This window comes from Schistocerca cancellata, chromosome 4, assembly GCF_023864275.1.
Source record: "Schistocerca cancellata isolate TAMUIC-IGC-003103 chromosome 4, iqSchCanc2.1, whole genome shotgun sequence".
NCBI lineage: Eukaryota > Metazoa > Arthropoda > Insecta > Orthoptera > Acrididae > Schistocerca > Schistocerca cancellata.
Window position 1 is genome coordinate 518277337 of NC_064629.1, and position 144179 is coordinate 518421515.

A 144179-nucleotide genomic window follows, 5' to 3' on the forward strand; every position below is an offset into this window, starting at 1 on the left:
TACGGGGAAAGCAGAAAAGCATCATGCGCTAAGTCTCAATGTGGACGAAAGTGTGTGTTGATTGATCATGACAGATGATCATTGAACCGGATTGTGACGAAAATTAAGGTGAAGACAGCTGCAAAAGTCACTGCAGAACTGAACGTCGCACTCGCAAACTGCGTCAGCACCAGAACAACATGTAGGGAGCTCCATAAGTCGGAAATTGCAGGATGAGCTGGAATTCCAAAACCACTCTTCAGTGATGCAAATGCCCATGACAGGAAAATGTGGTGCCAAAGTTATAAAACTTGAACTATGGGGTAATGGAAGAAACTCATGTGGTAGAATAAGTCTTATTGTAGACTGTTTCCAACTTCTGGCTAAGTTCACATCCCAAGAGTGAAATGGGCTGGGGTTCAGTGGTGATTTGGGCACCCATTTCCTGGTGCTTCACGGGCCCCAAGTTACGCTGCACAGTCCCATTTACCCCCAAGGAACAATGTTTGTTCACCAATGGTAATACTGTGTTCCAAGATGAGAGGGCCCCTGATCACACAGCTCACTTTGTCCAGGAGTGGTTTCTTGAGCACGAGGATGAACTGCCACATCTCCCCTGGCCACTATAATTACCAGATCTCAATATTATTGAGACTTTGTGGTCTACTTTGGAGAGAAGGGTGCATGATAGCTATCCACCTCAAAAATCGTTACATGAACTTGCCATTATTTTGGGGGAAGAATGATACGAGATTCGGGTGAAAACCACAAAGAACCAGTATTTACCCATTCCGACATGACTGGAAGCTGTTTTGAATGGCAACAGGTTTCCTATGCCCTATTAAGCATGACAATGTGTTGTATTTTTGGCGTTTCCATATTTTTCTCCTAACCCTGTGTAGTAGAACTAGCAGCGGCAGCAGCAGTATAGCAGTACTAGTAGTAACAAAACTGTGACCCTGCCTCCCCAGGACAATCCTCACAGATCTGTACGTGTCCAGCCCAATAGGGAATGACACAGAAGGTTGATTAATCACTTAAGTATATATTTAACTATTTTTATTACCTGTGACACGAAGAGTCCTTGGATTTGGTAGTCCTATGGATGGAAATTTTATGGTATTCATCAGACATAATTTAAGTAATTCATAGGAATGTTTTAAGAGTTAGACAGGGAAAAAAGAATCCAAATGGATATATGTCTTAATGTTAGTCATTCAAAAACAAAACTAGAATTGACACTCCCAAAGAAACACACATCATTACAGATGGGACTGTCAATGTACAACATATGCAACAGAAAAGATGTCAGTACAATTTCAAGAATTCTTTTTCATAGCATATTCTGAGACACTTATTTAGCTTCTGTTGTTAATGAAAACTGCACCCAGGACAGATGTCTGGTCCAATAATATTCTGGTTAAACACATTGTGTAACCAGAGAAAAAAAATATTGTCATGAAGGAAAACATTGGAGTGTGCAATTCATATCAGTGATTTGATTAAAGCTGCAAAGAGGTAATATGCAATCTTTGATCTTTTGACAACAGTACAAAGAAAGTTTTAGTCTGGAAATATAGGCAAACTAAAACAAATAACTAACAGAATTTGGTGATTTGTGAGAGAAAGACTTTCCTGTCAATCGTACAAACTCTCAAGATTTTAAGGTTCGGCACACTTGTCTTATGTTAGGGAGAAGCAGATTTCAAATCCCCATGTATTTTGGTACCGTTGTCCAATGTGTGTGTGCTCCAGTTCTAGTGAGCATGTCATCATTTTTAATATTTCAGACAATTACTTGAAGCATCTATAAAATTAAACAGGAATGTATGGCATGTTTCTGGTAAACTAGACACCAGTTTATAGATGCAAGAAACAAAGGGAACTGCCAGTCAGTGTACGTTCCAGTACTATAGTACTATAACAAAAGAGGCACTCTTAGCTTCACAATGTGATTCGAACACTGGCAGTGAATAACTGACAAGAAATAATGTTATCAGTTTCGTAATGAAGCCCCTAGATAATTATATTTATATTTAAATTGCATTTACTTTGGAATTGGTTGACACAATGGCAAATTAGGATGGAGTGTTAGTCACAAGAAAGGGAGAAAGGAGGCAAATGATGAATACTTGGATTTGTTATAATGAGCAGTAAGGTTCAGATTCCAATCCAACAACCCTAATTGGATTTCCCATGGTTGCAACCAATTATTTTCCAAGTGAATGATATGGAGGTACCCCACAAAGTTGCACCCATTTCTTGTCACATTATATTAAGCTCAGTATATACACCTGCTACTGCTAACAAAATATTATGAACCTACAGTGCTACTATGTTGAAACTACTGATGACATATTTCAAAAAATCAATTTAACAGTGTTCCAGATACTCCTATCAGTATTTTGGTACCTCCACCTAACTGTGCAGTTTATTATATTTCTTGTTCTTATGCATAGAAGCGTTTACAATTACTAATATATACGCCTGCTATTGTCTATGCAGTATAAAAATATAAACCTCTAGTAAGCTTGACTGCCAGCTGTATGGTAATTTTCATAAAGACAAAATAATTGTTGTTGTGGTCTTCAGTCTAAAGACTGGTTGATGCAGCTCTCCATGCTACACTATCCTGTGCAAGCCTCATCTCCAAGTAACTACTGCAACCTACATCCTCCTGGATCTGCTTACTGTATTATTCCTCTACGATTTTTAGCCCCCACACTTTCCTCCAGTACTAAATTGGTGATCCCTTGAGGCCTCAGAATGTGTCCAACCATTTGTACAACAATGTAAAAGTAATGTACTGCTAGAAAATTGTTTGATAACTATACTTGTTGTTATTTTTAAGTCTGTGAACTAAATCCCTAAAATTATATATTGACATGTCTCCAGTACAAGAGATCACATGATCTGAATATCGCATGTTATGAGATCAAATAAATCAAATCAGATCAACTGATCCCTCCTTCTAGTAAGGTTGTACCACAAATTTCTCTTCTTCCCAGTTCTGTTCAGTACCTCCTTATCAGTTATGTGATCTACTGATCTAAACTTCAGCATTCTTCTGTAGCACCACATTTCAAATGCTTCTATTCTCTTTTTGTCTACACCGTTTATCATCCATGTTCTGCTTCCATAATGGCTACACTCCATACAAATACTTTCGGAAAGGAATTCCTGACACTTAAATCTATACTCTATTTTAACAAATTTCCCTTTTTCAGAAATGCTTTTCTGGCCATTACCAGTCTACCAGCTATTTTGCTCCCCAAATAGCAAAACTCCTTTACTACTTTAAGTGTCTCTTTTCCTAATCTAATTCCCTCAGCATCATCTGATTTAATTAGACTACACCCCATTATCCTCACTGTAGCGGCACCACCATTTAGGACAGGGAAAGTTAGTTTTGTGCAATATTTGGAGCACGAGTTACAGCCTCGTGTGGGCCGGATTGCAATAAGTTATGCATACCAGTACGGCGGGGTGTATCACACTGCTGGGCTACCCGCAGCAACAGATGGGGTGCAGCATCCCAGTCCACATCGGGTCATTGGTTCGACCCTCTGAAGCCGACGTGGGGTCCACAGCCAGCCAGCAGTGGGCCAATTTTCGTCTCACTACCGCAGGCAGTCGTCTCAGCTCCCGATACATGCCAGAGACTTCCAAGGCAACGGCCGCAGATTCGGATGCTGGATCGCAGGCAGTCGTTGCCGCCATGTTCTCACCTATGCCAGCAAAGAAGAAGCAGTAGTGAGGCTGGCCTACAGCTCCCGGCGGAGCAGTGCAGAGTCAACGGGGATGGTGGCCACTGAGTCGGCTGCTGGCACAGCCATCCTGACATCATCGGAACTCAGCGGGCCGGCCAAGGCTGGCACGACACAGCATTGTGTTGCACAGGCCGCTGCGCTGCTTCCTCAGCATTGTGGGGCCCTACGACGCAGACTGAGATGAACAGAGCACTGTAGTGGAAACAAATAAACCATATGGAAAGTTCTCGCCGAGTTTTTATACGGCACCTCCTGGCACCCATTTTGCTTTTGTTGATGTTTGTCTTACATCCTCCTCATTAACTACCACTGTTTACTTTCTGTGCGAGTTAATGAACCAATACTGAGAAACCTCTCAAAAATACAAATTTAAATGGTCCAAATTATTTCAGTTTATAGTACTAAGATTTGCGTAACCAATTTTTGCAATAATAAAGTATAACAATCTAGAAAATTAATTTATGATTCAGCACATTATAAAATTAATTTTATTGTCACCTTACTACAGCACATAAACAATGTTAAGGATGGCTCTTAACATTTCTGGCATCACACTGTCATGTAAATCCATGTTAACGATGGTAAGGGACACAATTTTACATTGTTCACTTGCTTCAATAATTATTCACATTTACCTGATTAGCAACAACTTCTGAGGTGCATTTGCATTCAGCAACATTGGCACGATCTTTCCCCTAAGTTATAGTTATCCACATCATTCTCAGATTTGTACAAATTATCCTAAAAAGTATTTTCCTGGCACAAACACCACACGTTACTATTACTGGCAGCCGTGGTTTTGGCACTTATTACTATTTATATGCCCATATCCACTATTTACATCCACACATCCTCACGAAGTTGCTATTAGTGATATTCTGAAATTACAGATAGAGCTGCCATTTCTCTGTTTTCAGGGAACTATAAAATAATATCAATAAAGCATACCACTTACCAAGTTTACATGCAATAATTCTGTTTCTGATCAACTGTCCCTTACCACTGTTTACAGTCAAGGTCTTCATTATCATTTTAGTGGCTAGTAGACACTCCTGTCTCAAATTTTACAATTGATGTCATGTGGTATTCATTGTATGTCTTGATTTGCTGAACTGGTTTGAAAGCATTTCAAAAAGGGAGAATCAACAAATGCAATCCTCAATGATAAGCATTATTTGTGATCCCACAAATAATCCAAAATTGTGTGTCAAGCTATATAACCTTATAGGCAGTTGTAATTCGCTGTAAACTGATTTCATTAACACTGGAAAATCTACATGCAAGTAATTTGAAAATAGTAAAAAAAATTATTCCATCAAGCAAGAAATGAGATAAAGAAGCAAAGTTAGAGTTAACATTTTGTCAATGTAATTAGATACAAAATGCCAACTACTGTAGACAAGACTGAATGGGGGATTCAGTTATTTCCTTGATGGAGAAAACATCCAGTCATTTATCTATAGCAATTTAGGAAAACCATGGAAAGTGGAATGTGTGGTTATGTGTGATTTCAGCAGATGTGATCACCACACAAAACCAGTACACACTGTGTGAGGAGAATATACTTCCATAGTACCCCATGAAGAAGGGGATACTGTTCACAGCATGCGCAGTGAAGTTACTCTTCCTCAAGCAAGTAGAAATACCTTGCAAAATGTGGATAATTACAGTAGTTATCCTGATCAAAACTTAAACATGAAGGTAATAGACTAACTTCAGGATAATCCACAGGCACCCAAAAAAATGGAAAAGAGCAAAGTAAAGTGAAACAGAAATCACTTCGAGTCTTTCTAAATTAGAAAACCAAGATGTATTTCTAATGGCATATATATATTAGTAACTGATTCAATTCATTTGAAAAAGGCCAACAGCTACCCAATAATGGTTTATACCAAGAAATCTTCCACCATTTACAAGTAACCTCTGTGAAACTTTCAGGCAGGCTTTTACATAATGCTTGGAAAGTTTAAACTTAGGCAGGGTGCCCACCGCTATGATGTGACGTGAGGGGTATGTGTGTGTGTGTGGGGGGGGGGGGGGGGGGCAGATTGCAAGGCAGAGGCACGATGAAGGTGTTCTGGCATAAGTCAACTTAATTAATGATAACTAGAGTTGTGCTCTACCAGACCTACAGTTCAGACATTTTGGTACTATACGTAAGTGACATGGTAAATGGCAGGGTTATCAGTAGTATTGGTAGCACTCATACATAAATCAGTGTGTGAGAGAGAAACTGGCAGCTGACAACTTCTCTTCATTTTTTGTTTGTTTTGCACAAAATTAGAACCACACAACACTCAGTATTGGTCCATTGTGTATTCTGTATCTTTATAAAATATAAAATGCATTTTATAAGTAATAAAAACTAGTAGATCATTTAACTTCTGCTCTTTTATGTAAACAAAACAATTATTTTTAAGCAAGTACATTTTACATGCACAAACAGAAAAAAATCTGTATTTTGTTGCTGTTGTTTTTTGGACTTAATAGAACATTCCTCATTGTGCTCAAAGGCAAGAGTTTCCTGTTATTACTTTTAAGTGCAGGTGTTGTTTATGAATAACAGAAACATGTTTCATGTAGGCTTGATAAAGTATGGCAGCAATGTAACTCTTCAGGCTTTCCCGGCGAGATCTTGACATGTGGAACAATCGGGTCTACTGCCGGATGTTTGTGTCGCTCTGGCACAACATTTCGGCCACGTAACTCGTTGCCTTCTTCACGTGCTACCTGAGACTGCCGTGTTGGAGGATCTTGTCCAGTATTTATGCCCAGAGGGCGCTGGGTGCTCTCTTTGCCGTCCGTGCCCACCTGGCGCTGCTTGTAATGTGTTGTCTCTTCCCTGGTGTTCCCTCGGATGTCTGCGCCCGACTTGAGCGCCATCTGTGGCAGTTCTCTGATGCCTGTCCTGTGTCGGGCATTCCGTTTGCGGTCCGCGCCCGCCAGGTGCTGCTCCTGAGGTTTTTACCCTTCCCTGGTGCTCCCACGGACGTCCGCGCCCGGCTCGTCCACCATCTGTGATCGTGGCAGTTGTCTGGGGCCGGACCTGCATGTGACGTTCCGTTCGTGGTCCGCGCCCGCTTGGCACTGCTCCCGAAGTGTTGGCACTTCCCTGGTGCTCCGACGGACGTCCGCGCCTGCCTAGTCCACCGTCTGCAGTTGTGGCAGCTGTCTGAGGCCCGTCTCGCGTCGAGGGCTCTGTTCGCGGTCCGCGCCCGCCTGACACTGCTTGTAAGGTGTTGTTTCTTCCCCGGTGCTCTCTCGGACGTCTGCGCCCGACTTGGTCTCCATCTGTGGCAGCTCTCTGAGGCCTGTCCTTTGTTGGGCGCTCCATTCGCAGTCCGCGCCCGCCTGGCGCTGATCCTGCAGTGTTGGCATTTCCCTGGTGCTCCGACGGTCGTCCGTGCTCGGCTCCTCCATCATCTGCGGTCGTGGTGGCTGTCAGAGGCCCATCCTGCGTCGGGAGTTGCGTTCGCGGTCCGCACCCACCTGGCGCTACTCCTACAGTGTTACTACTTCTTGAGGAGTTTGTTGGTTCATTTCGTTGAGCCCTGATAAGCTCCAGAGCCAGACTCCACGCCGAGCTGAGCTGGTAACCCCTGTCTCTGTTTATTAGGTTGTCTGTGACCTTGATCTCGATGGCCTCCTTTATGACACTGTCTCAAAATCTTGGCGTCTGTGTCACAATTTTGGTGTTGTTATAGTCCATTGAGTGGCCGAGCTCCAGACAGTGCTCCGCTATGGCAGATTTTGTTGTCTGTCCGAGTCTGGTGTGTCTCTGGTGTTCTTTGCACCTGACGTCCACCGCCCTGGTTGTCTGGCCAATGTATGACTTTCCACACTGGCACGGGATGTTGTAAATGCCTGGTTTACGTAGCCCCAGGTCGTCCTTCACACTCCCTAGCATGGTCCCTCTTGTGTACCCTGTGGTTATGTAGCCGAAATATTGTGCCAGAGCGACACAAACATCCAGCAGTAGACCCGATTGTTCCACATACTGAAGCAATGTTTGATACTTTTTTTTTATTTTGTGTGTTTCGGGGAAATTGAATGTTCTATCACTGTATGATAAAGCTGTAATTTATTTTTATTTTTGCTCAACATACCTCTGTTTTAAAAATAAAGCAACGATTTTCAAATAAAACCTGAATTAAAAATTGACAACTTCAGTTTCACTATAAATACTGTTTATTCTTACATAAAGGACAGGTGGATTACTATGTTCAACAAAAATGTTCTGTAGGTTATGTGGCCCTTTTATATAGCCTCACTTTGTTTCTTGATGGTCCATCACTTCCAGTTTCTAGAGGAATCTACTAAGACACTGACTGCATGTGCAAACAAAGTGATCAAAATGAGGTAACACCTGATAGGTATATGAAACGCGCCTAACACAATCTTAACTTATCAAAGCTACTAGGAAAACTACCATAGTCTACACTTACTTGTCATAGTCTACAGTAGCTTATGATAGTTCTACAACTCTAATGATAACCAACGAACGTCTAAAGGATATACTGTATATCTTTGCTAACACTTATGTGAACTAACATGGTGCTTTTCAGGTGTTTAAAGAGTTTAATATGTATCCCTCTTTCCTACACTACCATTGCGCCATTGTGCCATGCCACAAGCCGTAAATCTTGCCACATCTCTCTGTGGGCATCCCATCCTACAAAATGTGTATAAAGACCTCTAAATGTCCAGATAATGGTACATTTCCATGCCACTCCAAATGGCTATGTTTTCACTATGCACCCATACTAGAGATCTTACAACTCATTGTTCTGAACAGTATCACCATGATAATAGAACTGACACAAGAGTCAGAGGAACTGGGTGTGAAAGAGCTTTGTCTCCAAGGGTCCTATGCTCTAAACAGTATGTTAGCTTGTTTCCTGTTTGAAGTTAGTATTGTTGTCAGTCACTCAGGGGCCACAGCAACAACAGCTGAGGTAAAGTAACAAAGAAATATCAGTTCCTCTCCACCTTTTTGATCGCAACTGAGGTCAACTAGTAAGCAGAAAAATTGGTGATTCACTCTTTACACAATACATAAGAACAAAAGAACAATACGCAGACCTAATTTGTAATGCTCCCCAATTTGCCTGAGGTATCTACTGCAAGTAGCAGACATTAACATGATATCAGATTTATAGCACTGCCATAGGACTGATGACAGGGTCCAAGTCATACAAGAACAAGAGTTGGAAAAATGAGAAGGCAACCACATACAATCACAGAGCAGATGTGAGCAACAATACAGATATATTAGTAACAAGTAGGAGCGCCTTAGCAACTAGCAAGTGCTCAATGGTCTTACTTTAAGTGATCAAAATGATAATCATCTAGAACTTCAGAAACAGGCAGAAAACAGATGCACAGAGGATCATTACATTTGAACAGGGAGAACTGATCAAGGCTTACTTGTAAGCAATTTGTGGAACATTTCCATTTCACGTCATATAGCAGAGAAAAGACAGTAAAACATATGGCCTCACTGAATTAATTCAAAAATTGTGATGGACTGTAATACTCACCAAATGCAACAGTGCCAGTGTCCCATGGGCCCAAGAAATAAGCAACATAAGGTTAATAACATGCATAGCCAGAAGGCTCAATCAAATCTCTACAACAGCTACAGATACAGATACAGAAATATCTATAAAATAATAAATATAATTAAAAAATAAGAACATATCTGTTGTATTTCATAAAATAAAGATGAAGTGGGATGAGTAAGCACCAAATTGGAGAGTAACATACGGTGAGTACCATGCAGCTCCTGGTATCACAAGTGCAATCCTCCATGGGTTAGGAAGTGAGTGTCATTTGGGAAGTCACTAACAGATGCCTACAAGGATTCCATATTTCTAGATTTTACATGGTGCCCCACAGCAGACTTAACGAAGGTATCCGAGTCACTCAAAAACTTAAGTAATAGAACCTAGGCAGCAAGTGTTTATCAGAGCCAAGGTTATCATCAGGAGTGCCCCAGAGAAGTGTGACAAGACCGCTATTGTTTTCTACATACATAAATTCTCTGACAGACAGCGTGGGCAGCAATCTACAGTCATTTACTGACGAGAAGGAGTTTAAGTTGAGTGACTGTAGGACGATACAAGATGACTTAGACAAAAGTTTTTTGTTGGTTTGATAAATGGCAGGAAAATAAATGGAGGAAAATGTAAGTTAACACATATAAGAAGGAAAAACAAACCCATAATATTCAGATACAGCATTAATAGTGCCCTGCTTGACACAGTCACATCATTTAAATATCTGGGTGTAGTGCTGCAAAGGGATATGATATGGAACAAGCATGCGAAGATTGTGGTAGGAAAGGCGAATGGTCAACTTCAGTTTACTGGGAGAATTTTGGGAAAGTAAAAATCAAAAAAACAGAAAGAAGACAAGAACTGGATAAACAGTGAGTAAACACTTTGGCACTCATTTTAAGAAAGAACAAAGCTACGCAAAGCACATACACAAGAGTAAGAAAACACAAATAATGCAAAACCTTTGTTCATGCAGGCTGCTTATTCAGGATGCTGATTTGTACAATGTGAGCATACCAAAATGCAATGCTCCAGTCTAGTACATGCTTTGCAACCAGCACATCACCTATACGTGGAACAGGATAACTGGAGCATTGTGTCAGAGGCATGCTGCCGAGAGGTATCTAGGACACTCAGCAGCAAGCCAGTGGAATCATTCTATATGATGTTCGGAATATACCCAGTAGACTTCAGTATGTTGTCTGAAGATGGGTAAATTGGACATTTTTGACGAACTTCCAGTTACGGACCTACTTCTCTAAAAATATATGCCTCACTTCAAATGTGTAAGAATGAAATATCATTTCATCTGAATTAATGGTGAGTCTGATTAAAATGTAATGTTAAAAACTCAATGTCTCATCAATACAAAAATACATAGCGTTTAATATATGTACAGTATGTACTGTTGTGCCCATTTCTGCAGTGTTCTTTGGTTTTTGGATATGTAAATGACTAACAAAAAACATCCATTATATTTCAAACTATTTTGCCCTGTTCATGACTAAAAAAATTTCTTGCAGAAAAGTGGAGTAATACAAATGAAGTGATTCACATAAATCTAGACATAAAAAAATCAAATCATTTTAATGGCAAATGGAATATAAATGTGTGGTAGCCATAACCCAGTACAAGGAAGGGAAAATATTTGAAAATATTATCTCTCTCATAGAAAATTTGATACGTAATAATATCAAGAGAGACCCATAGAAAAATTTACAAACTGGCTAATAAAGTTCAACGATTAGTCAAAAAATAATCTATCTGATAAATTGTGAAAAATGGAAGGTACTGTCATAAATGAAACTGACAATATTCCAGTGTCAATATTCCCAACAATTATGTCAGTGTACTATGTATATCACCACTACCAGACTTTTGCAAATGCAGAAATAAAATGAAACACTGCTAAGCCCTAGAATCAAATATTTTCCTTCAGCAGAGGACCACAAGTATGTTAGTTATGCAAATTATTTAGTGGAGTGGTACTCAACATGTGGAAAAGTTCAGAAATGGGAAAGTTCATAAATGCAAAACAGTATAGTGATTAGGTAACATTTTTAATACTATGTGTCTTACAGAGATCACTTTTAACATTCACAATACTATTAATAACAATTCAGAGATATAGAAAGGAATAAGAAAGTCTATACAGAGAAATGTATAATTCATAAATCACACTACAGTTTCATATGCTTATTTACAATTTAAATTAACTTAATAAAGTTTTAAAACACCAACAGATAAATAACAGACCTCAAATTCCATGTATTTCATAAAATTATTTATCACAGACTGTTTAAACAAAGTGCTGCATAATTTTCTCTCAGTATAGTGACAGAGGTTCTCTAATTACTATTGTGTGTAAACAAAGACAAAATAGCTTTGGTGAAACATTGAACTGGATGACATGAGCTAATAAAAAATTTTGTACACATCCTAAAGTAGTTCCAGCTTTATATGAATATTTCTTGATTCATACATTCACTATTAGCTGGCATATGTTTCCACAGAAATCAAGCCATATTTAAAAATCTTTTAAATACTTGGTGACAATTTTCTGTGCCACATCATTATGTACTGACAGCATTCTCAAATAAATCAAGTAGTTTCTTGATCGCCTTTCTGGTTATACCATAAGGAATTCAACATATGATAATATTTCAAAATGACACAGTGTGTTGTTTAGAGTAACATGCTTATACAAGGCAGAGAACAATTCCATATTTCAGTCTAACAAATGACAACCATACAAACAATTTTATTGCTATTTTGAGTAAAAGAGAAAGAAAGGAATACTGCCTTTTGACACGTATTTAAAGATTTTTGGAACATTGTTCCAGGAGAAACAGTGATCTCTTAATATTATAAATTATTCCAATACACACAGTCATGTCCGCCGCTCGTGGTCTCGCGGTAGCGTTCTCGCTTCCCGAGCACGGGGTCCCGGGTTCGATTCCCGGCGGAGTCAGGGATTTTCACCTGCCTCGAGATGACTGGGTGTTTGTGTTGTCCTCATCATTTCATCATCATCCAGGAAAGTGGCGAAATTGGACTGAGCAAAGGTTGGGAAATTGTACGGGCGCTAATAACCACGCAGTTGAGCGCCCCATAAACCAAACATCATCATCATCATCTCACACACAGTCATGACTGCATTTAAACTGTTTAGTTTTATTTTCAGATGACTGGTTTCAATATTCTAAGATTCCCCTTCAGATCTTACATTCCTTGATGACTGTAGGAACCTTTGGCTTGCTTGCTTGGTTGGTTGATTAAAGGGACCAAACTTCTAGGTCATCAGTCCCTTTTTTCTCGAACACACAGGTCTGTATGACTGTAGAGCAGAGATAGCCTACCATGCAAAACCCAACCCCAAGGTCTACAGAAGATCAACAAAGACAAGATAAGGGACAAAAAGAAGAAAAGAGGACAGAGGAAGAAAGGCAGGCAAGGTGCCCCATCTAGGGAGCAGCCGGAAATCCCTGAAACTGGTGGGCAATGAGGGGACACACGGTCCACACCCCCTGGCACTTACCAGAGATATTCCACTCAGAAATTGCCTACGAAAGACTAGGAACATGGATAGAGCAAGAGAAGCACACAGAGACAAAAGATGAACAAGTCTAACAGACCACACAAGAGGGGAGAAGAAGAGTAAAAGAGCATGAAGGTCAAAGATCAGGCTGGACCACCAAACCCAGACAGCCACAGCCCAGTCTGGGCACAGCAGGCAACAGAGTGTTCGGCCAACCACTCAATGGGCCTATAAGGTTAAGTAGCTCTCCCTTAAAAAGACCTGTAAAAGTCTCCTTTACGAATAAAACGTAAAACTAAGTCAGCCAATGAGGCATTGTCTCCTAACACCTGGGGTAGCTAGTTAGGGTAGCCACAGGCTGGCTAGGTTGGGATAGTCCAGCAAAATGTGGACCTCTGTCAAACTGGAACCACAACAACAGTGGGACAGGTCCTCGCAATGGAGGAGATGACCACAAATCAGCCAAATATGACTGATGTGGAGCCAGCAAAGGATGGTAGATTCCTCACAGGAGGGCTCCATGGAGGATGTCGACATATTCATAGTCTCCTTTATCACTCGTGGTTAGTTTGAGGAAGTCAGAGTGAGCCATTCCGTATTCCAGATTCCTGGAACTTCATGGCACAATACTGATCAGAGGTCTGTTTCCAGTATACTGATCTCAAGAGTCAGTTTAATGGTGACCAGTTTGCCAGACTATCAACGGCTTCATTCCCTGGAATCTTGACAAGGCCTGGGGCCCAGACAAAGGTCACTGAGTGTACACATTGTCTGAGTGCATGCAAGGAATCCTGGATAGCAATGACCAAGGGATGGCAATGGTAAGACTGGTTGAGAGCTTGCAAACTGCTCAAGGAGTCACTGCATATGAGAAAGGACCCTTCAGTGCATGAACAGATATGCTCAAGAGCACGAGAGTTGCAGTGAAAACACTACAGCCAGAACCTTTGGAATGGAGCAGGTCCATTGGAGCATGCGTGGCAGTGTTCTCCATTCCTGCACAGATGTACCTGCTCCACGACACCAGTTCCTACAGTCATCAAGATATCTCCCCCCCCCCCCCCGCCCAACGCCCAAAAAACACACACACACAGTGAAAGTGGTGTGCTGACTCACCCACCAGATTATTATCGGTGACCACATAAAGTACTATTTTTCAGCCATTAGTTTCAACAATGTCTGGCAGAAACCAGGTTTTTATAACTCGGCACTTACCCGGGTGGTTGTGGGGGAGAAGACCAGACAGCGAGATCATCCATCACATCAGATTAAGGAAGGACCAGGAAGGAAGTTGGCCGTGCCCTTTCAAAGGAACCATCTCAGCATTTGCCTGCAGTGATTTAGGGAAATCACAGAAAACTTAAATCAGGATGGCTGGATGTAGGATTGAACTGTCGTCCTCTAGAATGCGAGTCCAGTGAGCTAACCACTGCGCCTCCTCACTTGGTCTACTTAATCTTCTTCAAATGAATGATGCCAGAACCCACTTTGCATATAGCAAGACAGTAGTTTAAACTATTCTTCTCCCAAATGTGGCTCCATTGTTTTAACCAGTGCACCATCTTGTGTGGTCCATAGAAAAAGAGTATCCAAAATACTTATTCTGGACAGTTATGGTATTTCGGAGAGAAAGATAATCATTTCAGAGGGTAATTTTTGGGAAAATTTCAATCTTTAAAGTTCATAGAAGTATGCATCCAATTTTCAGTGTGCGTAAATATGGCTGCTGGAATGCAATTAGTGGAGTGCCAATGTCTATGCATAAGTCTGAAACTGAAGACCAATACTCTTTGCTCTAGCATCTGAATTATATTGGACTGCAGTTTCAGGCTGGTTGCGTGGTAATATACATATTTAAAAAAAAAATTGCATGCACATACATAAATACTGAATATCTTGGTTCAGCATGTGACAGTGCAGACTTTCTCAGTGTTTTTCACAAATGTATTTTTATTGGGCTATTAGCCAAGTAATACTGGAATTCAGTCTTCATCTGATGACGCAAACAAGAAACTTGTTGAAATGCTTGTCCAAGAGAATGTTGTTACCTGGCTGACAAAACAAGAAATTTTCATCAGCTACGATACGGTATTTTAAAATGGAATTACTCTTGTTATTTCTGAAGATAATCAATAAGATGTACCTAACTTCAGAGTATCAGATTCAGAATATCATTTATGTTTTCAGAGACCTTTACCAGACTAGCACAATTAGTAGCACACATATTTCTTCTCGAAAAGCAATTGAATAAAATGTCAATAAAGCACAAGTCATTTTGCAGCCAATAGAACATTCCTTCCATTAGCAAAAAAACAACTGCTACATGAATAGGTGTTCCTCTCCCACAAGTAGGTGTGCTTGACAACTGTTTAACTGAGCATAATATTTTACCAAATTGTCTTACAAGGACCAAGTATGGACACTTTCTATAAACTGAGTTGGCACTTTCATCTGAAGAGTTTTCCTTAGATTCAAAACTGAGGATGTCATACAGCATTAAAATTAAATACAGGGTGTTCAAATCTTCAGTACTCAAACTAACAAGGATGATACAGGAGGCAAAAAATCGTAAAGCAACCATTTGTCAGAAACCTATATTGCATGAGCACTGGGAATGCATAGGCAATACGTGAGTGGATCAAATAAAAGTTGTTACACCAAATGTTAGTTTATGATATATAGAATGTTGCAACACTGAATTACTAAAAATTGGGTAGCAGTAGTGCCTCCATGACAGTTGCAGGGTCAACATGGAGCACTACACATGGGGCAAACTGCAAGACATGTACAGAGTGTTTTTTGATGCTCACCTGACAATGATATTCGAGGAGGTACAGCTAGATATCAGGAAGATGAAGTGGTTTCAGCATGATTGGGGCCCAACGCACTTTGCAGAACTAGTCCGAGCAGTAATAACCACTAATTTTGCCAATCATTGATCGAGCAGGGAGGATCTGTACACTGGCCTGCAAGGTCTTCGCCCCATTAGAGTTCTTTCTCCGGGGCTACATGAAAGCCAAAGTGTATTCTACCCCTGTTAACTCATAAATAGAACTGGTTGCAAGAATTCTTATGACAGCCACACAAACACAAAACGCACCGTGATTTTTCCTGCAAACATGGGACTCACTGCTACATCGATACTGACCCTGCACTGAAGTTATTGGTGCTCATTTCGAACCTTTATTGTAATGTAACAGTGATCAGAACAATAAATCAATCACACACAATAACTTCCTCCACACTCAGTACTCCAACAACATCTGTTTGTGACACATGGTTGCTTTACAAAATATATTCATCTTTGTCTCCATCATCATCCCTGTTAATTTGGACACTGAATTTTTGAACACCCTGTATAGAATATTCCACTCATTACAAATCTAAATTCAACAACCCCTGTTTGATAAACCAGTCACACCATTCATGTTCACTTGCCATAAAGTTTTCCAAGATCATTACATTTTCATCTGTTGGGTTGGGTGAGGTGCGAGACCTACAGAAACCTGACACAAGAAAAATCTATTACTCGCATTATGAACAGTGCTATCCTCATGAGGGTCCCTGAATAGCTAAACATAATCTTGTGAAGAGACCAGGGAAGTTAACTGAAGTTGGTGTCAGATTTATGAAAATTTAATTTGGACTTATAAGTTATTGCTGTGTTTTCACCAATTTATGTGCTCTTGATCATTCCTGTAAAATGCTTCATTATACATAACATTAATTCAGCCTACACTAACTTAGTGGAAAGTGTACACATTTTATGCCATTTCTAATTTGGTATTTTCCACATTCCTTCTTTCTGAATATTTACCAATCTTCCCCCAACACTGACAGCTTTCAGTGCATTGGCTGCATGTAATTACTGCCCCTCCCCTACTTAACTTATGCAGTGCTAATGTTCTTCTGTGACAAGTTTGTAAAAATCAACTGACACAAAAATATGTGAATTATGCAAACAAAATGCACAAAATATGATCTTTCATTTACGGCATGTACTGTAGATGTACAGAACTTCACATACTCACAAAATCATAAAACATTTGGTTCATACACTCCAATATCACAACAAAGATGTCTCATGAATAATACCCTCCTGGAAATGGAAAAAAGAACACATTGACACCGGTGTGTCAGACCCACCATACTTGCTCCGGACACTGCGAGAGGGCTGTACAAGCAATGATCACACGCACGGCACAGCGGACACACCAGGAACCGCGGTGTTGGCCGTCGAATGGCGCTAGCTGCGCAGCATTTGTGCACCGCCGCCGTCAGTGTCAGCCAGTTTGCCGTGGCATACGGAGCTCCATCGCAGTCTTTAACACTGGTAGCATGCCGCGACAGCGTGGACGTGAACCGTATGTGCAGTTGACGGACTTTGAGCGAGGGCGTATAGTGGGCATGCGGGAGGCTGGGTAGACGTACTGCCGAATTGCTCAACACGTGGGGCGTGAGGTCTCCACAGTACATCGATGTTGTCGCCAGTGGTCGGCGGAAGGTGCACGTGCCCGTCGACCTGGGACCGGACCGCAGCGACGCACGGATGCACGCCAAGACCGTAGGATCCTACGCAGTGCCGTAGGGGACCGCACCGCCACTTCCCAGCAAATTAGGGACACTGTTGCTCCTGGGGTATCGGCGAGGACCATTCGCAACCGTCTCCATGAAGCTGGGCTACGGTCCCGCACACCGTTAGGCCGTCTTCCGCTCACGCCCCAACATCGTGCAGCCCGCCTCCAGTGGTGTCGCGACAGGCATGAATGGAGGGACGAATGGAGACGTGTCGTCTTCAGCGATGAGAGTCACTTCTGCCTTGGTGCCAATGATGGTCGTATGCGTGTTTGGCGCCGTGCAGGTGAGCGCCACAATCAGGACTGCATACGACCGAGGCACACAGGGCCAACACCCGGCATCATGGTGTGGGGAGCGATCTCCTACACTGGCCGTACACCACTGGTGATCGTCGAGGGGACACTGAATAGTGCACGGTACATCCAAACCGTCATCGAACCCATCGTTCTACGATTCCTAGACCGGCAAGGGAACTTGCTGTTCCAACAGGACAATGCACGTCCGCATGTATCCCGTGCCACCCAACGTGCTCTAGTAGGTGTAAGTCAACTACCCTGGCCAGCAAGATCTCCGGATCTGTCCCCCATTGAGCATGTTTGGGACTGGATGAAGCGTCGTCTCACGCGGTCTGCACGTCCAGCACGAACGCTGGTCCAACTGAGGCGCCAGGTGGAAATGGCATGGCAAGCCGTTCCACAGGACTACATCCAGCATCTCTACGATCGTCTCCATGGGAGAATAGCAGCCTGCATTGCTGCAAAAGGTGGATATACACTGTACTAGTGCCGACATTGTGCATGCTCTGTTGCCTGTGTCTATGTGCCTGTGGTTCTGTCAGTGTGATCATGTGATGTATCTGACCCCAGGAATGTGTCAATAAAGTTTCCCCTTCCTGGGACAATGAATTCACGGTGTTCTTATTTCAATTTCCAGGAGTGTATAAAGTGAAGTAACATCAAGCTACACACTTTACTTTCCTAACAGTAGCGAACTCTATCAGTAGGTATAGTTGTTCTGGCCACATACTACAGAAGAACAAATCTAAGATCACATGATTCATCAGATTCATTAATGGGTGATGTTAATTGTAGGTTTAGACAATTGGATTCATTTCGTAACTACAATAGAACCACAATTATGATTTTATAACGAAATCACTGACAAGGAGACCACCTGGCAATTATATTTATCACATGTAATATTCAGAACTCAAAATTGGCAGTTTGATGTAACCCCAAAAAATTCTCACGAAAATCAACTTTGAAGATTTCTGAAGAACAGTAATTAACTGAAGCTGTGGCAAAAATTGATGACAGGTCACATGGCTAACATTGTAGTGTCACCGAGTGGTAATTGGGCAATCAACGGATTGCTAGTTTGAATCTTGCTATAGCTCCCCCTCACCCCCAATTCGAATGCCTACATCATTTAAATATGAAATTCATCAAATATGTGAAAACTAACACACATCTAATCACCATTTTTTTTATGAGAAACACAAGTCTTCTAGTTTCTAATTGCATATCACATGTACTGAAAATATAAATTCTTGATCATTGATATTTTATAAAAGGTTATTTAAATTAAAAAATATCAAAATTTATTAATGATCTTACATGTAATATTGATAATCAAGAATTTATATTTGCAATGAACACTGGAATTTTGCATGTGATATGTTATTAGGAACAATAAGATATGCATTTTTCTTAAAAAATAATGATAGGATATGTGTTGGTTAGGATATATTTGATCAGTTTTATATATTAATGTGGAGGTATTCAAACTGGGAGAAAAGAGACCGCAGCAAGAGTCAAACAAGTGATCCATTGATTATACGATTACCATTCTCCAATGGCACCAGCTGAGCCATGCTGCCAATCAAGGAATTCGTCATAATTTTAGGGAATTAAAGTCCCTTGGAAAACTTGAAAGTCAGTTTTCTCAAAAATTTTAGAGAGTTGAATTGACTTACTTTGGAAGACTGACATTAAAAAATTACAAAAATCCAACTGCTGGGTGGCATCCCTGAGGGATGAATTTCTACATGGAGGAATTCTTCACTTAATCACACAAGATTCAGTGGACACAGGGAGCAGGTTAGACATCATCATAATGTTTGTAATTAATAACCATACTGACTATGTATGTGCATGTTTTTTTTTCCTTGTGATTGTGTCTTTGTGAACACACCACAATAATAATATATTGCAACTACAGGTCATTATTCACTGGGATATCTATTCATTCTCTGGGACAATACAAGCCAAAGCTAAGTCGTCAGGAAACAAGTCTGTATACAGTTCACAAAATGCTGATTATGAACGTTACAAGTGAAAGAAACTAAGGAATTAAAAGAAAACAAACAGAAATTGTGAGAATATAAAAAACAAACACATTACAGAGAAACATTTTCAACTACAGCGAGGTACTCCTGTATGCAACAGAAGCAGTGTGCCACAGGGACATCTTTTAGTTTAGATCTGAAGTCTTGGGGTTTATCACTCTGTTTTTCTAGTTCTACTGGAGGGCTATTGGACATGAAACTTTCTGAATAGTGCACATATTTCTGAGCAATGCTTAAGAGAGTGTCATTCACATGCAAATAAAAAAAATGGTTCAAATGGCTCTGAGCACTATGGGACTCAACTGCTGAGGTCGTAAGTCCCCTACAACTTAGAACTACTTAAACCTAACTAACCTAAGGACATCACACACATCCATGCCCGAGGCAGGATTCGAACCTGCGACCATGGCAGTCGCGTGGTTCCAGACTGTAGCGCCTAGAACCACTCTGCCACTCTGACCGGCCATGCAAATCATTTTTCCATCAAGTGTTCACTGAATGAATATTGCACTTTCTTTTGAATGAGTCAGTTCTGTCAACAACAAACCCCATGAGGGAATATACACTAACAAAGGAAGCAGCTACTTGGGTAGCAGAGTACTTGTGGAGTACACACGAGTGTTTTTTAAGGCTAGGCAATAGTTTAAGATCCTCTGATTAACGTTCGCCAGTCATTAAATAGAGAGCAAACCGAGAACACGTACAAAGTAAAGACATTTCAACTGACAAAACTTTAACAGCAAATTGGCAAAGTAGTCATAAAAAAGTTCCTGAATTTATTGCTCTCCAGAAAAGTTGTCACACTCAAATTATTCTCTAAACCAATAGTGGCTGAAACCCAATGTACAAAACTCCAAAATATTTAGTGAGGCGTGGAATATTTATCAAAAAGACAGATCAGAACCCAATAGGAAGGGAAGTGTTCATTGCAGTCAATGAAAACATTGTGTCCATCAAGGTGGAAATTGAGTCTAACTGTGAAGTTATCTGGACGCAAGTAACAGACTTAGGTGAACACAAGTCAGTTGTGTCCTGTGCAACAGACGTTAGTTGTTGGATGTTTTTACTGCCACCTGATTCCACTACGACAAAGAACGTTTACACTCAGTAACATGGAAGTACCCAGCTGGGATGTCTATGGACTCATTACAGCCGTCATGGACAGACAGTCGTGCAAAGTAGTCTTGAAAATGTTTTCTGAAATCTTTATTGAGTAACTCATTTGACAGTTTGCATACAATGGAAATGTTTTAGTCCTTGTGGCTACAAACGGACCTGACCTTATCAAAAGTGCTAGTATAGAGACAGGAAGTAGTGGTCATGATGTCATCATAGGAGAGTATTTTTGCTAGAAAGAGCAGAGAAGTAGTTTGTGGAAGCAAGGTGGGATGTTTTTTATTTCCCCTCTTGTTTAGCCATCTGCCTCCTTAAAATTCATTTTTTCACTTTTAACTAATTACCATTAACTTACATGAGTATAATCTGCATCTTCATAAAAGAGAAAGTTTGGCCCTCAGTTTTAAAGAATATAACACCAGGCATATGTAATTGATTTTCTAATTTATTTTGACTATTACTAGTTAGTATCTTTTGTTATAGGGATATCAGTAATTGTTTCATAACTTAAATTCTATTGTTGACTTATAAACAAATATAAATTCTGTTTAGTTGTAAATGTTTGGAGGAACAACTAATAGTATTCTTAAAGAATCTGTTTGACTTTATTTGAAAACATGTTAGTAAAGCTAGCTCTTAATTCCAAAGTAATTTTCAGTTTCATCAAAAGTATTGTTTGCATAACTATATTTGTTAATTTCACGATTTAAACAAATAATATGGCTTAACCTTTGTAGTAGAAGAAACTGTTAAAAAGACTCAATTTTCTGATGTATGCAGTTAATTGAAGGAGTTAAGTTTTAATCGTAATTTCTGTAAATTAAACATTGAACAATCTGTAGTTTCAGTGCCTATTATTGTGATGATATATAAGGGCCCGATTTTTGGTCCTGAAGCAGTCAGTCCATGGCCGAGTTTCAGATAAAGAACCCGCATTGGTTAGAACAACAACAATGCACCCACTTAACTGTGAAATAAGTGTAATAGGTGATGTGCTAAAACAATGTAAGTATCTGTTCAATATGTACCATATTATGCGGCAATAACTGTGTGGTTGGGTTTTAACTGCTCGTAGATGTCCAACAGTAAACACTTGATGTTTGCTTGCAACCTATTAATGAGACTTATCAAATGTTAAACAATACTGCACTGGCCACATAACTGTGTATTATTGTGGGGTTGTGAACAATGAAAGTAAAGAACTGTGAAACGCAAATGTGCACCTGTAGGTTACATCATTTAAAGTAGTTAGTGTTGAACTTCCACTCCCCATTATTCAGCCAGTATCGCAATGCAGTATGTCAAGACCAAGGACCATCAATCAAGAAATAAAGCAGGCGAACGTCACAAGTTGCTAGCATCCCACTTAGACAGTGAATGGACATCACTCAGTTCCAATACTGCAGACATAGAGGAATTATGGACAAAGTTTAAACCGACTGTAAATCACGCTCTGGAGGAGTACATGCCGAGTAACTTGATTACGAGTGGGAAAGACCCACTGTGATTTAATAACAAAACTTCACAAAATACTGAAGAAGCAAAAACTGTTGCACTCCCAGTTCAAAACAGAATGCGTGAATGGTGTCAGGAAAAAGTTAGCAGAAATCTGAGCTTGTAAGAAGGTCAACGAGCAAAGCATACAACTACTTCCACGTCATACGTTAGCAAAAGATTTTGTCAAAAAACCAAGATAATTTTAGTCCTGCATAACATTGCAAAGCAGGTCGAATGCTTTTATCCAGAAATTTGTTGACCACTCTGGTGTAACCATAGAAGACAGCAAAAGGAAAGCTTAAGTTTTTAAATTTAGTGTTTAAGAAAACATTCACACTTGAGAATTATACAACCATACCATCATCTGACAGTTGCATACACTTCCATGTGGAAGACATAATAATAGGCATCTCTGGCATAGAGTGTCACCCGAAAGAGTTGAAAACAAATACGTTGCCGGGTCCAGATGGAAGGCTAATTCAGTTTTGCTGAGAGTGCTCCACAGTGCCGGCTCCTTACTTAGCTCGCATTTATCACTAATCTATCACCCACCACAAAGCCCTAAGTGACTAAAAAAGTGTAGGTGATTCCTGTATACAATAAGGGTAAGCAAACTCACCCACAAAATTATAGACCAATATCCTTAACATCACTTTCATGCATAATTCTTGAACATATTCTCAGTTTGAATATAATAAATCTCCCTGAAAAGGAAAAGCTTTTGTCCGCAAATCAGCAGAGATTTAGAAGGCACTGCACATGCAAAACTCCGCTTGCCCTTTTCTCACACGAGATCCTGTGATCCACGGTTGAAGGGCAACAGGCATATTCCATACTCCTAGACTTACAGAAGACATTTGACATGGCACCCTTTAGCAGGTTGTTAAAGAACATCAGTGCATACGGATTAGGTTCATAGATAAGCGAGTGGTTTGAATACTTCTGATGCAATAAACAACTTTGTCAGAACTTAAGAACTGCTACAGCTGCAACTGCATGCCATGAAATGTAAACACACAGCTAATATTTTGATGAGCGACTGAGAACTACTAAATTTAATATTCGAATACAGTGCACAAACAAATCAGTATGCTGTCCTCAATGGCGAGTGTTCATCAGAGACAAGGGTACCGCCCAGAATGCCCCAGGGAATTGTGATATAACAACACTTATTCTCTACAAAAATAAATAATCTTATTGACAGTGTAAGCAGCAATCTGAAGCTGTTTGCTGTTGACTCTGTGGTGTATGGGAAGGTATCATTGTTGAATAGCTGTAGGATGATACAAAATGACTTTGACAAAATTTCTAATTGGTGTGATGAATGGAAGCTTGCTTTAAATGTAGAAAAATGTAAGTTAATGCAGATAAGTAGGGAAAACAATCATGTAACATTTGAATACAGCACTGACAGTGTGCTGTAGGGATGGCAGTCATCACTGAAATAACCAGTTCTGTTGCACTAGCTTTTCTACAAGTTCAGTTTAACCTGACTGTTAAAACTGCTCAAAATAAGTAGTTCCTGAAATAAATAAATTTTCAGTTTTTACTGCTATTATTTCAGTAAGAAATACAGACTTCAAATAAAAATTGAAACATTCTGATGAAGGGGAAGGAGCAGCAGATTTCAACTGATATGAGCCTGAGACTGAAAGAAATCTGTCTCATTGGCTCCTGCAAAGATTGCAAAGGGAAAATAAGTGGTTCAGCAATGGTGACAGCAAAAGGTCACAAGTGGATGAGTTTTCTGCATCTTCATTTTTGGAATATATCGATTTTTCACCCTGAAGTAATCACAAAAGTAAGGGTTCAGTTAGTATCCCAAGTTAATAGCATGTGAGTAAAACTATGTATATCAAACAAATTTACCTTCTTTCTCAAGGAATTTTGTGAATGTTTCCTCTTTATATGATGTCACAACTTTGTTGGGACTACCACTCTTTTTAATCAATGCTGTTCCAATTCTTACGGCGTGTACTTGTTCCTACTTTCTAATGGCACTGTCATTATTGAAATAGCACTGTTCACTTTCCCATTTTTTTTTTAGAAGAACACAATATTTACTTGTTTTTGAAAAAAGTTTTATTTAAAATCTGAAAACTTTAGCACTGAAGCTATGGCAAATCGATATGCTGGTTTTTTATCTGGTAATTAGTACAAAAAAGAAAAAAAACTGTTATAACACAGGCCACACAAATACCAAAAAATATTCTACAGTGTTGCTTGACAGTGTCACATCAGTTAAATATCTAGGCATAATGTTGCAGATTGGTATGAAACAGAATGAGCACATAAGGGCAGCAGCAGGGAAAGCAAATACTTAGCTTCAGTTTATTGGAAGAATTTAAGAAAAGTGTAGACCATCTGTAAAGAAGACAGTGTTTACAACACTAGCGTGACCCATTCTCGAGTATCGCTCACATGTTTGGGATCCCCACCAGATAGGATTTAAAGAGAACACGGAAACAATTCACAGGCAATTGACAGATTTTCTACTAGCAGGTTCAATCAACATGTGAGTATTACTAAGATGCTTCTTGAACTCAAATATGAATACCTGGAGGGAAGACAATGTTCTGTTCACAAAGTACCAGTGAGAAAATTAAGAGAACTGGCATTTGAAGCTGACTGCAAAATGAATCTACTGCCACCAACATACATTTCACGTAAGGAGCACAAATGCAATATAAGAGAAATAAGGGCTCTTACAGAGGCATATAAACAATCACTTTTCCCATTGCTCTATTTGCGAAAGGAACAGGAAAGGAAATGACTAGTTGTGGTACACGGTACCCTCTGCCATTTGTCATACGTCGGCTTGCAGAGTATGTATGCTGGTATAGATATATGTACAGGGATGCCAGTATTCAAATTCCAAGACATGTGAACAATGGCCTACATGCAGTTCATGAGCTGACACTGCAAATCTGTCTCACTTCCCTTTTCTGGACTACAAATATTCTTGTTGAGTCCACATATATGCCCCCAAATAATGATATCATATGGGACAGTATGAAAGCCAGCAAAGTTAAGAAGCCTTTGTATTACAGCATCAGTGACAACTGAGCTTATGCTTATAGTGAAGGCAGCAGTATTCAATTTCTGCACAAGATCTTTAACATGATACTTTTAAGAAAGCTTTTCATCTGCCCTCAGTCCTGGGAATTTAACATTGTTGACTTCACTGACTGTTTGACCATCTTAAGGCAACAATACTTACAAGAGTTCTGTCAGAAGCTGTATGCAATGTGTTTTGTTGCAATTAAGCATTAATCTGTTCTCTGAAAGCCATGTGCTGATACAAATTACCCTATTAGCAAGATCATTTACATTATATTCCACATCGTGCACAATAGCAGTGAAGGATGGAGATGACTGGAGAAAAAGGAAAAACCACATATAACAGGATTTGTACAAACTGCTGGGCATTATGGCTGTGTGTAGGAAGAGGAGACTAAAGGGGTCTGGGCATGTCGTGTGTCGAGAAGGCCGTATGATCACAGGCAACAGATCGAGGGGAAGACCATGGCTGAGAGGGATTAACAGTCAAAGAGGATGCAAATATGACGAAGACTAGCTGGAGAAGAATACTGGACCGAGGAAGATGGAGGAGGCTGATTGGTGGGGCCAAAGACAGACTGTTTGTGTGGCCAAAAAAGTAAGTAAATAAGTAAGTGAAATATGTTTAGTGGTAGGTGATTGATGTATATCAAGTAAAAGCAATGGGTGCAGAACAGAACTCTCTGTCAGCACACACTTTACATGACCGAAGTAAGACAAGGCTCTTATATGTTTGTTGACACTGTCCCCAGAGGACAATCTTCTGCTCCCTACTTTCCTTATATGAAGTGAACATTGTTGAGCTTTTCCCCAAATTCTATAATGTACCCATTTATGCTAAAGGGCTATGTGGTCTGCACTATTAAATGCTATTGTTAAATCAACAAACTACAGTCCTCAGCCTACTGTTCAGCTCCACTAGTACCCAACACAAAAAAGAATAAATTTCATTTTCTGTAGATACTCCTTTCTGGGACCAAACTAAGTGTGACAATGAATTATGTGCACCATGAAGTTCCACTGCTCTCTTATTGTTACATTCTCAATAATTTAAAAAAAAACACCAATAACAAAGAAACTGGTCTGTAATTGTCTTCTTCATCTCTTTCACCTCTTTTAAAACCGGTTTAAGGTACAAGTATTTCACTCTGTCAGAAAACTGACCACATCTGAAATACATTTTGCACAGGTGACAGAACACAAGCAGTATATGGTGCACTGATCTTCATCTTACTACTTGATATTTCATCATACCCACAGGAGTCTTTACTCTTACTGGTTTAATAACTGATTCAGTTTCATATTTGCTTGTTTCATGTAGCTGCATGTGGTATAATTGTTTCGGGACACCAGCTTTTAAGAGTTATAAAACTTTACTTGTGCCAACAGAAGTTTGATTTATCTTGCCAAGTAATGACAAGAAGTGATTACTAAATATTCTACACAACCTGGATGGATTAGTAACAGTTTGATTCATTCATGAGAAAACTAATGAGCTGGAAATAGATACTTTCCCAGCAAAAATCTATTAAAAACATCTCAATTTGTAAGTTATGTAAATGACAATTCCTTTTTAAATTATATATTTGCTTATTTATTGTTATTTAAACACCACCAAAAGGAACTTATTTTCAGGCCTCCCTTCAGAAATGAGGCAAACAGAAATGTTGAACAAAGATGGTGCCAACAAGCTTGCAGTACACAAGTAAATGTTTTGTCTAAGATTCGACATCATCAAATGCCTGTGCATGTGTACCATGGTTTCATAGCTAGTTTCTATATACTACAGAAGTCAGAAACGAGAGTCACAACGAAGAATTTTTACCTGAAACCTGAGAGTTTCATAAAAGCTGTGATTTTTATTGTTCCCCTGCCTGTACCTATCTGATGCGGCCACAGTGATAATAAATTCAAGCAATCCCCAATAGTGTATTCTCAACTCTGAAAGAACAATATGTACCAATCAACCTGCAGCCTGCATTCTACATGCAATGACAATATGAGAACATGATTTCAACTTCAATTTGAATTCCTTTTTGGATTTAGGACAAATGTGAAAACTACACTTGCTGTGCAGTCACATGTATTTCAACATGTTCATCATTTCTGTACACGAGTTGCATTCTGATAAACATTTTCATTTAAAAGTGTTAATGTATGCACAGACTAAACATATGCGTCTTTCATTCTGTTCCACCTTCAAGGTGAACCTTAGAGGAAGGACAAATGCATGCATAGAGGAAATGTCAGAAAATAACAACTTAGCAAGGATCCTAAAGGGAATGCCATGGACATTATGGTTAAGAGTGGTCGAAATGTTTACATATTTTCAATCCAGGTAATGAGAAATTCAAATATCCAATAACCAAAGGTAGTAACCCAAATTTTTTGCAAAAGCTGGGGCATAATTACATATAAGTGGGATATTTCATTATATTAACAACTATACAGCGGCATTTAATTTATTACTGAGATATTCAACTTCCAGATCACCTCAGAATATATAATATGTCTACTGTCAAATTCAAGAAACTGATCACAGTGTACACAAAGTAAGAAACAGAAAATATTTTTCAATCAGACTCTGCACTAAACTCATCAGCCACATAATAGCCTATGAATAAGTCTAAATGTTTTAAAATACGGGAATTGCTAGTTAATGAATAATATTTTTAATTAATTGACAAAAAGAGTTCAACATATCGAGATTGAGCCATAAGCAGCTATATCAAATGTTCCTTGCTTCTAAGCTAGGGAAAAGTTGGAATGATTATCATGAAGCTAGGAGTGCAGCAAAGAAGACAGTTGTGGCAGCAAAATTGGCCCATCTGAGCGAAATTTATGATAAACTTGAAACACCAACTAGAGAGCTTGAAATCTACAGACTTTCAATACAGCATGATAGACAAACAGCAGACAGAAAAATCCTGTGGAATTAACAATGAAGATGCAAACTTGTCACTACTAGGAAGAAAGTAGCAGAGTGATGGCAGCAATACTTTGCAAAAATCTGCAATGAGGAGTTTCCACAGGCTTCAGCTCTAGTGTCAACACCTGTACAGCTACCCACTGTACCAAGCACCAAGGATGAGGTAGCTGATACTCTGCATAAAATGAAAAATGGAAATGCAGTGGGACCTTCAACTGAATGGCTGACAGTTTTCTTAAACAAAATTGTTGAATAGAGAAAGATCCCAGCTGACAGGACTTGTAGTAAAACAGTTCCAATTTGGAAGCAGAAGGGTAACCCAGGTGAATGTAGCAACTACTGCATGTTACATTTTCTAACACAAACAATGGAGATCTTCAGCATCATCGATAAAAGGATCTGACAAATGATCTGTCTCACCACTCTCATCACCAATCAATGTGGATCTGTGATGGGATGTAAGACGACAGATGCTATTTGTGCTGCTCGCTTATTGAAAAACACTGAAAAGTCAAGGAGGCAGCTACACACTGTTAAAGTATACCAATATGTAATCTGTTTAATTGCACTTTATGGTGCTGAATGCTGAAGTGAAACAGTGACCTGCTGTCATGGAAATAAAGATTCTCAAATGGACATCTGGAGTAACACTGCAGAATCATGTCACAAATGATGAGGTTTGTAAGTTATATGAAGGAGCACCAACAGTAGATAAGATGACAGAAAGTCATCTACAATGGTATGGCCATGTTCTTAGAGCAATAACAGTGACAAAGACTGATTTTAGTTTGAAAGGCAAATGATAAATGGCCAGTAATACGACACAGGAAATGATAGCTTGACATCCTGCACGAAGATTTCAAGATCTCATGCTTGCACCCTGACCAGACACAAGATCAGATAAAATGGTGAAAGACAGCCAAAACAGTGGACCCTGATAGCATGAACGACAAATGCTAAAGAAGAAGAAGAATATTTCACATGAGGGTGGTGCATGCCTAAACAGGTGTATAATGTTGAGTACTGCCAATTTTCTAACTGTAGGTCCACCCAAGCAACACTTATGATTCCTTAACTGAAGTCCCTGTCTGCTCTGGCAGCAGATCTTTCTGTATCTGATATTCCACTCTTATTGCCACACCAGTCAGGTGGTAGGGTCCACATTTTATGCTATCTTGGGTCTGGTCAGGGTGCACACTTGAGATCTTCATGCAAGGTGTCTAGCTATCACTTCCTGTGTCATCCTATCAGCCATTTACCATTTACTCTTCAAACTAAAACCAGTCTTTGTCTCTATTGTTGCATCTGCTCTAAGAACATGCCCATGCCATTGACCATGTTAATAAATGTAAAGCTTCTCTTAAAATAATTAGCAGCAATGAAAGCAAAATTTGAAAAGTCTTATTTTCAAATATGCATCACAAAATCCATTTTTACACCAACTGCAATTTAGTTTCTATGAAAGCTTTGTGTCTTTTTATGTTATTGTCGATCATTAGTATCAAATTCAATACCACTGTAAATTTACAATAAGAATTGCATATGTGGTTCATGTTACAGTAAGTAAAGCAGTCACCAAACCGAAGACTGTTTTGAACACCACTGTGCTTTAATAGGCACAGTCTTGTTGGAGGTGGTATGCTGTTGCCTTCATCCAACCTCTGAACTGACTTACCCAGACAATTATAGGGGAACCTACAGGTTAATGTGAATTCTGAATCACAGTGCAACTCGGCATTTTTCACATCTACAAACATTGACAGAGGTGACAGCAGCAATAAGTGACACATAAAAATCCTAGGAGTGACTGGAGATTGAACCAGAGACCTTTGGATTTGTAATCTGGTACTGAGTCACCAAGGTACAACAGTAATAAAGAAATTATTGGTTTCTGAAAACACAGAAGTTTCCTTACAAAAGGACAAAACTGGACAGTAGCATTGCTGAAACACCCACTGTACATGCTTATGCACATGAAATGAAGGTAAATGTGCTTAGGGACTGTTACAATCTAGTTAAAAAATTTAAGTAGTACTCTACCTTCATAAACTATGAGATACTATTAGAAAAGGTAAATGTACATCGGAAACAAAAGGATACAGTTGTTCAGAAAGTTTGTATATTCGTGTCATGAACTTGCTCAGCTCTTCACATTTAGCCATGAGCTGGTACATCAACTAAAACATGAAAAATATTACAGAAAGCAAATAAATAAAACAGAGGAACTCAGGCAAACAATAGTATAGAAATTTTAGAATACCAGTTCAAAGTAATGTTGGAGACACAGAGCACATGTGCTTTAACACTTGGTTCAAATAATTTAAATAGCATATTATTTGCTCACAGCATACTTGATTAACATCACTTCTTTATGAATGAACATCCATTTCTATGCTGTCATTCTATTTTTTTCCCTTTCATCTTTCACAGTTGTCGAGTGAACTGAACTATAGCATTGAGAACTACACAACTGACAACTAAACTATATAACTATGGCAAAATATTATAGATAACTTTTTTTTAACTTACCTTAATATTTGAATCAACAGCATCACATGTTTTGCAAACGGCATCCCTGTATGTTTCCAGACACTCAACTGTAATAGCTGATACCTATAACAAAAGGGACAGATATTCATTCCATAATTACTCTGGACTTCCATGTTTAAGACAAATAAAGAAGCACAAATGTGTTCAATAGGTATACCAACACTGTGCAAAATCCCTGCTAGGTTTTCTGTTAGGGTATCGACAGATGTAGCTAACCTCCTCACTTCCTGCTCCAAGTCATTTAGAACATTGGGATCAACAGAAGGAAGCTGTGGCATTAATGCTTGTCTATAAAGACAAGGAGTTGAAATCCGCGATCCAGGAAACGGAGGCGTATCTGTAACGTTTACAGTTACCACAAATATCAGCGATGGAAGTACCAGTAGGTCTACTGACAACACACATCAGCACTTTCAGTGTTAGAAAAGAACGCTAAAATGTAATACATACCACCTTTCTTTGTAATAGGACTTGAGAGCTTTATTTTGGTTTCCAGGTCTTCTGCAACGAATAACACCATATCACCTTCCGTAGTAACAGTGCCCTCCAAATGCAAATCCTGCAATGTCTTATGAATAGACTGTACATTCTTTTTCTGCAACGCGGAACTTTCAGCACACCTCTGTAGCTCCAGCTTGTCAGGTCGTTTATTATCGCTGTCCTGCGGCTCAAACCTTGCACCCTCCGAGTCACTCTTCTTCTTGCAAGCCATTTCGTCTGAGCACGGAGACCCACCAAACGAGCGATTTTCAAAAATTGAAGCATCTGGAGGTGACGTTAGTGAATCGAATGATATTTCTGAATACGAAGCTGTCATCTCGTGCAGCTGAGAAAACGAAAGAAGTGAAATTTCATTCATTTACATATTCATACAGGCAATAATTCGTCCGTATATAGCCACAAAAATCTTACCCGATCATCATACATATCAATTGTAGAAACTTCTTCGTTTCTTGGTGATATGTGTTCCAATTTGTTGGATAATTCTGTAGCAAATTCCGGATTAAAAGTTCCGAAATCATTTTCGCATGGAGAAACTTCATCTTTCCGTTTTTCTGGAAATGTTGCCATGGCTGTCCTATCACTTTTACTTAGCGCGTCATGTAACAAGTAAAGCACAGCTGACACAAATAAACAGCCTAAGCGTCTGCAAAACACGCCGCTCAACAAATGACTGTTCCCTGCGGTTGCATCTTTGACCAGAGATGTTCTGTTCCAAAATAGACAAGCGCGCACTGACGTGTGGCTGTGCGAATACTAGTATCACTATACAGTTTCAGTCTACAGCTGGCCCGTCAACTGGCAGTCTAAGAAAGTTGGCGAGCCGCTATGTTCTCGCAAAGAATATTTCAGTTCAGGGCACTAACTCGGAATGGAGGAAATTCTTCTGTGGATTGTATTCGCAGTTTGTCTTTAAAAAAAATAAGTAAAAGAAAAAAATTAAAAAATGCTAGAGACAGAGAGAAAACTCTAAATAACAGTGACTCCTTAAGCGACGATAGCATTCACATTTTAATCTCCTTTGCGAGTTACAGGACGAACTTGATGACTGGGGAAATTATTCGCAAATGGACATGAAGACGTACAAATAGCCATTGTCGTTCGTAAATCCTCATGTACGATTTCTTTTGACTGGTACTCAGTCGTGTTTCCTCCCATGACTCGGTATTTCCCAATCGGCCAGAAAGTGCAGAACTTACGTATACCAAAAGCTTGACTTATACTGGGTCTCTCTCCTACGGGTCGTCAGGCGTATTTTCTCTGGTGTTTTGGCAGATATTTGCAATTTCTTTATTACAACTTGTATCTGGCGTCAGCCCAAACAAATCCTGTTCATCACGTCTGTCATACGATTCCCAGCGTCGACGGAATGCGTCATTTTGTTTTCCGTTTCAAACAAAATTATTTTTAAATCGGAATTTTACGCGCCCTTTCCACAGAACGCTTCGAGATTTGTGTAGTGCGATATTAGTTTTACTGATATTTATTAACAGGAACAGTAATACATGATAAATAATCAGCGTTCCAGCAGCGATTGTGCAGCGTGTTTCTGCACGGCGGTACCAGTCAGTGCAGGCCAGGGTGCTGCTATTGCTGCAGAGTACTCGTCATTCCTCGTGTTTTACTGTCCATGTCAATACATATCGGTAAAAAGAATATCGGCTGCGATCACAGTGGCACCGATATCAGTGGATTCCGCCGACAATCGACGTCAGCTGATGACGGCTGATCTTTTCAAACCAGTACGCCACTACATGCACGATAACATTGTAACTGATCTCATCATCAAGGGTGGAGACTTCGAACAACAATCAGTGAAATTCAAATCAGTTTATATGTGTCTGAAAGAACTGACACCATTTCTATTCTGCAGCCACTATGAATCAAGACACAAAGGAATTAAAGGCATTAGCTGCTAGTTGGCACTGATGTATATCAATGAAGCAAGTTCAAAATTTGTGGCCGAGCGGTTCTAGGCGCTTCAGTCCAGAACTGCGCTGCTGCTATGGTCGCAGGTTCGAATCCTGCCTCGGGTATGGATGTGTGTGATGTCCTTAAGTTAGTTAGGTTTAAGTAGTTCTAAGTCTAGGGGCCTGATGACCTCAGATGTTAAGTCCCATAGTGCTTAGAACCATTTGAATCATTTTGAAAATTTGTGCTGAACAGGGATTTGAACCCGGGTCTTCTGCTCATTAGGCAAATGCGCTAACAGCTATGCCATCTGAACAGAGCGGTCACCACAGCTGCACAGACTAACCTAGCACACCTCCTGTCAGACCCAAATTATCAATTTATACCACACACTACTGATGTAATGCCCTTGCTCATTATTCTCATTACTCATGGCATCTCAGCAATTCCCATAAGAGTTCGAGCCTGGTGTGCACCTGCTCTGAAGGGATCATTGGCCATCATCGTCTTAATTATATACATGTGGTGTCTGTTCTTTTGGACATGTCTTAAACAACATACACAATTTTGATACTGCAGCCGCTATGAATCAAGACACAATTAAATTAAAGGAAATACGGAAGCGTCCGATCCTGCCCGACTGCTTTGACCCATGATGTCACAAATATGGTGGAAACAAAAACAAACACACACACTTTCCACAAGAAGCCTAATGACACTAACGGGACAAGTGCGGGAAATGGGGTGTTTTGGGTGGGGGGGGGGGGGGGGCAAACTAAATATAAACAAATTTAGACGCCTTGCATAGCTACAACGTGTAAGTGAAGACAGCCATGCATGAATACCCACCCACCTCCCCAGGGGTCGTAACCCCTGCAACCCATAGAAGATAAAGATGCTTCAGTAGCTGATTAGTGTTTTTTGTCTTTTTCAAAAAAAAAAAAAAAATCTCACGGGATAGAACGAACAGATCAGAAAAGTAAATAAAATAAGATAAAACAGAACTGGAGACAGCCACACTCAAACCAAACTCCGCGCCGTCATGACGTCACACACGACAACACCCTTACGTCACGGGTCAAAGCCAACACGTGGGATCGGATGCTTCTGTCGACCCAAATTAAAGATACTAGCTGCTAGTGGGCATAATTTATGAAAAGTTATCATTGGCTTGTATATCAATTGGTCAAGTTGAAAATTTATGCAAGACCCAGACTTGAATGTGGGGCTTCTGCTCACTAGGAAGATGCACTGACACCACATTTGGAGAACTGGATTCTGCCTCTCAGCCATTCTGCTGCTTACAGTATGCTGCATCAGCCACACAGCCAGCAACACACAAGGAACACATGCCAAGTGATCAGAGGAACTTCCATTTGTCAGAATCATCTACTGTGGCAATGACGTGTTCCCAAACACATGTTCATGGGGCATTTTTCCTTCATTTCCAGTCAGGAATCCATCCCTTCAGTTTGTTGGTCTTATTAACGTTCACCCTGTATAATTAAAGCAATGATGACCAATGATCCCTTTGGTATGAATCTACATTAAGCTCAAATGCTTATGGGAATCGGCGAGTTGCCGCAAATTTGTGACTTGCCCCACTGACATAAATCAACACCAACTGTCAGTTAATGTTTGTAATTCCTTTGTGCCTCAAATCAGTTTGCTTGCTTTGGTCAAATCAACTGACGTTATTACTAATGAAGTATGGACTGTGAGAAGCTAATAAATTTATTCCGAGGAAGATAGAGTTTGTGGCATCCTGTGGATGAAAAATTTCATAATCGGGATATAGTTTGGAATCTATAGACTGAAATTGCAGGTTTATTGGAAACCACAAGTAAGCAAAATTTTTATTGGAAATTTTAGGCTTAAAATTATAACCTCAAAAAATAATCTGTTCAATTCAGAATGATGGCATATCTTATGCTTATATTTACTGTAACGGGTCTTTTTTGGGTTGTGGTAGGTGCGTAGTAGCTGCCTACAAACTTTTACTACTGCTTCCTGACATTTCTATGGCAGTTGGATGGTGACTGTTATATGAAGTGGTTAGTAAATGTGGTGTTTTATGTTTGCACTTTTCATTGCTTTAGGTGTTCAGTGTACCTTATTCTAAGCTTTATGTTTGTCTTTCACATGAACCTGAAAGGTAGTCATTGAAGGTTAATTGACATATTTCTGCACAACTTCAAATAAATACAGCAAAACAATGTTTGTAATTTTGATTTTCATGATCATAATCAATCATCTCAAGTATGTAACAGATTGTTTCGCCCTCAATCTCATATATTCAAAAAACCTATCTGGTTATTCCGATAACTGTTATTTTCCAGACAGATATAGCTCACTCAGATGCATTCGATGTCTGTTTAATACTTTTTAATACCAAAAGCCAGACTGCAGCACTCGTCTCCAAGCACAGAGACGACATAGTACCCATCCCAACCTGGGTTAAAATAACCTAATTAATACTGTACATAGAATAGATCCTGACCTAACCTAATCTCCTTGACCCTGCCACAAACTGATGAAGGGGACTGGACATACTGTGACCAAGCTGTTGGTCAACATTATCGGATGGTTCTGGCAACTGTTATCAGTGCCACTGTGGATGCAGTGTAATTTGGGACAGCTCTGTCAAATGGGCATGTAAAATTTCACATTAATAGTAATTTTGTTTGTAACAGTAAACAAATCGAGACTTTTCATCGTTGCTGGGCATTGCATGAAACACGTGATAAGCAGCATTTGTTTGGGCTGACTCCAGCTACACACTGAAAAAATAAAATTGCAGATATCTGCCAAAATACCAGGAAAATCTATCGGTAGCTTTGGTTTCACTACGCATGACCTGTACCTCAATAGATATTGGAAGGACAGACTGGCTAAGCTTATGGGTAACAGTGTAGTGAGCAGTGGTGGGATCACTCATGGGAAAATTCCTGTAGTAGTTGGTGTTAGAGCTGCACCTTTTTAAGACTGAGGTCAGCTTATAGGTATACCTGCTTAAAGAAGTCCTTCTAACTAAGGAATCACCTTCAGAGGTGGTCAGGTATCCAAGTAGAGAAGGAATTAGCATATTTCATCAAAATGTAAGAGGTATTAGAGATAAAGTTAGTGACCTGCTTATAGATTTTGACTCTGACATTATTGGTATATTGGAGCACCACTTAAATAATTTGACAGTTCAGAGGCTTCCTTTACCAGGATACATATTAGCTGGCTGTTTTTCAATGACTTCTTTGTGGAGTGAGGGAGTGGCCACGTATGCAAAGAACAGTATTCCATTTGAGTCCACAGATGTATCACAGAATTGTGAAACTAATCTTCCAATTGTTGTTGCTTATAGGTCCCCTAACTCTGACTTCAGAGCCTTTCTGCTCAAGCTACAGAGGTTTCTTGGTTCACTTGATAGGAAGTACCAGAAATTAGTTATATGTGGTGACTTCACGTGCAAGAAAAAGGATGTCGAAAGATCTCCTAAATGTGTATGATCTGATGCAGATTGTGTTTTTTCCAATCAGGGAGCAGGGAACAATAGCACAGCCACAGACAATATTTTTATTCATTCTCCATTACTAGCTGGGCATTCTGTTAGTAAAAAGGTGAGTGGCCTTTCAGACCATGATGCACAAATTTTAACACTGAAAGGTCTTTGTACTCAAACAGATGTTATACATAATTACAAACTATGTAGAAAAGCTAATCCAATGCCAACTGAGTATTTTTTAAACCTCGTTAAGGAACAAGACGGGGAGGATATTTATAGTGCCAATAACATAAATGACAAATATAATGCTTTCCTTGACACATTTCTCATGCTCTTTGAGAGTTGTTTTCCATTACAACATTCTAAATGGGGTACGAGCAGTAAAAGGTAGCCTGGGTAGCTGACTAGTGGGATAAGGATATAACATAGAACAAAGTGAGAATTATATCAAAATGTTAGAAGTAGTTCACAATCAAGCTACAGTAGCCCATTACAAACAATATTATAAGGGGCTAAAAAATGTTATGAGGAAGGCAAAGAGTATGTGGTACACAAATACAATAGCTAATTAACATGATACAATTAAAACTGTGTGGTCAGTCATGAGGGAAGTGTCTTGTTAGCAGAACAAGGTCAACAATATAAAGTCAGTTCATAGTAAAAATATTTCTGTTACTGGTAAGTCAGATATGGCTGAAAATGGCTCTGAGCACTATGGGACTTAACTTTGGAGGCCATCAGTCCCCTATAACTTAGAACTACTTAAACCTAACTAATCTAAGGACATCACACATATCCATGCCCGAGGTAGGATTCGAACCTGCGACCGTAGCAGTCGCGCGGTTCCAGACTGTAGCGCCTAGAACCGCTCAGCCACACCAGCCGGCAAGTCAGATATATATATACAGTATTTAACAATCACTTTCTGAGCATTGCTGGTGAATGAAATGAAACTTAGTTTCTACAGGGAATCTCATAAATCTCTTGGAAAATGCCTTTCTAAAACTGAGTCAATAATTAAACCACTGAAGGATATGATATGGATATGATGGAGTGCCTAGTAGAATATTAAAGTACTGTGCTGCACATGTTGGCCCTGTACTTAGCCATATTTGTAATTTTCCCTTTAAGAACAGTCAGTTTCCTGAACAATTAAAGTATTCATTAGTAAAGCCACTTCATAAAAAGGGAGAATGCAGACTATTTTAGACCTATTTCTAGGCCATCAGTGTTTGCTGAAGTTATTGAAAAGGCTGTGTATGTAATGATAATTGATCATTTTATTTCACATACTTTGCTATCAAATGCACAGTTCGGCTTTAGAAGTGGTTTAACAACTGAAAATGCTATATACCCTTTTCTGTGTGAGGTACTGGATGGATTAAAGAAAGGGTTTCTAATGCTAGGCATCTTTTTTGATTTAACTAAGGTGTTTGTTTGTGTTGATCACAAAATATTGCTCCAGAAGATGGACCATTATGGAATATGGGAAATAGCTCACAGTTGGTTCATCTCTTACTTTAACAAGACACAGCAAAAGGTCATTATCCATAGTGTTGTGAATGGCTATGATGTGGAGTCTGAGTGGGGCACAGACAAATGGGCGGTGCCCCAGGGATCAGTGCTGGGGGTCACTCTGTTACTTATTTATATAAATGATCTGCCCTCTAGTATTACAGGTGATCCCAAAATATTTCTGTTTGCTGATGACACTAGCTTGGTAGTAAAGAATGTTGAGTGCAACATTCACACTGTTTCAAACAGTGCAGTTCATGACATAAGTTCAGGGCTTGTAGAAAATAAACTAATGCTAAATCATAGTAAGGCTCAGTTTTTACAGTTTCTAACAGACAATTCAGCAAAACCCTACATTTTAATTTCACAGAATAGGCATATGATCAGCGAAACTGAACAGTTCAAATTTCTAGGTGTTCAAATAGATAGTAAACTCTTGTGGAAAGCCCACATTCAGGATCTTGTTCAAAGACTTAAGGCTGCCATTTTTACTATTCAAACAGTATCTGAAGCAAGCGACAGTTCGACATGAAAAGTAGCCTACCTTGTTCATTTTCATTCACTTGTGACACATGGTATTGAATTTTGGGATGACTCTTCCCATTCTCAAAGGATATTTTTAGCTCAGAAATTGGAGGTTCAGGCATTAAGTGAAGTAAGTTCGCAGACCTCTGTTCATTAGTCTGGGTATTCTGACATCGGTCTCTCAATATACAGGGTGATTATAATTAAAGTTAAACTTTCAAACCGCTGTAGAAATAACACCACTGGTCAGAACGACATCAAATTGCAATGGAATATTATTGGAGAAGAGGGAAAACGTATGGAAGAAGAAAAATAAAGAGTTACAAAATGTAACGATAGATGGTGATTTACACATCATAATTTAATAGTGGTCGACTACAAATGACAAATCAATCATACAACAATGTCTATGGTGTACGTTTGACATTACACAAACTGTACTACTCAGTGTGCATGGGTATATGGATGCGATACTGTTAGTTATGTAAGCCCATCCACCACAGCAAGATCATATCACATTGGATGGGGAAAATTGGTTTTTAATTGTCCTGAGGCCAAAAACCGCATAAAAAGCATCAATCAAAATCAAATTGGATTATTAATTTCAGTGTGGCTGGTGCAAAAAACGTTCAATATGCTGTCCACCACTTTCTGAAACAAGTTGAAATCGAGAAACAACATGTTCCACAACTGATCGAAATGTTTCCCGGGTCACGTTCAGAATGTATTGTGCAATGCATGCCTTCAATGCAGCTAAGTTTGCAATCGGAACACTGAACACAACATCTTTCAGATAGCCCCACAGCCAGAGATCACATGGATTACAATCAGGTGATTGGGTCGGCCAGGCTGTAGGGAAATGGCGGCTGATAATTCTAGCACTTCTGAAATGAAGCTTAACTGGATTTGCAACGTGCAGAGGTGTGCCATCTAGCATAAAAATGATCCCATCCACACATACACACTGTTGGAGAGCTGGAATGACGTGGTTGCACAAAAGACACTGTTAGTGCTTACCAGTGACAGTACAGGTAACAGGACCAGAAGCACCTGTCTCTTCAAAAAAATATGGCCCTATGATAAATGATGCTGTAAACCAGAACCACACAATGACCTTTTCAGGATGAGGTGGTACTCGCTGATCTGCGTGTGGATTTTTCATTGCCCATATCTGACAATTCTGTGTATTGACGTATCCTGTCAGATGGAAGTGGGCTTCGTCTGCCCACAAAATCTTCCACGGCCAGTCACTGTCCACTTCCATGTGAGCAAGAAATTCTAAAGCAAAGGTCTCTCTTCTTGACAGGTCAGCAGGAAGCAACTTGTGCACACAAGTAATTTTGATGGAAAGCAAAGAAGGGTAGGATTTTACGCACCGTGCTCACAGGTATATCCAATGTTCGGGCAATTCTCCGTGCACTAGATGTTTGCACACCACCACTCGTCTCCTCCTGCATTGCTGTGGCCACTGCTTCCACTGACATCAATTCTTTTCCTCCCTTTACAGGGTTGCACACCAAAAGAACCCGTCTTTTCAAATTTCTGAATCATTTTCTCCAAACCCATGGCAGTCATTGGACCGACGCCTTTTTTCAAACTCTTCAGTGCCTGTAACTTCTGCAGAGTGACATGTGCATAGTCATCAGTCTTGTAATACAGCTTTACAAGCAGAGCGTGACCCTGTATTGAGACAGTCATGGCAAACATTGCAGATGCGAAAGGAGGAAAAGCTGTGTACCCAGAGTGTTTATACCAACTTCAATGGATTGTGCACATGACTAAACTGAACAAACAGCCAACTCATACTCATTTTGTGAACCAGAAATGCGGCAATTTCCAGTCCATGTGCAACGGTTTGTCTAAGCAGATGTGATTTTCACACACAGATTTGAGTAATTTTTGTCAAACCTCCAACTTTCAAGTTTGTGAACATATCATACCTGTGCTAATTTCTGGTCCACACACTACAATTTGTTCGCTCATTTGTGTGCATTGCATCTACATCCATACTCTGCAAACCACTGTGAAATGTATGGCAGAGGGTACTTCCCATTGTACCAGATATTAGGGCTTCTCCCCGTTCTTTTCACATATGGAGCGCAAGAGGAAGAACTGTTTAAACGCCTTTGTGTGCACTGTACTTAATCTAATCTTGTCCTCACATTCCCTATGGGAGCAATACATAGGGGGTTGTAGTATATTCCTAGATTAAGTTTTTAACACTGGTTCTGAAATTTTGTAAATAGGCTACCTCTCAATAAGTTATGTCTATCTTCAAGTGGCAGCCGGTTCAGTTCCTTCAGAATCTGCATGACACCCTTCCATGGATCAAACAAACCTGTGACTATTTGTGCTGCCCTTCTCTGTACACAACCAATATCCACCGCTAGTCCTACTCGGATAGGTGCCACACACTTGAGCAATACTCTAGGATGGGATGCATGAGAGATCTGTAAGCAATCTCTTTTGTAGACCAACTGCATTTCCCTAGTATCCTACTGATGAACCATAGTCCACTACCTGCTATACCCATGACTGCATCTATGTGATTGTTCCAGTTCATATCCCTACAAAGTGTTACATACAAGTATTTGTATGAGTTGACCGATTCCAGTTGTGAAACATTGATACTTTATTCATAGGATAGCATGTTTTTTCATTCTGTGAAGTCCACAATTTTACATATCTGAACATTTAAAGCAAGTTCCCAGTCTTTGCGCCTTTGAAATCTTATTGAGTTCCAACTAAATATTTATGTAGCTTCTTCAGACTGCACTTCATTACAAATAACTGCATCATCTGCAATACGTCTGAGGTTACTATAAATATTGTCTGCAAGGTCATTAATATAAAACATGACAACAAGAGACACAACTCATTTCCCTGGGACACACCCGAAGTTACTTCTACACTTGTTGACAATTGGTAAGCAACAGAGACATTGTTGGATAGGAATAGTCACAGGCAATGATGGACAACATGAAACACTGTGCATATTTAGAGATATAACGACATGGGAAATCAGGATAACACACAAATAACATGCATGTTTTATACAGGAGTATGCAGGCTATTATATATGTTCAATATATTCACTTTGAAATGTGTCAGACACCACAGCGATCCTATGTGGGCGGGCTTTCTCACCCATAAACAGGAAGTCAGGATCCACCACACCTCTAAACAGACAGATATGATCCAGGATAATCTCCCTGCAGTACTGCTGTGCTGTAGCAGGACCTTGCACAGTGATATCCAGTGTTAGTCAGCCCCTGTATATATCAACTGCTCACATTCTAGTGCCTCGACTATACTGATGTTGCTGAGCCCAACCAACATGCTCCCTACACCAACTACCTCTTTCTTGATGATGGCACGGTTGATGTGGGGTGCATTTAACATGCTTTCAAGCGTACAAAGCACTGTGATTTTATTGGTGCAAAATGGTTCTGCCAGGGACATGTGTGCCAGTACTGGTTGCCAGGTATGCAGCGATCTGCATAGGAGTGAGACATCTGCTACTAGGAGTGAGATGTCTGTTACTTTTCACCACTATGTCAATCTTCTTGCAACGGCGTGATCTATAGCATTTCCACCTTCAGCAACCTTATTTAATCGTGATGTGATACTTTTGCACATATCCATTATTGTGGCCACAGTAGTGACAGTTTGACTAGCTTTGAGCCATTCGAAGGCTCTTCCACAATCGTAAGCACTCAAAAGATATCTTGTAGACATGTTGCCACGTCACACAGAATGTGAAACTAATCGGCTCCACAACAACCTTTGTCAAATCCATACTGCATGAACTATCGAACACTTACAGAGTGTTTGTGTACCAGCTTTGCTGCAGTTAATACATCCTGCCCTCCACAGTTCCTTTTACACTGATAGAAAAAACCCAAAACCAAAAAATAATCAATGTAAAATAATGAAATTTTGGGAGTACATTTGTCTAGGTAACATATGTAAGTGATTAACATTGTGAAATTACTGTTTAATGTAAGGGCAAGGAAGATCATTACCAATGTGTACTGCTGGTACATTAATAACCAGTGCAACTCCCAGAATGTTGAACGTAAGCATGAAGTGCCAGATGTCAAATTGTGGGCTGTATTTCCATGCCTGTTGCACTTGCTCAGCCAATATATGGATGGTTAATGCATTCTGTGAATGATGCTGGAGCATGTTGGGTTACAACAACGGTATGTGGGTGAGTGTTATCCTGTTGAAAAACACCCTCTGGAATGTTGTTCATGAATGGTAGCACAACAGGTCAAGGCACCAGATTGGCGTACAAATGTGCAGTCAGGCTGCATGGAATAGCCACAAGTGTGTCTCCTGCTGTCATATGAAATCATATCCCAGACCATAACTCCAGGTGTAGGTCCAGTACGACTAGCACACAGACAGGTTCGTTGCAGTCCTCCAACTGGCCTCCTCCTTACCAACACTCAGCAATCACTGGCATTGAGACAGAGCCAGCTTTCATCAGAAAACACAACAGACCTCCATCCTCCCCTCCAACGAGCTCTCGCCTGACACCACTGAAGTAATAAATAGTGGCAGTTTTGGGTCAGTGTAATGCATGCTACAGGACAACAGGCTCAGAGCTGTCCTTTAAGTAACCGATTTGTAACAATTTGTTAAGTCATTGTAGTGCCAACTGCTACTAAAATTGCTGTTGCAGATGCAGTACATTGTGCCAGAACCATACACCAAACACCATAGCCTTCCCTCTCGGTGTGACTACTGCTACCAGCAATCATATACAGTGGCTACATTCCTGCCAACTCTTTGTGGAGTATCACAGAAAGAACTTCCAGCTTCTCATAGCCCTATTACACGAGCTCATTCAAACTCAAAGAGGTTTTGATAATGGCATTTTTATCACCTTAAAGACATTCTTGACTAACATCAACTCACCACATCCAGTCTCAAAGGTAACTAATGCTCACAGTTGTTACAGCGTGTATTTAAAGCAAACCTGATTTGCATCATCATAGTGGCACTCTTATGTGACTACCACAAAATTTAAATAGACCTCTTTCAGATGTAGGAAAACGATCTACCAGCTTTTGTATGTGTCGCATAACTCTTTCGCAGTGTTGCAATTTTTTTCTGTCAGTGTGTATATTAATCACAGTGTATGTCTGCGATCTCCTTCCAAACCCATGGGCTGATTTCAACCAAATTTGGTACAGGAACAGCGGGCCTCACAAGCATTAGCACTGTTGGGCTTATAACCTCCTAGCTCCAATAAGAGCAGAGATACAGACAAAAATGTGTTTTTTTCAGCCCCTGGTGTATAGCCTGCCTTGTATGACAGGCATGTTACTTTTGAGTAGTAACAGCCTGCATTGCATGGTAGTCTGTATGACGGGCAAATACTTCAGTTTCAAGGCCCTGCTGTGTAGCCTGCCCTGCATGACATGCATGTTGAGGGAGTGGTATTGGGCTGCTTTACTGACCTGTATTGCAGGGGCTAAGCATGCCAAGGGCATGGCAGATGACAAATTGAGATGGATAGAAGCAGGGCTGAACAGAGTGAGGGGGAGATACATGAGGCAGATGGAAGGTGCGGAGGGGTAGTGGGCATGTGAAAAAGCGAGAGGGGGAGAAAGATATTGCCTAAGAGAGGGGGTGGAGGAAATGGACAAAGAGACAACAGTTTTCTTGAAAGATGAAGCCCCACTGCACCGCACATTGCTCATGAAGTTTGCCTGCTTCTCCAAAACACATTTGGAAACGAATTATCAGCCAATCATTTCCAAATGCTTGGCCGGCATGATCACCTGATCTCACGCCCTGTGATTTCAGGTTGTGGGGCTCCATGAAGGACAGGGTTTATCAGGGGAACATTCACACATGTGCTGATCGGAAGCACAGCATATCAAGAGAGGTAGCCAGCATACCTATGGACATGCTTAATTATGCTGTGCAGAATGTAGTCCTGGCTTTCAGACTCTTCTGGACACTGATGAGTGCCACATTGAGCCCCTTTTTCGGCAGTAATGGTACTGGTATGTAATGGTATGATGTATCATAGCAGCACATTAAAAGTGTTTCAGTTGAATTATTTTGCATTACTTCTATTCCCCATGTCCTTGACATTAATGCTACCAACTGTGGTACTCATACGGTAATTAGTTTCCACGTTATAATGTGTTAAATAGGGAAAGTTTAATTGTAACCATCCAGTATAGTAGAAAACTTTTCTGGTGATTTATGGAGGAGCAACCCTCAAATTTTCTTAGAAAGGCATTAATTTATCCGGTCATATTCTTTGTAATGCCCATTACAGTTACTTTGTGTCAGCCCATTTATATAATATAAACGAAAATTTAGATGCTGACTATTAAGGGGGGCAAGTTTTCCACACACAAACCTCTTCAATTAAAGTAGATATGCAGACAAAGTACATAGGAATGATTCTGTTGCTCTTTTTGTTCTTGTTTCAATTGCTTTACAGTGCACAACAGATACTGAAACAACCATTGTGAAGAAAGAAATGGAGTTTGTATCTATAAAAGTTCTTAGAATATTGTTATGGTTATAGGGTAATTATTTTTGTAACTTGCTTGCATAATTCTGTAATTTTATGTTTCAAACACATTCCAAAACAATTGATAGGCGAATAAATTGTGTAACTACTACACATAGAATCTGTATTGATATAATGGAATTTGAACATGTATATGTAGAAATTCGTCCTGAGTGTAAAAGTCTGAAATGGACACTTATTTTTCTCACAGTGAATTATAACCTTTTGCACAAATTACAACATATTTCACTATAATGTCTTTCTCTGAAAACTACTTACAACAAATAGTTTGGAACCCCACTCATGATGGAAATATATTAGATCTAATGGCAAAAAATAGACCTGACCCCTTTGGGAAGAGTGAAGGAAGATTAGGCTTCAATGTCCCATCCAACCTCTTTGAGGACGTTCATGTCAAAACTGGTATCAGTCATCTTGAGGCAGTTATAGCAACACTGATTACAAAAGTACAAAGGGAAACTACAAGAAATCAAAGGATTTATATTTTCAGCCAACTAGACAGAGGCAGTAGTGTCATATCTCAGTAAGGAACTCAGAACATTTAGCTCAAGGAGAATGTAAAAGAACTGTGGCTCAGATTTAAAAGAACAGTTGACCATGCACTTTATAGAAATGTGCCTATAAGAGTGTTCATAAATGGGTGTGTGTGGGGGGGGGGGGGGGGGGGAGGTACCCTCCATGGTTTACAGACACTGTAAAGAAACTCCTAAAGAAACAGGGGCTATTACACAATAGGTATAAAACAAAGCACAGCACTATAGATAAAGAGATGCTAAATGAAACTTGTTTAGCTGTCAAGAGAGCAATGCTGAACTCAGTTTCCATACATTTCTTTACAAATGAAAATCCTGGGCTATTGACCCAGTATAATCCTTGCACCACTGCAAAGATGACATAGATATTAGTGTAAATGGTGTTGAGAAACAGCTGAAATTGCTAAAATTGAACGGACTTCCAGGTCCTGATGGCATCCCTATCAGATTCTACACTGAATTTGCAGCTGAGTTACCTCCTCCTTTAACCATAATCTACTGTGGACCCCTAGAAAAACCATGCCCAGTAGTTGGAAGAAAGCACAAGTCACACCTGTCTACAAGAAGGGTAACAGAAGAGACCGACAAAACTACCAACCCATATCCGCAATGTTCATTTGTTGTAGAATCTTAGAACATATTCTGAGCTCACACATAATGAGGTATGTTGAACAGAATGATCTCCTCCATGCCAATCAGCATTAATTTCGAAAACATCGGTCAAGTGAAATGCAACTTCCACTTTTCTCATATGGCATCCAGAAAGCCATGGATCGAGGCAACCAGGCATATGCAGTATTTTCACTTTCCAAAAAGCATTTGACTCAGTACCACTCCCAAGCTTCTTATCAAAAATATAATCATTTTGGAGTAACAAGTGAAATTTGTGACTGGACTGAGGATTTCTCGGTACAGAGAATGCAGCATGTTATTTTGGATGGAGAGTCATTCACACATACAGAAGTAATTTCAGGTGTGCTACAGGGAAGTCATGTTCTATACTAGTGACCTTGTCGACAATATTAATAGTAACCTCAGAAATATAGCAGATGATGCAATTATTTATAATGAAGTACCCTGAAAGAAGCTGCAGAAATACTCAGTTGGAACTTGATAAGATTTCAAAATGGTGCAAAGATTGGAAACTTGCTTTAAATTTTAGATGAGTAATACTGTCCACTTCACAGAATGAAGAAACATATTTTCCTATGACTACAGTATCAGTGCATCACAACTGAAATTGGTCAACTCACACAAACACTTGGATGTAACATCTTGTAGGAATATAAAGTAGAATGATCACATAGGAGCAGTCATCGGGAACAGTAGATAGCAGACTGTGTTTCATTGGTAGAATATTAGTGAAATGCAATCAGTCTAAAAAGGAGACTGCTTACAAATCACTAGTGCAACCATTCCTACAATATTCTCAAGTGTGTGGGACCAAACATAGCAAACAGGAGAAATGGTACATATACAGAGAAGGGCAACATGAATAGTCACAGATTTGTTTGACCCACTGGAGAGTGGCAATGAGATGTCGAAAAAAAATTAAGTAACTGACTCTTGAAGCCCAACATAAACTATCCCTATGAAGTCTACTTACAAGATCTCAAGAACCAGCTGTCAATGATGACTCAAGGAATATACACTCTGCTTCCATAACTAAGTGGTCAGCACAACAGACTGCCATGCAGGGGACCAAGTTTCGATTGACTCAGCCTTGTGATACCAATTGAGGAGTTACTTGAGTAGTGGCAGCAACAGGTCTGTTAATCCAACAATAGTGGGAGAGTGATGTGCCACCACATCTTGATGATGCCATTGGCTGAGAATGATACAGCAGTCAGTTGTGCCCGATTGGTACGTCTGTGATAAGAACAGAGGTGCTAGGAATATACTACAACCCCCCACCCTAAATATCGCTTGCATACGGATTGTGAGGACAATATTAGATTAATTTCAACATACACAGCGGCATTTAGTCATTCTTTCTATGCTCTGTACATTACTGGAATGGGGAGAAACCCCTAATAACTGGTACAATTGGACACACCCTCTGCCATGAACTTGACAGTTATTTGCAGACTATGGATGTTGATGTAGATCACATGTCACTAGCAGATAATTTCTACACTAGACACTTTGATTGAAAAAGCAAGCCAAACTGCTTTCTTTGTATACCTTTGGGTTAAGCACAGTCAATCATGCATATTGAAAAACCAATTTAATGATTCTACAAATGTAGGCTAATGGAGCTCTGAATTTTTCTTGTCCTGCTACAAATTCTATGTTTCCGGACCTTACTGCAATTAGCAGTGTCATTTACCTAAATGGCCTACTCGCATCTTTGCTCCCATTCAGTACTTTATCTACAACTGCAGACTTCATCTTCGATACTTTCATTTACCTTTTGCATCTGTATTATGGAATCATCATCATAATGTACAACAGTCAATAGTGCCTGCTTCAGTTTTTATATCTGCTGAGTAATACATCAGTATTGTGAAAAGTAAAGTTGCTACTTACCATATAGCGGAGATGATGAGTTGCAGATAGGCACGAGAAAAAGACTTTCACCAATAACCACTATGTGATCAAAAGTATCCAGACACCCCCAAAAACATACGATTTTCATATTCCATGCATTGTGCTGCCACCTACTGCCAGGTACTCCACATCAGCAACCTCAGTAGTCATTAGACATCGTGAGAGAGCAGAATGGGACACTCCGCAGAACTCACGGACTTTGAACATGGTCAGGTGATTGGGTGTCACTTGTGTCATACGTTTGTACATGAGATTTCCACACTCCTAAACATCCCTTTGTCCACTGTTTCTGATGTGATAGTGAAGTTGAAACATGAAGGGACATGTACAGTGCAAAAGCGTACAGACTGACCTCATCTGTTGACTGACAGAGACCGCCGACAGTTGAAGAGGATCATAATGTGTAATAGGCAGACATCTATAGAGACCATCGCACAGGAATTCCAAACTGCATGAGGATCCACTTCAAGTACTATGACAGTTAGTTGAGAGGTGAGAACACTTGAATTTCATGGTTGAGCAGCTGCTCATAAGCCACACATCCCGCCAGTAAATGCCAAACGATGCCTCGCTAGGTGTAAGAAGCGTAAACATTGGACAATTGAACGGTGGAAAAACATTGTGTGGAGTGACGAATCACGGTACACAATGTGACGATCCGATGGCAGGCTGTGGGTATAGCGAATGCCCAGTGAACATTATCTGCCAGATTGTGTAGTCTCAACAGTAAAACTTGGAGGCAGTGGTGTTATGGTGTGGTCGTGTTTCTCATGGAGGGGGCTTGCCCCCTTGTTTTGTGTGGCACTTTCACAGCGCAGGCCTACATTGATGTTTTAAGCACCTTATTGCTGCCCACTGTTGAAGAGCAATTTGGGGGTGGTGATTGCATCTTTCAACACACTTGAGCACCTGTTCATAATACATGGCCTGTGGCGGAGTGGTTACACAACAATAACATCCCTGTAATGGACTGGCCTGCACAGAGTCCTGATCTGAATCCTATAGCACACCTTTGGGATGTTTTGGAATGCTGACTTCATGCCAGGTCTCACGAACCAACATCGGTACCCCACCTCAGTGCAGCACGCCATGAAGAATGGGCTACCATTCCCCAAAAAACCTTTCAGCACCTGATTGAACGTATGCCTGCGAGAGTGGAAGCTGTCATCACGGCTAAGGATGGATCAACACCATATTGCATTCCAGTATTAATGATGGAGGGTGCCACGAACTTTTAAGTCATTTACAGCCAGGTCTCCGAATACTTCTGATCACATAGTGTAGCTTCCGGCCAGTAAGGCCTTCATCAAAATTAGACGAAAAACACACACACACACATACACACTCATGCAAATGCAACTCACACACACATGACTGCAGTCTCAGGCAACTGAGGCCACATTGCGAGCATCAGAACTAGTGCGTATGTGTGTGTGTTTATCGTCTAATTTTGATGAAGGCCTTACTGGCCAAAAGCTATATTTATTACAGTCTTTTGTTTTGTCTATCTGCGAATCAGCATCTCCGTTATATAGTGGGTAGCAACTTTTCTTTTCACAATATTGTTACATTCCATCCTGGATTTTCCATTGTTTGAATAATACATCAGCTGTTCCCCTATCTCTCACATTTTAGTATATGAAGATACTGGGGAATTGCAAGCAGATTATAAAGGAAATTACTTACAAACCTCTTGCATGACTTATCATAGAATATTGCTCAAGTATATGGGAGCCATATCAGTTATGACTAACAGGGGATACTGAAGGACCTGAAATGGCAGACAGTTGAAGATAGACACCAACTATCCCCTAAAGCCCTACTTACAGTTTTGGGAACAATTGTTAAGTGAGAAATATACTACAACCTTCTAGGTACCACAAAGACAATATTAGACGAATTACAGTGTGCATAAAGGCATTTATTTAAGCAGTAACTCTTCCTGTATTTCATTCGTGAATAGAACCATAATACGTCATACATTGGCATGTACCCTGAGTCAAGCATTTCACAGGTGATTATTGATGATTATTTGTTTCAAGGGACTAAATTACTTGGTCATCAAGCCCTCCATTCTGTGAGGAAAACACATAAAAAGGTAAAAAGTGAAAAAAGTGGGGACTTGGCTGCTCCAACTATATAAGCAAGTCAAAGAGTTTAAAAAGGGTGTGACACTGTTTGTAACAAGATAGGTACAAGAAAATTGAGATAACTAAGGCAGCAGTCTGAATGCACAACAAGATGAGTGGGGAAGAAAGTAACCTGTGGTCATAGGAGGGGGGAGGAGGGGGTACACCTGCCACAAGGGGAGGCTCTCTGGCCCCCATCCCCCACACACACAACCAACCTCTAACACTGAAAGTGGGGGGTGGGGGTTACAGTGTAGTGTCAAGTCCACTTTCCCTCAGGAAATTCAACACTTTGGTAGTGGCTGTCTCGTCACCTGCAAGCATCTGAGGTAGTGAGGTAGGCAAACTGAGAGCATGCCACAGATCAGCCAGCAGGGCACACTCAACAAGAACTTGCACTATCATCAGTAGAGTACCTCAGCTGCAGTGAGGAGGATCCTCCCGATGCAGAAGGAACTTGCGGGGGGAGTCTCAAGTGGCCAGTGTGTAATCAACATAACACAACAGCATCTTTCTGAGAGGCCTGTGAAGATGTACATCTCAGCTTAGTGGACTGCTTAACCACTCGTAACTTGTTTTGGGTCATAGTAGCCTGCCATTCCAACTCCCAGAGCCTCAAAATATTGTGTTGAAGTTGTAATCTTAACTCAGAGCCTGGTATTCCAACATCAAGTTGATCCCCTGTAGTGCCGTCTTCAGTGAGATGATCAGCAAGTTCATTTCCTGGAATGCCTATGAGGCTCGGAGTCCAGGTGGAGGTCACTGTCTTTCCAGATCTGTAGATGTCAACCAGTAGGTCCTGGATGTTGATGACCAAAAGATTTTTGTGATAGCACAGGGATATGCCTTTTAAGCAACTCGTAGAATTGTTACAGATCAGAAAGTTCATCGTGGCAAGGGATTTGACGTACAGCAATGCCTGAGATATAGCAACCAACTCTGCAGTGTATACACTGCAGGCACTTGGCAGGAAGTGCTTCTTGTGTCCCCTTGTGTGTATAGAAGCGTAACCAACCCTGTCGTTCACTTTCAATCCATCTGTGTAGATGCATAATGAATTAGAATGATAATGGAGAATCGAACGAAACAGATGTCAGAGAAGGTTAGAATCAGCATCCTTCTTGGGGGCCACAAAAAAGGCCCATCCATATCACAGGACAGGGTACAGACCAAGGGGGGTGGGGTCGAAAGGGAGCCCTAGGAATACACACTAAGGGAGGCTGTTGGAGGTCTTTCAGTAGAGTATCAAGTCGGATACCAGCTGGTCTACCCAGTTTAGGGTGGTGTGCGAACAGCCTGAACTGTTGGTTGCGGAACAGAGTTGAGTGACATGGTTGAGCAGGCATCAGACTGATTGTGACTGCATAATCAGCCACAAGTTGCTGTCGTCTAACCCGCAGCAGTAGGGCACTGGGTTCTGCCAGGAGGCTGTCAACAACAGGGCTTGTACGAAAGCCCCCATTGCCAACTGCACACCAGTGCAGTGAACAATGTTCAGCAATCTAAGTGCGGATGGTGCTGCCACCCCATAGGCAACACATCCATAGTCCAAGTGGGATAAAATAAACACTTTGAAAATCTCAGAAGAACTATGTGGTCTATGTCCCATGAGGAGTTACTAAGGATACAGAGAACATTTAGCTTCTTCGTGTGGGTGGACTTGAGCTGGTGGACATGTGGCAGGCAAGTTAGCTTCTCCTCAAATAAAATACCCAAGAACAGAAAGTTTCAACAACTTCAAGTAAATGGTCACTAAGATAAATTTTTGGGTGTATGTGCACAGCCTGCAAAAATGCACAACTTATGATTTTGCAGGTGAAAACATAGCCATGATTCAAAGTCCAGTCATGTACTCTCCAGACAGCCCCATGAAGCTGACACTCTGCAGTGCGCAGTGATGCTGAGCACACAAGTACAAGCAAAGATCATCCACATACAGTGCCGGAGAGACAGTGGGAGCCACTGCATTTATGATGCCACTGATGGTGATAGCAAACAGTGTTACACTCAGAACTAATCCCTCAGGTACTCCAGTTTCCTGTACATATTTGTTGCTGAGAGTTGAGCTTATCCAAATCTGAAAAAATCGGAGATAGGAAATTCTGGATAAAAATGGGTATACTGCCCCAGAAACCCTACTCATGCAGTGAAGACAGGACATGATGTCACCAGGTGGTATCATATGCCTTCTGTAGGTCAAAGAACATGGCAATCAGATGTTGGTGATGTGTGAAAGCATTGTGCACTGCAGATTCCGAATGAACTAGGCGATCTGTGGTGGACTAGAAGGCCCAAAAGCCTTCGTGATATATACCTTCCAGCTCCAAGGCACCACCAACAACTGCAGTTGACCATTTGTTCGAATAGCTTATGCAGACCATTTGTCAGAAAGATCAGCCAGTAGTTAGTTAAAATGTGTGGGCCCTTTCCCAGTTTCAGGGCAGTAATGATACTACCCTCATGTCATAGAGAGTGAAATTTTCCTTCCCGCCAAATATAAATAAAACGTCTGAGAATATGTTGCATGATGTCACCACGAAGATGTTTGAGCATTTGGTTGTGGATTTTGTCAGGTCCAGGGGTCGATTTTGACACACTGCCAAAGCACTGTGAAGCTCCCATTCATTGAAAGTAGCATTATATGATAGAGAGTCGTGTGCATGGAAGGATAGTGGGCAGCAGTCAGCAAGATTTTTATGGGTTAGGAAATGAGGGTGGTAATTACTGCAAGCAGATACTTCAGCGAAGTGAGCCTCAAAACAGTCGGCAAGCACCACGGAATCAGTACAGATGTTACCATTGACAAGAATGCCAGGAGCCGCTGTGGGTGGTAGACAGCCACAAATGCAATGGAGATTACTCCATACTTGGGAAGATGGAGTGTAGGATCGCACAGATGATACATATTGCTCTCAACATTCCTGCTTCCTTTTCTTGATTAAAAATCACATTTTCACCTGGAGTCTCTTGAATGCTATTCAATTATGCATTGAAGGATAGTGCTTGCGCCATTGAAGCACCCTGAAATGTTCCCTGATAGCTGTTGTTGGGATGAGCTGGGGAGTAAGGGATCGTTGGTCACAACGGGTGCCCTCATGGGATGCCTGTCCACATGCCCAACAAATAGAGTCACTAGAACAGTGGGAGGACATGTGTCCAAACCTCTGGCATGTAAAACATCTCATCGGAGGAGGAAGATAAGGCCTGACATCACACTTATAAACCATGACCATAACCTTCTTGGGTAAAATGTTGCCACTGAAGGCCAGGATAAAAGCTCCATTGTCCACTCTATTATCTTTGGTTGCCTTCTGGATGTGGTGAATAAAATGGACTCCACACCGTGTCAGATTAGTATGCAGCTCTTCATCATTTTGTAGCATTTTGCCCAGATGGAGGATAACACCTCGATTCTGTTGAGCTTATTATGAGGAGAAATGGTGCCTAGTATATCTCCTATCATCTCCTATCTTTACACACGCCTGAGGTGCATGTGATCGGTTGGCGTGCGATGTGTTGATCAGCAAAGATGCATTTCTCATACTTTTTATTTCTGAAACCTCCCCAAATCAATCCCCAACATTTTCAAGAAAAAACAGTGGCTTCGTTGTAGCTAAAGGTCAACCGTCAGTTTGGAAACAAACCAAAAACTCAGCAAACTGTCCACTTCCATTTCTCCTTATTTGGCTCTCATCTTGAGTCATGGTCAAAAATGGAAATGCCATAAGATTGTAAACCTCTGTGTTAAAATCACTGTTTCTGACTGTTGAGACAGCTGTGTTGGCACAGCCGCCATCAAGTTTGATCAATTTCATTGCAGACCATCCACCCCAATGCCACTCACTCTGATCACAGGCTCTCCCTATGGGCACTATCCCGCCAATGCAAAGGCCACCTGGCTCAGCAGCCATTGCCTGAAGTCCCAGTACCCCAAAGTTGATAGGTACCTACTCCTTAGCTAACACGAGGAGGTACCAGGCATCAGCAGTGTGATCCCTGCATTGTCAGGGGCTACCTCCGAGAGGGTACATGACAACCACACCATGATGGACTGGCTACTATGCCAGATTTCAGGTGCAGAGGCAGATCCACTTGACTGGTAGGTGCAAAAGATAACAGTGCATAGTGGACAGTTAATGCATGACAGTAAGGTGTCCTTTCCCAAGTGGTCCGCACTTCTGTAAAATTTGGGAAGTGGAGGTCAAACCCAAAATGGGGACCAGAATTTAAAAAGCCAAAAAATGTGAGGGGAAAAAGCGTCAAAAATCTAAAACATTAGGAAGTCCACAGTATAGTCAAAATACCAAGGTAAAAAAATGACCAAATAAAAAGAATCCTATTAGTCACCTCTTACGACAGGCAAGGAAGGGCTGCAGGTCTATTGTACCTTTTTCTACAACTCACATTCCACCTAGTACTTTCCATTGCCATCTTAGATTTAACAGTTTATGTCACCACCTTTCTTCAATAAAAGAGAATGGGGAATCAAATCAAAGTAACAATGGATGAACTAAGTGGTATGGTTGTGGTTTTGTGTGTGTGTGGGGGGGGGGGGGGGGGGGGGTAAAATGTGATATGATGTGATGTGATGTGATTAAGGTCACTATATTTATTCATATTTCAGATACAGGAATACATTTCTAAACACAATTCTGTATACACTAGTATGCGCAATTATGGATACTGCATGTCAGTGTGTGGTGGTGGTGGTTTTTTATTTTTATTTATTTATTTATTGTTCCATGGGACCAAATTAAGGAGAAGTCTCCATGGTCATGGAACGAGTCAATGCATGAAATTATAACACGATATTAGAAACAGATAAAATGAAATATAAAAAAAACATATTCAGGTGACAAGTCGTAAGTTTAAATAAAGAAAATCAACTATGTAACACTGGAATTTGCTTAATTTTTTAGCTCTTCCAGGAGCTCTTCGACAGAATAGAAGGAGTGAGCCATGAGGAAACTCTTCAGTTTGGACTTAAAGGAGTTTGGGCTACTGCTAAGATTTTTGAGTTCTTGTGGTAGCTTATTGAAAATGGATGCAGCAGAATACTGCACTCCTTTCTGCACAAGAGTCAAGGAAGTGCAATCCACATGCAGATTGGATTTCTGCCTAGTATTAACTGAGTGAAAGCTGCTAACTCTTGGGAATAGGCTAATATTGCTAACAACAAACGACATTAAAGAAAATATATACTGTGAGGGCAATGTCAGAATTCTCAGACTATTGAATAGGGGTCGACAAGAGGTCCTCGGACTTACACCACATATAGCTCAAACAGCCCGTTTTTTAGCCAAAAATACCCTTTTTGAATCAGAAGAATTACCCCAAAAAATAATACCATACGACATAAGCGTATGAAAATATGCGAAGTAGACTACTTTTTGTGTTGAAGTGTCACTTATTTCAGATACTGTTCTAATGGTAAATAAAGCAGCATTTAGTTTCTGAACAAGATCCTGAACATGGGCTTTCCACAACAGCTTACTATCTATCCGAATGCCTAGGAACTTGAACTGTTCCGTCTCGCTTATAATATGCCCATTCTGTCTGATCAAAATATCGGTTCTTGCTGAATTGTGAGTTAGAAACTGTAAAAACTGAGTCTTACTGTGTTTTAGCATCAAATTATTTTCCACAAGTCACGAACTTATTTTATGAACTACATTATTTGATACTGTTTCAATATTACACACAAGATCCTTCACTACCAAGCTGGTGTCATCAGCAAACAGAAATATTTTTGAATCACCTGTAATACTAGAAGGCATATCATTTATATAAATAAGAAACAGCAGTGGCCCCAGCATCGACCCTTGGGGAACGCCCCACTTAACAGTGCCCCATTGGGACTGAACATCACTACCATTCTCAATATTGCGGAGAATTACCTTCTGCTTTCTGTTCTTAAAGTAAGAGGCGAACCAATTGTAAGCTACTCCCCTTACTCCATAATGGTCCAACTTCTGCAGTAATATTTTGTGGTCAACACAGTCAAAAGCCTTCGTTAAATCAAAGAAAACACCTAGCGTTCACAACCTTTTATTTAATCCATCCAAAACCTCACAGAGAAAAGAGAATATAGCATTTTCAGTTGTTAAACCATTTCTAAAACCAAACTGAACATTTGACAGCAAATTATGTGAATTTAAATGCTCCAGTAACCTTGTATATACAACCTTCTCGATAACTTTAGCAAACACCGATGGCATAGAAATAGGTCTAAAATTGTCAACATTATCAGTGTCTCCCTTTTTATAAAGTGGCTTCACTACCGAGTTCTTTAATCGGTCAGGAAACCGACCACTCCTAAAGGAAAAGTTACAGATATGGCTAAGTACTGGGCTAACATAAATAGTGGTGGTGGTGGTGGTGGTGGTGGTGAAAATGATGATGATGGTGATGCCTGATTAATAAGCCATTATTCAGCAACACTTTGAATAATGTAGATCAATGTTTTCATCTGACTGCTGAGGAAGGCCACATCAAAATGAGAAATGATTGATCATGTGTAAGCAATTGGTAAATGATTGCAGGCACTGTATTCAAACACAAGTTGCATGAATCTGTAACATACAGAAGGTGTCTCAAGAGTGGATTGAGCATAGGAAAATAAATATTAAAACTGATGCATATTGATGGAATACATAGATTGTAACTGATGGAAGAGTCCACACAGAAAATAGTCACACTAATAAGGAAGCTCTCCATCTACTGATATAAAACCCTACCAGCTGTGCCACTGCACATAACTACTGCCTATGAAACACCCTTTTGGGAAATTTGTGTGATGTTCTTTCGAGGGTCAAAGTTCTTAATGCTCCTTTCTTAACATGACTACAGGAAAGCAGTTACAACTAGAGGTGAAACATTTCTACTTTAGGTGAAGTATGCACTCTGCTGAAAATTAGTCACAACATGACCACTATCAATCAAAGTACCTACCACATGTGATATCTAAGTAATCATACAGTACACACAAAAGCAGGCTGCACAGCATACCACTGGCAGAAAAAGATGTACTGAGTACTGGAAACAAAATCTTGTGAAAACTGTAAGATTTCCATAACTAACTGAATAAAATCATTTAAATGTCTGAATGGATTAACAAAGGGCTTAATTTTCCAAATATACATTTGAATACAATTTTTATGTATTTTCTTCACTTGAAAAATGTTTAACACTCAATATGAAAGATTAGCATTTTCTGAAGACCACATGCTTCGATACATATGATGAAACAAACTGTTTTTATCTGTGTGAGATCTGATGTATAGAAATAACTAGAAAATCTTAATTATCACACAATGAACTGTTTTGGTTTTAACCATTTCAGTATTAGGCGATCCATAAAGAGATACAGAAATACAGTACATTGATAATTTTTACTTCTGGACCGTCTAACTACAACTGAATGATATAATTTTCATGCTGTACGTATTTTGCCTTTTTTCTCTACCTGGCATCTTCAATAGCCTGAAATATGTACATATTTTTACTATTTAGTTTACATTTTGGGGCAATTTATCTATAGGTTATAAACAATTCTGGTGGTTGGATAGAGAGACATTGCCCCACGAGATAAACTAAATAGTAAAAATATGTACATATTTCAGGCCACTGAAAATGCCTTGCAGAGAATAAAGGCAAAATGCATATGGCACGAAAATTGTTTTTTATTCAGTTGTAGTTAGACAGTTCAAAACTAAAAATTATCAATATACCATAACATTACCAAGCAGCTGAGGAAGACAGGACTACAAAAGTTAAAAATGTTAGATACGGAATTATCACCCACATGTCACAAAGGTGTTGATAGTTTCCGACTTCTTGACCATCCGGTGCAAAATGAGAAGTGGCTCAAATTCCAGTTTCCATAGGTAACCAAATATTGCACTCCAGTGTTGCAGATGAAGTCAAATCTATAAATCTATTCTGAATAAAAACAGTGCTTTGTAGTATTTACTACATAGAAATTTTCAGCAGTGGTTGGGCATGTGAACATTGCACAGAACATTACATCTCAGCCTCTGACATGTATTCCATATAACTGCAAAAGTAAATGTCTTAATTAGTCTTATCCTATGGGCTACAAAATTTTTTGTTATTTTATTGTGGTAGTTAGTGTTTTTGTCTCCAACTTTAAAAATAGTAACTTAAAAATAATTGATAGTGCCTGATGAAGGACCACTCATGATTTAAGGAAGTTGCTCTCAATTTCAAACTGTAAGTGGTTTACTTCAGCCATTATTTGTCTATAATAAATGGCATCAAAAAGAATGTGACTTGTACAGAACATTCTGCATGTTCTTTGTCTTTCTAACTATCCCTTTTAAGATTCTAATCTCTGATTCTTTCTTCCAGCCATCAGCTACCCTTCTCACCCTTCCCCTTTTCTCCACTACACTTCTCAACACACACCTCGTGTGTGTGTGTGTGTGTGTGTGTGTGTGTGTGTGTGTGTGTGTGTGTGTGTGTGTGTGTGGTGGATGGGTGGGTGGGTGTTTTCTGTTTTACTTAGCTCTGCAGGAAGGCACTGAAAGCTTATTAATGTTCCCAATGTTGTTTATGTTCCTACTGTCCGCTCAACACTTCAACTGTAGGATGAGTTGCTATCTTTACTCTTCCCTTCCACCCAGAGTTTTCTATTTTCATATCTATAAAAACTAGCTTAATATTAAGTGTATGATCACTGACTTCATGCCATCAGTTTCACAACATGCGAAAGCTGGGTTCCACCCATGACAAATTTTATTGGTGTTATTAAATCAGCTACATCAACATACAAAAAATACCAAATCAAGAAGTTTATAACATACTGAAGATAAACAAAACAAAGTGTGGCACACTATCTTTTTTTCCTATTTGGCACATTAGATAAAATGTATGTACATTTGTTGCTTTAAACAATAAATTTTAGCAAACACATACTTTGTATTTCAAGAGCAAAAAGCACAAACACCTTTTTTCATATACAGTAATAAATTTGTTCTGGTTTTCTGTCACAATGACAACAGCGGATCATATAAGGTTCTTAACTCTATTTAAATATCATCTACCAGAAATATTAGTTCCACAAAAATTACCTGCTAATACTGAACAATAGAATATAGAAACTGTAACTTGGAATATACAAAATGAAAAGTATATTTTTTTTATAAAAATTTCTTTTCAATTACTTGAACAAATGAGGCACTCATGTGTGTCTTGAAATTTCTGTACCACTCAGTGACTTGTATTCTCCTTGCAGCTTTTTCTTCAACAGTCAACTGTGATTCCTGGTGAAGCACAATATGAAGCTGGTGCCAGCTTTTAACATAAATAATTGGGGCCCCATACTGCTTCAATAACCTTAGTGGAGAGTCTGCAGTCGTATCACAGTTTCCTGGAGTAACAACATCTTCTACAACAGGGACACTTCCTAATGACATTGCTTCATAAATACGGTAACACTCAGTATTTTTTCCCACTGGACTAAGTGTTAAGTCTGATTTAAGAATTGCTGACATATATATCTTGAGCGTTTCTGGAGTTTCATTTGGCTGCCACCTGAGACAGAAATGTCAGAAGAATGAATGAAAAGATTTTACAAAGAGAATCTAAAGCATACATACTAGAGGTACTGTAAGAAAACACACACACACACACACACACACACACACACACACACACACACACACACACACAGTCTTCTGTGACAAGGTTATAACTATGGAGCTGTGTTCATTGGACAGCTTTCTTCCTGGATGCAATCAACTAGTCACATACACAAACGGTCAAGGCTATATTTTGACAAAAAACAGAATCAGGAACCAAATTTTAGAGCAATCTGCTCAGCATAATGCAGTGAACTTCCAATGGCTTTTTGATCAGCCATGTTATCTGGATCCTGATGATAATCACCTTTTCTAAGTTTTGCAGATAGGAATTATACCTCCTGAAGATCCTGTGGATCTGTAACCCTTCTAGTCTCAATGTCCACATGTACCCTGTTACACTAGAAAACTGTAACCATCTTTCTTTCTTAACCTACCCATAATAAGTCCACACTTAATCACCTCACCTTGTCACCTGTACCCCAGTCCCCAATTTCTCACATATTAATAATGCTTATTTTTAGGTTTATCATTTCATTCTCTCTTGCTCTGGGGCTTCTGCTCACTTTCCTCGTTCCCCCCCCCCCCCCCCCTCCCCGTCCCACTCACTAATCCATGTGCCAGAAACAAGACCACTACCCCATTAGAAGGGTAACGGTTCTGAAAAAAATACATGTGCTGTAGAGCTCATAAGCAATTATTTTACAACAAACAACACAGCATATAACATGTAAGGAATGTTCTTTGGGATGCTTTTATAGTGCAATTTTTTGTTCCATATGATAATTTTGAATAAATGTGACTCACAAAGTGCTACCTTACATTCACTGCACTGCTAGCTAGCACTTCTGTAGCACACAATTCTGCTTAGTCTCTTGCCGTTCTAGGAACACACTACACAGTATTTTCAGAAGTTTGCCCCTTGCTTTGTCCCCCTTACATAGTGCCAAAAAATTCCCTCTCTTACAACATTTGAAACCTTTCATTGCATGAGGTAATGTACCTGAATTTTCATGTTCCCACAAAAGCAGTATTTGTAGCCTCCATCTCTGAAATACTGGATTTTCTTTTGTACTCTGTAGTAAATGGTTCAGAGCACTATGATGGCAGTGGAGCTATACAGGGTGGTCCATTGATAGTGACCGGGCCAAATATCTCACGAAATAAACGTAAAATGAAAAAACTACAAAGAACGAAACTCGTCTAGCTTGAAAGGGGAAACCAGATGGCGCTATGGTTGGTCAACTAGATGGCGCTGCCATAGGTCAAATGGATATCAACTGCATTTTTTAAAATAGGAACCCCATTTTTTATTACATATTCATGTAGTACGTAAGGAAATATGAATGTTTTAGCTGGACCACCTTTTCCACTTTGGGATGGATGGCACTGTAATAGTCACAAACGTATAAGTACGTGGTATCACGTAACATTCCGCCAGTGCGGACGGTATTTGCTTTGTGATACATTACCCGTGTTAAAATGGACCGTTTACAAATTGCGGAAAAGGTCAACATTGTGTTGATCTATGGCTATTGTGATCAAAATGCCCAATGTGCGTGTGCTATGTAAGCTGCTCGGTATCCTGGATGACATCATCCAAGTGTCCGGACCGTTTGCCGGATAGTTACGTTATTTAAGGAAACAGGAAGTGTTCAGCCACATGTGAAATGTCAATCACGACCTGCAACAAATGATGATGCCCAAGTAGGTGTTTTAGCTGCTGTAGCAGCTAATCCGCACATCAGTAGCAGACAAATTGCGCGAGAATCGGGAATCTCAAAAACGTCGGTGTTGACAATGCTACATCAACATTGATTGCACCTGTACCATATTTCTATGCACCAGGAATTGCATGGCAACGACTTTGAACGTTGTGCACAGTTCTGCCACTGGGCACAAGAGAAATTACAGGACTATGACAGATTTTCTGAATGCGTTCTATTTAGCGACGAAGCATCATTCACCAACAGTGGTAACGTAAACCAGCATAATATGCACTATTGGGCAACGGAAAATCGACGATAGCTGCGACAAGTGGAACATCAGCGACCTTGGCGGGTTAATATTTGGTGCAGCATTATGGGAGGAAGGATAACTGGCCCCCATTTTATCGATGGCAATCTAAATGGTGCAATGTATGCTGATTTTCTACGTAATGTTCTACTGATGTTACTACAAGATGTTTTCACTGCATGACAGAATGGTGATTTACTTCCAACATGATAGATGTCCGGCACATAGCTCGCGTGTGGCTGAAGCAGTATTGAATAGAATATATCATGACAGGTGGATTGGTCGTCAAAGCACCATACCATGGCCCACACATCCACCAAATATGATGTCCCCGGATTTCTTTCTGTGGGGAAAGTTGAAGGATATTTGCTATCGTGATATACCAACAACACCTGACAACGTGCGTCAGCGCATTGTCAATGCATATGCGAACATTACGGGAGGTGAACTACTCGCTGTTGAGAGGAATGTCATTACACGTATTGCCAAATGCACTGGGGTTGACGGACATCATTTTGAGCATTTACTGCATTAATGTAGTATTTACAGGTAATCACGCTGTAACAGCATGCGTTCTCAGAAATGATAAGTTCGCAAAGGTACATGTATCACATTGGAACAACCGAAATAAAATGTTCAAACGTATCTACATTCTGTTTTTTAATTTAAAAAACCTATCTGTTAGCAACTATTTGTCTAAAATTTTGAGCCATATGTTTGTGACTACTGCAGTGCCATCTATCACAAACCGAAAAAAGTGGTCCAACTACAACATTCATATTTCTTTACGTACTACAGGAATATGTAATAAAAAATGGGAGTTCCTATTTTAAAAAATGCAGTTGACATCTGTTCGACCTATGGCAGCGGCATCTAGCGGGCCAACCATAGCGCCATCTGGTTTCCCCCTTCAAGCTAGACAAGTTTAGTTCTTTGTAGTTTTTTTTTGTTTTACGCTTATTTCGTGAGATATTTGGCCTGGTCACAATCAATGGACCACCCTGTATATATTCATAAGTTTTAAAATAGCAGCAGAGCTGCACAAGCCTGGTTTGAAGCTGTGGAACTACAGAAAAAACAATGCACAGATGGGTGTAGATGCTGCTGAAATGCTTACAAAGTGAATCAAGAACCAAATTGTACCCAAAATAGAAGACACGTAGTCATAAGCCCGGTTGAGAAACTGAGAGTAAAGTCTGAAGTATAAACAAAGGAGAGCCGAGAAGTGTACAGGTATATGAATGTCACTTCGCATACACATTTTATTGAGTGTCAGGACAGTGTTCTTACTGGTCACAGCATGCTGCACCACCACCCCTCCCTCCCCCCCCCCCCCCTCCCCAAACAACCATTGGACTAGTTTTGCATATCCCACCCATTTCTGCCTGGAGATTAGAAGCTCTCTGCCATCTTGTCCTAGTTGATATCTTCATCAGAGGGTAATGTGTAAAATGCATCTACATAGAAAATGTAAATCTTCCTATGTAAGTTGCCTAGCAATTCTTTACTATGGTCAGTGTCACACCTCTCACATGCAGAAACAACGATATCCTGTTGGTTGGTTGGTTGTTTGGGGAAGGAGACCAGACAGCGTAGTCATCGGTCTCATCGGATTAGGGAAGGATGGGGAAGGAAGTCGGCCGTGCCCTTTCAGAGGAACCATCCCGGCATTTGCCTGGAGTGATTTAGGGAAATCACGGAAAACCTAAATCAGGATGGCCGGACCCGGGATTGAACCGTCGTCCTCCCGAATGCGAGTCCAGTGTCTAACCACTGCGCCACCTCGCTCGGTCGATATCCTGTACGTAAACTGCATCTGATAAAATGAACAGATTGAGGTCACATTTATTTAGTTTTTGTACGATGCACTGTCCGAAATACACATGCCCATGAAATTTACTCCATCCAAATTAAACTTCTGTATGCTAAAACAGATAGAAATCTGTAATGGCTTGTCACAGAAATTGTGTAACATTAAATGAATAAAAAAATTAAGTTCAGTTAGATTTAAAATATATACAACTGCAAACGATCATGGACAAGAGTAATTGGTGGTAATGACATTAGATAATTACTTTAATATTTATACTAACTGCCAAATTCACTAAACTGGTCATAGTCATTCAAAATTAGCATTAGTTTGTTTGTGTGGATATACGGTGATCATATCACAATAGTAGTGGGAGAGTTTATCTTGGCTAATATTGACAATGACAACTACACATGTTACCAAAGGTATACACAAATGGTACTGCAAAGTAATCTTGAACACATTACTACACAACTGTCTGAATCAATTAGTCCAGTAGCCTGCAAAGAGTTGTGGTTGAGCCTCAAACATATGACAAATTGTGCTATAGTGAAAAGCTTAACAAATAAGGTAATAAATGATGAGAAAGGTGCATCTTTTAGAGACTGTTACAAAAAAATATTGTAACACATTAACTTCAAACTAGATTACAGGTAAACTGACGGAGAAAACCAAATGGTAACACATGCATCCATAAAGGAGTCTATACATAATGCCTACAATTTCTACAACCAGATCCTTCAGAAAGACCAATCTGAAAATACTAGTAAGTTCTGTTCCTATGTCAAGTCAATAAACTGATCCAAACTTTTCATTTGGTCTCTTGTGGATCAGTATGCTATTGAAACTTCCGACAACATGCAGATGGCACAAATATGAAATCTACAATTAGAAATACATTCACAAATCGGGATGTTACTATCATACCAATGTAAAACCACCACATATACATTCAAATGAAAGGTACTGAAATAAGCTTAAATATTAAAAAGCAGAAGTACTGAAAATGAACAAGATCCTGGTTCAGTTACTTTTTACATTTAATACACCATCGAATTAGCTTCTTACCTGCTCAGTTTATACTTATTGAGAACCTCATGAGCAAGGGAAAATCCCCTGTGATTGGAAAAAGAGACCAGATGACTCTTGTTTACAAAAAAATGGCAGAAGAATGGACACACATTATTACAGATCAGTACTCCTAAAGTCTGTCTACTGCAGGAATCTCAAGCATATTCTATGCTCAAACACAAAAAAATTAATGAAAGGAAGGAAGTTTCTCTGGAATATTCACCATGGGTTCAGGAAAAAATACAGTTTCTATTTTTCATTAACAATGTCTACAAAGAATAGATGAAACCAAACAGGTATATTCTGTCTCCCTAGATTTTCACAAGACATTTGAAACTGTGCCAAATCATTTAGCAATAACCAAGATATGATTTAAAGGATTATATTCTCAGGTACATAACTGACTCAAGAAAGTTTACACTGATTTAACACAGTATGTCATACTGGATTGCAAACATTCAACAGAAATGGAAGTAATTTTGTAGGAAAGTTCCAGTAAAATGTAAATTCTTGAGGTTTAAAGGAAGCCATGCACCGAAAAGTACACACACACACACACACACACACACACACACACACACACAGTTTTACTGCGGAATGACAGGTTCTTATGTGCACTTGCACCTTGGAAGTCATGGCATTAGAAGTATTGGTTTTATATGATCTGCAGATATACCTCCAGGGTATGAAAACGGTCATCATGCAGGGGGAAAAAAAGTAAATAAATGAATGGAAATTGCGGCTTTGGACTTTCACTCAGTTTAACATAGATTATTTTATCATCTTTGATTTTAAATTGTTTGATTGTCCTTCACATTATGTACAAGTTCTTTAGATGTAGTTGCCCGACCTATAATGTTATTTGTCTTTCCATTTTTTTCATGTCCCCATTCTCAAAATATGATTATGAAAACCATTTTCATGAAGCTACTGAAGCATCAAAACATGATAATTGTGAAATTTACATGGCTTAAGTATTTTCATAATACCAGTTTGAGAAATACCCAGAAATTTCTCCAACACTTCCAACGGTATTTTGTGTACATTTGTATCATGCAAGTAATTACACAATGCGAGGCAGAAGAAACAACAACTAGGACAGAAATTTTTTGTGAGTAACAGTAATTCACTGTTTGATGTTTTTAGTTAGCACCCACTTTCTTTGACAATAAATACATCAACAACACAATTAGTAAAGCACAAGATTATTTATTACTGATGTTAAGACCCATGTATATGTTTCTTTCAGATCCACCACAAATAATGTTTGTACTAGTCATCCCTATCTGTGAAACTAGATGAACTCCACTGCCAAACTAAAGTGAGCCTGACAGATATATCACTTACTGCAGCATAAAGTAGATTTTCCTTGTGTAGGACAATAAACAGAAATGGAAAACAACTTGTAACATTATATCTGTACGCTTTGTTTGGTACAACAAGGTCAAATCAATGGAAGTTGTTCTTAGAAGGGTATTGAGTTAAAGAAGGGGCCATGTACGTATAAACAAGATTATAGGGTATATGTTCCAACAAAAAAGAAGAAACTAAACGAGGTGAAGATTATTCTATAATACATACCAGATGAGCAGAAACCATTTTATAACAGCATTTGCCAGAGCTTTGCTGTATTTTGCTTATAGTTGTATTTTGAGTACACTATGAATAAACCTGTGTGCTCATAACACACATTTTTATTGCTATAATGACTACAAAAAAAATATAAATTTGCATAGCACAATCCTTCAACTGGAAACATAATGCTAGTTGCCTCATCAACATCGCCAGGTTTGATAAGGGATGTTCTCCCGTTCATTCAAATTCTATTATGAACCACAGTCAATGGCTAAAGTATATTGTAATGATGTATATTGTTCCACATTGGGGCCAATTGCTATGTAGCAACTTCATGACACAATGCTTAATCCCACTGCATAGTAAATCAGTTTTTTGTCCCTCCTGAAAAATTTACTTTCTGGCACATGACCTCTTTTCCACCTCACTGATCCAGTTGTTTAGTTAGTTAGGAGGACTGTAACTTTTTCTCATGGGATTTAACACTCCAATAAAAAAATAGAAATTCCAGTTGATAAATTAAGTTACTGCTGATTTCACCATTAAAATTATCATCTGTTAGAAAACTGATAGCAATATTTATTTCCCCCTTTGTATAATTAGGTTTGCTTATGGAGAATTTGTTTTGTTATTCATATTTCTCAAGATACTTTGATAGATCTTTCTGCATGCAGCATATACACACAACTGAAGTAAAAAGGAATAGAACCAACATCTTCAATATACTGAACTTGAAATAATTTCAGATAGAAGCCTGTAAACAATTTAAGCATCTTTGCGCATGATGTAAATATTCACATGCACCATGAAAACAGGCAAAGGTTGCTGCACAGCATGATATACTGACAGCGAACATTCACTGCCTACTGGCATTTATATATAGGCCCAAAACACTGCAGAATATTTATAGATATGTGTCAGAAAATCAACTACGGCGAAGAAGGAATTCAATCTAAAATCTAACACAACAGAAAACCTGTTGTTCGAAAAAGGTATACCGCAGGCATTAGAGATTAAAGATGGTACATATAACAAAGAAAAATACTAACTTCTTACGGCCTTTTATGTAACAACTATCCTGCAGACCAGACTTTTTTATTACATCTGTTAGTAGCTGGCGTGATGAGTTCTCGTATATTGTTCCCAAAAAGTTACAGGTGAGGGATCGAGATGACTTGAGATCCAAATCTTTAGGTTTCACATCTGGGAAGCCACGGTAACTGGAAAGAGAAAAAAGAATAGAGAGAGACTGGTGAGAAAATAAAACATGCCATGTAAAATCTGTAATGGAAATAAATCAACTGCTCACTGAAAATTATGAGCACACAGGTGAGAACTGCCAAAGGCACTGGTCACTCTCACAAGGCATATTTGACCATTGTGCTCCTAGCTATGTTAGGCTTTATGGTTTATCACAGCAACATCTTACAGGTTTGACAACTAAAAGCAGCACTGCATGAAGCCATATCTCCTAAAACAAAAATAAAATAAAATAAAAAAGTTGAATAGTGATGAGTTTAACACTCCTACATCTAATTCACAAAGGGCCAGGCGTCTTTAATAGGTGAAAATTTCATTTATCAATCCTGGAAACAGTCGTATGGTTCCATTGAGTGAGTGGTCTACAGTTGGCCTAGTTAGAAAAGCAGTTTCGCTCATAAGCTGCTGCCATTTTAGGCTACTGCCTTTTAAGGCCTTGGGCCATCTGGTACCACTCATTTTTCTTTCAAGCAGCACCTTGAGGTCATACCTTTCACTTCTGTTACAAACCATATTTTGGCTGTTCTAATACAAGCAAACATTTTTAATTTGAAACAGCACAGAGCACATTGAGTGGCTGTATCATACAGATTTGGTAACATACACAATTATTCTTTATCTTGCCCATTGTTTTCTTGAAAATTCTGTTTCCCATCTGGTACTATTTAGGCTGTATGTGGTAACTGGTAGAAAGGAGCTCTTATAGAATGCTTTTCTGAAAGAAAAAAAAAACTAACTTTATTCTGAAACAGTAAATGCATGCTGTTTTCCATCTTTTAATATTACAATTTCTTGGAATGTGCACTTATCATAACTTCTTTTCTGTATAATGTAGTATTAGTATTTATCGTTAGGCAATGAGCAGTGACACCAAAGTTTTTTATGACCTGCCTTGACACTAGAATGCTATTCAGTTCCTTTTTATTTCAATTTCACTTCTGCCTCATTCAACATCATTAATCATGGCAAGCAATTTAAATTCAGATAGTTTTCAGAACTTAATTCTCTTCTTTATTTGCATTTGTCAGAACTTAATTCTCTTCTTTATTTTAAATACTACATTAATGAATAAAAGCTTGTATTGTATGTTGTCTTGTTTTGGGCTGAAGCAACTGGAACACTGATTACCACTGAACATAACTTTGGAATTTTTCATTCATCATTTTGACTTAATAAATATGTGTGGTGTACATCTATCCTCCACACATTACTAAGTCTCTGAGTTTTTTATCACCACCATAATCACTAGTCTTTCAATCAAGGAGAATAAAGGTAATATGTTCCTTTTCCTCATATAATTTCTCAATAATCAGCCATACAGGTAATGACTAATCCATTGTAGTCATATTTTCCTAAAACCATACAACTGTTCTTCGCTGCAGTTCAAAGGAAGCTCACATCACTATTTTATGACTACTACTAATCTACTATATGCAGTTATCAAAAATTGAAATATTTATATTTCATTGGCATCTGCATTTCATTAGCATCAAATGATGCTAAATGAATGTAGTGTGTTTTTTCTGAAAACGAAATAATAATTTTATAATTTAACAGAGTTGCAGATGAAAATGTGAGCTTATTCATAAGCTAATAAGTCATGTTTCAAAAGTAATGTTTGACACTCAAGTTAAAATTAATTATTTTATGCATATACACTAAGAGAAATTTCCTGTATCACTTTAAAGAAATTAAAAAGGAACTGTCCATATGATTAGCTTGTTATCTCCTGTAATCATTTATAGCCTTCTAGATTACAAAATATAGAAGTATTGAACCGTACATCTGAAGACGACAATGACGATGGCGACGACGATACCTCGATGTCATCATCGAGGAGGGACATTTAGAATTGTGCTTCTTGTTGGTGTCAGAACCAACAGAAAATACCAGAACCTGCGTTTCAGTGATGAAATGCAATTTTAAGTATAAAACCTATAACCTCTCTTTACACTAAAGGAAAAGTCATGATCTGGTACTCATGTGAAGAAATGTAGCAATAAGATGTGCAGTATTGTTCAAATTGATAACATACTGGAATAGGATAATTTAATTTTTAAGAACTCTAAAGTCAGCATTCAAAATAAAAGTGCTGTGGTAGATGAAGTGTTAAAGCACATAAGTGGTGAAAAAAAATGAAATTTACTACAGATTTAAATGCAAAGCAGCAGAGGTATTCAGAGGAACTATCAGACTTCTCATAGGATAAAACCTGAGAATACTGATCAGCTGAGAGTCTGCACTACAAACCAATACCAGTGACAGTCACAATATGTTAAGAAGCCTTACAAGGGAAAGCCATTAAATTTTATCACTGCCACAAGAAAAAAAGTTATGTAATTATTTTTATTTGCTTGCATGTACATAAAAACAATCCTGATACATACTGAAATCCCCTAGCCACAGCACAACAGCACGCTGCTACAGGAGCGGAAACAAACTGATGCACCCCATTAATAAAGTCAAGTACATACTATGGGTAGTCATCAAGTTTTAATTATTACTTCGAAAAATTGAGTTGAGTAGTGAATTTTTTGATGTTTGCATGTAAATGTCTAAAGTCCTGGTATATACTGACATTCTTGGGCCTCAGTACCACACCACACAATTAGGAGTCAGTACAAACTGACACACCCCCAACTAAATTTTATCAATGGGTTGTGCCTCGTGTCTTTGCTCCTCTGGCAGCATGCTACGATACTGTAGCACAAGGATTTCAATGTTTACCAGGTTTGCACATATGTATTTGAAAATGAACAAAAAATTAGTTATGTAATTCTGTATATTTGAGGTGATAATGCAAACTTTATAACTATCTCTTGTAATGCTTACAAGAAATGTGGTAGGAGAAATCTGTTCTTCAGAAATTAGACATCGAAAGCAGCAGTAGATCTCAAAATATCACATTAAAATGCTTAGATTTATGACAACAATAAGGCAGTCAGTGCCTCTTCAGCTTATCGTGGCATACTCTGTGACAAAACAGTTCACAGGTGAGTGGCCAGATGTCAGAGTCGAAGAGGAAAAGTATTTCGGCAAGTGACTGTGTTGCCGTCATCGTGTACACTGACAAATTGACTGCTTAGGGGCTGGAGTTGCATTTTTGTCTCTTCCTCTCTTCCCCTCCCCCCCTCCCTCCGATCTGCCACTCTGTCCGTCATCTATGCCCAGCATAATCTCCCCCACCCCTCTCACCGACACGTTGCTCCGTACTCATACGTGTGCCGGCAGTTCGAGTCCAGGTATGCAGGCTGTGTCACCTCTGCTGTTCCTCCTCTTGCCTCCACACTTGGTTCATAGTGGGATACCTCCTTGCTCTTCTTAATCAGACTCAGTGCAGATTCCCAAGCCTTACTAAGGATGTAGCCGCTATCACAATCGATCAGTGGTTCCCTCACTCAAATCTCGACAGATTCTTTAATAACACTGTTCCGGAAGTTAGACATCTTTGGGATTGATGATAGTCTTGCAGGAAGCATCACATAGTTCTCTCTATGATATACGCTCTAATTTTGATGTCTGACATTCAGGACCTCAGAGAAGACTAGAAGACTGATACTGATCCTACCAAGAGGGTAGGGAAGATGACTGTAGTGTTTCTCAAAGAATCCAGCTTGCCAGTCAACTTTGTTAAGAAGCTACTACAGACAGCACCAGATCCACTGAGACTTTATGAACAGCCAAAACATCACAAAGATGCGGTGCCTTTTAAGACCCACTGTTACCAACATCGGTGTCCCGGTGTACTCACTTGCTAAGCACCTGAAGAATTTGCTTAGCCCCTATGTCAGGAAGTGTTCACATCACATATGCAACTCCATGGATTTTGCCGGATGCTTATTTCAATATCCCATATCTGGGAGAATGTGAGGCATTGAACACTGCTACGGTAGTTCCATATTTGTGAATACATTTTTAAGCGAAGAATTTCAGATTTCAACTCTGTGTCAGCTGTCTTCAATTTCAAGACCAGACTGACCCATGACAGACTGTATGGAATGCTTGGATCTATTCACTGACTTTACCCATACAATCAGAATTTGTTAGGATATTCTGACAGATCTTACATGAGGATCTGACAGTGGAAATCACTCCATGCTTCACTCGTATATCTTTTCACGGATGCACTTAATTAAATTATGTTTCTCTGTGACTTTCCCAGCACTCTCTTTTGTAGTGAGCAAGTAGTAACCTGTGTTTATGAAACAATTCTCTCAATGGTAGCATTAAACCGAGGCGGGTATTCGCTGTCTTTTATTACTTCACATGGTATGTTTTTGTCTGGAACATGGTTCACCTCTTTAAATTGAATGTCCTCAATTCATGTTTGAAATGGTTGATGGTGTGCACTGATCAGCCAGAACATTCAACCATGTACCTAATAGCTGGTATGTCGACCTTTGGAATGGATAACAACATCGACGCATCGTGGCACGGAAGCAATGAGGACTCGGTAGGTCGCTGGAGGGAGATAGCACCACATGTGCACACACAAGTCACCTAATCCCGTAAATTCCAGAGAGAAGGGTGATGAAATCTGAGGCCATGTTCAATCACATCCCAGATGTGTTCAATTGCGTTCAGATCTGGTGTGTTGGGGGGGGGGGGGGGGGGCAGCACATCAATTGGAACTCACCACTGTGTTCCTCGTACCATTCAGTCACACTCCTGGACTTGTGACATGGCACATTATCTTGTCGAAAAATGATACTGCCGATAGGAAACGTGACTGGGTCTGCAACCAGTGTACGATACTTTTTTGCCATCACGGTGCCTTGCATGAGCTCCATTGGATGCCCATGTGAGTGTTCCCCAGAGAATAATGGTGTTGCTGCCAGCTTTTCTCAATCCCACACTACTGGTGTCAAGGAGCTGTTCCTCTGGAAGATGACGGATTCGTGCCCTCCCTTCGGCACATTGAGGAAGGTATCTCCATTCATCAGACACCATGTGATATTCTGCCACTGCACCAACATCCAGTGCTGATGGTCTCATGCCCATTTCAGTCGTAGTTGCCAAAGTCATTGTGTTAACACTGGCACATGCGTGGGTCATCAGCTGCAGAGGCCAATCAATAGGAGTGTTTGGTGCACTGTGTGTTCAGACACACTTATACTCTGCCCAGCATTAAAGTCTGATGTTGGTTCCGCAATAGTTCACTGCCTGTCCTTTTTTATCAGTCTGCCCATCATACAATGTCCAACATCTGTAATGAGTGGTGGCCGCATATCCCCACAACATCTGACGTGATTTCATCTTGGTTTTGTCACGTGTTGAAGACACTCACCGCAGCACTCCACAAACACCTGACAAGTCACTGAGTTTTTGAAATGCTCGTGCTCAGCCCCCAGTCTATAATGGTCAAACTTAGATTGATCACATGCCTTCCCATTCTACACATGGACAGCATGCTCACTGATACTACGTGCCCCATGCGTGTGTCTGACTAACAGTCATTCCTCGCCACGCGATGCTGCTATCATCTGGACTGGTTTATATCAATAGTAGGTTGGTGGTGAAAAGTTATAGCTGATCAGTGTATATCTAACAGTTTGGCATTTGCCATTGGGACAAGACCTTTTCACAAAATTTCAATCACCAACTTTCCTTTCCAAATGTGAAAAGATCCTGTAGACTCCCACTTACATAGGGAGCAATTATCATAATAATAAAATAAGATAAATCACAGTTCAGAAATAAAGATTTAGGTGTTCATTTTTCCCGCACACTATTGGAGAGTGAAAAGTCAGAGAAACGGTCTGAAAATGGTTCAATGAACCATCTGTCAAACACTTTACTGTGAACTGCAGAGTTATCATGTATGTGTAGAACAGCATCATGCTCACTAATCCCTCTCTTTCTGGTGACATTTTAAAAAATATCAGGTTTACTTTCTAATGAATCACCCTCCTCTAACATTAACTTTCTTCTTCTTCTTCTTCTTCTTCTTCTTTTTTGTAGAGGTAACTACACTAACAATTCTTGCACAGGTTAAAATTATCTCAGCCGTTTCACTAAAAGAATTCATATTATTTTGTATGCAATGCATTATATTTCAGGTTAAAATGTATAAAAAAAGAAATTCATTTGTTACAATTGATAGGTACTAACATTTAAAATTACTCTTCTTTTAAAAATATCGGAAATTACAAAATTTGTGGTATACTTAAAATTCATCTAACTCTAGTTATTAAATTTATTTCTGGATTTATTTATAAAAATAATGATATGATTTGGTGAAGAAAGTCTGTAAGCTCTTTTGCTCTGTGAACTCTTTGGACTAATGTGAGTACCGCAGAATGTAAGTATGGTGGGCATGCCTCTGATGGAAGTAGATGCTTTCTAAGTTTGTCACTAACAATGTAATTATTGGTTTTTTTGAATGTGGAAAATGTAAATACGGTGTGATGTTGAAAGATGTAACAAAGAATAATTCAAGAATAATACAGGCAAATCTTCATAAGTTATTTAGTAATCAAGAATAATGAATCACCCTCCTCTAACATTAAACTTTTTTTGTAGAGGTAACTGATACCATATACACTAACAATTCTTGCACAGGTTCAGCTGCAAGAATGTACCCCTAGACAAGACTTTGAGCCATCAATGACGATGACGTCGACGACGACAACAACAACAACAAAGTTATTCTTTTGTATATCTCGAAGCTTTCAAAACTTGTGCAAAGAACGAGAATTTTAATAGTGACGTGTGGGAGGGTAAGATTACAGCTTGTATCCTGCAACACTTTTTTCCTGGAGGTATGCAACGGTACACAGTATCTGCACCGTTTTTCTTATTATTAAAAGTATTTGATTTATTTAGGGGAAATTGCATCCTGGCACATGGCACTGTCTTTGCAAACCAAATTTCCAGTTTTCCTCCTTGTAAGTTATCACCACACTTTTTTGTTTCATATATTGGTATCAAAACAGGAAGTTGCATTCAGTTCACTTTCTATATCAGTTTTTCTTGTGCTGTGGTGTTCTCACTGTTTCAAGCAAGTATTTTGGAGCTGTTAATGTCAGTTTTGAGTCCAAGTTAAACAACTGCAATAATTCTTCAAAATGAGTAAAATAGATAGTTCCTTACATGATCAGTAAAAAAAGGAAGGCTCGCAGAGTTTGTTGAATCTACACATGGTCAAGAAAAGAAAGATACTGTTTATGAATGGCCACAGTGTTGGACACTGTTGCAGAAAAATCACTTTTGTCAGAGAAATGAGGAGTTGCATGTCAAGAATAAAATGTTGGGCAATAAACAGTGCAATGATATCTGAAGTCTAGCTGTTAATAAAAGGATGGGAATGAAAATTTCAGTGGAGAGAGCAAATGGTAAAATCAGTCATTTTGGAGAATCCCACAAACAACAGTTAGGCTAATGTCCCTAAGAAAAAAGATACACAATCGCAAGGAGAGTGTGGGGCAAAAAGCTTACCAAAACATAATATTTGAAGGAAAAAAAGAAAACAATGGTTGAAGTGTATGATGTTCAGAATTCCACTGACAGTTGGCAAAATTTTTGTTTTATTGACACACAACTGGTTTCGCAGCCTAAAGCCTCATCATCAGGTGCAACCAACATCGTAAAGAACAATACACAGTGTCTCAACTATGTAGATTATTAAAATTAATAAAGATAATATCTAATATACACTCGCAGTGTTAAATGGTCATAGGTGTATTCATCACTCCTAGTCAAGATACATTATTCAGTGAATACTGTCTACATTACATCCTGGCGAATAAGGGTGACAAGGAATGATCTGTTAATTTTGTTAAAACTGCTGGCGGGTGGATCTTGTAGTTATAGATCCTTATTTTAATATTTGCCAGCATCTAAAAGAAGAAAAGACATTTTATAGTGAGAGGACACTACAGAAATTTTTGTAAAAAGCCATATTGGCTATTAAATAGTCACTACTGACTTGTTTAGTAGGGGCACAATGCAAATTTCTGTATGGAATGGTATAAGGTGGCACTTTCTTACTGGTATGATGGCAGGGCAACCCGGATGTCGGAGAGAGTAGAAGTGGCCTGCACAAGCGACTAAGTCAGACTAACAGGCTGGTGGAATGGAAACTATCTTGAGGATGGTGTGACATCATGTGCTCATGACTAGGAGCACTCGGTTGCTCTATTTACAAGCCAATTTAATACTTAATTTTCTTATGTACTAATACTTGATTGTATAAATAATAAAAATTTAATCCTAATATATTTTATTATTTAATAAAACTGAATATGAACTGTGCTTTTTTCATTTTTTTTTTTTTTTACACCTGAAAATGTCTACTTCCTCTACTACAGGGTGGCGCAAGAAATGTGTTCTTTCACAATTTACGATGCACATTAGATATCCCGCTGGGATCTCTACAGCAGTGCCAGCAGAGCTTGGAAAAACAAATGAGTTACGAAATGATGTGTAATTCACGATACTGCCGCTAGGAGACTACTAAGCAGCAATGGCTGACAAAGAAAGACTGACAACACAGCAACGATCAGCAATTGTGTTACTTTTTCATGAAACGAAAAGCCTTGTTGCGACTCAGAGGCATTTTCGACAACAGTTTAACACACGATGGGTCCCTTGCAAGAAGACCATCCACAGGTTGTACAATAAATTTGTACAGGAAGGAACAGTATTGGAAGCGAAGCGACCTCAGCCTAAGCCTGTTTGTTCGCTGAAGAATATTGAAGCAGTACGAGTTGCTGTACATAGAAGTCCCGGGAAATCGTGTAGAAAGGCAGCAGTGCAACTGGGAATATCCAGACCCTCCATTCAACGCATTCTTAAAAGTGACCTCCATATGTAACCATACAAGATGATCTGTGCACAGAAGCTCACTGAAGAACCCAAGCAGCAGAGACTACTGTTTGCTCAGTGGGTGGAGGATAGGGAAGAAACTCTCAACAACGTTTGGTTTTCAGATGAGGTGCATTTTCATTTAGACGGTGTGGTTAACAAACAAAATGTACACTTTTGGGCCACTGAAAACCCACAAGAGCTTCATGAACGACAACATTATGCTCCGAGGATTACAGCGTGGGCAGCAATTTCCAATCATGGACTTATTGGACCCTTTTTCTTTCAAGAAACTGTGAACAGCGAGCGTTATTTGAGCATGCTTCGCAATAGCTTCATTCCACAGCTTCTTGCTACTGCCTTGCCCTTCAACATGCAGTGGTTCATGCAAGATGGAACAAGGTTACATACTGCAAACACTGTGTTGGAGTTTTTACACAAGCATTTTGACATGTGGATCATTTCACTCAGGTTTCCAGGTCGCTTCAATGACGGACAAAATTGGCCCCCCAATAGTCCAGACCTCAATCCATGTGACTTTTTTCTTTGGGGGTACCTACAGGAAAAAAATTTCCTGAAATGTCCATGTGATTTAATGGAGCTCAGAAGACTTATTCTTCAAGCTTGCAGTGAAATGACATGTGCCGTAGGGTAATCACTTACTTCAGTGTTCGTTTGAAGGAAGTTAGGAAACGAAATGGTGGACATATTGAGCATGTGCTGAGTTAGAACAAATCTCCATGGACGGCTCTTCATTGTAGTATATGTTCCTTTCAGATTGTATTGACAATAAATTTTATATTCAAAAACAAAATGGTAACACATTTTGTGCGCCACCCTGTATATCCAAAATTTATTATTTTTTTTTATTTTTTAAGAAGTATTTTTAAATTTTCTGAAGGTTTTATGACACTGTGCACCACTTTGCGTAAGTGTGTTGTTAATGCAGACCAAGGATTATTTAAGTTAAGGTGTTCTTGCAAACTTCTGCAAAATGACCTATTGATTTGCCTTGTGTATTTCTTAGGGCAACCACTGCCCCTAATGCAGTATATACCCACTTCATTTTATTTATTTACCACAGCTTTTTCTTATACCTGAGTTTACTACATAGATCCGAATGCATAAAACAAGCTGGAAAAATGTTTTTAGGCTTCACACATCTGCCTGCTCTTTTGGATAATGCACCCAAATATGTTATTCTACTGAAATTAGTGTTCTTTTGATTGGCTGGTGTAAGCATTATGAGATCTGCCTCTGACCTGCTATGGGAAAGAACATTTTTCTTTTTTAATATACTTCTATTAATTGTGGATCAGAGACAGATTTCAACAATACCTTAACTCAAATAATCCCTGATCTGCATTAAGAATGCACTTCCGTGAAGTGGGGCACTGAATCACCAGACCTTCAGAAAATTTAAAAATACTTCATAAAAAAGAAAATTTTTCATTGTTTCTATGATTAAGTATTAGTATGTATTCAAAAGGGGAAATGGACAATTCAAGTTAGATGTAGGGGGGCTTCGCGAAGTTCAGTGGCAGTAGGAACAGGACTTCTGGTCAGGTGAATACAGGGTTATAAATACAAAGTCAAATAGAGGTAATGCAAAAGTAAGTTTAATAATGACTTAAGAAAATAGGAATATGGGTAAGTTTCTGTGAACAGCAAGGTGAAGGCATTATCATAGCCAAGATAAACACGAAGCCCATACCCACCACAGATTACAAGTTTATAAGTGAACTAGCTTTGCAGATGCTAAAAAAATTGAAGAAAAATATGATGAGATAAAAGAAATTGTCCATATAGTTAAGGGAGACCAAAGTTTAACTGTGATGGGGGACTGGAATTCGATAGTAGGAAAGGAAGAAAAGGAAAAATAATGGGTGGATATGGGCTGGGGGAAAGGAATGAAAGAGGAAGCCGCTTGGTAGAATTTTGCACAGAGCATAGTTTAATCATCACTAACATTCGGTTTAAGAATCAGTAAAGAAGGTTGTATATGTAGAAGAGACCTGGGGGCATTGGAAGCTTTCAGACTGATTATATAATGGTAAGACAGAGATTTTGGAACCAGATTTTAAATTGTAAGACATTTCCAGGGGCAGATGTGGACTCGGGCCATGCAGATGTGGGCTCTGACCACAATTACTGGTTATGAGTTGTAGGAAATTAATCAGATGGGACCTGGATAAGTTGGAAGAACCAGAGGTGGCTGAGAGTTTCAGAGGGCACATTACACAATGATTGACTAGAACAGGGGAACCGAATACTGAAGAAGACAAATGGGTAGCTTTGAGAGATGAAATATTGAAGGCAGCAGAGAATCAAATAGGCAAAACAAGAAGACCTAGTACAAATTCTTGGATAACATAGGAGACACTGAATTTAACTGATGAAACGTGAAAACATAAAAATGCAGCAAATTAAGCATTTGAGTGGAAATACAAATCTACAAAATGAGACTGATAGGAAGTGCAAAATGGCTACACAGAAATGACTAGAAGACAAGGACATAAAGCACATTTCACAAGGGGAAAGATAGACACCACCTACAAGAAAATTAAAGACGCCTTTGGAGAAAAGAGCAGCACCTGTATGAGTATCAGCGACTCAGATGGCAAACCTGTCTTAAGCAAAGAAGGGAAAGCTGAAAGGTGGAAGGAGTATATGGAGGGTCTATATAAGGGAAATGAACTTGAAAGCAATATTATAGAAAGGGAAGAGGACACAAAGAAGATGCGATGGGAAATACTATACTGCAAGAAAAATGTGACTGAACACTGAAAGACCTAAGTTGGAACAAGGCCACAGGAGTACACAAAATTCCATCAGAGCTACTGATACCCTTGGGAGAGCCAGCTATGACAAAACTCTTCCAACTGGTGTGCAACGTGAATGAGAAAGGTGGAACACCCTCAGACTTCAAGAAGAATGTAATAATTCCAATTCCAACGAAAGCAGGTGAGAATATTACTGAACTATCAGTTTAATAAGTCATAGCTGCAAAATACTAACACAAATTCTTTACAGAAGAATGCAAAAACTGGCAGAAGGCAACCTCTGGAAAGATCAATTTGGTTTCTGGAGAAATGCTGGAATGTGAGGCAATACTCACCCTAAGACTTATCTTAGAAGATAGGTTACAGAAAGACAAATCTACATTTGTAGCATTTGTAGATTTAGAGAAAGCTTTTGACAATGCCAACTGAAGTACTCTCTTCAAAATCCTGAAGGTATCAGAGGTAAAATAGAGGGAGCAAACCAGAAACCAGACGGCAATTGTAAAAGTTGAGGGGCATGAAAAGGAAGCAGTGGTTGAGAAGGGAGTGTGAGAGGTTGTAGCCAATTCCAGTGTTATTCGATCTGTACATTGAGCAAGCAGTAAAGGAAACAAAAATTTGGAGTAATAATTAAAGTTCAGGGAGAAGAAATAAAAAACTTTAAGGTCTGCTGACAACACTGTAATTCTGTCATGAGACAGCAAACATTTTGGAAGAGCAGTTTAACAGACTGTACAGTGGCTTCAAAGGAGAATATAAGATGACCATCAGCAGAAGTAAAACAAAAATAATGGATGGTACTCGCGTTAAAACAGGAACAGCTGAGAGATCTAGATTATGAAATGAGACACTTAAAAGTAGTAGATAAGTTTTGTTATTTTGGCAGAAATATAACTGATGATAGCTGTCATAGAGAGGATATAAAATGTTGACTGACAATGGCAAGAAAAGTGTTTGCGAAGAAACTTGGTAACATCAAATATAGAGATAAGTGTTGGGAAGTCCTTTCTGAAAGTGTTTGTATGGAGTGTAGCTACAGGGATAGGCAAAATAATGTGAACAGTGGTAGTAATCAGATGGTTGTGTTTGACGGTCAACAAAGCAGGTAAGGCACGTGTCACGCTGGACTGTCTACATTCAGTATGGACTAGACATCAGTGCGGGTTGTATACGAGTAGTGCACACTTCATACTTGCAGTCAGAGGCTGAGGTCAACGTGCAAAGAGCAACTGTTTCAACAGTCATGACAGCCTACACAAAACATGGAAAAACATCATTGTGTAAACATAATATTCGACGCGAATGAAAACTAAATGGCAGAGATCATCGTAGCTAACATGGTTAACCATGGAGGTGGAAGTGTGATGGCGTGGGCAGCCACATCGTGGTATTCTGCTGGTCCCATCATTACTCTCAAAGGCCACGTTACAGTCAATGATTATGTAAACATTTTGGGGTGATCAGGTGCACCCCCACGATTCGAGGAACATGCAACTGAACTGCAGTGTCTTCCCCAGCCAGCACAGTCCCCAGACTTGAACATTATTGGACCCCTGCAAGCGGTATTTGAGTGCAGACTCAGGAGCAGATTTACACCTTCCTCATCACTATATGAGTTAGAAGAAGTTCTGATCGAAGAGTAGCATAAAATTCCAATGGAGACTACACAATCATTATATGGCAGTGTTCCAAGAAGAATCGCAGCTGTATTACAGGCAAATGGGGGTCCAACTCTTTATTAATAAACCTTTTCCAAGTACAGGTGTTCACATTATTTTGCCTATCCCCTGTATGTATGGAAGTATAAATGAATGATAAACAGCTTAGACAAGAAGAGAATACAAGATTTTGAAATTTGAATATTAAATGAGTAGGTCACATAACTAATGATAATGCGGTAGTGAAAATAACTGGGGAGAAAAGAAATTTGTGGCACAACTTGGCTAGAAAAAGGGATCACTTGACAGGACACATACTGAAACATTGAAGGATCACAAATCTAGTATTAGAGAGAAGTGTGGGGGATAGAAATTGCAGAGGGAGAGCAAGAGATGAATACAGTAAGGAGATTTACAAGGATGCAAGTTGACATAGTTATTTGAAGATGAAGAGGCTTGTACAGCATAGAATTGCATTGACAGCTGCATCAAACCAGTCTTCGGACTGAAGACTATAACAACAACATTAGTATGCAATAAAATTCAATATTAAACTGGCTTGTAGAGGGAGTGACCCCTCTGTCATGAGTACATGACGTCACACCATCTACAAGACAGTTTACATTCCGCCAGCCTGTTAGTCTGTCTTACATCACTTGAGCGGGCCACTGCACCTCTTTCTAACATCTGTGTTGCCCTGATATCACACCAGTAAGAAAGTGCCACTTTACACCATTCCACACAATAATTTGCATTGTGCCTGACTGAACACATTACTGGTTACTAGTGACTATTTTATAGCCAATACAGCTAATTTTTTTTTTTAATTTCTTTAGCGTCCAGCCAATTGCAAGCTGACAGACTTCTCCCTAGGACGACAACACGATGGCAGTGCTCTCTACACAAAGAGAACATAAGCGCTGCACCCAACTGGCCGCGGCCCATTTGAAGACTTCCAATTCTGCGAGTTCTACAGCAGCGAGTTCAAGAAGAGCATCAAGACTAGTTACTTTCTTGCTACTATGTAGCATTGTCTATACTGAAGAGATTTCTTGTTTTGTGTGTCACCCTTTGCCTGTGACACATCTGTATTTCACAAAGTTAAGTATTGTAATCACTTCCTTTTGCAATAGACTTCATTAATATGATTTGCTTGAATTGTTGTCTAATGATCTGAGAAAGCAGGTTTCCTAGGCACCCCATATTTGATGAGTAGGCAGGATACAGCACTCTCACTATAAAATATTTTTTTCTTCTTTTAGCTGCTGGAAAATTTAATAAAAAGAATCTACAACTACATGATTTACCCACCAGCAATTTTAACCAAATTAACAGATAACGTCTATGTCACCCTTTGTTCGCCAATGTAATGCAGACAGTATTCACTGAATAATGTATCTGCACTAGAAGCACCTGTGAGCAACTAACCCACATTCATTGTTATTACATGTGTAGTTCTTCCAAAACTTTCAGCTCTAGAGAGTCTTTTCCTATATTTAATAGAATTAGCAGATGTAACTGCAAATGGAATTGTAAAATCTTCAGTCATTTTGAGGATTTGGGACACTCTAGAGATTACTTAAAGGTGTGTCTATTGTCTACAATTTTTGATGGTGCAGCCATGCAATTTGGCATGCAGAAAGGTGTAAGGAGCCTAAGGCAAGAAAAGTTTCCTAATATTATTTCCTGGCAACATGTTAATCATTCTCTCGAATTGTCTGCTAGTTAAACAGTGAACAGTTACACGGTGAACAGAGTGGCAGCAGTGAACCACTTCAGGAGTTTTATGAACTAACTTTACATAACTTATCATGCTTCACCTAAGAACACTACAGGCTTGAGCAGTCACTCTGGATCTTCAAGTTCCTAAAAATGACAGAATTTTATGCACTCACAGGGTTACATCTAGCTTTCACACCGTTTCTGCAGTGTTGCAAGACTTTGAAGCCCTTATCCATCACTTTCCGAAAGAAAAAGAAGACAGATCATGAAATTCAATAGATCTGAGCTCCACAAAAAGCAGTTCTGCAGTTAGGTCATCTGATTTTTATAAATGTCTGAAAAAAGTTGTTAGAAAGTGACTGCTTCAAGGAGATGATGCCGATTTGTCTGAGTGCACCATGACTTTAGATTCTAAGTATTGGCCAGAAAATCCTGGGAAGTATCTGACAGGGAAGGAGGAAGAATTAGAGATAATAGAAACACATTATAACAGAATTCTGTGCGAAGAGACACCAGATATTAGGTTTCTAAATAAAAAAAGATTGGTAACTTTCAAAAGTGGTTACAGAAAGAACAAACTACATCTCATAGTAGAGAGACCAGGAACAATGGGATTGATGTTACAGGCTGAGAATGCAGCATGAATGTAAAGAACACACAAGTAAGTCTCAATTGGCACACTGTGGAGTAGTGGTAAACTCTATGTGATTATCAAGGACACACTTTTGAAGAAATACACATAGCTAATGCTAAATATAAAAAAAAGGTTCTCAATATGTAGCTATCATTAAATACAGAAACAAATTATTTCTGCCTACCATGCAGCAGCAATAGAAATGCAACAAAAGTGACAACATTGTTGAGTTCTGTAAGCTACCACGTGAGGTGACTCAGTAGTTAACACACTGGATTTACATTCACGTTGGTAGCAGCTAACACCCTTGGATTACTTGGAGAAAATGAGACTACATCATCAAACAGGACAGTTTACTATATTCTTAGGTCAAACAAGGCACCGCAAGACAGCACAAGAGAGAAATCAGGAAACTGTTATCTCACCATCACATCAGGCAGATCTATGCATGATCTAATGTGAGGTCTGCTGTTGAATGATCACTTACACACACACTAAGCTGCAACTCTAGCCTACAACAACTGACCAGATATTCATGTTCACACATGAAAATGCACTGGCAAATCTCGAAGCTTTTTGTACTAGAAGAATAATTTTCTTGATTTCTCTGAATCATTAACTTCCAACATAAGACACATCACTATCAAACAGTGCCTCAGTATGTCCATGACCCCACAACCAACACCCAGGGACACTGCCAACAGATGCCTAGATTTTTCAAGGTCCAGGCAACACAAAAACTGTTTAAACATTGAAGATTTTCAACTAAAAAGACTTGACTTGCAGAATGATTGCTGTGTACGGACACAGGAGGAGCTGAGCACTGTTTGTGAACAGCTGAATGTGCTGATGGCCACGGTCAGCCGTCTTCAGGCTGCTGCCTCGTAGTGTAGCAGCAGTGGGGAGCCTGGTGCACCGCATGGTACACCCCAGGTGTTGCATGCTTCACCCGCGGTCCCTGCTGTCGAGACATCTTCACAGGTAGCGGGCACGGTTGGGCTACCCTCTACCCAAGGGGAGTGGCAGGTTCAGCGGCGTTCGTGTCGCACGAGGCGGAGGGTCAATGTGGAGGCTGGCCATGTGGCATTGCCTGCTCTGCTTGTGAGTGGATATGTGGCCACTCCTTCAGCAAGGTCTGAGCAGGCACACGGGGGGAGGGGTTTATTAATAATTGGGAGCTCCACTGTCAGGTGGGTGATGGAGCCCCTTAGGGAAATGGCGGAAAGGTGGGGGAAGGAGGCCAGTGTTCACTCTGTCTGCTTGCCGGGAGATCTCATCTGAGATGTGCACGTGACCCTGCCGGCAGCGATAGAGAGCACTGGATGCACCCGACTGCAAATTGTTGCTCATGTCAGCACAAATGACTCCTGCCATCTGGGTTCAGAGGTCATCCTCAGTTCACACAGGCAGTTGGTGGAGTTGGTGAAGTTGGAAAACCTCGGTCGCGGGGTGGAATCTAAGCTAACTATTTGTAGTGTCATTCCCAGAACCAATCGCAGTCCTCTGGTTTGGAGCCGAGTGGAAGGCTTAAACCAGAGGCTCAGATGATTCTGCGGAGATCAGGGGGTGCAAATTTCTCGACCTCCGCTATCGGGTGGAGAAATGTAGAGTCCCCCTGAATAGGTCAGGCATGCACTACACACAGGAAGCAGTTACAAGGCTAGTGAAGTACATGTTGAGTGCACATGTGGGTTTTTTAGATTAGAGAATTCCCTCCCTAGGCCCGACAAGACGCCTCCTGAAACACAACAAGGTAGCAGTAGGCAAAACGCAACAGGGAATGACAATATTAATGTGGTAATAGTAAAATTCAGGAGCGTCTATAGAAAGGTTCCAGAACTGCTCTCATTAATAGTCACAATGCCCACATAGTACTAGGGACGGAAAGTTGGCTGAAACCAGATGTAAACAGTAATGAAATTCTAAACTCAGATTGGAATGTATACCACAGAGACAGGCTGGACAGTGAAAGAGGAGATGCGTTTACAGCAATAAAAAGTGAAATAGTATCAAAGGAAATTGACGGAGATCCGAAATGTGAAATGATTTGGGTGAAGGTCACGGTTAAAGCAGGCTCAAACATGGTAATTGGATGTCTCTACAGGCCCCCTGGCTCAGCAGCTGTTGTGGCAGTACACCTGAAGGAAAATTTGGAAAATATTTCGAGTAGATTTCCCGACCATGTTATAGTTTTGGGTGGAGATTTTAATTTACCAGATATAGACTGGGAGACTCAAATGTTTACAATGGGTGGCAGGGACAAAGAATCCAGTGAAATTTTTTTTAAGTGCATTATAAGTTAAACAGAGAACCAACTCGTGGCAATAACATATTAGACCTTCTGGTGACAAACAGACTCGAACTATTTGAAACAGTTAACGCAGAACATGGAATCAGCGATCATAAAGCAGTTACAGCATTGGTGATTTCAGCCGTAAATAGAAATATTAAAAAAAAAGGTAGGAAGATTTTTCTGTTTAGCAAAAGTGACAAAAAGCAGATTTCAGAGTACTTGATGGCTCAACACAAAAGTTTTATCTCAAGTACAGATAGTGTTGAGGATCAGTGGACAAAGTTCAAAACCATCTTACAATATGTATTAGATGAATATGTGCCAAGCAAGATCATAAAAGATGGAAAAGAACCACCGTGGTACAACAACTGAGTTAGAAAACTGCTACAGAAGCAAAGGGAACTTCACAGCAAGCATAAACATAGCCAAAGCCTTGCAGACAAGCAAAAATTACACGAAGCGAAATGTAGCGTGAGGAGGGCTATGCGAGAGGCATTCAGCGGATTCGAAAGTAAAGTTCTATGTACTGACTTGGAAAAAAATCCTAAGAAATTTTGGTCTTATGTCGAAGTGGTAGGTGGATCAAAACAAAATGTCCAGACACTCTGTGACCAAAATGGTGATGAAAAAGAGGATGACAGACTAAAGGTCGAAATACTAAATGTCATTTTCCAAAGCTGTTTCACAGAGGAAGACTGCACTGTAGTTCCTTCTCTACATTGGCGCACAGATGACAAAATGGTAGGTATCGAAATAGATGACAGAGAGATAGAAAAACAATTAAAATCACTCAAAAGAGGAAGCCGCTGGACCTGATGGGATACCAGTTGAATTTTACACAAAGTACACAAAGGAACTTGCCCCCCCTTCTTGCAGCGATGTACCATAGGTCTCTAGAGGAGCTTAGCGTTCCAAAATAATGGAAAAGGGCACAGGTCATCCCCGTTTTCCAGAAGGGATGTCAAACAGATGTGCAGAACTACAGACATATATTTCTAACGTCGATCAGCTGTAGAATTTTGGAACATGTATTACGTTCGAGTATAATGACTTTTCTGGAGGCTAAAAATCTACGCTGTAGGGTTTCGAAAAAGACGATCGTGTGAAACCCAGCTCGCGCTATTCGTCCACTAGACTCAGAGGGCCAAAGACACAGGTTGCGAGGTAGATGCCATTGTTATAGCGTTTGTTATAGTTCCCCACAGTCATTTAATGAACAAAGTAAGAGCATATGGACTATCGGACCAATTGTGTGATTGGATTGAAGAGTTCTTAGATAACAGAACATAGCATGTCATCCTCAATGAAGAGAAGTCTTGCGAAGTAAGAGTGATTTCAGGAGTGCCGCAGGGGAGTGAGGGGAGTGTCGTAGAACCATTGCTAAGTGTTGTGTACATAGTTCTGCGTAGTCAGCGCATACACAACTTTCCCACTAGAGCGCGTCCCACTAAGCACAACAGCGCAGGTGCAGCGCTCGTCCGTCTCCGCTCTAAGAGATGGCGCTGCCATAAAGACGGATCAAATTCTGCTTCCGCCGATCCGCGTATTAATATGTAACGCAGCCAATGAGATTGCTGCTAACGTAGAACCTTTTCTCCTCGCAGATCACACTCGCACAGTGATACATGAATGCACAAGGTATTATAACGAGTGTACAGACCTCCAATTAGTCAGTCTGCATTAGTCTATAGGCAAGTTTCAGTCTGCGCCTAATAAGATTACCATATTCCTGTACATAGCCATGAAGATAAATGTATAGACACTTTTGTCAAGTATCAGAGATATGTGAGAATAAGATTAACGTACCAAGACCAAAGGAACTTCAGATTGTCAATTGTAAATAGCATCCAGAACCAAGTTAATTTATTTTTATGCTTGTTATTATTTTAATAAATGTGTGTGAAAATTAATCAAGTTCTGTTTAAAGTTGGTCACCGTCAATCTGCTACTCTAAGAGTGCAAGTGGCATTTCTATCGTCTGACCTAACGGCAGAAGATAAACACACCACGATAAGACCACGAGACATACTGCTGACACTCGCCTACTTCGCTAGAGCGACCAGTCAAATAATCTGATGGTGTGTGTACCAAAGGTCTTACAGTACGCACACCACACTAACCTTGTGGATGACATTGGAAGTTCACCGAGGCTTTTTGCGGATGATGCTGTAGTATATTGAGAGGTTGTAACAATGGAAAACTGTACTGAAATGCAGGAGGATCTGCAACAAATTGACGCATGGTGCAGGGAATGACAATTGATCTCAATATAGACAAGTGTAATGTGCTGTGAATACACAGAAAGAAAGATCCTCTATCATTTAGCTACAATATAGCAGGTCAGGATCTGGAAGCAGTTAATTCCATAAATTATCTGCGAGTAGACATTAGCAGTGATTTAAAATGGAATGACCACATAAAATTAATTGTCGGTAAAGCAGATGCCAGACAGAGATTCATTGGAAGAATCCTAAGGAAATGCAATCTGAAAACAAAGGAAGTAGGTTACAGTACTCTTGTTCACCCACTGCTTGAATACTGCTCACCGGTGTGGGACCCGTACCAGATAGGGTTGATAGAAGAGATAGAGAAGATCCAATGGAGAGCACCGTGCTTCGTTACAGGAGTATATAGCAATCACGAAAACATTACGGAGATGATAGATAAACTCCACTGGAAGACTCTGCAAGAGAGACACTCAACAGCTTGATATGGGCTTTTGTTGAAGTTTCGAGAACATACCTTCACTGAGGAGTCAAGCAGTATATTGCTCCCTCCTAGGTGTATCTCACGAAGAGACCATGAGGATAAAATCAGAGAGATTAGAGCCCACACAGAGGCATATCAACAATCTTTCTTTCCATAAACAATACGAGACTGGAATAGAAGGGAGAACTGATAGAGGTACTCAAGGTACCCTCCGCCACACACCGTCAGGTGGCTTGCAGAGTATGGATGTAGATGTAGGTATAATGCATACAGTCCCATTTATCATCCATTCCTTCTGCTAACAGTAATTCTCTGGAAAATCTCTAAATCTTCAAGCTAACCTAACAAATGTGGAACACTAATTCACCAATCATTTCGAATCTCATTGACAGCTAACTTTAGGTGATTAGGGGAAAACTGATCCATCAGATCCCAGTTTCAAAGCAAATACCCTTAGTCCACTGGATTAGTGGAAATCCCAGACGGCACCATCTCTTGCATTGCTAATGTCTCCAAGTCACATCTGTCTATCAGATCCAACTTTCAAAAAAAAAAAAAAAAAAAAAACACTAGCCTCTACTGGCTCAAAAATTGTACATTACAGTCTGTATATTATGAACAGTTGACAAAAATCACTATTGGTATGAACAGCTCTGTAACCCATGGTCTTTGCGTAATGTTAATACAGTCACCTTACTGCTGTATCAACGCTTCACACCTGTAGTGTCGGCAACCACTATCACATTAGTTCTTCGAAGATGCCTAACAAACAGGGGACAATTTTCCAGAAGTTAGATGGCCATGCTCTGACCATCCACAAGGTTAAGTGACACTACAGACTGCATGGAGCTATTCTCTTCTGCAAGGCCAGCTATATCCTAGTGACGAGTAGTATGTAAGGCAGTGGTCAATCCAGACAAGGCTCATTCACTCCAACTGAGTTTCCTGGGCCAGGCGCCATTTCTGCAAGGATTCCATCAACCAGGAGTCTCACTCAAGAGCCACCCCCATGATGTTGCTCCCATTCACATCTCACTTTGTGACCCCAGGAGTGGCCAGCAGTGGACTTAAAGAGTGTTCATGGCCTCCGTGACGAAGAAGATAGGGACGCTGTCATCGTGGCAGAATTGTGGACTGATAAATTTATTCCTGTTTAGCTTTCAAACAGCTAAATGCCAGATTTAAACAATTTTGCTCCCTACGGGACTTAAATTCTGTTAATTCTGTTTGTACTTTAACACTGAGCGTCATACAGAACTCCGATTTTCATAAAGTGTGTCTTCAATGAACTTAGGCTCAGTGACAATCTAACTTACCTTCATCTACCTGTAATATTACTGTTCTATTTCAAGAAGCGACTTATTTTATGTTTCCAATCAATGGAAAGTCCAGGGTGGATTAACAACAACAATATGAAAAGGATGGATTCCCAGCTTATAGAGGAGACACCACTATACATTTTAGCTTTCAGCTAAATATGGCCTTCTTCTAAGGTGCGCACCCCCCCCCCCCCCCTCCCAAACACACACACAGAACCACAGCTCACACACTGTTACTGGCTGCTGAAGCTGGACCGAGTCATAACTGTATAACTGTGCCTCATGGATGCAGCAATCAGGGGCTAAAGTTTAGATCAGGGTTAGCGGAGGTTAAAGCAATGATTAGCTACTGCTCATAGGTTGGTAACACGACAGTTTTGCATAGCCAATGGGATGATTCTTTGACATAACTAATGAGGGGCGAGAAGAGAGGGAATGTATTTCTAGCACCAAAATTGAGACCATCGTCTTGCTTCCTGTTTTTTGGTGTGTTGGTGAATTTTTAGAGAAAGTTTTGTGATCATGGCAGTGAGCACTATAAAGTGGATTCACGTTGCTGCATGTCTCATGGATTAGTTGCAGAGATATTAAAATGTATGGCTCTGAGCACTATGGGACTTAATATTAAAATGTATCAAACGTGGTCATGAAATAAGAACGCAATCGGGGTCTGTGTGAGCTCACTGAGTAAGTGGATCAATGTTTTTTAATTAAATCATGGGAGAAGAGAAGTGGGTCAATGTATGTTCATATTAACAAACATTATTGATGCACCTGCCTACTCTGATAATTTAATTAAAAAACATTGATCCACCAACCACCTCCAATGATTTAATTAAAAAAACATTGATTCACCCACCTTCTCCCAAGATCTAATGAAAAACATTGATTCACCTACCTCCTCCCATAATTTAATTAAAAAACATTGATGCACTTACTCATTGTGCTCACACAGATTGATTGCGTAGCAACATAGAGCAGAGAAATATTTCACTGTTTTTTTTAATATATCACGGGTTGCAACACTGTCCTTGGTTTGCAGATTCTGGCACAGTTTAAACAACAGTAACTCAAACAAGGAGCAATTAAATTTATAATCTCCATTTACAGCAATGTTTCTTCACCCTGTCTTCCAAAGTATTACATTGCCACACACCGTCTGCCTGTTGCTCTCTCACTGGTTGCATAACACAAACAGCTGACATACCTTCACTTGTTCCCATCATACTGCACACTAAATACTGACCATATTCCTGCAAAAAAACACGTAAGTATGCCACTGGCCCAATTCTAGAATTTTACCCAATATGGTGGTGGGGGTAAAGCAAGGCATAGGGTCGAGAGGAGGGGGGGGGGGGGGGGAGGGTACAGCAGGGTAGGGTGGGAGAAAGTGTAGTGCTGCTTGTGGGAGCATGCAGGGATATGGCGAGTGTAGGGAAGGGCTGTTAGGTGCCGATGGGACATTTGGGGGCTGGGGAGTGGAAAAGGAGAGGAGGAGGGAAGGGGAAAAGGACTCTTAGGGGTGTTGGAATAGAAACCTGTGTTATGCTGGAGGGGAAGCAGGGAAGAGGATAGGTAAGTGAACATGGACTAGCAAAAGATGAGGTCAGGAATTAGGGGATCGTAGAATATATCCGCCTCAACCTTCACTAGTCCCTGTCCTCCACACCTATTTCCTTCTCTGCTCCCACTCCAGCACAACACAGCCTTTCATTCCAGCACCAAATCCACTAACTAGTCCTTTTCCCCTTTTCCATCCCCTCCCCCCCCCCCCAAACCTCCCAACTGCACCCAGCAGCCATACCCTGTCCCCACAACATCCCTGCACACTTCAACAAGCAGCACTACACCTTCTCCCACCCCATCCCGTTATCTCCCCCCCCCCCACCACTTCCTCACCTCTTTACCCCCCCTTCTTAGAATTGCTGTCCCATTAGGTGCAATTATGACTCAGTCTGGCCACAGTGGAAAAAGACAGTGATCATATGTCTGTGTGTGTGTGTGTGTGTGTGTGTGTGTGTGTGTGTGTGTGTGCTTTCTACTTCAGAAGAAGGATTTTGGCTGAAAGCTAAATCGTATGCCAGTCTTTCCATCATGCCTGTCGGCAACTCAGAGTCTTCTCTATATGGTGAGTATAACTCCATCATTTGTATAATACTGTTATTTTAGGTTTTGTTTCAATCCACATCAGAGTAGACATGCTATTAAACTTTGATAAATAAACTTGTTCAATCATTGCTAATGGAATATTTTTTCTGCCACCATCGGAGGACATATCAGTTGGCAATGAGGTTTTGTGTTCACAGCTGGCTCACAGGTGTGCTCTGGTCCAGGTAGTCACTGCTTGCATGTGTTTTGCAGTTGACAGTATGCCCATTATAACATTGATGATAGTGGGATGGAACCAGTGGATCCATCTGCCCAGATGTTGATTCTACGCCAGCAGATAAAGCACACCCACAAATACCAGATCGAGTGCCTGGCCGTCATCTTCCATGTTGCCTTGGGAAATCTCCTCATGTCTCTCCAAGACTGGCTCCACGGTCAAGGGTTTCTGGTCTGAGCGTACCCTTGGATCAAGACCCAGCGTTCGAGAAAGATTCCAAAATGTGTTTCCACCTCAACATCGTTGCGGAAGAAGCTATGGCCAATTTCCTACTGGATGCCAAACTCATCGCACGCCACACCACAGAGGGCCCAACCCTCAGAGAGATCCTCTGCCTGGTGTGCCACAGCTGGCCATCAAAATGGCTGCACCTCGGTGGTCATCCCTGCAGCTTTCCAGCAGCACGTTTTGACTCTTCTCCATGTTGGGTGCTGGGGCTTGGTGCTCACTAAATGTCTGACCCACCACCATGTCTATTGGTGTGGCATAGACACTGCTGTTACTCAAATGGTATCCTCTTGCACCATGTGCCAGAGCATGTATGCCACCCCTCAAAGCCCTGTCTTCCCTTGACTAGACTATTGCAGTTCTTGGTCGAGGCTTCATTTGGATTTCATGGGACTTTCTTGGGCTACACTTGGCTCATTGCAATAGACACTGGCAGCAGGTTCCTATATGTTTCCCTAATGTCTGTCACATCAACTAGTCAAAATTATTCAAACCCATCTCACATTTTTTTCCATTAAAGGAGTTTCTGACACCATTGTCACAAACAATTGTCGCGAATTAGCATCTGCGGAATTCTCCACCTTCTGTGACAAAAATGGCTTTGCCCTCATTCACACAGCATCCTTTCACTCTGCCTCAAATGGACTAGTGGAACAATTTGTATATACTTTTAAAACCCAAAAGTCTAAACTTCACCATCGCCATCCTCTGGACAAAGCTCTCATCCTTTCTCTGACATCCTACAGGTCAATATCACAGGACAGCTTGGCTCCTGCTGAGAAACTTCTTATTGGTCCCAACTTTCTATCCTTCACTCCCCCTCCCAGTTCATAGCCCATTACTCGGAGGTCTAGCTGCCACCATTTTTCATTTAAGGATTCAATTTTGGCCCCTGTTCTTAGTAATGGATGCCTAACACTGGTTTCCGGCCATAATTTCCAAGTAACTAATCAGGCCCATGGCTGAGGCGACACTTAGGATGCCAAACTGTGCCACAAACATGGCAACGAATACCATGCCATGGTCCTTTTCCCAACACCGAGATCCTATCACTATCTTTTGTTCCAGAGACAGAGCCACCCGTTGTTTCCACCCTAGACACTACCATGTCATCTCAAACAGTGCTGGTGGCTAGCTCACGGCAGAGGTCTTCGACAGTTCCACATCGTCAGGACCCTCACCAATGGATGTAGACATCATCCCCCCCAATTGCCCCAGCAAGTGGTGGGAGTGGAGAGGGATACCTAACAAACAGGTGACAATTTTCTGAAAGATGGACAATCATGCTCCAGCCATCCTCCAGGAGGCAACTCAAGCTCCATTATGGGCCATGGGCCACACGGACATATTCTCTTCTGTAAGACACAATATCGAAAACAGACCCAGCTGTACCCTAGCACCAAGTGGTATTTAGCGCAAACCAGTTCGTTCTGAGTGAATTTTTTAGGCCAGGTGCTGGTTCTGCAAAGACTCCATCAATCAGAATTCTCATTCAACAGCTGCTTTCATTATATTGCTACGATTCACATCTGACTTCATGACCCTGGAAGCTGCCAGCTGTGGACTTACGGGTTTTCACAGCCTCCTTGTCGAATAAGACGAGGACTCTGTTCTTGTGACAGACTTTTGGACCTGTAAATTTATTCCCGTTTAACTTTCAAATGGCTACACACTGCACTTAAGACAATTTTTGTCTGTTAGGGACTTAAATTTTGTTCATTCAGTTTTTGTTTTAACAATGAGAATTCTACGGGACTTTGAGTTCTATAAAATGTGTTTAATGAAGTTAGGCTCAGTAAGAATCTAATCGGCCTTCATTCGCTAGAAGTATTATTGACCTGTTTCAAGACCTGTTTCAAGAAATGACTTTTTTTATGTTTTGTTTCAGTCCATGTCAGCGTAGACGTGCTATTAATCTTGGATAAATAAACTTGTTCAATCATTGCTAACTGGATATTTATCAAGCCACCTTCGGCAGACGTATCTCCTACAGGGGAGAAAAATCATATTTCTGAAAATATTTGCATAGTATTTCAAACAAAAGTTATGTCATCATGTATGTCGATTTAGAAAAAGCATATGACAGTGTAGACTGCGAATCCCTATTTGAAGTGTTTGCAGAATTTTGACTAGATCAAAAGACAACAAACATCATAAAAGAAACACTCATGGAGACCAAATCCAAAGTAAAATTTATGGGAGAATTGAGCACAGAATTTGAAATAGACACAGGAGTATGACAAGGGCTGTCCCCAGTTCTCTTCAATTGTGCTTTGAAAAAGTTGTTCGGGAATGGAGAAAAGCAGTTGCACCAGCACACAGACTGGGACCAAAACGTAAGGGCATAGAATTAGACTGTTTAGCATTTGATGTTGACATGGCACTAATCGCACAAGACATTACCGATGCACAGAAACAGCTGGAATTATAAGAGCAGGCAGCAAAAATAGAATTACAAATTTCATTTGAAAAAAAAAAAAAAAATAAAAGAAAAATATGACTGACATCAAAGATGCACATTCTGATCTCAAAATTGGTAATAACTACATCTCTCAAGTAAAAGAATTTAAATATTTAGGTGAATGGATTGCAGGAAATTGTAATGAAAAGAAATCTGTCAGATCAAGAGTCCAGAAAATAGAGATGGTGTTTCAGTTAACAATAAACGTTTACAACAAAGAGTGTCTCTCCTGGAACTGCAAAATAAGACACTACACAACAGTAATTAAACCCGAAGCTCTCTACACATCTGAGACACTAAATCTTCAACACAGAACACTAAAAGGGGAATTAATAAAAGTGAAAGAACTTAAAATGATGAGGAAAATCCTAGGACCAAGAAATAAAGATGGTGTGCACTATCCGAAACCCAATGCAGAAATATATAAAAATATCTCCAAAATAACGGACAAAATGTGCATGAGAACAATCCAATTCATGGGGCATTTAGAAACAATGGACTCAAACAGATTAATGCACAAAATCCATACATTTTTAAAGATCAAAAACTACAAGACTGAACTGGTACAAACAGATGGAAAAATACCTGAGAGAATTAGGGTCTCCAAATCTGCATGACAGGAATGAAATCAGAAAAATCACAAACACACTGGGTTTTGAGGAAGAAGAGAGAAAAACTAACCAATATATGTGGTCTGCCCAATGAAAACTAGCCCATTCGTTGCGTATGAAGGAATACTGGGTGAAGAGGAAGGCCAATAAATGTTGATTTCGAGTGGTCCTAAGCAATCCATCTGCGAAGAAGAAGAAAAAGAAGAAAGAAAAGAACTCCCTGAGATATGGAGGTGCCACTGATGTAACATTCTATCACTTCTCCATTACGCACAAAAAAATTGATTCCCTCCACATTAATTTTTCAGTTTGCAAAAAAGTTTTTCTTTCAAATCAATAATCAATTATTGTCATCATCTGAGAAACATAGGTTACCAATAAATCAAACAACAGCCATGTTCAACATCAAATGAAACACTTGTGAAAATATTAATCTCCCAACAGAGAGCAATAATTCTAATCTCTTGTACTTCTTAACTTGCACATTTTGCTTAAAAAATAAGTACATATAAGCACAGAACTGAAAGCAACTAGTAGTTGCAGCATTATTTGTATAGTTGGCTAATAATTATTAAATTTTATATTTGCATCAATAACTGTACTATAATTACTTACATCGCAACTCCAAGAGGCCACTGATAAAACTGGACATTATCAATCAGTGGTGAATCATACACTAGAAAGGCAACATCAATTCTTCCTCCTCTGGACTTCATATATGGAAGGAGCCAATCATTACTACAACCTTCATCTCCTAATAACACAACGGCAATGTGGGTCAGTTTTTTGTAAAGAGGAACATAATCTAACCACTGCTTTGCAACGTTAATTTTCTCTTCTGAGCGACCATTTAACACTAGCACAAGTTTTTCCACATCACTAGGCACTGTAGTTTGTATAAGACCTGGTCCATATCGATACGTAAAGTTGATGCCATGCAGTATTTTGAAACCTGTCTCAACTAAACCACCTTCTCCATTTTCAACTTTTCCATCCAAAATATGATGCCACAGATATTTCGCTATAGCAGCTTTTCCCCAAATTTCCACGTTACTTCTTTTATCTGTTGTCTCACTGTTCAAATTGATTTTCAAGTACTCTGTTTTGGAGATATGAGTATTCATGCCAGGATAATGCAATTGGGAAATGCCATCACTTTCTGAAAAATGAACATCATACTTTAAAACAGTATTATTATTATTATTATTAGTAGTAGTAGTAGTAAATCAAAAGTGTACAAAATCATCACTGAATTACTACCATCTTGCCAAGCTGTAATTCCAACCACTAGCCACCATATGTCCACGGAAAATAATAATAAACATGTTCATTATGCTTGACTACAGCTAGTTATATTACACTGCACAGGAGCCATATTAATATACGCAAAGCTTAAAATGTGGAGTCTGAGTTATCAGTAAGCAGATTCGTGTGCTCCTAGTACTTATACAGGACCATATGGAGGGTAAGATTAATTTCTTATCTTTCAGTTTCTAACCCCTCATAAGTGGTGCAATGAGCAACTATCGGATACATATCGACTTGTTTCGAACAATTTCATATTACCCACTTTGCTGTCAACAAATGGGCCAAATCATCTGAGATTTTGACCAGAGTGTGATCACAGTTCAAGAGTGTTGTTTAGTCTATTATGTATTTGATTGGTCCAAAAAATGTACCAGTAATCATGTTGCTTAAGGAAATGAACATGCAGAATTTAAATGATAGGCTTGAATAATTGTTGTGAGTACTTGGGCCATTCTTTGTGAATGTTTTGGGCACTGTCATATGTCTGGAAGGTTGATTGTTTATATCCTCAGAAAGAAAAACAGGAAATACATATGATAGCAGTTGCCATTTATTTTGCAGCAACATGAGAGGTTTTTGTTAATAAAATTGCAACCTGCTCCACAAAATGTCACCCTTACTGCAACCCAGGGAACAAGACGACACATGCAGAATGAAGGGTAAGTAGGATAGAAATCAAAATCCAAACTCGACTGTCAGCAAGCAAAGATTTTGCAACTGTGTACCGGGTTTCAGAAACTGCACTGTTCCTAACTTCCTTCTTGACAGAAATACGATAACTGCAGTATACTACTCCATGTTGCTGGGTGACATGAATAACACTCAGCAAAATAAATAATGCTGGTGACGCATTCACAAACCTTTGTTTTTTTGTAACAATGTAAAGCCACATACTGCACTCAAAACTCATCTTTACAATTTCCTAGCACACCAGAAGTGTGTGCTGGGCAGGAGATCAAATCAGGCTGCCTGTCATGGTCATGATCATGTTACTCACTGAGTTATCATCACAACTCATTTTCAGAGCTTAAATTCTAGCAGTACTTCTCTCCCAGTTTCCAAATATCACAGAAGTGTAAGTTGCTGAACTACTATTCACAGAAGAAGCAGTATCACAAAGAACAGGCTTAGCTACAGCCTGTGTGTCATTTCCAAAATAAATATTTCACTCTAAAGTAGAATGTGTGCTGTTTTGCAACTGGACTGTTGGAGTTCCCATTCTCCTCACATACGTATCTGGCAGAAGACATGCATTTTTCTTCAATAAAAATATGTAGCCAATTACTGGGAAGTTGCTACAATAGTGCAAATCATTATACTCTTGCCACAATGCAATGTCTCCAACAACAGGGGTCCAGAGAACAACTACAAAGAAAAGTTCATTTTCTGCACTAAGAAGAGTTCAATGGAAGTGTCCACCCATCTGTTTTGATCCAGGATGTAATAATGTTGTGGAGTGACATTACTATGGCACTGTGCTTTTGAGTTGGTTGTGTTTGTAGATGTGATGTTGTTGTATTTGATGGTGTCCTCTGGTGGTGGATGTGCTGAGTATAACAAGTGGTATTGGGTTCATTTGAGTTTTGGTTGTCATTGTGCTAACACAGTTCATAGTTTAGGTAGTTGGTGCAGTAATGTGGGTTGTGGAAGTGTATTCAGGGAGTTACTAAGGCTTTTTTTCTGTTTATGTGTTTGGCGTGATTGTTAGGTCTGATTAGTTCGGTATTTGTTGTGCAGAAAGTACAGGTGGTACTACCGGAGGCTTCTGTCAGTAATTTTTGTTTTGGCTTTATTCTAAAGTAATATGATATGGGGTATTTGGGTTGTTGGGGTTTTGGCTCCACTTTTTGGAGTTGTAGGTGTTGGTTTTTTTATATCAACAGCTGCAATTGAGGTCAAGGGAAATGTCTAATTCCACCTTTCAGAGATGTAAGTATTGGTTTTTTGGTATCAATAGCTATAGATCAAGGGAGATGTCCAATTCCTGTGGTTTTGTTGGTGTAGCGGAATGTTGTGATTTAAATTTTTTTTATATTATTTGTTTTAGGATGTTGCAGTGTATTTTTGTTATTGTTATGTTTTTAGCTTGTCCCTGCTCTTAACCCCCAATTTTCCACAGCTGTCCCATTAGTTTCATTTTATTTTTGTAGCGAAACATTATTGTGTCATTTTTATTTTTGTTCATGTTTGGTGGTGTGTGTATGTAGTGACATCATTATCACCATATTGTATTCACTGGAACTAGCTGTTTCCGTCATATTGGTGACATCATGGGTCAAAGCAAACGGGTGGAATCCGGCACTTCTGTAATGCCCTAAAAGGTGTGCTGTACCCTGCACTTAGAAAACATACATCCTCTGGTTGTATGAAGTTCTCAGTTAGTCAACTTGTGGGACATTGGCTCTATGACCACTCAAATGTTCAATGGCGGAGATTACTTAAAAAATTCAAACACTCTTCAAGAGAAACATGAGCACGAAATTAGATACAGAAAAGTGTAGTGTTAAATGGAGTGCTGATAGAGAAAGCAATCACTTGCATTTGCTGCTGGTGTGGAATAAGAAACATTTCCCTGTTAGATACCTCAACCTAGCATTGGATAAATTCATGTGCAGTATCGTTGCATTTGTTCAGCTACAAGGATGGTAACAAAGAGGAAAAGCTTTACCCCATATTGCAATATTCCTATCTACCATTATAGTCAGCATCATCTGATTTGCTCCTTTTATTTTGGTCCTATCCTATAGCTTTGTCCTACATTACGATAGCTCCATTATTGATACTGAGAGTAAGGGCATATTCCTTTCATGCAGAAGTTGTTCTCTGATTATTAAGACTTACAAGTTGATTACATCATTATCTATCCTCAATGCTTTCAGTGTGACAGCAGGGGTGTTCGTTTCCGCATACAAGCATAAGAGTTCCATGTTTATTTCTAGAATTTTAACTGAGTAAATTTAGTAACACTTAAAACACTAATTCACCAAAATGCAGAAGTGTTCAGTTTTCAACAGGCACACACAAAGATGAAGACCTTGCTTATTGACGACTCAAATCTTTGTATCAAACTATGTATAACACGACCTGCCTGCTTGATGTGTAAGGAAAGTGTAAATAATGCACGTCATTTGCAAAAAGTCTGCTTTATTTTCACAATTAATTAACAAACTGCATCGGTAGCCTAATCTAGAACGTTCACTTTGTCATTTACAATCACATGTCTGGAGTCTCTCAATGTTTCTGTTCTCGTCTAAAGAGTTGTGCTCACTATTTGGCATTAACGCGTGAATTTCCAATGGTATTATTAATCCTTCCTACATATCTACTAATTTTCATCACTAATGATATTAAGGATGTTAAGCTGCAGAAGTAGTACGAAATGAAAGGTATGTCAGGAATATGGCATGTTCTGAGGCTCAAAGGAAACTGTACAATCTTGAACCATTAACATCATGCATCAGGTTGAACAAAGATACCCTTCCTCAATCCGTATTACCAGTTTCTCTATCCATGACGTATCCGTTGATCAATAATACTTCACAAGATTGATATAAACAAACTTTCAAGTCACAAGAGCCGATTAAACTAAATTATTATCTAACTCAATATGTGTGAAGAAACGCAACTTAAATGAAAAACTGGTGCACAGCCAGCACAGAAAACACATTCTCTTTGTTGTCCAGGAACACAGCTGTGAGATAGTGAGAAACATAGAAAAATACAGTAATGTACCTTTGTCACCAACCACACAATATAGTTTGTACACAGCTATCAGGGTGACAACCACATAAACAACACACGAAGAAACCATTAAATATCGGCAAAATCGTTTCATTTCTTACTATGCCGTCACTTACTAACAGTTTCATTTTTCTCTTTATATGTATCAGATTTGTTTTTCAATCAAAGCGCGAAAAACAAAAACAACCAAAGATGACAATGGATCCTGTTGACATCTTCCACCATAGATATTGATCTATGGTCGAATGTTGCTTACGAAGCTGTTAGTACGATTAACGTCGATTCACACTTGACGTACAGGAACGGAAAATCAAATGGTGGAGTTCACATACGCTGTCAACGGAACAGAGCGGGACGTCGAAGTCAAGTTTACTTAGGAAGAAGGTTCTTGCATGAACGCTGGTGGGCCGACTGTATCGTCTGCTAATGTAGGAGTTAAACCCAATTCACACTGACCGTCACATTACGTCAAAACATTCCACTGTACAATTTAAATGGCAGCATTCACACAAGCCACCAACGGACCATCACGTCACGTCACGTCGCAGTTTCTTGGAAAGGAAGTTTTGGCGGCCTCATCGTCTCCTGATATCGAAAGCTAACTTACTTTCGCCCCGCTCACTCGTTTTAAAATAATGGATTTCATGCTTTTGTAGCTTCTTAATCTTTATATATATTTCCTACTAAGTCTTCTTCCACAACAATCGAGGTCAGATATCTGAAAGCGAACAATTATTTAGGTTTAACAGTAACAGGACAGAACTGGCGGCCACACTGAACATAAATAAGAACACAAGTTGATGAAGCAATTTTCATTAAATAAAGGGAAAAAGTCAGATCTAATGCAGGAGAAAAATTCAGTTGTTTATGACGATATTAGTTATGAAAGAAGAAACACATAATGGATAAGGCAAACAGGCGTAATGATTGGTGTGTAGTAAATAGCGAGCTATTTCTAATTTAGCCCCCAACTCAAGAGAAAGTTTCATAAATAGCTCCTTGGCATTCAAATGCTTATGTAAGTAGTTCGACAGTGGCAGGATTGTGGACTATCAAGACTGGTTTATCATTCTTTGATATTGCTACTTGTGTTGTTTAGGATTCCACGAATATCATGTGGATATGGAAATGAAGGGTTCAGGAGAGCCATACTTAGTGCTATGCAGGATCTCAGTGACAAAATATGACTAGCATCTGTGGGGAAGAACATATTGTTCACTCAGCTGCAAATGACTGTACAGGCACATCACCTGCCTTGAGTCAGGAGGGGAGGGAGGAGGAATTTACTGGGACCATACCCTGCGCCTCTTACTGCTTTTGCAAGAAAGCCACAAAAACATGCCACTGAGCTCTACTCGAATCTTCACCCCATTTATCCACACAATTTACTTACCATTTGGCGCCCTTCCCTCTACCTCCTTTTCTCTTGCACACTTTAATCCATGTTAATTTTCACTACTAACTGTGAATTGCATTGTATACAAATGTTTCACTTGGGCGCCCACGGTTTTCTCCTTACCTTGATGCCTCAAGCATCTGCTACTAATTATGATATGTTCTGATAGAAAACTTAACTGCTGTGGCACATCTGGTGCCTCTCTCAGTTTGGCGCCCCAAGTGGAGGATTGTGTCGCTTATGTCTTAAACTGACCCTGGCTTGACTCTCTGCTTCACTTTTCTCTCTCCCTTGCACAAATCCTGTGTCTGACTCAAGTTCTGCATTTCTCTTCCTTGCTGGCGTTTCCCTGTCTATGTCTACCATTTCCATTAATTCAGTTATCGGCTGCTAACAACGTCCTTTTACCATTTGTTCTGGGTGTGGGGAAGGGGGTTCTAGTTTGCTACTGCCTCTCCCCCTCCCCCACCCCCTCAATTATATCTTGCCCTCACTCTCACTTCCAAAATGTCACAGAAACCTATGATTTTAATAAAATAATAAAATCTATTAAAAAGTTAATATAATAATTGTAACAATAATTTATTTAGATGATTGCTTAGTACATTGCTTTATCAAAACTACAAGGAATTATAATTCAAAGAAACACATAATATGAAAAGCGTTTGTTTGAAAAATTGAAATTTACATGTTTCGTGCAATTTATTTAAAAACTAAACAGCAAAATACTCTCATAACCATGACAAAGACCTAATTTAAACACAATAAACGTAAAGCGTGTGCTCACTATTATCAGTGTTTCACTTAGCACATCATTGTGAACATGGCTCTGTAAATGACAGTTATGTGAGGGTGTAAATGGTGAGGAATGATGTTTCTCTAAGAGGATTCCATTTACATCCTGGCAAGTCAGTCGCTGTTACTTTTTTTCTTCATCATGCATCTTTCGTTTCCTGGCTTGCACTACTTACCTTCCTGTAGTTTGCCAATTCTTATTGTGGACTCACAAATCATGTTGGACTTTTGTTGACAGCAGCTATGGTCAGCCAGTGAATGGGCGCCTTTTCCTGGTTGCATTGTTATCTGCAGCCAGTTAGACCATAAGTCCATCCATGTGATCTAGCAACTGGTAGGTATCCTGTGTTAAAGATATTTTGTAATTTTCTGGAATCCTTGTCATGTTCGAGACTCTTAGTTTCTTCGATATTTATAAATTGATTCCCCCCCCCCCCCAGGTTTTCGCCTGCTTTCCAAGTTAGTTATACCCCTTTTACGATACTATAATAATTTTCGTACTGCAAAAGACGATACTATCAACACAACACCAGGGTGTTGGAAGAGCTGGTGATACTATGCCTTTTTTCGTTGTTTATCGTCCACATGGGGTAACTGCCGGTTTTCTCCACTCGCCCTTCTAGTAACGTGATTTTTATCTGTCGTCATCCTATCAGGAGGTTCCAAAAACGAGGTCTTCATAGTATATAGGATACTTTTTGTTAGTAGAATGTCGGAATTAGAAGCAGATTAAGACATACAGTTCCAAAGAATCACGTAGTTACACATTCTTCTTTGTTATGGAACATGTATTATGCTCTCACCATTTTGGAGAACGAAAATCTCCTCTACAAATATTGATTACACAAAAAATATTGCAAAACCCACCTCTGACTATCTGTCCATGTGATCCAGTATGCGATAAACAAAGGAGCCCATGTTGATGTGGTGTTCCTTGACTCCAAAAGGCATTCGATACTGTTCCACACAGTCGTTTAGTGAACAAACTACGAATTTACTGAGTATCAATCCATATTTGTAACAGCAGTCTGGACGTCGTTGCAGGTACGCTACCTGACAAAAAAAGTGGAGCACCCAGAAGAGGAGGGGGACACGAAATGAAACTTCACAGGTTGAGAGAGTATGTGATGTTATTCCAGGGGTTACCAAATTGAATCAAATTCACAACAAATCTGGTAATATGAGCCTACTTTATGACGTTGCCCCCCTCTGGCTTGGATGCATGCAATGATTCTGTGGAGAAAAGTGTCATGAAGTTGTTGTATCCTATGTCGAGGCAAAGTGGCTCACAAACGTTGTAACTAGTCTCTGATATCCTGGAGTTGACATCCACACTGGTCCAAAACATGTTCTATTGGAGACAGCTCTGAGGATCTTGCTCAGCATCATGCAAGTAGGTCATAGAAAGATGTATCTTGTGTGGACGAGCATTGTCCTCTTTACAAAGGGCACAATGGCACTGTTGCATGAGGACACAGAATGTCCATGACACACTGTTGTGCCATCAGAGTTCCCCCAATCACTACCAGCTGTGACCTAAAGTCATACCCGATTTTTCCCCACACCATGACACCAGGAGTAACACTGCTGCATCTCACCAAAACGTTGAAAGAATGGGACCCCTTCCCAGGTAGCTGACATACTCTCTGACAATAGTCACTCGAGGTACTACAGAACCACAATTCATCACTAAACACAATGTTTTGTCATTCGTCAACAGTCCCTGCTTCCAGTCATGGCACCACTTCATATCTACTCATTTGTGTGGGATGACATGGAATGTTGTAAGAAGGCCATTACTTGCTCTTGGATCACGGGTGCAAATGTGGGAGGGGTATGATGTATTTCGTGCACAATATGTTGATGCTACCTTGTGGTGATCAGACACTGTTGACTGGAACCTGGATGACGAGTATGCCTGCCCTCACGTTCCTGTACAGTCCAAATTGGGCCACTGTCACAGTCAAATGCCTCAAAAATCTGGATATTCCACAATTAGACCTACTGGCAAACCATGTCAGACACTGTTAACACTGCCTCACAACACCTCTGTGATCACTCAACTGTTGATTATGTTAGCATCCCTTATATATCCTATCAGGCTTGGTAGCAACATTAAACATGAACAACACTAATACACTCTTGTGGCCTTTCTATCTTCCTTCCTTTCTAGTGCCCTTTATCCAGCCGGGTCAGAACTGTTATTGTTCTTCTGCAGTTTCATAGAGAACAGTCATATCGTCATACAGTGACAGTGTTGGCCTGTGCAAATGCATTTTAAAGCTATTGCCAGTTGGCCCTCTCCTCCTCTGCAGTGAGAATCCGTGTATTCCTTCTGCGTGAGTCTACTGTAGTCTCATGGTCAACTGTGTTATTGCTTTGCGAAGCATTTGTGTAATGTGTATAGAAAGTGGAACATTGGAACCAGCCTGGTATTTATCTAGGTGGATGTGGAAAATCGCCTAAAAACCACATACAGGCTGGCCAGCACACTGACTCTGATCATTACCCGCAAGGCTGTTTCAATCTGGAGCTATGGTTGTCATTTTACCTGTCACAGAAAATTGTAACTATTATCATTAACAGACACAGCGGTGGTGTGTAGATATGGGAAAGTGCATTGGCATCTGACCACGTCATCTGGGTGATCCACTTTTTTGAGCAGGCAGTGTAGAACTCAACATGTTGCTTTTAACGGAAGAAAATCGACAGATGCATAATTAATTTTGGGTGTACTTAACTAGAGAGTTATAGGCTCATTACTGTTTACAGTTTATGTTAATGAATTACTGTGTTGTGATATGGCTATCTGTCGAGTAGCACGTCACTTCCGTATGACTTTGCCAGTGTAGTGTCTGAGACACCTGCACAAGCAAAGAATCCATGTACAATACTGTGTTTATTATTACAGCCAAACAAAATATAGAACTCTAGTATAATTGAACATTAATAGCGTATCCTAGAACAGATAGCCATCAATAACTAAGTCTGCAACTTGACATGCAGTATAAGTCTGATAGTTCCTCTTAATAGTCCATATCTACCAAGTTATTTTCCAAGACGACACCACAGCGATGGTGGTGGTACCGCCAGACCTGGATATCCGAGACCTGGATGTGGGCATTTGGTCTGTGGACACACAGACTCAGACACTGGAGTAGATCAAAGCGCAAAATGCCAGCGGATCTGTATGAACGTGTGACAAGAAATTGCACCAGCACACTGTGACTGAATGGCACTGCACCTGCACGTGACAACTACCACCAAGCACACTTCATGGAAAGTATAGTTTTTGTGAGCACCTGAAAAAACAATTGTGGAGAACCAATTCAAGCATAAGTATCTGCAGTAATAAATAGAGTTACAAGACCCAGTATCTACTTAAAATTTAACAATATGCCCATCAGTGTCCAAACCCAGAAAAACTGCACGATAAAAATGTTCAGGAACTAAGGTCACATTAGTTCCAATAGAATTAGCAGAAGAACAAATACTTTTATCTTTATCTACATTATGTTTAATAGAATGTACAGTAAAACAAACATCTTGAGCAGCACCACCTTTACAGCTTCGTAACTGAATATGAAGCACCTTATTTTCAAGTCTTAGGGGAGATTTGCATAGAACACTGGATTGCCTGCAGCACGAGAAGGATTGGTGCGGTGCAGTTTTTATAAATGTGCTTCAGCTTTGTGACCCTGTTTGTGCCAAAAGAGGCATTGCAGGTCTCGAAAAGGACAAGATGCCCTGTCATAGCGCATGAGGCGTTGGGCACAGGATTTGACAGGCAATGAGTAGAGGGAGTTGACGGGTTCTGGTCCTGTGGAGTAGCCTGAGGTCGTGGTGAGAAAGGAGGAGATTGGTGTTATTACGTCCCGTCGACAACGAGGTCATTAGAGACGGAGCGCAAGCTCGGGTGAGGGAAGGATGGGGAAGGAAATCGGCCGTGCCCTTTCAAAGGAACCATCCCGGCATTTGCCTGAAGTGATTTAGGGAAATCACGGAAAACCTAAATCAGGATGGCCGGAGACGGGATTGAGCCGTCGTCCTCCCGAATGCGAGTCCATTGTGCTAACCACTGCGCCACCTCGCTCGGTCGTGGTGAGAATGTCTTGTGGTATCACGTATTGCTACCACTTCATGGGCATCATAAATTGTCAACAGAGCTGCAAGTTTCGGACAGATGCCAATAACAGTCGTTCAGGCTCTGACGGACCCAGTGGTGCATGCCCGCTGACCTATGCCTACTGTGGGTCTGGACTACGAGCACAATCTGTCGCCGCAATACAAGATGGTCGGTGGCAACAACACAACTCACTCGCACTTGGAGCCTCTTTGCTACGTAATGCTATGCAGACGTCGTTAATACTTACTTCAGAGAGCCTCATCCTTGTTTCTGTTGTATGAGCTAGCCTCTATTCTTACTGCATTATTTGTAATGAGTCTTTGCACGCTTGGAGAAATACAAGTTAAGTAAATCTTCTGTTTATTGTGTTAACTTGTTTGCTAATTATTTCTGTTCCTGTCCAGCTTTGATACGATGATAGTTGCTACACCGCTCCATAGCCCACCTCTCCTTACCATTGTGTACGAAGTCGTACACAACATACCTGGTGACGAGTCATCATGCCTCTTTGTGGCTGTCTTCGAGTTTTCTTTCTCCCTATTCTGTTGTCTATTGCTATTATAGGTTTTTTTACATGTCTTTTATGTCCCCGCCGGCCAGGGTGGCCGAGCGGTTCTAGGCGCTACAGTCTGGAACCGTGCGACCGCTACGGTCGCAGGTCCGAATCCTGCCTCGGGCATGGATGTGTGTGATGTCCTTTGGTTAGTTAGGTTTAAGTAGTTCTAAGTTCTAGGGGACTGATGACCTCAGAAGTTAAGTGCCATAGTGCTCAGAGCCATTTGAACCTTTTATTTTTTATGTCCCCAGTGTTTGCCTTGCTTGTGCTCTTTATGTTCTACGTATCAAGGTTACTGCTTTCGCATCCCTTTTTGCTTTCTCTGTGCTTGTTTGTCTTGTTATTGTGTGCATCGCTTAATTATTACGGCTACTAATCTGCAATCGGCTGCTGAGTTGCCTGCAGTTGATCTAAGATGATGATGATTGGTGTTTTAGGGCGCACAACAGCGAGGTTATCAGCGCCCAAGCAGTTGATCTAACTCAGTTTATTCAGTTTCAGAGTCAACAAATGGCTCAACTGCTTGAAGTGATCAATTGCTTGATGACGGCACAGATGACTTCACACAAGATGCCGGACCCAACGCAGCGCCACCCCCTGCACTGTGTGCATATATGCCGCCATTTCGTGCGTTTGACGAGGCGAAGGAAGACTGGACGGAGTACCTCGTACGGTTCAACTTGCCCATCGCAGAGCATCACACACAAGGTACTCTTTTTCTTGGGCACGGCGGGAGTGACTATTCATCGGCTGTGCCCGAAGTTATTTCCAATGTCGTGCTCTGAGTTGGTACCATATGAGGACCTGTTGCAGGAGCTTAAAAAGTATTATGAGGACAGGGTACAAATGGCGGCTGCCCGTTAGAAATTATTTATTATTTAGGTTGCGTAAGCAAAAAGGACAGACATACCGTCAGTGGGTGACTGAATTGCAAGACCTTACTAGACACTGTAGACTCAATTGTGACTGTGACAAGTAATACGGTAATGCCATGATTCGTGATGCCATCACGCAAAATGTAGCTGACTCTCGAATTCAGGAACAGATTCTTTAATTTTAAAAAAATGGTTCAAATGGCTCTGAGCACAATGGGACTTAACATCTGAGGTCATCAGTCCCCTAGTACTTAGAAATACTGAAACCTAAACTAACCTAAAGACATCACACACACCTATGCCCGAGGCACGATTCGAACCTACGACCGTAGCGGTCGCGCGGTTCCAGACTGAAGCGACTAGAATCGCTCGGCCACACCGGCCGGCTGATTCTTTAATACCTGCATCAGAGTCTGCAAATTCTAGACTATCAAGATTTCTGCAGAAGTGCAGTAAACATTTTTAAGGTAGCGCCTGCTCGTTCTGTAGATAGCGGCGACAAACAGGCCTCGCAGCCAGCTAGCAAACAGTGGCCCGGCCGGCCTCAGCCACAACGCTCAGATAAACATGTATCGCGTCCGGCACAAGGTGTGAAGTCATGCCGTAGCTGTAATACGGCACGTGATCGCTGATCTTGCCCCTCACGTGAAGCAATGTGTGCTAACAGAAGCGCAAGACCTCCCCTTTGTTACTCTTCACGCAAGTCTGTTACAAACAGTGTGTAGTGTGTTTTCCAGGCGCCACAGCATTGTTAGTGCAAAACAACAGTGTAATAGCCGTTCAGGACAGGCTCCGAACTCTTCTGCAGTGCTACCTGAGAACAAAAAAGTTTTTGTGTCTCGTACTACTGGTGGATTTTGGGGTGGGTTGTTTGGGGGAAGAGACCAAACAGCGAGGTCATCGGTCTCATCGGATTAGAGAAGGAAGTCGGCCGTGCCCTTTCAAAGGAACCATCCCGGCATTTGCTGGAACGATTTAGGGAAATCGCGGAAAACCTAAATTAGGATGGCCGGACGCGGGTTTGAACCGTCGTCCTCCCGAATGCGAGTCCAGTGTCCGAGCGACTGACCTGCGGTTGTATGCTCCAAAAGGCACTTCTGCCGATTCTGTAAGTCAAATGGTTCAAATGGCTCTGAGCACTATGGAACTTAACTTCTGAGGTCATCAGTCCCCTAGAACTTAGAACTACTTAAACCTAACTAACCTAAGGGCATCACACACATCCATGCCCGAGGCAAGATTCGAACCTGCGACCGTAGCGGTCGCGCGGTTCCAGACTGTAGCGCCTAGAACCGCTCGGCCACGCCGGCGGGCTCTATAAGACATCTCAATAAATTTATATATCATTCCGAATTTGTAAAGTCCTTTTTGGCTCACCCTGTATGTGTTTTTTTCAGATTGAAATTGAGTACTTAGGACATATCATTATAGCCAGGGGGTTCACCCTTTGCAATCAAATTTGTTTGCTATCTGTGCCCTTTCACCCCCACGCAATGTGTAGGATTGCAGTCTATGCTAGGGAAGCTCACATATTACATCCGATTTATTCCTAACGCCACTAAAACTGTGACTCACTTTGAGGAAGAATTTTTCTTTTGTTTGGTCGCAAGAGTGTCAGTCTTCTTTCCGGAAGTTGAAAGATGTTTTGATTATTGATCAATGACTCGTTCGTTTTGATCCAGCCAAACCTGTATTCTTGCCTGTGGATGCTTCCTCTTACAGCATCGATGCAGTTTTGTTGCTTAAATCCAGTGCTGTTGACAGGCTGATTGCCTTTACATCGAAGCTGTTGAACAAAGCTCGATGAAAGATTAAAAAGAAGACTCTCGCTATTATTCGTGCTGTCAGTAAGTTTCACCAGTATCTATTTGGCGCAAAATTTTACTTGGTTACTGACCATAGGCTGTCTTTGTTTAGTCCTTCTCCGTCAGTCCCAACGGGCACAGCGCAGAATCTGCAACGATGGGCTCTCCTTTTGTCAAATTACCAATATGAGATTGTGTTTCAGCCCGCTTCTAAGCATACGAACACAGGTGCTCTTTCTCACCTCCCTGTTGGCCCAGATTCCGCATTCGGTGAGTCCTCTGCTTCTTGTTGTTACGTTGATGCAAAAGACACAGATGCTTTGCGTAGTTTTTAGCCTAATCACCGGAAGATTGTCCAGGCCACTGTAGAGGATCTTGATTTGCAGTTTCTGTGGCACTACATACGCACTGGTTGCTCGTGTTCAGCCAGACAAACTCATAGTTCGATGGTTCGCCGATATTTTGCCCATCGGCACGTCCTTGCAGTTTACAGTGGTGTCAATTTGCTTCACACCAGCAGTGACCAGTCACTTGGTGTGGTACTCCAGGCTCTCTGGCCTGATGTGCTTCGTTTGATGCACCAAGGTAACTGGACCGTCGTCTGCACCAAGCAGTCGGCACGACCCCATTGCATTTGGCATGGTCTGGATGCGCAAATTCAATAGTGAACTTCTCAGTGCCACACCTGTGCTGAAGTTCAGTCAGCCCCGCCTCAGCAGTTCTTTGAATGGCCCAAACCTCGTGCACCTTTGCGACGTTTGCACCTGGATTTCGTCGCTCCTTACTGGAATACACGCTGGCTCATCATGATTGACGCTTTCGGCAAATTTTCCTGGTTAGTTCATGTGCACTCTACTAGAGCTCGTTCCACAATACAGGTCTGTTCATCAATCTTTTGCCTCAACGGTTTGCCTGAAATGATTTTGACTGGCAATAGACCTCAGTTTGTTGCCGCTGAGCTTGAACAGGTTTGTGCAACCTCCAGCATCAGCCACATCATGAGTGCGCCATTCCACCCTCAATCCCATGGCGAAAGTGATCGATTTGCACGAACATTTAAGCAACAGATGGACAAACTTTGTGCCTTCAACACATGGGATCAAGCCCTGTTGCTATTCTTGTCTTCCTACTGCTCCTGGCCAAGTGACGGACCATCGCTGGCATTGAGTTGTTACATGGATGGCGCGACTGTACCTTGCCTCGATTGCTACACCTACTTTGGCAGGTTGTGCCCACTCTGTCCAGACAGGCAAATTATAACACTAATTATTCGGTCTTTTACAGATTTTATGGAGGACGGAGGCGCTGGAAGCGAGGCATCATTTTATGTCTTCTTAGATATTTTCTCTTTTTACTGCAGGGACCAAGAGAATTGCTAAGATACCACAAGGATCAAAGTTGTCCACATGAATTGCATGATCCTGCGGCAGGCTTTGTGCTTTCAAATTTCTTGACACCTGGACACAGAGCCCTTGCTGCATCCAGCTCCCATCCACAGCGTCGGCCTCGGTCCCAGAGCTTATCGAAGTCGATACTCTTTCATATTAGTGGCTATCTAGACAGCCACAGTCGTCTGGGGTGGGCCTCTCTTCCCAGCTGATGTCCGATGTCCCGCCTCAGGTCCCTCTGCAGTTGTCGAGATGCCTCCAACTTCACTTGCTGCTCCACCACTGGATGTAGATGTGTACCCTCTGCCTGGTTTTTGGCTAAAATTCCCAGGCAGGCTCAGGGTGTATGTCAGGGTGAAGGTGGGAGGTCGGCACCAGCCTCAGTTTTGGCTCCCGTCTCCTCATTGCGACTTGCATCCAGCCCTTTCCCCTGTCGTCGTTCTCTCATTTACACTACGTGACAATGGTGAGGAAGTTTGGGGGAGAAGGGATGTGGTGTCATGTATTGATACCACCGCACAGACCTCATAAGTTGTCAATGGAATTTCAAGTTTCCGTCAGATCTCGATAGTGATCGTGCTCGATCCAATGGACCCAATTGTGCACGCCCACTGAGCCACGCCTCCACGCGTCTGACTATGAGCGCTCTATGCTATTGCAATACAGGACGGCCAGTGGCAGCGATACAGCCCATTCGCACATGGAGACTATTCTCTACGTGACGCTAGACAGACATCGCCTAGTCGCGACTCTGGCACCATCATTCATGTTTACTTCAGGGAGCTTCGTCCTTGTTGCTGTTATGTGAACTCAATTCTGTCGCTTGTTGCATTACTTGTATTAAGTCTTCATACACTAGGAAGAATACTAGTTAAGTAAATGTTCTGTTTATTGTATTAACTTGTTCGCTAATCTGTCCAGTTTACCTACGACAACTGTTACTGTACCATTCTGTAATCCACACCTCTTTGCCATTTTGTACAAAGTTGTACACAACATGTTTGGAAGGCGAAATGGAGTGCAGGTGCAAGGCATAGCCTAATACCTAGGTGGCAGACGACCACCAGAGGAAGGGGAGAGGGGGGGGGGGCTAATGTGTGGCCTGAGGTCTGGATGTCTCGTGTAGATGACCTGACAGAATCATCGCTAATGGCAGGATGGTGCAGATGACCTGACTGAGAATCATCACTAATAGCAGGATGCTGAAAAATCATCTGAAACACATCAGAATCATTGCACCGAAATGTCTTTGCAGTGTTTTGAGCTTGTTCAAAAGCAACACCACTAATAAACATTAATATAAATAGCGATTTTTCAGATGGAGGAGGTCATTCTGGAGCCCTGAATCCAGATCATGAACTAGTAACGTGTGCCTGACCGCAGAATCTGTGCAAGACCAGACACAGTTCGGATTTTCACATCTGACAGTCACAAGTTACACCTTGCAAGGAGGCAATCCATTCAGTATATGACTGTCCAGATTGTTTCTATGTACGAAAAAAATTATCGTGTGCTTCCGCCATAGGAAAGTTATCCTGGAAATATGTGCTAGTTTACTCGTTATGTCCGTATAACTCAGTTCACTTGCTTGCTTATCCAGAAAAAGTTGCTTCACAAGTTCAAATACAGGAGCATCACGGGTGGACAAGAAAAATGCATGCTTCGTTATATCACCATAATGTGCATAAATAGCAAGGTGTTGTTTCAAGGAGTCCATGTAACAGCTCCGCTGGTCCTGCATAACGTCGAATAGGAAGGGGAATGCAGGAGGTGGACCCTGAAAGTCTAGGTTGTGCTGTGACTCTTCCTCCAAGTGCTATAGCAACCAGCCCTGTGCAGCTACCAAAGTGTCCAGCGTAGTCTGCAGGAAATGGAAGAGGGTAAACATGGGAACAGAGAAGCCAACAGTTTCTGCCATCTGAAATAATACAATCACAATAAGAATTAGTAGCATGGAACACGCAACCAATACTCGGGTAAGCAAAACATTGATCGAAGTTCCAGTACAAGGCCACTAAGGAAATACCCAGGGATCAGAGGAAGCACAATGCACTGCAACGAAATGTGAAAATAAACAGAATGTATCATGATGGAAAAGGTCACATTGTCACTGCGCAAGCACCTGAGAAGAGTTAAAAAGAAGTTCACACCCTGAGCAGTGCAGGAGAAGTGGAAGTTTCCAAACACAGTACCGAGGAGTTGCAAAATGTGTAGGCTAGAATCAAAATCGACTGTGTCACTGTTGTGGCATGGCTATTTGTCCAGTAGCATGTCACCTCAATATGCCCGTTGCAGTATAGTGCCAGAGACAACCACATAAATAAATAATCCAAGTACTACAACTGTGTTTGTTAGCACACTCAGACGGAATGTAGAAAAAAATGGTTCAAATGGCTCTGAGCACTATGGGACTCAACATCGTAGGTCATAAGTCCCCTAGAACTTAGAACTACGTAAACCTAACTAACCTAAGGACATTACACACACCCATGCCCGAGGCAAGATTCGAACCTGCGACCGTAGCAGTCCCGCGGTTCCGGACTGCAGCGCCAGAACCGCTAGACCACCGCGGTCGGCCACGGAATGTAGAATTTTGGTTTAATTTAACATTAATAGCGCCTCCAAGAACAGGTAACCTCCCATAAGTAAAACTACATCTGGATATTCAGTACAGATCTGATGCATGCGGTACAGATCTGATCTTACAAGTCAGTATCTACCAAGTTATATTCCAAGGTGACATCCTGGAGGTCCACTGCACTGGCTGTGGTACCGCTCTCCGATGACTGCCGTAAATGGTAGCTCACTGGCTTTTTAGCGTGGACTCAACTGTGGACTGGTCACACTGTGAACTCACTGTGGAAAGAGCGTAGTCTGACTGTACAGGCCTGGTGACGCTATTTATATTATCACACTGATGAGTGCATTCAATCCATGTCATTGGATAGCCGGCCGGGATGACAAGCTGCTTGCTGTTTGGCACTTCACGCAACATGTTATCATTCGATGAGTGATCGATATCTACGGAAGGCTAGTTCCATTAGCTGCGGCGCTCTCTTGAAGCGACTGTCGCTACCAGTTTTGCCAAATGGCTACTCCTGCTGATTATGCAACTGGTGACACCGTGTGATACAAAGGGATGTCGTCCAGTGGGCACTGGAGGACGGAAAACACTGGATAACGTTGGGGGCTCCATGAGACTATTCGGTGAGGATGCTGTTATATATAGAAAAGTTACAATGCCAGAAGGATACAACGACATTCAGGAGAACCTGCAGCAGATCAATGACTGTTGCAGGACTGGTAGTTGAGTGTAGGGACTGGAAGTTGACCCTGAACGAAAATAAATGTAACGCCTTGCGCATAAATAGGCATAAAGAATCACTACTGTTCGACTAAACTACGGATGATAAATCACTGGGAACAGTTACTACCGAAAATACCTTGGAATGACCATCCGGAATGGTATAAAGTGGAATGACTACATAATAAAAATAGTACGAAAGACGGATGTCAGGCTGAAGTCACTGGGAAAATTTTAAGGAAATATAATTCATCCAGAAAAGAAGTGGCTTACAAAATAACTGTTTGACTGATTCCCTAGTACCTTTTATCGGTCTGGGACCTTAATGACACAGATAGATAAGAAAGAGAAGTCCAATAAAGACCAGTGTGTTTTGTCACGTGATCGTTAACTCGGCGCGAGAACTTTCGCACTGTCAGGCGCCACAAGAGAGGAGTTGCGCATCACGGAGAGGCTTAGTACTAAAGTATCGAGAGCGTACAATCAACAGAGAATCAAGCAATGTATTACTTACTCCCATATACGTATTGCAAATGGACCAAAATGTGAACATCAGAGAAATTTCAGCTTATGCAAGATTTTCCGGCAGTCATTCTTCCCATGTGACATTCGTGAATGTCAGAGGAATGGGGAGAAAAGGTAGTGGTCCGAGAAATATGTTTCGACCCACACCATAAGGTGGTTTGCGGAGTATAGATGTAGATGTCAAATTTATATACCCACGACTGTGACCAAAAAACTAATTATGAACAAAACTAATAACAGATTGTATGCAAGAACTGCTACAATCGAGAACCATCTGTCCATCATCTAGTTGCTAGCAGAAAGTCCCAGCACTCTACAAAGCAGCCAGCGTGTACACTATAACATTATCTAATACTGTTAGTACTCCTGTTACAGGCCCCTTCCGCCGGAAGTTCGAGTCCTCTCTCGGGCATGAGGGTGTGTGTTGTTCTTATCATAAGTTAGTTTAAGTCTAGGGACCTATGACCTCAGGAGTTTGGTCCCTTAGGTATTCACACACATCTGAACTCATGTTACAGGAAAAGTCAAGTATAACACTACATGTTACATTAGAGCAAGTCCCTCATAATGTTAATCCTTTGACAGAAATTTTAAAGTTGACCGTGCTCGTGTATTAATGAAAATAATTTGTACCATATTTCTTCACCAGAAAGAGTACTTACTGAGAGGAGATAGCAGCTATTTTAGCGGTAATCGAACGAACAATATTACAGTTGGAAAGTAAACTTGTCAACAGGCATACCAGTATGGTCACCAGTCGAATTAGGCACAGTAATTCCAAGTACACATACTGTTAATCAAGTAAACTAACTGCTGTATGTATCTTTACTTGGAAGATAAATCTGTTTTGTAAATTGGACACGAAAACAGCATCACACCCTAGTATTTATTGGTAAAGTAGGCAGCCACGAGCAAATCAGATAAAAGCTTAAAATGTATTATCGTAGTCATGGCTTTTGCTGTAAGACACTGTAAAATATCTTCTTGGAGTCAGAATTTTACAATTTTGAGCAAACCCATAAATGCCATGATCTAGTAACCACTATAAAGCCACATCCGAGGCATAATTATTCCACTCTTGCTACAATTCTTTCCTCATTAAGCACTCAGGATGTTAGTTGGTTGGATGTTGGCCACCGACTGTCTCTGCCACAACGACCTCTTGAGCTACTTCACGCCAAATCACTTTGTACAGTCCCACCTAAAGCTTTTCATTGTGGAGGGACTTACCCCGAGGTTTTACATTTCACACAATCCTACATCCCCCGCGTATGAAGCAATTTATGTACAATACTTTAACATTTTTTTATTATGAAAGAACAAAGCTTTCAGAAATACACTGAAGAGCCAAAGAAACTTGTACACCTGTCTAATATCGTGTAGGGCCCCCGCGAGCACCCCGAAGTGCTGCAACACGACGTGGCATGGGCTCGACTAATGTCTGAAGTAGTGATGGAGGGAATTGACACCATGAATCCTGCAGGGCTGTCCATAAATCAGTACGAATACGAAGGGGTGGAGATCTCTTCTGAACAGCACGTTGCAAGGCATCCCAGATATGCTCAATAATGTTCATGTCTGAGGAGTCTGGTGGCCATCGAAAGTGTTTAAACTCAAAAGAGTGTTCCTGCAGCGACTCTATAGGAATTCTGGAAGTGTGGTGCGTCGCATTGTCCTGCTGGAATTGGCAAACTCTGTCGGAATGCACAATGGACATGAATGGATGCAGGTGATCAGACAGGATGCTTGCGTACGTGTCACCTGTCAGAGTCGTATCTAGAAGTATCACTGGTCCCATATCACTCCGCCGGCCGGTGTGGCCGAGCGGTTCTAGGCGCTTCAGTCCGGAACCGCGCTGCTGCTACGGTCGCAGGTACGAATCCTGCCTCGGGCATGGATGTGTGTGTTGTCCTTAGGTTAGTTAGGTTTAAGTAGTTCTAAGTTCTAGGGGACTGATGATCACAGATGTTAAGTCCCATAGTGCTCAGAGCCATTTGAACCATTTGAACCTTTGACAGAGCACGGCCAATTTACTTCCCCATCCTTCCCTTATCCGATGGGACCGATGACCTCACTGTTTGATCCCCTCCTCCAAATCAACCAACCTTTCTGTCGTGCAGTCATCAAAGATACAAAAGTGGGCCTTCGGCTCCAAAAGCCCATATCAATTATGTTTCATTGAATGATTCGCACGCTGGCACTTGTTGATGGATCAGCACTGAAATCTGCAACAATTTACCGAAGGGTTGCACTTCTGTCACGCTGAACGACTCTCTTCAGTCGTCGTTGTTCTTTCAGGATGTTTTTTCCGGCCGCAGCGATGTCCGAGAGTTGATGTTTTACCGGATTCCTGAAATTCACAGTACACGCGTGAAATGGTCGTACGGGAAAATCCCCACTTTTTCGCTGCCTCGGAGATGCTGAGTCCCATCGCTCGTGCGCTGACTATAACACCACGTTCAAACTCATTTAAATCTTGATAACTTGACATTGTAGCAGCAATAACCGATCTAACAACGTGCCAAACACTTGTTGTGTTATATAGACAATGCCGACCGCAGCGCCGTGTTCTGCTTCTTTACATAGCTCTGTAATTGAATACGCATGCCTATGCCAGTTACTTTGGCGCTTCAGTGTATAGTCACAAATTAATTCAGTTAACATAATTTTACAGAAATAAGAACATTCATATCCACACGTGTTGAGTCAAAGACTATTATAACACAGATATTGCAATATTCGTAGGGACCATCTAAGTTATTACGCGTGCTCTGATGTTGCATGCTACACTGTCCTGCATCACAACACCGACTTCTCGTATTGGTGGTATCGCCAGTTAGTTATTACACACATGAAATGCCACTTTGTATTCTCCTACTATAATTATAATGTAACGTAACATAATCTCAGGTTTTTTTCATAAAATACCGAGTGATCAAAAAGTCAGTATAAATTTGAAAACTGAATAAATCTCGGGATAATGTAGATAGAGAGGTGCAAATTGACACACATGCTTGGAATGACATGGGGTTTTATTAGAACCAAAAAATACAAACGTTCAAAAAATGTCCGGCAGATGGCGCTTCATCTGATCAGAATAGCAATAATTAGTATAACAAAGTAAGACAAAGCAAAGCTAATGTTCTTTACAGGAAATACTCAATATGTCCACCATCATTCCTCAACAATAGCTGTAGTCGAGGAATAATGTTGTGAACAGCACTGTAAAGCATGTCCGGAGTTATGGTGAGGCATTGGCGTCGGATGTTGTCTTTCAGTATCCCTAGAGATGTCGGGTCGATCACGATACACTTGCGACTTCAGATAACCCCAAAGCCAATAATCGCACGGACTGAGGTCTGGAGACCTGGGATGCCAAGCATGACGAAAGTGGCGACTGAGCACACGATCATCACCAAACGACGCGCGCAAGAGATCTTTCACGCGTCTAGCAATATGGGGTGTTTTTTTGGGTTCTAATAAAACCCCATGTCATTCCAAGCATGTGTGTCAATTTTTACCTCTCTATCTACATTATTCCGTGGTTTATTAAGTTTTCAAATTTATACTGACTTTTTGATCACCCAGTATATAAGCTTCATTCCAACAATTAGCTCTCATTATGCAGTAATGTTTCACAAAACATTTTTACATACTAGCATGTCAAAATCAGGAATAGAAACGAGTTAATGCTGATTAGATTACGCAGATATCTTGGTTTTAATCAGTAGTTGGTAGACGTTTTTCTTCTTGTGGCGGTTCACAATACTTAAAGAGATCTGGAATAGTACTGTGTCAGTGAGAGTATGTACGTGTATAACATGCTGAGTGAGTTGGTTAACTGGTGTGATAGAACAGGTAACAGAAATGAATGAGAATACATATTAGCTGTTTCGTTTAAAATATCTTATGCTTTCCTTTTCATTTCAGGCTATACTGATGATCATGAGGAGGTTTCCTCCTATCGTCCTATCCACAGATAGGTGTAGCTTGACCAGAAGTAGATCACACATAATACTGAAAGAGAAAACCTGTACCGAGCAAGCTTAAACTGTGGTCAAGTCACTCAATTAGTTTTAGGGGATAAAATGGTAAAAATATAAATCTAATAACCTGATTTAGGTTTCCCTTAGTTTCCCTAAACAGGATATTTCCTCAGATCAACACCATGAGTTATAACAACCTCCATCATCACCCAATTAAGTTATTGCTCTGGTTCTAATAACGTAAATGTCTATGGGATATTAAGTTCTGAAACGTTCTATCTGCCTACAGCCCTTCGGTAAAAAGAAAGAAATTCTCTTGTGTATCGTTGATGCTAAACATCGTCTCGGGCCAGATATTACGATATTACTCGTAGGTCAACTGCACGCCGGCCGGAGTGGCCGTGCGGTTCTAGACGCTACAGTCTGGAACCGAGCGTCCGCTACGGTCGCAGGTTCAAATCCTGCCTCGGGCATGGATGTGTGTGATGTCCTTAGGTTAGTTAGGTTTAATTAGTTCTAAGTTCTAGGCGACTGATGACTTAAGAAGTTAAGTCGCATAGTGCTCAGAGCCATTTGAACCTTTTTTTTTTTGTCAACTGCACGGCAATTAAAAAGGTCAATAAGTGAGTTTTCGAAAACCAACACATGAGCCGTAATGTGGCGTACTTGTTGATAGCATTAACTTAGAAGCTTCGATTTTGTACAGAACGAAGGGTCCGGATACGTTAGTATGTCACACAAATGTCCACTCGATACCTGTAACCATTCCCAAGAGAGAGGCGAGCAATGTGATAGTCTGGCATTACGACAGTACGAAAACAAATGACAAAAACAAACGTTCACTTTTGATTTTATTACAAATTAATTCTTTTCACGTTTTCTTGTGTAATGTTGCTACCGTACCTCGTCTCTTGCCATGTCTTACGGTTCTAGGTCAACTCCATGACATGTAAAATGGTCAATGAGTGAATTTTCGATAAGCAAAATATGAGACATAACATACCATACTTCTCGATTGCATTGGCTTAGAAGCTTCTATTTTGTGCGGAAGGAAGAGACCAAATATCTTAGTACATGACACAAATTTCCACTCGATACCTGTAACAATTACCAAGAGAAAGGAAAGCAATGTGATGTTCTGGCATTACGGCAGTACGAAAATAAATGACATAAACGTAACGTTTTCTTAAGATTGATACTTTTCGCGTTTTCTCGTGTCTCTTGCCAAATATTACGGTCAAGGTCAAAACCATGGATGAAGAGCATAAGACAGATTCCACATTCGCAGATTTCTGGAACGCCCATGACACTGTGCCCTCTTGCAGACTGTTAATGAAGGTACGAGCATGCGGGATATATTCTCAGATATCAGAGTGGCTCGAAGACTTCTTAAGTAATAGAACCCAGTGCGTTGTCCTCGACGGCGAGTGTCCGTCAGAGACAAGAATTTGGTCAGGAGGGCCCAGGGAAGTGTGACAGGATCGTTATTATTCTTTGTATACGTTAAACGATATCGTGGACAGGGTGGGCGGCAACTTACGGCTGTTCGCTGCTGAAGCTTTGGTGTAAAGTAAGGTGTCCTCGCTGAGTGAGGATGATGTAGATAGAATTTCTGCTCGGTATGATGAATGACAGCTTGCTCCCAATGTAGAAAAATTTCATTTATTGCTGATGAGTAGCAGAAACAACCCCCTGGTATTCGAAAACAGTGTCAGTCGTGTTCTGCAGCACAAAGTCAAGTCCAATGAGAATGTACTGAAGAGCCAAAGAAACTGATACACCTCCTTAATATTGTGCAGGGCTCCCGCAAACACGCAGAAGTGCTGCACCACAGCGTGGCATGGACTCGACTAATGTCGGAAGTAGTGCTGGAGGGAATTGACACCATGAATCCTGCAGGGCAATCCATAAAACCGTAAGAGTACAGGGGTGGGGCGGGGTGAAGATCTCTTCTGAACAGCAGGTTGCAAGGCATCCAAGATATGCTCAATAATGTTCATGTCTGCGTTGTTTGGTGGCCAGCGGAAGTGTTGAAACTCGAAAGAGTGTTCCTGGAGCCATTCTGTAGCAATTCTGGACTCGTGAGGTGTCGCATTGTCCTGCTGGAATTGCCCAAATCCGTCGGAATGCACAATGGACATGAATGGATGCAGGTGATCAGGCAGGATGCTTACGTACGTATCACCTGTCGGTGTCTAGACGTATCAGGGGTCCCATATCACTCCAACTACACACGCCCCACACTATTACAGAGCTTCCACCAGCTTGAACAGTCCCCTGCTGACATGTAAGGTCGATGGGTTCATGAGGCTGTCTCCATACCCGTACACGTTCATCCGCTCGATACAATTTGAATCGAGGCTCGTCCGACTAGGCACCAAGTTTCCAGTCATCAGCAGTCCAATGTCGGTGTTGACGGGCCCAGGCGAGTCATAAAATATTGTGTCATTCAGTCATCAAGGGTACACGAGTGGACCTTCGGCTCCGAAAGCCCATATCGATTATGTATCGTTGAATGATTCGCATGCTGACACTTGCTGATGGCCGAGCACTGAAATCTGCAGCAGTTTGCGGATGGTTTGCCATTCTGTCACGTTGAAAGATTCTCTTCAGTCTTTCAGGATCTTTTTCCGGCTGCAGCGATGTCGGAGATTTGATGTTTTACCGGATTTCTGATATTCACGTACATTCGTGAAATGTTCATACCGAAAATCCCCACTTCATCGGTATTTCGGACATGCTGTGTCCTATCGCTCGCGCACCGGCAGTAAGACCACGTTTAAACTCACTTTAATCTTGATAACCTGCCATTGTAGCAGCAGTAACCGATCTAACAACTGCACCAGAGACTTTTTGTCTTATATAGGCGTTGCCGACCACAGCGCCGTATTCTGTCTGTTTACATATCTCTGTATTTGAATACGCATGCCTGTACCAGTATCTTCGGCTGTTCAGTGTATAATCTTAACGTTGCAAAGCTATGTGGAAGGAAACGAGCATGCAAGGACTGCAGTAGAGAAGGCGAATGGTCGACTTCGGTTTATTGGGAGAATTTTGGGGAAGTGTCGCTCACTTGTAAAGGAGAAGGGGTATAGAACGCTGGTGCGACTCACTCTTGATTACTGTTCGACTGATTGGGATCGCAACCACGTCGGTTAAAGGAATATATTGAAGCAACTGAAAGGCATGTTGTTAGATTTGTTGCCAGTTGGTTCGATCAGAACGCGAGTATTGCAGAAATGCTTCGTGAACTCAAATGGGAATCCCTGGAGGGACTGTGACATTCATTTCGAGAAGCACAGCTGAGAAAATTTACAGACCGTTATTTGAGGCTGACTGCAGAACGATTCTACTGCTGCCGAAGCACATTTCACATAAGGACAACGAAGACAATAGATATTAGGGCTCGTACGGAAGCATAGAGACAGTCGTTTTTCCCTCACTCTCTTTCCGAGTGGAAGAGGAAAGTAAATGACTAGCAGAGGTACAACGTACCCTCCGCCACGCATCGTATGTTTGCTTGCGGAGTATGTATGTAGCTTTAAATGTACCACAACGTACACAAGTTGGTTAAGCTCTGTCAGAAGAAAGTTCCAGTTCTCAGTATGTTGATCTTCCTAAGGTGATATCGAGATGAACAAGGTTCACCAATCCTTCAGTTGAAACTTACGGGCTGAGAGGCCGTGGTCGATGTATAAAATTTCCACCTGACGTTTCGTCTCCATCTGCGGGAAACATCTTCTGGGGTCGTCCGGCTACTGCCACTGAGGCTCCAGGTACTCTCGCACTTATAGAGCGCACCACCATTCGTCACGTGATGCCGACGGTATGCCTATTTTTGGAAGGCGTCATCATTCTCGATTAAGAGTAATCGATTGTCATTCTGCTAGCGCAACATCGACATCCATATTCTGTCCAACTTAAAAACTTCCTCTTTTCTATTAAAATTGTTATAGTGTTTGAGAATTTCTATTGCTTCTCTATACATGCGCGCATGATAATGGGATGTCCGTGCTAGAACGCTTGTCTCATTAAATTTAATTTCGTGATTCCCGTCTCGAAAAACATGCTCAGATACGGCCGATTTATCAAGGTGTCCTAAGCGACAGTTTCTTTTATGATCGGCTAAGCGGGTGTTTACACTTCTTTTCGTTGTTCCAATATAAACTTGTCCACGCCTCCCAAAGATAGGCATACCGTCGGCATCACGTGACGAATGGTGGTGCCCTCTATGCGCTCTATAAATGCGAGAGTACCTGGAGCCTCAGTGGCAGTAGCCGGACGACCTCAGAAGATGTCTCCCGCAGATGGAGACGAAACGTCAGGTGGAAATTTTGTACATCGACCACGGCCTCTCAGCCCGGAAGTTTCAACTGAAGACAACGCCGGCCGTGAAAGCCTACATTGTATGAAGGACCACCAATGTTCGCCAGGTATGTGCCCCGTATAAGCCTGGCATTAGTATGAGAAAGAATACGTGATAGTCGACGAATGCTAGGTGTACCTTGAAAAATGCTTCGTCTCCAGCTTTACCTGGCGGTTACAGTCTGTGCAGATTCTTGAGATTAGGTTGACTATATCACCGGTCACAATCAGAATCAGTGCAGTTAGAAATATCCGCACGTTAGAAAAAAATCGACCTATTGCAACAAGTAATCGTACAGTAAATAATCTCAGTGAGATGTTGTAAGTAGGCTGTTCAGGTTTTTATATTGGTAACGCCACGTAGCGCTCTGTATGAAAATTACTGGCTGTGCTGTGTGCAGTCTGTGGCTAGTTTGCATTGTTGTCTGCCATTGTAGTGTTGGGCAGCTGGATGTGAACAGCGCGTAGCGTTGCGCAGTTGGAGGTGAGCCGCCAGCAGTGGTGGATGTGGGGAGAGAAATGGCGGAGTTTTGAAATTTGTGAGACTGGATGTCATGAACTGCTATGTATATTATGATTTTTCAACACTATTAAGATAAATACATTGTTTGTTCTCTATTAAAATCTTTCATTTGCTAACTATGCCTGTCAGTAGTTAGTGCCTTCCGTAGTTTGAATCTTTTATTTAGCTGGCAGTAGTGGCGCTCGCTGTATTGCAGTAGTTCGAGTAACGAAGATTTTTGTGAGGTAAGTGATTTGTGAAAGGTATAGGTTAATGTTAGCCAGGGCCATTCTTTTGTAGGGATTTTCTAAAGTCAGATTGCGTTGCGCTAAAAATATTGTGTGTCAGTTTAAGAACAGTCCTATATAATTTATCAAAGGGGACGTTTCATATGTCGACCCTTAGCCGAGGATACCTCACTGGAATCTTCAGGTTTTTTTTGTAGTTTGTGCAATTAGTGCAGCCTTTGTTTATTGCTAGCGCGTAATTGTAGAGAGAATTGCCTTTGTAGTTGTAGTTTTTCATTCTTGTACAGTAAAACAGTTGTGGCATACATGTAGATTTGAACCAAGTATTTCGCAGCTGCGCTTGCAATTAACTAGATATTATTTTCAGTCCTATGTTAATGTTTTCCCCTATTTTTGCTCTTCTAATTGTGTTTTTCTGTGTTGTCGTGTGAAATATTGTGACAATAATGGCGTGTGAAAAACGTAATACTAGGCTCCAAAGTAAACTGAGAAATGACAGTGAAGACGAAAGCAGTGTGTTAGCGCCACCATGTAATGAATTAACTAATGTTCAACATAGTAATTTGGTAGTTGTGCATAGGGAAATGGAGCGGGCGGCAAACAATGGCGTAGGCAGTGAAACAATTAGTGAACAGGGAAGCATTATCGATCGATCGTTCGGCGACAGCTTGCCTCAGGAATCCGAAATGACAGGGCTCAATTTTGCAAATACTGTAGATTCAGGTTTTGCGTCCTCACCGTTTTCTCAAATAAGTCAAGACACATTTTCTGCTTGTCAAAATGTGAATGTTGCCGGTGCAAATGCACTGCCGAATAGCGTAGAGGAACAGATTCCAGACACTAATGCATTGTTATTACAGCTAATGCAACAAATGGAACAAAATCAGAGACAAACACAGCAAAAGCTTCAAAAGTTAGACACAATGGAACAAAATCTTCAAAAGTTAGACACAATGGAACAACACCAGAGACAAACACAGCAAAAGCTTCAAAAGTTAGACACAATGGAACAAAATCTTCAAAAGTTAGACGCAATGGAACAAAATCTTCAAAAGTTAGACACCACACTTGAACAAACACGTGAAGATTTAACTACTGAGTTACATAAAATCGAATCGAAATGTCAAAAAGTCTGTAATGACGTAAAAACACAAATTTGTGAGCATTTCCAACCTATTTTTTCGCGTCATGAAAATGCATTACAGAATCACGAAGCAGCCATAAAAGAACTGCAAACTACTGTTTATGAAAATCATGAGACCTTTCAAGCTAAAATTGACTCAGTTGCATCTACCGATTCGGTTATGCAACTTGCAAAAACTCGGGAAAACTTAAAGGACACAGTAGATACGATTTCAACACAAATGGACACTCTGAAACTTGGTTCAGAAAAACATACAGAGGAAATAATTTCACTAACGGATAAAGTAGCCGAACTTTCAGATCAGTTCACTGACTTATCTACAAAGGTAGATGATGATCTGAATGACACAAGACCTGTAGCCATCACTGACACACAAGAGTATGAACAAATTAAGAAAATCAAACAAAATCAGAATCAAATTAATACGCAACACAAAAGAGAAATCCGGGAAGTACAAGATCAGTTGGCACAAGTAATACAAAAATTACATATTTCAGAGGACACTCGCGCTCCAACACGGGAAGAGGGACTTAGAAATACGGAACAACCACAAAATAATAACACAGGACACTTCGGAAATTATGAAAGAAATTGGCAAGGCACACCGAATTTTGAGATGGAACCGCCGAAACGACGTAACAATGACCGACATGTGACTCGCCGACATGATGATTTTGACTATAAGCTGTTCATTACTACACGTAAATTCAAAACATTTAAGAATTCGGGCAACGACATTCATCCACAAGCATGGCTCCATCAATTCTCTCATTGTTTTCCTCCCAACTGGTCGTTAGAGCACAGATTAGAATTTATGTGTGGCTACTTAGAGAATGAACCAGCTGAAAGAATGCTATCGGTCATTCACGATTGTCACAGTGAAGGAGAATTTTACCATGCGTTCCTCTCAGCATATTGGTCTCAAGCTACACAAGACCGAGTAAAACATAGCATCATGATGATGAAACACTTTGAACAATCTGAATTTTCCAGTCTTGAAAAATATTTTGAAGACATTTTGCACAAGAATCAGTACCTGTCAAACCCATACAGCCCCTCAGAACTGGTCCGCATTTGCTTAATCAAATTACCTGAACATTTACGACATATTATTTTGGCAGGACGTTGCAAAGACGACATTGAAGCTTTTCAGGGGCTCTTACAAGAACTGGAAATTGACACTGACAATCGCGGAACGCAAAAACAGGAGCACAACAATTACAGGTCACATCCGTCACAATTCCGCGATGACAGAAATAATAACTGGACGCGACAAGGCTATTCTCACAACACAAATCGTGACCAAAACAGACACCACCCGTTTGACAACCGTTGGCAGAGTAGTAATAATTACAGGGAAAGATCACCTCTCCGTGGTAATGACTATCACAGAGACAATCAGAGAAATATACAATATGGGAACAAAAACAATTATTATCACGGGAGACAGAATAACTTCAGACGCAATGGTCCAGCGCGCACTTACGATTTAGGGAGAAATTCTCCACCACGTGACCGACAAGAAAGAAACTATGGAATCTACCGACATGACGACAGACGATATGATCGTAACGACAGGCCTGAATTGCATCAGAACTGGCGGGATTCAAACAGAGCAGGGCCCTCTCGACAAGGTGAATTTGTAGAAGCTAGGTCTCCAAATCCCAATAACGATGCGTGCCAACAAAGACACAATAGGCAATGACTCATACCGCCGGCAGCCACAAAACGTACTTATGAAACTGACGACGCAGCTGCCGTAGCTAGTAATTACATAAAAATGGAAGACATTAGGGACATCTTACTCCAGGAACACGACGTAAAACATAACAACATTGCATATCCTGTGATTCACGTTACAGTAAATAACGTAAAATTTACGACAGTACTTGACTCTGGCAGTCCCATTTCAGTAATTAGTGAAACAGCCTTTAGCAAACGCAACAAATCGAACGATTGCCCCACACTTCCGTTATGTAAGATTAAATTACAAGGTGCAATCTTTGGAAAAATTGTAGATGTACGCCAACAAACCAACTTAGAATTCTGTTGTCAAAGCCACAGCTTCTCTATGAACTTTATTATTGTCCCATTACTGTCGACGGAAATTATATTGGGAGTAGACTTTTTTAATGAATACAAAGCAACCTGAAACTTTCACGATGCTGAAATAAGTTTAGAGAAAGAAGGTAAGTCAATAGCTTTGAAATTTGGAGATTGGCTCTCAAACCATGACGAGGAAATTAATCGGCTTTACCTTCTATTAGACAACAGTTCAGGATTTCCTATGGAACTAGACACTAACAATCACTGTGCAAGTACTGACAGGGATGATATCGACGGCATATTTGAAACTAATGAGTTAATTCAGAATAAAATTCAAACAATAGACAATTGTAGTGACAGTGATAGGCAGGACCTTTTTGAGATTTTACAAGCACATTCCACAGTTTTTCTCACAAAACAGGAACAATCAAGGGATTTCAATACCAATTTCGTGTTCGTGAGCATACTAAATTTTGTGTTAGACCATATGTAATTCCGGCACATTATAGGGACCGCGTTAGAACAGAAATGCAATCTATGCTTGACGAGGGCATTATTGAGCATGCAGTAAGCTCATACAACAATCCATTACATGTTGTTGAGAAGAAAAATGCATCGATCAGGCTTGTCTTAGATTCGAGACAAATCAATACTATCATCATTCCTGAAACAGACAGACCCCAAACGTTGGAAGAACTTCTTCAAAATCTTAATGGTGTAAAAGTGTTGTCTTCTATTGATCTCAGATCCAGCTTTTATCAGATCGAACTTCATCCAGAATGCAGAAAATACACAGCTTTCCTTTGTTTCGGCGTTTGTTATCAGTTTAGGAAACTTCCTTTTGGTTGGAACATTTCTTCGGCAGCATTCATTCGCGGGCTAAATTCCATATTACCTGAGTTCTTAAAACGTCACATCACCTTATATGTGGACGATATTCTGATAGCAGAAGCCTCATGGGAACAACACAATCGCATCCTCAACAGCGTGTTACATATTTTTTCAGAATCTGGAATTACAGTTAACTTGGAAAAGTCTGAATTTGGTAGGTCAAAGGTGAGGTTTTTGGGACATATTATTTCTTCTGAAGGCATTCAGCCGGATCCTGAAAAGTTAGAAGCAATCAGAGCCATTCCAGTTCCATCCACAAAAAGACAAGTCCGCAGTTTTCTAGGTCTCGTAAATTTTTACCGTCGTTTTCTGAATATGCAAATTCTAGTTACACCAAAACTTTTTTCTCTCACTGGAAAAAATACTATTTGGAACTGGGACGAACAAGCACAGTTGGAATTCAATTCTTTGAAAGAATCGCTACTTAACGCGCCAATACTAGCTCATCCAGATCTGTCACAAGATTTCTGCCTTAGCACGGATTCTTCTAAAGTCGGTCTTGGTGCCCATTTATTTCAAGAAGCCACAGAAAATGACACTACTGTTCAGAAAACCATTGCTTTTGCTAGCCGAGTGCTAACACAATCTGAAAAAAATTATTCCGTTACTGAATTAGAAGCTTTAGCTATCGTTTGGGCATTTAACAAATTCCGTTTCTTTCTTTCTGGCAAGCACGTAAAAGTATACAGTGATCATCGTGCATTACAATTTCTTATGTCTTCAAAATTAAATCATGACAGGTTAAAACGTTGGGCATTGTTTCTGCAAGAATCCCACTTCACAGTAGTCTACATTCCCGGCAAGGACAACATTGTTGCGGACGCACTGTCACGCGCACCGGCTGGGCTTGAGAGAAGTAACACAGAAGGCAACCTCGAGAAAAATTTCAGTATTCTTTACATTCAGAAAGTCGCCTCTGAAAACTTCATCATCACATAAAGGACATGGCTCACGAACAAGATAAAGATCCGATTTGGAAAGACATCACAAGTAAATGGCATGAAAAGACACACACTCAGATTCGGCATTATTATCTGGTTAGAAACAACATACTGTTCAAACGCTGCACTGTTGATGACAAGCTATGGGTACTTTGCATTCCAGATGATTTTGTTAATAAGCTCATTTGGTACATTCATTTCAGCTACGCACATTTTGGTCCACGAAAATGTTATCATATTCTTCGGACGACTTGTTATTTTAACAATATGGAAAAGAGAATTCGAAGAGTCTTATCTATTTGTAAACTTTGTCAAAAGGCGAAACCATCTACTATCTCCCATCGTGCTCCGCTGTTTCCTATCATTCCTTCTAAATTAAAGGAATTTGCTGTTGTTGATCTCTTGGGACCGCTTGTCAGAACATCTAATGGATTTTCGTACGTTCTAGTCACTGTTGAACTTACTTCAAAATTTGTTTCTTTCACTCCGTTACGTAAAGCCACTGGACGGTCTGTATCCAACGCCTTTGTTAAAAATTTCTTACGTGAAGCTGGACACATTAGTAAAGTCATTTCAGATAATGGACCGCAATTCAGATCTGCTGTTTGGTCACGCATGATTCGGAATCATAAAATCAAACCTGTTTTTATTTTATTGTACTCACCACATTGTAACCCCTCCGAACGGATTATGAAAGAAATCAATAAGCTTTGCAGACTTTATTGTCACAGAAAGCATCAGCATTGGGACAGATATTTACACTTATTTCAAAACGTGCTGAATGAAATGCCTCATGATTCCACTGCTTTACCACCTACTCTTGTACTAAAGAATGAAGAACCACCGAACAGAATCAGAGAGATTGTACCTTTCCCGAATACACGTAAACTTCGACACAAAGACATAATTGATTTGGCTCTTAAAAATATAAAATCTGTAGCAAACAAAAGGAGAAAACTACACGGTAAAGCAAATGCAAAGAAATTATATATTGGTCAGAAAGTTCTCATTAAAGCTCATTCATTGTCACATAAGAAGAAACACTTGAGTCACAAATTCTTTCTAGTTTACAATGGATAATTGCGTTGAAGTTGAAACTCTGCATACTAGGAAGAGTAAAGGTTTACACCACATTTCACATGTAAAACCGTTTATTGAAAGATAATCTGCTTTTTAACTTTGTCTTTGCCATAAAACTTTTCACTTCACATTTCTAGTATGCATTGTCAGACTTAGAAACTGTTACCATGCAACAATGTTTGAAGTTAAATATCCAGTCAAGAACCAAGAGAACTTCTTTCAACAGAAATTACAAAAGCATTGTTATAGTGAACAGACGACACAGTGTTGTTATTTGTACATTCTTGCTTGTTAGTTGCACTATTACGTAACGACTATAAGGCTTACATACTTAGAACATATACTGGTACAGCTAATGAGATTTTAATGCAACATTTTGGTTTACTTGTAAATACATTCTGCATTTAAAGCACTTTCTGTGAGATACCAGATGACACAGTGGTTAGTTTATGTGACAGCTACACGATTTTATCACGACGCTACTAATGAGTGACAATTTACAATGTTGCTTTTGCGGTGTTTCTGTTTTATATCTGCACAGTTTTTCTGAATTATTCTGGAAAGTAAAACATGTTTTAGTAGTAACTTTTGTGGTATAGCTACAATAAGACAGCCTCTTTCGTAGCACAACAATACGTTACATTATAGTACTTTCTTGATCACGGTAAGGTACGTAATAACTACGATATCTATACGCAAAGCGTGTCACTTTCGTTTATGATGAGGTAAGTACATTGAATTCAGCAGAACTTTGCTTACAGAGGGTGATAACTACGACACTTCCACAGAATTATCTTACAGCAAGACGCACATTTAGCGCTACAGGACACGCATTTGAGAGATTAATTTTGTACTTAAACCATTTATTTTTCAAGATTTTTGAATTACAAAGAAAGTTTTCTGTGATACATTTCATTCCATTGCTGTAATCTGTAACACCTGAGGGTATAATTACATTAATCCTCAGGGGAGTACACGCTTACTTTGTGCACCATGCGCGTGGCAAGCACAAGGAGCCCTAGCTAATATGGTATTTGCTTATACAACTTAACACATCGGTACCATATTTCTCCAACATAGAATTACACAGCTATCTGATTATTTAACAGAGAAACAAAAAATTTTTTATGTCAGTGACACATGTTTACATAATTACACAGTTGGATAACTTCACACTTATGAAATTGTATTTTGTCTGTACTTTGTGAACTGTTCATATTTTTTCAGAACCATTGTGATACTATGATAGCTTTGAATGATATATTTGGTATGGGATCATGAGTTTTAAAGTACATTTGAGGTAGATGACACTATTGAAATGAGCAGAGAATTTTTTTTAGGTTTTGAAATTATTGCAGAAAGCTACGACGATTTTGAGATTTGACTGAGGTGTTTTGATGATATTTTTACAACGACGATGTGTATTATGCTGTTGAGGTATGTTTATGATCAATAAGCTGATGCTATATGAGGAATTTGATTATGCTATGTATTTATTATGATGAAATATTGAAGTGTCGTCACAAGATTGACGTGTCGACGAATATATATAGGTGTAATAAGGTAAGGAGTAATGAGTAGTGGTTAGGGACTCTGACTTGTGAAAAAGGATGTTGGAAACCAAGAATCGTACTTTAAGAGTTATGAAATGTGTGTAAATGCGTGAATGTATCACAATGCCGGCGAAAATTTTTTGGACACTGTTATATTCATAAGATTTTGTTTCTACACATTTGCAACGCAAATTCTTGACCCGTGAAATCTTGTATATGAGACTGTCACTGTAGCGGAAACTGCTGTCGTAAATATTTTGGTAAGAAAGTTAAGTGACCACCTTCACGTAATGCGTCGTGGGCACCCAGCTGCGCGAAAGACGCCTGGAAAAAACGCCATTAGTGTGTGCCTTTCAGAGGCACAGGTGGAGAAAAAAAGGAAGGCCATTATCCTCGCTATTGACATTCCTTTGTAGAAAGCATCGCAAATATGACACGCTCAAACTTGAAAACATATGATTATACTGTGGAGCTCTTAATTTATGATATTTACTAAAATGCCTAATGAAACGATGAGAAACATTTCACGGCTATTGTCTTGCTAGTTGAGAGAAATGCCATATGGCTTGCTTTATGTATTTATTTACTCATTTTGTTTAATATCAAGTTTCTAGCTGCAGCAGCATTGGTTAAAATAAAATTTAATAGATGTACTAATGTAAATATTTTATGCCTACAGACCCAGTAAAGAATAACTTTGATGTACTTCAAAAAAAACGAAGCAGCACAAAAACATATTTCCCTTCACAGGAATTGCATACAGAATTTATTTTCAAGTACTTGGTAATTTCTTTTGTAGAATAAATTGTGATGCATCACTCTAGTGTTAAGATGTGACATAGGTATTAAACATGGCCATTTTTACTGTAATATTTTTTCTGCTTGAGCTTTGTCATGCTTAGGTATAAGTTATAGCATTTACTGCTGCTGTTTGCCAGCCATAGTGCTACTAAATTTCACTTTGTATTACTCTGTTAAGCCAGTTTTACTATGGATTTATTTTTCTTGTTTCCTGCGCATTGCCTTATATTAGTTGTAATATTGCATTTGCTTTGCTGATTTATGCTGCTTGCTTTGCCATTTCTATTTTTTTATCATTGCTGTTTGTCTTAATTGTTTTGTGCTGCTGCATTGCCTCATTCCTTAGTTTAGCATCTGAGCTCAATAGATTTAAGTTAGCTTAAGATGGGGTAGGCTATATAAGAGAACGAGTTGTGATGAATTGGAAGAAATGCATTGAGAAGCTATAAGAAAATGGTTTGGCCAAAAAAGTATTTTGAAAGAGGATATGAGCAAAAAAGTAGGGTTTAGGGAGAACATGTTTAGGTAGGATTTTTTTGGAAATAAATGATGAGGTAAGATAATGGCAAATAAATAATGAGGTAAGAAATATGTGAACATATAAATACAGATGCATGCTTGGATAGGATTTTTTTGGTGGAAACAAATGTTGAAATAAGACGAAAGATCTATGGAATGAAGTTTTAGGTTGGACTGCAGTACCAAATGTTACACTGAAAACAAACCCTGTCCTGTATTTTTGTGTTATTACACTATGTGAATTTGTGTTTTTCCTGTCTTAATGTGTTTAGCTAATAAGAGTTATGTTGTAGAATTTTTCTAATAATATGTTATTTACTTTGTAAAGATGTTTAAACATTATTTATTCTGTTTTGTTGCTCATATGTGAAGGTGATGTTTCGAAAGTTATTCTGATCTTTTATGTATGTACTCATGTCATAATTCCTGTAACACTGATGTATATGTTATTTCGATTCTATTGTAAAGCCTGTACTACAAAAATGTTATCTGTATTGTTTTGTACCTTTGTAATTGTATTCTTATGTTATAAAATTGTAATTGGCACCAGTTCATCATATTATTAACTTGTAAGTTCCATTTAACTGCACACGTTTCTGTTGGTCATAGTAATGCACAATATGTGAGAAGTAGGGACTGTTAGTGTTTGCACGTATTAATAATTCAGCAAAGGACTGGATAACAGCATTGCTGGTTCTAAGGACAATTCCAAAAACTTTGTGAGTGCACAAGTGGTGGTTATGGACTTGCTATATTATCTGCAAGACTCTTTAATGATGATTGTGCACCTGCACAGTCACAACAGATGGCTGCTGGCCATCTCTACAAGGACTACAGTGGGTCTACACCTTTGCTGACTCACCAGTACCATTATTTCTACAAGGACTGCAGTGGGTCTGCACCTTTGGTGGCCCACCAATACCACAATCTCTACCAGGACTACAGTGGGTCTGCTCTGTGATGACCTACCTACCAATATTCTTCAAAACGTCGACTGACTCTGCTGTGGGTTTGCTCTGTTGAGGCCCATTACCTGTCTGCATGTCGAGAGTCAGCACTGTCTTTCCGTTGGAAGGTCAACACTACTTCTTCAAGACTGCATGGAAATCCACTACTTCCGTATGCATTGTCTTTTACTGCTCAGACTTTGAGAAAAGAAACGGCAGTTTTACTGTGATGAATGATCAGGACTGTCTTTATGGACTGTGAGAAAATTTTAGCTTTTGACCAACATTGTATTAATAAGTGTGTACATTTGATATCTTTGTTATTGTAATTATGAAAAATTTTATCAAATCATTATTGGCCACTGCCCAACACAATTTGTAAAATTTTTTGTGGGGAGCGTGGGGGCTATGTAAGTAGGCTGTTCAGGTTTTTATATTGGTAACGCCACGTAGCGCTCTGTATGAAAATTACTGCCTGTGCTGTGTGCAGTCTGTGGCTAGTTTGCATTGTTGTCTGCCATTGTAGTGTTGGGCAGCTGGATGTGAACAGCGCGTAGCGTTACGCAGTTGGAGGTGAGCCGCCAGCAGTGGTGGATGTGGGGAGAGAAATGGCGGAGTTTTGAAATTTGTGAGACTGGATGTCATGAACTGCTATGTATATTATGATTTTTCAACACTATTAAGGTAAATAAATTGTTTGTTCTCTATTAAAATCTTTCATTTGCTAACTATGCCTGTCAGTAGTTAGTGCCTTCCGTAGTTTGAATCTTTTATTTAGCTGGCAGTAGTGGCGCTCGCTGTATTGTAGTAGTTCGAGTAATGAAGATTTTTGTGAGGTAAGTGATTTGTGAAAGGTATAGGTTAATGTTAGTCAGGGCCATTCTTTTGTAGGGATAATCGAAAGTCAGATTGCGTTGCGCTAAAAATATTGTGTGTCAGTTTAAGAACAGTCCTATATATTTTATCAAAGGGGACGTGTCATAATGTGAACGAGAATGTAGGGAAGATCCTTACTAAAGGACTGAATTACGTGCCCACACGAAAAATGCTATCAATAGCAGATTACACCATCTCCGCGACGTACACATATCAAAAAAATGTTTTGCATCATCTCGGTTCCGAGAGTTCCGGAACCTGCACAGAAAATTCGAATAGAGATCAACATAAACATCATTTTCGCTCTTTCTACTGCTCATGAAAACTACACATTGCATGTTGTACCACCATACAGCGAGACATTCAGAGATGGTGGCCCAGATTGCTGCACACACCGGTACCTCTAATACCCAGTAGCACCTCCTCTTGCACTGATGCATATCTGTATTCGTCGCGGCAGACTATTCACAAGTTTATCAAGGCACTGTTGGTCCAGATTGTTTCACTCCTCAACGGCGATTGGCGTAGATCCCTCAGAGTGGTTGGTGAGTCACATCGTCCATGAACAGCCCTTTTCAATCTATCCAAAGCGTGTTCGATAGCGTTCATGTCTGGAGAACATGCTGGCCACTCTAGTCGAGCGATGTCGTTATCCTGAAGGAAGTGACTCACAAGATGTGCACGAGGTGGGTGCGAATTGTCGTCCATGAAGACGAATGCCTCGCCAATACTTTGCCGATATGGTTGCACTGTCGGTCGGAGGATGGCATTCACGTATCGTACAGCCGTTACAGCGCATACCATGACCACCAGCGGCGTACGTCGGTCCACCGACCACGAAACAGCTGGGAACCTCAACCCTGCTGCACTCGCTGGACAGTGTGTCTAAGGCGTTCAGCTTGACCGGGTTGCCTCCAAACACGTCTCCGACGATTGTCTGGTTGAAGCCATATGCGACACTCATCGATGAAGAGAACGTGATGCCAAACCTCAGCAGTCCATTCGGCATGTTGTTGGGCCCATCTGTACCGCACTGCATGGTATCGTGGTCGCAAAGATGTACCCTGCCATGGAGGTCGAGAGTGAAGTTGCGCATCATGGCCAGTCGCGGTGGCCAAGCTGTTCTAGGCGCTTTAGTCCGGAACCGCGCGACTGCTAAGGTCGCAGGTTCGAATTCTGCCTCGCGCATGGATGTGTGTGACGTTCATAGCTTAGTTAGGTTTAAGTAGTTCTAAGTTCTAGGGAACTGATGACCTCAGATGTTACGTCCCATATCGGTCATAGCCATTTGAACCATTTGAATTTGCGCATCATGCAGCCTATTGTGCACAGTTTGAGTCGTAACACGTCGTCCTGTGGCTGCACGAAAAGCATTATTCAAACATGGTGGCGTTGCAGTCAGGGTTCCTCCGAGCCATAGTCCGTAGGTAACGGTCATCCACTGTGCTAGTAGCCCTTAGACGGTCTGAGCGAGGCATGTCATCGACATTTCCTGTCTCTCTGTATCTCCTCCATGTCCGAACAACATCGTTGTGGTTCACTCCAAGAGCCTGGACATTTCCCTTGTTGAGAGCCCTTCCTGGCACAAAGTAACAATCCGGACGCGATCGAACCGCGGTATTGACTGTCTAGGCATGGTTGAACTACAGACAACACGAGCCGTGTACCTCCTTCCTGGTGAAATGACTGGAACTGATCGGCTGTCGGATCCTCTGTCTAATAGGCACTGCTCATGCATGGTTGTTTACATCTTTGGGCGGGTTTAGTGACATCTCTGAACAGATCGAAGGACTGTGTCTGTGATACAATATCCACAGTCAACGTCTATCTTTAGGAGTTCTGGAAACTGGGGTGATGCAAAACTTTTTTTGGTGTGTGTATGTTGCAGCTTTACTAACACCGTAAACAGCGGATGAAGTACCCCGTGAGACCTGTACAGCGCTTACCAGGGCACTAATTCTACGATCTGCCATCTCCAAGAGAGAATGAGTAGCTCAGAGAAATCCGTAGGAGAACAAGGAACTGTAGTTCTACCGGCCGTCAAGGCAACACTAAGATCCAAATGTCACGTTGGACTGCAATAACAAGATTTTCGATCTTGGACTGACGGAGTATGGAATATCACACCAGCTTTGTTGTTGAATTAAAGAGTTCCTTGGAAATTGCAGACAGTACGTCATTCTGAAAAGAAAGAAATCTTCAGACGTAAAAGTAACTTAGAAAATGACCCAACGGAGTGTTATGGGACCCTGACCACCACATACAAATAATGACGAAAGCTGCTTGAGGTTGTATGGGTACTTAGTTGTCGTATACACAGAAGTCAAATGGTTCAAATGGCTCTGAACACTAACATCTGAGGTCATCAGTCCCCTAGAACTTAGAACTACTTAAACCTAACTAACCTAAGGACATCACGCACATCCAAGCCAGAGGCAGGATTCGAACCTGCGACCGTAGCGGTCACGCGGTTCCGAACTGAAGCGCCTAAAACCGCTCGGCCACAGCGGCCGCCTACGCAGAAGTCCCGATATTAGATATTTGCAGCGGAATCTGAGAAGATATACAGAAAATCGATGCTTGGTGCAGGGATTGACAGTTGGCCCTAAACTTAAACCAATGTAAATTACTAAGCATGAATAGGTGGAAAGAACCGTTGTGCACGGTGACAAAATGTTACAAAAAGCTGTGCAAGAATGCAGTTTTTCAGAGGGTCATATCTCGGGTTCTACTGATCACAGAGGTAAAGGGTCAAATGTTTTGAGTAGCACTTGGCCTAACGACCATTTTTATACACTGGTGTCCAAAGTTAAAACTACAAACCGATATTTTCCAGTCCTGTGTCTAATTCACGATATAATCATACAAACTGTCAACCAGATGTCCGTACCACTGTGTTCCGGTCAACAGACAACCATGCCAAAGATGACGTCAGTGCACCTATGAGACGAGGTAGTGTTTGCCGGGTAGCCCCATGTCCACAATCGCTGTCTACACAGTCACAGACGGTACAGTATGGCACGGAGAATATACCTATAAGACTCTCTGCAGTGGAGGGCTATAGAAAGAATGAAAGCAGGACAGTCGCAAGCTGATGTGGACCGATGGCTTGATGTGAAGCATTCTGTTGTTTCTCGGATGTGGTGACGGTTTATAGAAACAGAAGCTGTATCCACAAGACAAAGGGCAAGGCCGACCACGTGTGACTTCAAAAGACAAGATCGTTATTTTGCTGTGAGATCACGACAGCACCGCCTTAGTACTGCATGCCAACTGGCATGCGAGTTCGAAGCATCCACTGGATGTGTTGTATCGAGGCAAACCGTGTGCAGAAGGCTTCGGCAGAGTGGCCTTTATTTTCGGAGCCCTGCTGTATTTCTACCTCTGACGCGTCTTCACAGAACGGAATGTCTAGAGTGGAGTCATCAACGTGCCACCTGGACGGTCGAACAGTGAGTCAATGTTGTTTACTATTTTTCAGCCATTCTTGTAGTGCAACTGAACATGCGTTGCAACATACATGTAGAACCCAAGACTTATCCTGGGCCTTTGCCTTCATACCGAAGTAATGCTGATAGGCGTCAGACTGCGTTTCTATGAGGAAAATGTTATTTCACCACAAATGGAACAAAATTATTTACCGTATTTACAGATTTTCATGGCATTTTTAAGAATTTTATGCTACAAAAGCACTGTCAAACCAGAAATTCCGCTATAATTGCACCATAAACTATATGAAACTCACAATCACAGCAACGGTATCTATGTTTATGACTTACAAACAGCTTAAGAGCATTTGTGTTTTGTTATTGGACAGTTGTGCCAACCCTGAGAACAAAATTTCCCCCTAACTGAAAATGTTGGCCATGAAAATGAAATATCACTTTACTTCCAAACCAAGAGCTAATCTGTCATTTTTCTGGTGATTTTTTAGTTCAGCAGATGGAAATATCTGAGAATTAACTATTTTTGAGCTCGAAACATTTTCATTGTTGGCCAGTGTAATTGCCGGAATTATGGAGTTGCCACTCTGTGACGCAGCCATCATGCAGAACTTAAAAACATAAGCTACATTATTGTTAAGAATGCCTATAGTGCTGCCATTGTAAACACTCCTTAAAAAGCTGATTTGTCTAGACAGCGTGTTAACATTTCGAGCAATTTGTCTGATTCCGAAAATAATTATGTACTATTGCCCTTCTTAGGTAACTTCTCCTACCACCTGGCTAGACTCTTTCGAGGGATGTACGTGCAAGTGATTTCTTTTTCTTTTTCTTTTGCAAATACCAGTATTCAGTACAAGTACATGCATAATGAGTAGCCGATCAGAGATAAGTATCGAAATACAGGTGTTTACCTATTGTCATGCAATGTGTGTCTGGCTGCGTACATTGGCCAAACTGGCAGAACTTCTAAAAAATTCATGAATATCTGTTGAACAAGAAAGGCTAAGTCGAGCACAACTTGGCCTTCGCAGGAATTCTCAAGGCTAATGAAAATCCGGCCCCTAAGCTACAAAATTAACAAATTCTCCACTACGGCCAAGAGGGCAAAAAACTAAATATTTTGGAAGAAATGGAAATAGCCAGACACGAAAAAAACCCTATTACCGGTCTCAAGTGTCCTAGTGACTCATCATCAAATGGTGCCACTCTCAGTGATGCTATCACAGGACACAAAGAACTGCGCCATTTGATGGTGAGTCGTTAGACCATTTCAAATAGTAATGCCAAAATAAAAATTCTACCATCATGAAAGGCGACTGTTCGCAGTCATTGCTGAAATTCATCGCAGTTACAGTGTTCCACATCCGTAATGTTCACATGTGTGTGAAATCTTATGGGACTTAACCGCTAGGGTCACTACTTAACCTAAATTATCCTAAGGACAAACACACACACCCATGCCCGAGGGAGGACTCGAACCTCCGCCGGGACCAGCCGCACAGCACCCGTAATGAATAAAAGTCAGATATTGCTCTCGTTTCCTCTACTGCCGAATACTACTTCACGTAACTTCATCTTCCGTGGGGTGCACAGCTACCAAAGCTCGAGCAACATTACAAGCATCTATTATTGTCCATGAACCCTAAATCATTCACATAACCTTTCCCCATACTACCTCTGTCACTTACGCTTCCTCACAGGCATTTCCCCCCATCACTAATGGCTGACACTGATACACCCATTCCTTGTACCCTCAGACTTTTGCTGTCAGGAGGACAGAGGATCAAATACCCATGTGGCCATCTAGATGTAGGTTTACCTGTCTTGTTTAAAGAAAACGCACTGGTGTTTCTTCTGAAAAGGACTGTCTTTCCATTATTTCTCTAATCCGAGCTTGTTCTGCACCCCTAATGACATCGGCGTCGATAGAGCATTAAACCCTAATATTCTTCAATTTCTTCTACACCCCTGGAAATTGAAATAAGAACACCGTGAATTCATTGTCCCAGGAAGGGGAAACTTTATTGACACATTCCTGGGGTCAGATACATCACATGATCACACTGACAGAACCACAGGCACATAGACACAGGCAACAGAGCATGCACAATGTCGGCACTAGTACAGTGTATATCCACCTTTCGCAGCAATGCAGGCTGCTATTCTCCCATGGAGACGATCGTAGAGATGCTGGATGTAGTCCTGTGGAACGGCTTGCCATGCCATTTCCACCTGGCGCCTCAGTTGGACCAGCGTTCGTGCTGGACGTGCAGACCGCGTGAGACGACGCTTCATCCAGTCCCAAACATGCTCAATGGGGGACAAATCCGGAGATCTTGCTGGCCAGGGTAGTTGACTTACACCTTCTAGAGCACGTTGGATGGCACGGGATACATGCGGACGTGCATTGTCCTGTTGGAACAGCAAGTTCCCTTGCCGGTCTAGGAATGGTAGAACGATGGGTTCGATGACGGTTTGGATGTACCGTGCACTATTCAGTGTCCCCTCGACGATCACCAGTGGTGTACGGCCAGTGTAGGAGATCGCTCCCCACAGCATGATGCCGGGTGTTGGCCCTGTGTGCCTCGGTCGTATGCAGTCCTGATTGTGGCGCTCACCTGCACGGCGCCAAACACGCATACGACCATCATTGGCACCAAGGCAGAAGCGACTCTCATCGCTGAAGACGACACGTCTCCATTCGTCCCTCCATTCACGCCTGTCGCGACACCACTGGAGGCGGGCTGCACGATGTTGGGGCGTGAGCGGAAGACGGCCTAACGGTGTGCGGGACCGTAGCCCAGCTTCATGGAGACGGTTGCGAATGGTCCTCGCCGATACCCCAGGAGCAACAGTGTCCCTAATTTGCTGGGAAGTGGCGGTGCGGTCCCCTACGGCACTGCGTAGGATCCTACGGTCTTGGCGTGCATCCGTGCGTCGCTGCGGTCCGGTCCCAGGTCGACGGGCACGTGCACCTTCCGCCGACCACTGGCGACAACATCGATGTACTGTGGAGACCTCACGCCCCACGTGTTGAGCAATTCGGCGGTACGTCCACCCGGCCTCCCGCATGCCCACTATACGCCCTCGCTCAAAGTCCGTCAACTGCACATACGGTTCACGTCCACGCTGTCGCGGCATGCTACCAGTGTTAAAGACTGCGATGGAGCTCCGTATGCCACGGCAAACTGGCTGACACTGACGGCGGCGGTGCACAAATGCTGCGCAGCTAGCGCCATTCGACGGCCAACACCGCGGTTCCTGGTGTGTCCGCTGTGCCGTGCGTGTGATCATTGCTTGTACAGCCCTCTCGCAGTGTCCGGAGCAAGTATGGTGGGTCTGACACACCGGTGTCAATGTGTTCTTTTTTCCATTTCCAGGAGTGTATTTGCATCGCTCAGGCTTGCGACTGTATTGTTGTTCACCGTACTTATTCATATCATGCCTAGTATGTTATTTAATACAAGGTTTATTAATACTCGTAATTCACAGTTACACCTCGTTTGGAGGAATTTGATCAATTTTATTGCAATAAGTAGTGATAAGTTATAAAAAAAGTCTGGAATCGTTTGACTCATATCATGGATTACTGGACGCACCAAACAAAATTCTTTTAGCCATTAATTCGTGCATTGTAGTGTATTGTACTGACTGAAGTAGACGTTATAACTAGAATTCAATGAAATGCTTTGTCTATTATATAAATTTTGGAAAATCTGTTAACTTTGTCAAATAGATGCGAGTTAGCATCCCAAACATGTTCGGGCTCACATGCGGTTCCTCTTCGTCGAAATGTCTTGGTTCAAACTCGTCTAGGGGTTGAACCGCACGTATCGCATTACACGCCCTAAATTAGACACTTGTGACCCTTCGCTTAAATTGTCTTACTGATGGCAAGTTTGCGAAATTGTATGAAAAATGCAAAGTTAGTATAACATATAATAACAGTAATAATAATATCAGGAGCTAGAGTAACGACCCACATAAATGATGTAGGCCGCACAGTTGCGATTTGGTTAGAACAATGTTTATTCAGAAAGCAAACTAACAGCGAAAGTGGTCGTATTTAGAGTTACTGTTACACTCGAGTGCATATCCAGTTGACACAGTTCGATCATTCACAATCTCATCGCGAAATACAAGTCACACCAGGTGCGTGGCTGCCCCCTGCTCAGAGACTAAGTCCCGCGATACTACATAACGTGAAATTTTCTGTCATTTCACTTCCTAGCTACCTAAAGACCGACTGTCCGCTTTCGCGTCTCAATCCAAACTGTACCCTTTGGTGTCTAGACCAGCACTGACCACTTTGGAGTCTCCAGGCGAACTGCCCGCTTTCGCGTGTGCACCAGCACTGTCTCCCTGCCCGTCTCCGGCCGCGTCTCCCGCGTGCCGAACATCGTCGCTCAACTGACTGAGGCCGTCCATCTGATTGGCTACAGCTTATTCTACATTATTTTACATTTCAACATATTTGAATTATTAAAGTTTGACTACTTTCATGTTCTAGATAAAGTCACAATAATATCCATTACCTAATAACGTTAAATTATTTTACATAAAACCAATACAATTTCCTTCTTAACTTTGAATGTCACGGCCAGTAGCCTTGCACCAATGTGCTTTCTGATAAATAAAGAAAGAACGAAAGTAATTATTATGAACTAAACTTTACAACAAATTTTCTATTACCTAATGACTCAATAAGGTGTCATGCTGTCACCGTTCAGTGTATTTTGTGTGGAGGAAATGATGATCTGATGCTTAACTGAAAATGCTGATAATTTAAATTTACTATATCTTTTAAACAAATAAAGTTACAGAGTTGGTATTTACAACATTTGTCATTTTAATTATGTGCTTTTATATGAAATGTCGATCATTAAGATCGACCGAAATTTTAGCATTCAGCTCCTTGTTATAAAACTTGTTAATTTCACTTTAACAGTAAATCCTAAACTATTATAGATATGATCAATATTCGAGTTTTATTGGGATCACCATGAAAATTTAGTAAAGATAGTAGATTAAAAATACTGTGACTTCATTCCCTGACAAACTACAGAATTAAATAGTTTCCACAAATGTTTCCTTTTATGGCCGATCCTAGGTCCGCCATATTTTACAATGCTACGCCTCCCTGGGCCCAAACAGCCCCTACGGGGTTTTCCTATGACGTTGGTTCTCGTCTGTCTCACTCGCACACTACAGCGCTTATACCTTTTAATTTTTTTTTTTTTTTTTTTTGTGGGATCTAAAATTTAAGAAACCTCTCTCACACCGGCCTGATTTAGCTTCACTGATCAGGATAGTAAAAACATGCGTGTATTAAGGGAATTTTCATTCACAAAGCAGGCTTATCACATTCGCACAGTTCAATACTGTTCTATCCTGATTAAATTGAGCTTAACTTAAATTCCATAAG

The 144179-nt window shown here is 40.6% G+C and overlaps 2 protein-coding genes across 3 annotated transcripts; both read right to left on the reverse strand.

Annotated features, from left to right (window-relative positions):
* Positions 1 to 11420: 11420 nt before the first annotated feature.
* LOC126183470 (uncharacterized) lies at positions 11421 to 32089 on the reverse strand. The gene is made up of 6 exons (XM_049925482.1): positions 31835 to 32089; positions 31373 to 31748; positions 31084 to 31259; positions 30902 to 30985; positions 30473 to 30549; positions 11421 to 11932 (listed from the first exon to the last, which is right to left on the reverse strand). Exons 1-6 carry the CDS (start codon positions 31991 to 31993, stop codon positions 11881 to 11883), a joined length of 924 nt encoding a protein of 307 aa, XP_049781439.1. The 5' UTR covers positions 31994 to 32089; the 3' UTR covers positions 11421 to 11880.
* Positions 32090 to 59386: 27297 nt separating this feature from the next.
* LOC126184709 (ribitol-5-phosphate xylosyltransferase 1-like) lies at positions 59387 to 100844 on the reverse strand. 2 transcript variants are annotated; one of them, XM_049927229.1, is made up of 4 exons: positions 100631 to 100844; positions 96206 to 96749; positions 67771 to 67941; positions 59387 to 60202 (listed from the first exon to the last, which is right to left on the reverse strand). In XM_049927229.1, the coding sequence occupies exons 1-4, from the start codon at positions 100731 to 100733 to the stop codon at positions 59809 to 59811; spliced, it is 1212 nt and encodes a 403-aa protein (XP_049783186.1). In that variant the 5' UTR covers positions 100734 to 100844; the 3' UTR covers positions 59387 to 59808. The 2 variants fall into 2 exon arrangements, with proteins under 2 accessions (XP_049783186.1, XP_049783187.1); XM_049927230.1 differs by lacking the exon at positions 67771 to 67941.
* Between the last annotated feature and the right edge of the window lie 43335 nt (positions 100845 to 144179).

Coding starts and splice junctions, on each gene's coding strand:
- LOC126183470 (XM_049925482.1), bottom strand. CDS start 31,993: ATGGCAACATTTCCAGAAAAACGGAAAGATGAAGTTTCTCCATGCGAA. Junction 31,749..31,834: donor TTGATATGTATGATGATCGG/GTAAGATTTTTG, acceptor TCGTTTTCTCAG/CTGCACGAGATGACAGCTTC. Junction 31,260..31,372: donor TCCTATTACAAAGAAAGGTG/GTATGTATTACA, acceptor TAAACGTTACAG/ATACGCCTCCGTTTCCTGGA.
- LOC126184709 (XM_049927229.1), bottom strand. CDS start 100,733: ATGAAACGATTTTGCCGATATTTAATGGTTTCTTCGTGTGTTGTTTAT. Junction 96,750..100,630: donor TTGTGTGGTTGGTGACAAAG/GTACATTACTGT, acceptor TTCATTTTTCAG/AAAGTGATGGCATTTCCCAA. Junction 60,203..67,770: donor TACATAAAAGGCCGTAAGAA/GTTAGTATTTTT, acceptor TTTCTGTCTCAG/GTGGCAGCCAAATGAAACTC.